The 144179-nt window shown below is 43.4% G+C and overlaps 4 protein-coding genes and 3 pseudogenes across 11 annotated transcripts in view; 2 read left to right on the top strand and 5 right to left on the bottom strand.

Annotated features, from left to right (window-relative positions):
* Cabp5 (calcium binding protein 5) overlaps window positions 1-1785 on the bottom strand; it is a 22928-nt gene extending 21143 nt beyond the window's left edge. Inside the window, exons 1-2 of one of the 2 annotated variants that reach the window (XM_017322297.1) lie at window positions 1664-1785; window positions 758-907 (exon numbers count right to left, since the gene is read on the bottom strand). The gene's annotated coding sequence lies outside the window, so the exon portion shown is untranslated. Of the gene's footprint in view, window positions 1-757; window positions 1546-1663 lie in introns of those variants that run through there. The other variant, XM_017322298.1, reaches the window with a different exon arrangement.
* Window positions 2362-14459, bottom strand: Pla2g4c-ps (phospholipase A2, group IVC (cytosolic, calcium-independent), pseudogene; annotated as a pseudogene).
* On the bottom strand, window positions 27071-76238 carry Pla2g4c (phospholipase A2, group IVC (cytosolic, calcium-independent)). Of its 5 annotated transcripts, XM_006539805.3 has the most exons (20): window positions 74150-76238; window positions 71236-71321; window positions 64625-64709; window positions 63047-63069; window positions 61968-62116; window positions 57983-58097; window positions 57638-57774; window positions 52363-52552; window positions 49888-50008; window positions 48004-48144; window positions 47079-47132; window positions 45313-45354; window positions 44229-44372; window positions 43705-43854; window positions 43213-43308; window positions 41594-41748; window positions 39360-39531; window positions 31419-31569; window positions 30593-30719; window positions 27073-28560 (listed from the first exon to the last, which is right to left on the bottom strand). In XM_006539805.3, the coding sequence occupies exons 2-19, from the start codon at window positions 71260-71262 to the stop codon at window positions 30602-30604; spliced, it is 2070 nt and encodes a 689-aa protein (XP_006539868.1). In that variant the 5' UTR covers window positions 71263-71321; window positions 74150-76238; the 3' UTR covers window positions 27073-28560; window positions 30593-30601. The 5 variants fall into 5 exon arrangements, with proteins under 5 accessions (XP_011248813.1, XP_017177638.1, XP_006539868.1 ...); XM_011250511.3 differs by lacking the exons at window positions 71236-71321; window positions 74150-76238 and having other exon boundaries at window positions 27071-28560; window positions 63043-67949; XM_017322149.1 differs by lacking the exons at window positions 63047-63069; window positions 71236-71321; window positions 74150-76238 and having other exon boundaries at window positions 27071-28560; window positions 64625-65175.
* Rps8-ps4 (ribosomal protein S8, pseudogene 4) lies at window positions 54460-55138 on the top strand (annotated as a pseudogene).
* Window positions 76239-76318: 80 nt separating the features above from the next.
* On the bottom strand, window positions 76319-110570 carry Lig1 (ligase I, DNA, ATP-dependent). Of its 3 annotated transcripts, none has more exon segments than NM_001199310.2 (29): window positions 76319-76549; window positions 76644-76736; window positions 78489-78632; window positions 79221-79274; window positions 80074-80226; window positions 81450-81532; window positions 81690-81815; window positions 81817-81835; window positions 83874-83945; window positions 84451-84561; window positions 86266-86361; window positions 86699-86814; window positions 87398-87483; window positions 88606-88705; window positions 88917-89008; window positions 90949-91025; window positions 91351-91517; window positions 92191-92363; window positions 95230-95286; window positions 95526-95606; window positions 96214-96289; window positions 96433-96558; window positions 98250-98351; window positions 98986-99081; window positions 101061-101187; window positions 102353-102488; window positions 105203-105292; window positions 107524-107597; window positions 110216-110570. In NM_001199310.2, coding segments are annotated over 28 exon segments (2751 nt in total). In that variant the 5' UTR covers window positions 107541-107597; window positions 110216-110570; the 3' UTR covers window positions 76319-76468.
* Window positions 109024-128778, top strand: Zswim9 (zinc finger SWIM-type containing 9). Its single transcript, NM_177312.4, is given in 5 exon segments — window positions 109024-109101; window positions 110317-110599; window positions 118098-118410; window positions 126105-126845; window positions 126847-128778. Coding segments are annotated over 4 exon segments (2550 nt in total). The 5' UTR covers window positions 109024-109101; window positions 110317-110324; the 3' UTR covers window positions 128068-128778.
* Window positions 143287-143583, bottom strand: Vmn1r-ps69 (vomeronasal 1 receptor, pseudogene 69; annotated as a pseudogene).

Raw genomic sequence — 144179 nt, 5'->3', positions numbered from 1 at the left:
GGGAGATGAAAATGACAATATTTCAAGTCTTATTTTACATGCAGAATTTAGATTAAAATACAAATTTTGCACACATATAAGAACAGGAGATCTGGATTATTTGAAAAGGGAAGAAGACCCACATAAGAGAGAAGGAAGGCCAAAAGGAGATAATGAGAACAAATATTAACAAAGTATAATTATCTATCTGTATAAAATGCTATGATGAACCCCATTATCTTGAATGCCATCTAAGAAATAATACATTTAAACAAAAAGAAACCAGCTTTTGCTTGGGGAAAAATGAGTAATGCTTTTTGAAAACTTTCTCTGCACCAGAGCAGGGCTAATATCTTGGGACTAGAGCACAGCCCCAATGCACATCTATTCCATAGATGATTAAAGTGAGGCACTGGAATGAGGGAACTTTATTGTGCTCTTACAGTGAGCAGATTGTGGAAGTGAGACCCAAATAAGAAAAGATCCTTTAAGAGCGAGTTATAGATGAAAGGGATGGAAAGGGGACAAGGGAAGCTAGAGGCACTGAGGCAGCAGGTAAGACAAGAAAGGTAAGTATCATCCTGAAGCAGATTGAAGAGAAGATCTTGAGGGAGAATGCAAGCCACACAGCATGGAAGGAAGTAGAGAAATAAAGGATGCTTCGAGGTGATGAAAGATGCAGGAGGTGGCGAGGGACAAATAAGTTGATCTGAGCAGTTGCCTTTGGATTTGAACCTGTGCCCCTAGACTTGACATCATTAGATAAACAAATACTTACACAGTAAGTATAGATAATGGGAATTCTCCTTAAGCCGTGGAATGTGATTAGGTCTAGGTTTTCTCGTGGAAGAAGTTACTTTCTTTGAATTCATACAGTGGTCTGTACATGGCTTCAGATACTCTAGCCTTCTTCAACAGGCAAGGCCACCTGCATGGATTAATAGTGACCTGTAACTCCTCTTTCCCAGACACTACTTTCAGAGTTGGCATGTATTAGTGGAACCACCATGTGTGCTCTCTCCAAAGTCCACCATCAGCTGTCCCTTTGTGAAGAAGAACTGCAGGAAAGCCCTTGGACATCCTGCACTGTGTCTCCCAAGCAGGTCTCCTTGTTCACCCTTGGGAAGTTCATAGGATTCCTGAGAGTAGAATGAAGAGCAGCTCTGAATGTCATGTGATAGACATTTCTGGGACCAGCAGTGAGGACTTGCTGTTATGTGTCAAGGACTGTGATGGAGTAGTCATTCACTGAATGCTCTTTGGTTACAAGAAATTTCTCAGCCATTTGGCCCCCTGGGCAACTTCAACAGCCATAGCAACCTACTATACTCTGCTGTCTGCTTCAGAAAGCCACACACTTCAGCTATGTTCACTCTGTCTTCTCCTGTAGACAGATGCAAGCTAACGTGGGAAGAATGGTTTCATTCTTCCCATAACAGCTTACTTTTAGGATAGAGGATGAAACTCAGGGTCTCATACACATGAAACAAGTATTCTACCATTGAACCACGCCAACAGCACCTCACTGGGGGATTCTAAGCAGGGCATCTATCACTGAGCCACACACCTAGCTCCTCATTGAGGGATTCTAGGCAGGGGCTTTATCACTGAGCCACTTCTTCATCCCTTTGACGGGTGATTCTAGGCAGGGGATCTACCCTTAAACAAAGTTGTAGCTCCTCACCAGAGTAATTCTAGGCAGGACCTCAATTGCCAACTGTCCCGTCCAGCAGGACTTAGTTATTCCGTGGGCCAATAAGGACCAGGGCCTGAAAGAGAAATGAGCACAGAAAGGGAAGCAAGACCAACAAAGAGTTGTCAAGGTCTGTTTAATGAAGGCTAAGAGTCAGGTTATAAGCACACAATTAGAAAAAAATGGGGAGGGGGCATAATAAAATACAGAGAAAGGGATGGACATCTGGGGTGGATGCTGATTGCAGGCTTCTTGCAGCTTATCTTGGAATCTCGGCCCTAAAACTGTCCCGTGCAGCCTTCAAACATTCTGCAGTTTATCTTGGAGTGCCATCCCTGACCTGACAGTCCCAGGAAGTCATAACATCTTGTAGCTATCTTGGAGTGCCAAAACAAGTCCCAGGCACCAAACGGAGACATGGAGGAGGAGGTGAAGCTGCCTTAATCTAAGCAGTTCTAGGCGCCAAGCAAAGGAGGGAGTGAAGCTGGCAGTCTCAGGCACCAGGTGGAGGCAATGAAGGAGGGGGTGACATAATTCCCTTCAAAGGGTCAGTGGATCTTTAGGGTGAGAGTTACTGAGGGCCTAGTTTCCCACAGTTTGGTCTCTCACAGCCAACCATACCCATAATCCTCACACAAGATTACTAAAACTTAGCTCTGAAGTCAAATCAGCTGTAGCCTGACACTCAACCCAGCCACTTTCCTCATCTCACTGAGGATATTTTCTTTGTTTTTCTGCACATTCTCCTTAGATACCCTCAGCAAATCTCTCACCAGGTCATGTGTGTAGGAGTCAGATAGTTTCATTGTCTCATATTTTTTTCTCCAAATCTCAATGTCATCTGAAATACACCATCATCAAGAAAAACATGTCAAGTTAGGATTTTTGTGGGAACAGTCTGCTAATTAAGGTCAAAGTTCACTGTGCCTGGATAGGCTCTGAGCTCGGGGCAATATGGGAAAGTTCCTTCTTTGGCAGGGTTTCTCCTTCTCTGAACCTGTCTGGAGAAGTCTAAATGCCACCACCACCCCCAATACTCACCTCTACCTGAGGAATGTCATGTAGTCTCAATTGGTTTATAGGATCAATTTCTTTTCTCCTGAAAAAAATCTTCTCCAGCCAACACCTAAGACTCCTGAAATGCTTCCCCAGGCTAAGCCATTCCATGTACCCTAAGCCATCCTGGATGTCCCTGCCCTTAGTCCCCCAAAACTTTATAAGCTTTCAATCGCCCTAAGCAAAGTGGACCTGCCTATTGACAAGCAGGTCCTAGTGTGGTCATTCATCATACATAATCACAGAGCTTCTGAAACCCCTGTTCCACATCTCTGCTCCCACTCATGTAGTTTGTATTGGCCAACAATCCACAAGAGCAGGGAGACCCACCTATTGTGTCCATTATGTCAGGGGTAGAAAACTATTTCTATAGCCCAATCATTCAGGCCCACCACTTGACTTTATCAATAAAGAGGTTATATATTGCATTATGAAATGAAGCCTATGCCCTACTATCTATCCTCTATTACTGCACAAAGGAGAGAGAATGTCTTCTTTTCCATATTAACCTGTACTGTCTGGAGCTATGACCAATGCAGGTGAATAATAAATATTTGCTAAAAGGAGGAATAAAGGGGGCTGAAGATATGGCTCAACAGTCATCAGTAATAGCTATTCTTCAAGAAGAGATAGAGTCAGTTTGCAGCACCCACATGGTGGCTCACAACCATCTACAACTCTAGTTCCAGAGGGTCTGATGCCCGCTTCTGCCTCACTGGGCAATAGGCATGCACGTGGTATGCATACATACATGAAGATAATATAATCATAAGCATAAAATAAAAATAAAACATCTTTAAAAAATAAAAGAAAGATATCAGAAACATTAGATGAGCATGGGGGAGCACAGCTATCGTTGTAACACTTGGAGACCAAGGCAGGAGGATTGTGACTTTGAGCTGAGGCTAAGCTACACAGTGAGACTCTGTCTTAACAATAAAATTAGCAAGGGCTCGGAAATGGCTTAGCAAAACTCATACTACCCTTTCAGAGGACTGAACTTTAGTTCTGAGCACCCATGTCAAATGATTCATAACTATCTGCAATTCCAGCTCAAGGGAATCCAATGCCTCTGTCCTCTTAGCACTCACATGTGAAACAGTCCAATACAAATACACAAAACTAACAATAATTTTAAAAAATAACTTCAAAAGAAAAAAGTAGAGAGAACAAGGTATAGCTGCATATGACTCGCAGTTGCAATCTCAGCTCGTAGAAAGTTGAGGAAATGGGATCCTGAGTTCAAAGATACCTTGGGTGATAATAATGAGTCCCTATCTGTAGAAAGAAAAAAGACAGGCTTTATACTATATCCCTTATAAGGAATCCCACTCTAAAGGCAGAGTGGTAGAGAAGTCCAGAGAGTCCAGTGTGGTAAATAACAGGGCTGAGACTTACAGGATAGACATGGTACATGCTGAGCCACACCTACAATTGTCCATCTAGGACTGTATAACGAATGTGTATGGACAGGTGGAAGAAACAAGACATCTGGCTAGGAAATGAATGTCCCCATAAAAAGAGACAACAGGAAGAAATGTCCTAAACAGAAACTAAAATATGACACCCTTTTAGAGGCCACAGGATAGACAGAATGAGGCTTCCTAATCATTCTTTTGAGCTTCAGATGTTGAAATGGGGATCAAGTGTCCCTAAGATATAGCACTGCCAGCCCAGTCCTGTGACTCCTTACCCTGTTTTGCTCACACACCTACCTCCACAGTTGTCTTTGTTGAACAGAGTAAAGTGCATGACAACAGGTCCTGTTTCCCCTCTGAGAACATAGCAGCTTGCTGGGGCTTTGGCCCATTCCTTCAGCTGATCCTCGCTCACCTCAGGAAAGGGGATTTCATGGCGTTGGCAGTAGTCTGATGTGGCCCTGATGGTCTGAGAAGGGGAAAATAAGTGGCCTTGAGGCACACTGAAATCTCAGCAAAGGCCTCAGGAGTACAGTGCATGACTGTTATTGGGTTTGGTTTGTACAGAGGACATCTTGTATTCAATCAGGGCTAGTGAATAGTTTTTGCAAGGGTTGAGAATAACTTTGGTGTCTGTATGAAGGACAGTGTGATCAGATGGAGGGGACACCAACAAAACTTAGAATCAGTAAATCTCATTTCCTCCCTGAGAGCAACTTTTTTTTTATCAAATTTATTAGTAATTTACTTATTCACTTTACATCCGAATATCATCCCTCAGTTCCCCCTTTTCACAGTTCTTCCCCCAATTCCCCTCTCTCCTTCCTCTCTGAGAAAGAGGAGCACCTCATGAGCCCCTCCCCCCCCCCCCCCCCACACACACACATCAATTACTGCAGGATTAGATTCATCCTCTTTCACTGATGCCAAACAAGGAGGCCAAGTTAGGGGAATAGGATTCACATGCAGGCAACAAATTCAGGGTCTACCCCACTCCAGTTCTTAGGGAACCTGCATGAAGGCCAAGCTGCACATCTGCTATGGTTCAGTCTCTGGGAGCACCTCGTGGTCTAGGTTACCTGACTGTGTTGGTCTTCCTGTAGAATCCCTATTCTCTTCATGTCCCTCAATCCTTCCTCCAACTCTTCCACAAGACTCCATCTAATGTTTCGCTGTGAGTCAGATATTCAAAACCAACCAATCTCATTTCCTCCCTGAGAAACTCTTTAACATCTACCTCTTAGGGAGACAAAGCCAGTTTCCATTACTGAATAACAGAAATGGAAAGTCAGCCACACAAATTTTTTATTAGGTATTTTTTTCATTTACATTTCAAATGCTATCCCAAAAGTCCCCCATACATCCCCCCCACACTCCCCTACCCACCCACTCCCACTTCTTGACCCTGGTGTTCCCCTGTACTGAGGCATATAAAGTTTGCAAAACCAAGAGGTCTCTCTTCCCAATGATGGCCGACTAGGCCATCTTCTGCTACATATTCAGCTAGAGACACGACCTCCGGGAATAATGGTTAGTTCATATTGTTGTTTTAAATAGCCCAAATGTTACAAGGAAAGTAAGCCAGTCAGCTTTCTACTGCTGTAGCAAACACCCAAGACAATCAGCTTACAAAGTAAAAAAAAATTGGTTTGGGATCACAGACTTAAAATTTCCAGGTCATGATCAGTTGGCTATGTAGTAGGGGTATATGACAGAGCAAAAGTGCTCACACGACAAATCAGGGAGGAGAAAGAGAAAGGATCTTGCTGTTCTTTGACAGAATGAGCCCAATGAACTAGAGTCCTTACACCAGACCAGTGGTTCTCGACCTTGGGTCATGACCCCTTTTGGGGTTGAGTGACCCTTTCACAGAGGACACCTAAGACTCACAGATAACACAGATATTTATATTACAATTCATAACGATAGGAAATTCCAGGTATGAGGTAGCAACAAAAATAGTGAGGGGTCACCACAACATGAGGAACTGTATTAAAGGGTCACAGCATTAGGAAGGGTGAGGACCACTGCATTAGTTGCATCCCCTCACTGTTCTAACACTCCCCAACTTCTATACCAAAAGACTAAGTCCTGAAAACATGGGCTTCTGGGGTACACTTCAGATCCAGCAATAGCAGTCAGCCAAGAGAAACATAAATGTAAAATATAAATCTCTACCCAGCAGCAATATTGGTAAGCAGCTATAGAAATTTGCCACCAAGCCTGATGATCTGAGATTGATTAAATATAAATATACTTTTATACATATACATGTATTTATAAAGAAATATGTATTATGTGTGTATATTTTTTAAAAATTATAAATACATACTAAATGTGCTTATTGTGTGTGTGTGTGTGTGAGAGAGAGAGAGAGAGAGAGAGAGAGAGAGAGAGAGAGAGAGAGAAATCAGAAGACAATTTATGAGATCTGCCTCATGAGTCTGGAGGACTGAACTCAGGTTAGCAACACATAACTGCAAAACTCTTATACCTTTTTAAATATATGATACTTATGTGTGTCCATGAATGATGTTAGAGGATCCATGCATGCCATAGCGCTCCCAAAACACAATTATTCAATACCCACTTCACATCCAGACCCTGTTTCTTCCTGCACAGACCCATGACTGGAAAAGGCCATCTCAAATACATAAAAGTTTCTTTTCAATTACCTCTAGTGGGTCCCCAGCACTGAAGTCAAATGAGAGGATGAGGTGAGTTTCACGCACAGGAGACAGAATAAGTGGGTAGGGAGTGTTGATGGCAAAACCAGCATCCACCAGATGGAGAAACTCTCGGCTGCACATGGTCTCATCTGCAATGTTACTTAAACCCAGGAAAAGAACTTGTCTAATCTACAGCCAGAATGTAAGAATAGGAAGCAGTTTGTACAGACAGAACTCTCTGTCTCAGAGAGGTGAGCAGAGACTCATGTCCAGCTAGACTTCACATCTGCCACTGTCTAGACATGGTTTGAGTGTGCTCCAGAGACTGGAAGCTTGGTCAGCAGTGTGAAGTGTGGAGATGGAGGAATCTTTAAGAGAAGGGGCTTAGTGGAAGTGGAGGCACAAGCCTTAGAAGGGATTTGTGTTGCATTACATTAGCTCTGGAAAGAGCAAAGTATTTATATAATTAGACCAATCCATCCATAAATATGTCCCTGGTACATGGAGCTATTCTATCTGAATGAAGGATGTCAGATCATGAAAGAATAAACTGTGGTGATATCTACATCATTTTTTAATTGGAGGAAAACATCACCATTTCATGAACATTACTATGCTTTCTATTAATATTGAAAAGACTGTGTGTCTCTCACTGTGAATCACTACAATGGGCAAGTTGGACCATGCTGTCCAGTGAACACCATGCCATGCCATCCCTGCATTTCCAGGAAAGGGGTGAGGTAAGATCATCCCTCCTTTTCCACAGCCTACCCCAGCCCATGAGAGTTCAGGGAAATGAAAAGAGGAGATTCTCACCGTGTTTATAGAGGAAGTTGTGAACAGTTCCCCACTCCCACCTTCAAAAGCACATGCTAGTCTTTCTCAGAAAAGTTGAAGTATCCAAGAGTAAACCTGCACGCAGAAACCGAAAGGTACAAAGTAAGCATCATGGAATGGCACATGGTGTCACTCCTCTAAAGTCCTATGGTGAAGCCCTGAACTTCAAGATGACAGAGTTTTGAGTGTGGAAGTCTCACAGACACACAAGCAAAGATAGACAGAAGTATCCCTAAACTTGTGTCACCAAGGAGAGAGTGAGCTGAGTACCATCATACTCTTCTCTTCTCCTCTTCCTCTTCTTCCTCCTCCTCCTCTCCCTCCTCCTCCTCCTCCTTCTTCTCCTTCTCCTTCTTCTTTTCTTCTTCTTCTTCTTCTTCTTCTTCTTCTTCTTCTTCTTCTTCTTCTTCTTTTCTCTCTCTCTCTCTCTCTCTCTCTCTCTCTCTCTCTCTCTCTCTCCTTCCTCACACTCCTGCTATAGTAAACAATGTGTCTTCAAACTGTGAGTCAAAATGAAGCAATCTAAGTTGTTTCTGCCATGTACTTTGTCACAGGGGTAAGAAAATGTAATGGACACCAGTGGGGACAAGGGTCTGATGGTGCTGGCATTTACCCATGATCCAGTTCAAACTGTATGTGATGGGCTCTTGTGTCTTCTTCTTCTTTTTTAAGATTTATTTATTATTATACATAAGTACACTGTAGCTGACTTCAGACAAACCAGAAGAGGGCATTAAATCTCATTATGGGTGGTTGTGAGCCACCATGTGGTTGCTGGGATTTGAACTCAGGGCCTTCGGAAGAGTAAACAGTGCTCTTACCCACTGAGCCATCTCACCAGCCTGGCTCTTGTGTCTTCTTAAAATAATCCAACAGATAGTCCAGGAGCTGCTCCTTCTTCTCTGAGGAGGTCTCATTCCATTTCTGGATGATCTCAGCCATCTCTTTGCCAAACTCATCTGTTCCAAGAAACACATGAAATTAACAACTTTAGGATAGACCTGTGCCACTTGCTGAGGCCCATTCCATCATATCTCTTGAGTCACTGTTTCATAGAGCAATTTCCTCTGAGAAAAAGCATTCCATCCTTCAGGGAAACCTACTAAAAACTCAGGAAGTACCAGGGCAGCAGCACTCACTGGCACACACATTCAATTGCTGTGAGGACAATGAAGCAGAAAGAAGACCACATCTCCATGCAGGCCACTTGCCTGTGTGTCCACCCCCTGCTTTCCTCATGCACTTCAGCCCCTTAGCATCCTCACAGGAATTTGCAAGTGTGTCCTTATGCACAAACCTGTCTTAGTACCCTCAGCCTGCTGCGGGGCACAGAGCTTATCCTTGAAGCTGGGGTCATCCTGATCTGTGACATAAGCCACCACTAAATCCAAGAGCATTTCATTCACCTCCATCCTGGGTGCTTCTGAGTATGTCACAGTTCTAGCCTCTGCTAAGAAATGAAAATGCCTCCCATGAGAGTGTCAAATATCATTGTTGCCTTCCCCCATAAAAATCTTCCCTGACACTGTTGTGTGTACTTGGAACATCTTCCATTTGTTTTACTTGCAAAGGCTCCCACCAGCAGTTCCTTACAACCAACTTGGCTGGCAACTAGCATGTACAGAACAGAAGCCCACCTCCCTCATTCCATGTGGTACATGATCAAGATAGGGCTTCTTATCCCCCACCATTACAGGTTCCTGGAACAGTAAGGAACACACACACATACAGACATGCATGCACACACTCACACCTGGATGCACAATCAAGTAAGCACACATCCTTTCCAGTCCAGGTTTATCTGTTAGCTCAGGATACTCAGTTGCCTCATTATCAAAAAAATTTCTATGATAGGTTTTGAACAATGGCTCCACTTCTCTCTCTCTCTCTCTCTCTCTCTCTCTCTCTCTCTCTCTCTCTCTCTCTCTCCCTCCCTCCCTCCCTCCCTCCCTCCTTCTTTCTGTGTGTGTGTGTGTGTGTATGTGTGTGTGTATGTACATGTGTGGAAACAAGATGATGTGCGATGCCTTCTATAACTTTCTCTACACTGTGTGAACATGGAGTTTATTAATTTTACAGGCATGAGAATCTGAGTTCAGATCGCCAACTCCCACACATAAAAGACCAGATATAGTGGCATATGCTTCTAATCCCACCAATGATGGTGGTACATAGGAATATCCTGAAGGCTTCTTGGACAGTCAGTCTACCCTATTAATAAACTCCCCGTTCACATACAGTATATATATATACATATATATATATATATATATATATATATATATATATATAGAGAGAGAGAGAGAGAGAGAGAGAGAGAGAGAGAGAGAGAGAAGCAGTTGAGGTAAGAACAGCACTTCACAGTGTGACAATGAGCATAATTGTGACATTTTGAGACTTATAGTTGGCTTGTACAGATTCTCATCCATGTCCTCATTAGGGATTCACAATAACCAGGCTGCTTACCTCCCATAAATTGACATTCCTCTTTCAATTGTCCTACCAGGTCCATTAAACTTTCTGCAAGAGGATAAAAATGCAGAATGTTTACCTGTACAATACAGACTCTGGCTATGGTGTTGAATATTTTATTCTTTTTAGGTATTCAAGACATGATCTTATATTGACTGGATTTGTCTAAAGCTCACTAAATAAATGAAGATGACCTTGAACTACTAATCTTCCTGCTTCCATCTCCCAAGTGCTGGGATCACAGGCTTGCACTACCAGCCCTGTCTTAGGTGTATCCAAAGCAACTTTCTTTAGGATTATACCTTTATAGGATTGGCCACAGTAGGCTAGAGCTTTGCTGATACTGAATCCCAAGACCTAACTTCGTGCCGTCATTCCAACTCAGCATCTAGTAAACTCACATTGGTAACTTAAAACTTGATGGGACAATGCATACACTATGGAGCATGTCTTCTGAAGAGCAAGCCTAATTTACCCACTAAGGAAATAAAATATGACCCAATCTCCAACTTCAGCCTCTTGGAGGCTATGAAGAGATGTGCTCTGTGTGTGTGTGTGTGTGTGTGTGTGTGTGTGTGTGTGTGTGTGTGTGTTTGGTTTTGTTTTGTTTTATATTATTTTGTTTTTTGATACAGGATTCTCTGTATAGCCCTGAGTAAGAACTCTCTGTGTTTCAGGCTAGCCTCAAACTCAGAGAACCACCTAGTTCTACCTCTGTGGTATAGATATAAGGCACCCTGCACCCAGCCACTCTGCAGACATTTTGGATACCCTACAGAGGCTTGAGAAAAAGCAATAATATCCTCACATTGACAATAGTTTCCTCTTCTGTCACAGGAAACAAAGCACAGAGAAGATATCACTAGGCTTTGGCCCCTGGGTTCTACTCAAATGCTCACTTCAAATAATTTTTTTTCATTTTGTCAACATTGGCAAGGACACTTCCCCATAAACCTGCAAAGAAAGAGAAATAAAACTAAGAATTCCTGTAATAAAAGTAAATCAATAGGATTTTATTACATTTGAATATGTTGCCTTAATAGAGGCAGAACTGGAATGTGGGCAACAACCAATGGTAGCTTATAGTTGGATGAGGCTTGTGGGAAAGAAGGAGTATGGATGGACTCTTAAAAAATAAAAATGGGGGGCTGGTGAGATGGCTCAGTGGGTAAGAGCACCCGACTGCTCTTCCGAAGGTCCAGAGTTCAAATCCCAGCAACCACATGGTGGCTCACAACCATCCGCAACAAGATCTGACTCCCTCTTCTGGAGTGTCTGAAGACAGCTACAGTGTACTTACATATATTAATAAAATAAATCTTTAAAAAAAAAAAAATAAATAAAAATAAAAATGGGAATGGAGAGGAGTTATAGCTATATATATATATGTATATACATATATATATAGCTATGTATATATATGTATATATATATATGATGCATATATATATATATATATATATATATATATATATATGCATCAAAAGATCCTATGCCACTGACGAGATAGATGAAAGGGCCATTTTCAATGGAGGATGATCCAGAAAAAAACAATCTTGCCTCTGTTTCTGTGCAGAAGGAAGGATCCATGATGGACTTCATAGTATATCACAAAATTATATGGTGACTGGGAATGGAATTTATACGGTGACTAGGAATGGGGGTGTATGTCTATAATCCTAGTATTTGGGAGATGGAAGAAATAAGAGTTCAAGACTAGTCTCAGCCACACAGTTTTAGTTTAAGGTCAAAATGGAATACATGAGACCCAGGCTCAAAGAACAGCAAAAATTACTTGCTAAGTACATAGATATATAATTATGCTTGAAATCCTAGCACATGCTTATCACTAACTAGTGTTTTGCAGGTGAGATTGCATGTAACTCCCATAGACAGATTCTAAATCTGTTTATCAGAAGCTGTAACATTAGATTCAGGAATGTTCCAGAATATTTACTAATATATTAATATTTACTAATATATGGTAATTTATTTAATAAATTACTAATATACTAATATTTACTAATATATGGTATTTGTCCAGCAAGAGAGCTCCTGAGAGATACTTAAAGTGTTCCTCTGGAAACCCAGATACTTCTCCTTTTTCTCCTAGTAATGAAGGAGTAGGGTAGAGCTAGAATCTCTGGGAGGTCATTCTTGCCCAATATCCACTTCCCATCTCCACTGAATTCCATCTGATCCCTTACTTACCTCTCAGGAAAGTCAAGTCTCTCTCAGGCTTAGGTCTAACTAGTTTTCCATTCTCAAATCTGCTTCCAAACTCTGTGATGGGACATAAGCCCCAAGTGCAAGGTAGCCAGCATGATGAGGAGTGAATTCAAACCAGGAATCTGGAGAGGCAAAATGAGGGTAAACTACATGCTCTGAGCCTGAAACAGCAGATGCTTAGCATGGGGGAATCCATAGAGTATGGAATGCCAACCAAGAGACTACCACATAGAGGGCTGTCTAATCTCAAATTAATTGGGGATTCTTCTCAGTATGTCTAAAAGCCTATTCAAGTGGAAATGTGTCATTATTTCAAAAGAACCCTGTTATCATTACTGCCCCAATCTTAAGCCCCTTTTCCTCCAATTCATAACAGCTGCAACTCTAGAATGTGGAATGACAACGACTCTAGAAACACTATAATATGAGGATTACCTGGGGCACTGTTGAATGGATGAACTATTTATTGTAAGAAGGAAAATCACATGACCATGTTTGCTCTAGAAACTTCTATCAGGTAGCTGTGGAAGAAGCAGATGACATGGTACAGGTAAACCAATGAGGAAGTAATTAAAGAATCCTCGAGAGAGATGCTGAAACTTGGTCTGAGATGTATTCTGGTTTGTGGAGAAGGTAAATGGAAGGTTAAGTGAGCAATGTCATGTACTAGAGGTCTCATTGGTTTTGACAGGATGTTTGGAGAGAGTGAAGCTATTCATATATTCTTGACTAAATAACTGTCTTCCTCTATGAGGGAACACCATCCTCTCCAAACCAGTACATAGCTCATGAGAGACACATATAGAGTAGATAGAGAGGAAGGAACATCCTGATTAGCCGCCCATATTAGTCAAATCAACCCTAGTAATCAATGGAGTGACAGATGTTACAACCAACTTAACCATACCTCTGGACTATTGGGGGAGGGTTTATGAAAAGAAGGTTAACCCTACCTACCTCAATGGAAAAACCATACAAGGATTATGCTGATGAGTTTCAACCTTAAACCTGACCTAGCTCAGAATTCCTGCTAAAAGGTTTTTAATGACTAATAGATCAGGTTAGTCTATGGACATGTCTATGGGAACATTTCTTGATTTCTGATATGGAAAAACTCAGCCCATTGTAAGTGTCACTCATTCCTTGTAAAATCAGTATAAATGGAAGGAAAGCCAGCCCAGAATACACAAGTAAATAAGGATCCACATAGCTGCTCTTGAGTGTGGATGTTGAGTTCCTGACGTGACTTCCCTTTAATAATGGGCCATAACCTGGACCTAGAAGCCAAATGAACCCGTTGCTTCCTAGGTTGCTTTTTACTACATTATCAGAAACCCATACTAGGAGGAGAGAAATGGGGCAATAACACCAGGAAGTTCTCAGCTTTAGGATGCTAAAGTGAGTGAGCATCCGGAACATTGCCTGATGGATACAGAGCAACAAGGACAAACTCATCAAACAAATAAAGGCATTTTATATTAAGTAAATAAAATGAAAAGTTATTGATCCCTGGGGAAAGAATGTGGCTTGAAACAAAAATAGAATACAAGGAAAGTAACCAACATTAGGGTAGTTAGTGGAAGCACTGGGAAGATGACACATAAGTAGGAAAGAGTCATGCCACTATATCTCCAACCTGGGTCCCTCACCTAGCCCACATTACAACTTCCTTCATCACCCAAAACAAGTGCTGGCCCTCTGGTGGTTTCTGGGATTCCTATTTGCTCTTGTATGATCTGAGCATCTTATTCTGAAAGCCCCTTTTCTATGAGTCCTTGGCTTCTGGGCCTCCTGAGGGGGACAGTATAGGGGAAACATACATACATACATACATACATACATACATACATACATACATACATACATTCTACTTAAATCCTTTCTGCCGGATGGAACCCAGGACCCCACTCATTCTAGGCAAACACTGTACCACTGCTCCATCCCTGCTCAGTGCCATTCATTCCCTTGCTACCTCCCCTCCCCTCCAATTTTTTGCTTACTCTGCGTTTTTATCTCCCTCCAATCAGGTGGAAGGTCACCATCAATGGCTGGAAAGATGGAATAGGGCAGCACTCCTTCCACTTGCTTCTTGATGCTTTGGAGAAAAAAGGACCACCCAGATTGAATGGGATAGAAGCGTACAATTTAGAAGAATATGGGTTTGTCTCTCCAAACTGGGTAGACTCTTTGTACACTGTGCACCTAGTTCTGGAATATTTTTCTTTCTTCTTCATCTAGGAAACCCATTCCCACATGTGTGGAAGTCATAGGACAACTTACAGGAGTCAGTTCTCCATCTACCATGTAGGTTCCAATAATCAAACTTAGATTTTCAGTGTCTTTCTTCACTGAACCATCACTACAGCCCTCTGTTCTCTCTTTTCAGCATTGAGAATAGACAAAACAAAACGTTTGACCCAAAATGCATCCTGTTTACAAGGAATGTGGGGAAGGGGGATGGCGCAGAGACTGGGGGAATGGTCAACCAATAACCAGCCTGATTTGATAGCCTTTTTATGGACAAGCACCAATCTCTGACACTATTAGGAGTCTAATATGGCTATTCTCTGAGAGGCACACCTCAGCATCTGACTCAGATGGATGCAGATGCCCACAGCCAAACAGTGGATGGAGCTTGGGGACTCTTATTGAAGAGGTAGGAGAAGGATCGTGGATACCAAAGGGGACACAAACTTCACAGGAAGACCAACAGAGTCAACCAACCTGGACCCTTGCAGCTTTTAGAGACTGAACCACCAAACAAAAAGGGGCCCCTACTTTCTCAGAGGAGAAAAGAAGAGATATGGAGGAAGGATTGTGGGAGGTGGTCACTAAGCAAGCACACTGAGTGGGCTGTAAAGTGAATAAATAATAAAACACAAATAAAATAAAAATAATTTTAAGATAGAAGAAAGTAGAAGTAACAGAAAGGATATAAAAAAGAAAGAAGGAGAGAATAAAGCAGGGAGGGATAAGAGGAAAAAAATAAATATACAGTAGGTACCTAGTCTACTTTGACATTTCTGAATAGCATGTGTTCCCCTGGGACGCACAGACTGCTAAAAATTCTAAAAGCATCAGGAGAAAGTTCCAGTTTCTTTTCTTATTTTATGCCAATCTCACAGTTCAGGTTGTCTGACCATCTCATTTCTAAGAATGGGACAATGTTCAATCAAAAATCCAATCAAACTGTAAAAATGAGAAGAAATCCATTGGAGGAAGAACTCATTTGGGAATGACTTCCTACTGCCATCATGACTCTGACTCTCCTATGAGAAGCGCACCCACAACACATGCAATCTAGTATTCCCAGACATTTAAATCAGAATAGCCATCTGATATGAATTAAGCAGATCAGGTGATGTGCTCAGACAACCTGAGGTTGGATCCTAGAGCCATCTGGCTAGAGGGTCTGCAGGTGACCACAGTGGTACTCTGGGGATGGGGAAATTATTTTCAGAGGTAAAGAATCAAATATGAATGCAAGGACAGAAAAAAGTAAATTTGAGAAAAGAAATGACCAATGACAGAAATGGAAATAACAAGTGCCTTGGAGCCTCTTTCCTTTGCATGTTCCTAGATGTTTCTAATAATTTCTACTTATTTTACTACACGAGTGAGTCAGATCCTGATTCTTCTACTTACAACCAGTCAGCCCTGGGATATTTTTAGTCTGTAGGTAAAAGTTCTAAGTGTCCAGATTTGGGTGATCTGAAAGAGGAGGTTGGTCAAGTCGTTACAGGCATCATATCCTCTTATAGGAATGACTTACTTCTCTGGTTTGTCTGGAAACAATCAAATAGGCCCAAAAGTCAGTCAGGGAGTGTCTTCGTTAGAGTTTTACTGCTGTGAACAGACACCATGACCAAGGCAAGTCTTATAAAACATTTAATTGGGGCTGGCTTACAGGTTCAGAGGTTCAGTCCATTATCATCAAGGTGGGAGCATGGCAGTATCCAGGCAGGCATGGCGCAGGCAGAGCTGAGAGTTCTACATCTTCACCCAAAGGCTGCTAGTGGAAGACTGAATTTCAGGCACCTAGGGTGATAGTATTAAGCCCACACCCACAGTGACACCCCTACTCCTACCAGGCCACACCTATTCCAACAAGGCCACACCTCCAAATATGTGTAAGAATATACAAACCATAACAAGGAGTAATTCTCCCTCCTTGATGCCTGGATGGCTTTCTCCAGGCTCTTTTGAAAGTGCCACTCATTCTTCTCACCAATGTTTCAGCTCCTCTTCCATCCCTTCCATATTTCCATTGTTGGTATAGAATGAAGATAGTGCCCTGGGAACAAAGAGAAATGATAGGCTGTTGGTCAGAATTTTGAGTCATGAATCTAGAGAGGGGATGAGCCAGGATGCTATTGCTTCTATGTCCCTGATGGCAAACCGGGGAAAGGATGATTAACTGTCAAAAAGGACATTAGGGATTGTAAACAAGAACTGGAGTACATGGACAACTCATGCAGCCTCTGTGATTCTTCTACTTAATATATAGGCCAATGAGAGCAAGATGGAAGAAATACATCATGATGAAATGTTAGAATCCAAGACTGCTTCCCTTCCAATCTCACTGACACAGCACCTACTAACAGCATAGTCCCTGAAGATCTATTGACATATTTCCAAGTTCCAGAATCTCTCACCTGGAGAAGTGGGTTTATATTGAAGATACACGAACTGCTCCCCAACTATTTCCATCATGGGGAGACAGACTGGTTGCACCCTGTCTCATGGTGAAAGCTTCCTCCAAAACCTATAAGAAGGACTCTGACTCTGGCTTGTGAGTCCTGACTCCTGTTCAAAGCACCCACCATGCTGTCAGTCTCAGTCTTGAGTCCTGAACTTTGCTAGTACCTACGTGTCAATGGTATTAATAACGTCAGTTTGAACGTTCATGTGTTTGAACTGGGACCCCAGTTGGTGGCACTGTTTGGGGAGGTTTTAGAACCTTCACGAAGCAAAACCTTGCTCTAAAATACATCACTGAGGATTAGCTTCGAAGCTTCATAGCTCTACCTCATTTCTCTCTACTTTGTGTTTGAGTTGAAGATATGATCTCTCATATTCCAACTCCAGCATAGCCTGTTGCTATTCCTCGCCCAAAGCTACAGATTCTTCCTTTAGACCTTGAAACCCAAATAAAATCTTCCTTCTATAAGGCACTTTGGGCATAGTATTTTATCACAGCCACAGACAAGTAAGTGATATAGTAACCTCTAATAATGTTCTAATCCCACAATCCATGGCAGTGTCCCCTTGAATCCTACATCTAGGATCAAATCCCAATCCTACACTTGACAGACAGACAGACAGATAGATAGTATTTGTTTTTCAAGTGAATATCTGTCAAATATGTGACTGTTACATCATTTTTTCTCTTTTTTTTTTTGAAAGATTTATTTTTTCATCATATGTAAGCACACTGTAGCTGTCTTCAGACACACAGAAGAGGACATTGTATCCCATTACAGATGGTTGTGAGCCACCATGGGGTTGCTGGGATTTGAACTCAGGACCTTCAGAAGAGCAATCAGTGCTCTTAACCACTGAGCCATCTCTCCAGCCCAACATCATTTTTCTAGCCTTGTTTGTATTGCTGCAATTAAATGACAACCAAAACCAATTTTCAAATAAAAAGGTTTATCTGGCTTACAGGCCAAATTTTAGCCCATCACTGAGCAAAGATAAAGCAAGAACTTTGGAAGAGCAGAAAGCAGATGAAGTGTCCATGTCATCTTCATGGCTTGCTCAGCCTGCTTTCTTATATAATCAAGGAACAAAAGCCTAGAAGTGGCACTGCCTACAGTAGGCTGGGTCCTCGAACATCAAACATTAATCAAGAAAATACCCTCGCAGACCTGTCTACATGCCAATCTGATGTGCAATTCCTCAGTTGAGTCTCCTTTTTCCCAGGTGAATCTGGTTTTTGCTGAGTTGAAAAGAAACCAATCAGCACAATCATCTTCATAATTAGCCATCAAAAGGATCAGTCTCAGTTTAGAGAGGCACAGAGAGGCTAAGCAACTTCCTCAGGGATCACGCAGGTATTAAAAGGGAACTGAATTTGTTTTCAGATAACCTACCATCTTTACACTTCTTATTTCTTTATCTGATCTTATATAAATTAACTCAGAACCTGGATAGACGGAGAAAGGTTTTCAAAGGGGAACTCCTTACCAGTTCCTATAAGGAAATTTATCAGCTGTTTCAGTCAGTGTTTAAGATTTTTAAAAATTTGTATCAATGTGTATGCTTGTATCTGCAGATAAATGTATGCACACGGGTATACAAATGCTCATGGAAGCACAATGAACACTCACTTCAAGTGTCAAGTGTTGTTTGTGTGCTCATGTGTGTGTGTATTTGTACATGTTTCTCTATCTATATGTACACATGTATAAGGGAACGTAAAAAGCCAGGGAAGAATCTCAGATCCTTCAGAGTTGGTGTGTGTGAGTCTATGTGTGTGTGTGTGCATGCACACGTGCATGCATACATGTGCCTGTGCATGAGCATGTGTGTGTTTTGTAATCATGTTTCCATTTCTGTTTGCACATGTGTATGAGGGTACCCTCAGGAACCAGGAGACAGTATCAAATCCTTCAGAGCTAGTGTGTGTGTGTGTGTGTGTGTGTGTGTGTGTGTGTGTGTATGTGTGTGTATTTGAACATGTTTCTCTCTATCTGTATGCACATGTGTGTGAGGGTGCCCACAGAAATTCAGAGTGTCAGATCCTTCTGTCCTTCTGAAGTACAGTTACTGGTGTTGTGAGCCTTCTCAAGTGGATTCTGGTATGTGAATTCCAGGCTCATAACAACCTAGCCAGGTCCCCAGCCCCATTTGTCAGGTAGTTTTGACAAAGCAACCAGAAAAGTAATTAATACAACATGGAATTAATGGGATTGGAAATTGATTCTCCATTTAATTTAATTCTATTAACTTGAATTTAAACACTGGCATGCCAGTCCTTTACTGGGAAGCTGAAACACATGAGGAATGAGCTTGGTATCAACAGCTCCTTTTCTAACAGACAGATAGGCAGAATGTGGATGCAGATTCTTATTAGCACACATTGAGGCTCTCAAATCAAAACAGAAATGTAATGTAGACTACTACATCCACTCCAGTAGTGACTCGCATTACAGGTTTGGAAACCGGGAATCAGTCTTGAGGCAAGGAGTTTCAAGGAAACTCAGCCTCCTGGAACCTTGGCATTCCCATAGCTAGAATGCCCCAGATTTGTCCCTGCAATATAGTGGAGGGTCTTGCATGCTTTCTTACAGTATTTTACTGCATAAGAGTTACAAATCTCAGGGCAAGCTTAGCAAAATATACTTAGAATCTTCACTACAGCCAGATATAGCAGGCTACATTGCATATTAAAAGCAAGTTGGTGAATTCTTCTGACAAATGGAGATTCCCCACAAAGTTAAAAGAACAGCCAAGTTACCTTCATATGCAAGAACTTACCAAGGCCTAGGAAATAGGGGGGTTGTGGTATTGCATTATTCATGAGAAGGTCTGCTAGAGCAGAACCCCCCTGGTGCTAGCTTTCACAAGGCTCAAAGGAGTAGCACAAATTGTGACTAGGGTGTGAAATCCTTACCTGTCATTAGCTGACCCTAGGCAGGGCTGTTCTAATTTTACTGTAAATATTACCTGGTTCCTGTAAGTTCCTTTGAAGTCATTCCTTTGTTTTGTGTCAGGTAACTTCAATGTACTTTGCCTGCTGTGACATCCTACCCCTTTGTTTTCTGTATTATATAAGACTGGTGTTCACTTTGGGACATCACACTCAGATTCAACACATTCTCTCTTGTCGTAACTGATTGTCATTCGCTGACTCCTTCGCCCACTTGCTACCAGAGACCCGTTCCACACAGATAGGAGACCCAAAAAAGGGGGATAGTCTGAGGCAGTAGACACAAAATATGCATCAGGGCCAGCAGGATGGTTTGAGATGGTTTGTGAGTACAGGCATTTGCTGCTATGCCTCACCACCTGAGCTTAATCACTAGATTTCACATGGTATAAAGAGAGAACCTACAATTCTTCCCTGACCTCCACTTGTGTGCTGTGACTCACATGTACATGTACATGTACATCAGTTTTCAAAGACTTGATCTGACAAAAGAAATGTAAAATATCTAATTACTGACTTGTATAATATGTGGTGAAATACTCACGTGCCAAATACATGAAGGAAAGAGTTATTTTTCTTTTGGGTGTAACCTCAGAGGATAATCCCTCACCCATGTGCACATGGAAATACTAATGGAAGTGAGTCATAATAAAAAGAGGGGACATGAAGTTAGGAGGGAGCTGTGCTCTAGATTGAGTGGGGAATGGACATGATCAACATTTACTACCTAAAAATATATGCACATATATAATTTTCAAATGGCTAAAAACTTATTAAAAAAGAAAAGGTACCATTACAATTAATGTCCCTGCATCCTTTTATGTCTTCAACGGAGCTTCTAGAAAATCAGAAGAGACACACATGATTCGAGTTATATTTCTATTAGCTAGCTCCATCTGGGTGCTTTCCCTATCACAGAGACCCAGTAAGATTAGAAATGCAATCCTTCCACCCCATAATCAGCATCCAAATGCTGACACCATTGCATACACTAGCAAGATTTTATCAAAAGGACCCAGATGTAGCTGTCTCTTGTGAGACTATGCCGGGACCTAGCAAACACAGAAGTGGATGCTCATAGTCAGCTATTGGATGGATCACAGGGCTCCCAATGGAGGAGCTAGAGAAAGTACCCAAGGAGCTAAAGGGATCTGCAACCCTATAGGTGGAATAACATTATGAACTAACCAGTACCCCGGAGCTCTTGACTCTAGCTGCATATGTATCAAAAGATGGCCTAGTCGGCCATCACTGGAAAGAGAGGCCCATTGGACACGCAAACTGTATATGCCCCAGTACAGGGGAACGCCAGGGCCAAAAAGGGGGAGTGGGTGGGTAGGGGAGTGAGGGTGGGTGGCTATGGGGGACTTTTGGTATAGCATTGGAAATGTAAATGAGCTAAATACCTAATAAAAAATTTTTAATAAATAAATAAATAAATAAATAGCAGCTCTGACTTGAAAACACCAAAAAAAAAAAAAAGAAAAGAAAAGAAATGTAATCCTCCCAACACCCCAGAAGACAAGGTCACACAGATGCGACAGATGTGCTAATACTAGCCCTAAGTAATTGATTGTTAGGGTTGTGTGACTGCTGTTGGATGGCAAGGCCTGCCTCCTATTCTCCTATAGGCACCAATATCATGCTTAAGCTTTGAGAAGAAAGACTATAATTTCTATTTCAATAACATCTATGGAGTTGATAAGAAAGAAGTATGGCTCAACCCCAGCCAACACAGGGATGTAATGTAGTAGACATGATAGTATATCTGTGTCTGTCTCTCTCTGTCTGCTGTCTGTCTCTGTCTCTGTCTCTGTCTCTCTCTCTATCTCTCATCTCTTTCTCTCTCTCTCCCTCTCTCTCTCTCCCTCTCTCTCTCTCCCTCGTATGTGTGTGTGTGTTCTCATGTGCCTGCATGGATGAAAAGGAGTGCAAATTTACAGGTGTGCATCGATGTTGAAGCCACAAGACAATATTAGGTGTCATTCCTCAGAAGCCATCTACCTTGTTTTTTGACTTGGTTTCTCACTAGCCTGGACCTCACTGATTTTCATACAATGCTAATTGACGAGTGAACTGCAGGGATCCACCTGGCCCTACCTCTCCAGTGTTGATATCACAAGCACATGCCACAATAACCAGGTTTTTAGACTATGGATTTGGACTTGTACTTAGTTTCCTAACTGAATTATTTTTCTAGTCCTTGTGATGGTTTAGAATCACCCAGGAGACACATCTCTGAGTGGCCTGAAAGGGCATTTCAGGGAAGTAGGAAGATGTATCAAACAGTTTCTCAACCTTCCTACTGCTGTGACCCTCATGTGGTGACCCCCAATCATAAAATTGTTTTTGTTGCTACCTCATAACTATAACTTTGCTACACTTTGGGCACTTGAGCTTGTTGAGCCTTTCTAAATCTGTGAACTGTATCTTGTGTATTCTGTAGGGCTTTTTCTTTTTTCTTTTTGGCTAATATCTACTTATTAGTGAGTACATACCATGCATGTCCTTTTGGGTCTGAGTTGCCTCACTCAGGATGATTAGGATGATATTTTATAGTTGGATCCATTTGCCTGCAAAAGTTAGGATGCCCTCATTCTTAATAGCTGAGTAGTATTCCACTGTGTAAATGAACCACATTTTCTGTATCCATTCTGTTTGGGACATCTAGGTTGTTTCCAGCTTCTGGCTATCACAAATAAGGCCGCTATGAACATAGTGGAACAGGTGCCCCTGTGGGCTTCTTTTGGGTATATTCCCAAGAATGGTATAGCTGTGTCTCCATGTAGACCTATTTCCAATTTTCTGAGGAACCTCCAGATTGATTTCCAGAGTGGTTGTACCAGTTTGCAATCCCATCACCAATGGAGGAGTGCTCCTCTTTCTCCACATCCTCTCCAACATGTGTTGTCACCTGAGGCTTTGATCTTAGCCATTCTGATTGGTGTAACATGGAATCTCAGGGTCATTTTGATTTGCATTTCTCTGATCACTAGGGATTTTGAACATTTCTTTAGGTGCTTCTCAGCCATTCGAGATTCTTCAGTTGTGAATTCTCAGTTTAGTTCTATACCCCTTTTTTTGATTGGGTTGTTCATTTTTTTGGTGAATAACTTCTTGAATTCTTCATATATTTTGTATATTAGCCGTCTATCAGATGTGGGGTTAGTAAAGTTTCTTTTCCCAATCTGTAGGTTGCCGATTTGTCTTATAGACTATGTCCTTTACTTTACAGAAGATTTTCAGTGTCATGAGGTCCTATTTATCAATTGTTGATGTTAGAGCATGAGCCATTGGAGTTCTGTTTAGGAAATTTCCCCCTGTGCCAATGAGTTCAAGGCTCTTTCCCAATTTCTCTTCTATTAGATTCAGTGTATCTGGTTTTATGTTGAGGTCCTTGATCCACTTGAATTTGAGCTTTGTACAAAGTAATAAGTATGGGTCTATTTTCATTTTTCTACATACAGACAGTCAATCCAGATGTCCCATGACAGAAGACTGGATACAGAAAATGTGGTTTATTTACACAATGGAATACTACTCAGCTATTAAGGAGGGCATCCTGAGTTTTGCAGGCAAATGGATGGAACTAGAAAATATGATCCTGAGTGAGGTAACTTAGACCCAAAGAACATGCATGAAGCCCTGAGGGCCAGCAGAAAGAATGAAAATAGACAACCTCAGGAAATAGGAAGTTGGGGGGACTCTGCAGAATGCACCAGAGACCTGGAGGTGAGTGGCTCTCAGGACTCAAAGGGAGGGACCTTAGATGAAATGCCCAACAGTAGGGAAAGGGAAGTTATGGAGCTCACCTCCAGCAGGAAGACAGGACATCAAGTGAGGGATGGGGTTGCCATCCCACAATCACAACTGTTTCTGTGTGAAAGAATTACAGGGATGGAAATGGAGAGGACCCTGAGGAAAAGAAGGTCCAGCAATAGGCCCAAAGTGGGATCCAGCTCAAGGGGAGGTACCAAGCAGCTGAAAGAGTCAGATGCAGTTATTTGCACACAACCAATGGACAGAAGCAGCTGACAACTGTTCTTGAATTAGGGAAGGCTGAAAGAAGCTGAGAAGAAGGGCGATTCTGTAGAAGGACCAGCAGTCTTAATTAATTTGGACCCCTGAGATCTTTCAAACACTGGACCACCAAACAAACAGACAGCATACACCAGCTGATATGAGGACCCTAACATACATACAGTATAGGTCTTCCAGGTCTGTGTTCATTCAGAGATGAAGCACCTAACCCTCAAGAGGCTGGAGGCCCCAGGGAGTTTATAGGTCAGGTGTGATGGTGGTGGGTCATCCACGTGGAGATGGGGTGGGGTGGAGAGGAGGTGTGGGGTGTGGAGCAGTCTGAGGGTGGATGGGGAGGGGCAGAGAATGGAATATGGAGTGTAAAAAATGAATTACAAGTAAAATTAAATTTTAAAAAAGCCCTACATTTTGTTCTTCTGTCAAGGCTGGTTTATATCCATAGGAGGGCTCTCCTTTTCTGACAAGACTGGGGGTAAAGGAGGTAAGAGAGAGAGACTGGGAGGGGAGAAGAAGCTGCAATTGGGGATATAAAGTAAATAAAATAATAAGTTTTGTTCTTTGACAATTCCATACGTGTATGTAATATGTTCTGGACACCCTCTTGCCCATTCTCTTGCTTCCTTCCCAACCACACCATCTCTTTACTCCTTACCAATCTCCTTCCCATGTTTACTAGTTTTTGTTTTGTTTAGTGTCAGCTACACAAGTGGAGGTGGTCACCCAGCCCTACCACTTACTCCTGATCTACTAGCATCCAACAGACTGTAGGAGAGAGGGTGTCACAGTATCCATTTCATACTCATTGTTGAGCATGTCAGGCTATACTTCCAAACTCAGAGTCACACAGAGAGCTCTGGTTCAACTCTATGAGATTGACTTTAACCTTCTGCCCTCTCCTCTCTTCCTCCTCCTCTCTGTTGATGCCTCCATCAATAAGTATCTTTCATACCATCTTGTTCTCTTATGCTCTCTCTTCCTTCCCCCCCCCCCTCTCTATCCCTTTCCCCTCTAATCTTAATGCCTTGCTCCTCACAGCCATTCCATTGGGAGCACTCTATCTGCCCTTTTCCTCCTTTCTTTCTTTCTTTTTTTCCTTTTTCCTTTTATTTTATTGGATGTTTTATTTAATTTCAAATATCATCCCTTTCCCGCTTTCCCCTCTGGAAACCCCCATCCCATCCCCCTCCCCCAGCTTCTATGATCTTCCTTCTTCTTTCTCCAATCTTTGTTCTGTAGTCAATAGAACACTGAGGAAAAAGCAGGCCTGAGACCAAATGCTGACTCCAGAGACCCAGAGATAAACTACCAAGCCCTGCCTGTTATGGTTTCCATACAAAATGTCACCACAGACACATGTGTTTCAACATTTGGTTCCCAGTTGATGCCACTGTTTTAAGAGACTATGGAACTTTTAGGTAACGGGACCTAATTGGAGGTTGTAAGACCACCAGAGTGGGCCTTCCACATTACAAACCCCCATCCCTTATAGTCTAGCTCTGTGTTCATGGGAAGATTAACAAACTGCACAGCTAATTCCAGCCCCCTAGGATAGGGTCCCAGCACCACACCTTTCCTACCATGGGTTCATATCCTTAAACAATGGATCAAAGGAAATCCTCTCCCCAAGCTGATTCTGTCAGGTATTCTGTCACAGCTATATGAAATACAGTCTTTGAGCTCAGATCCCTCACCTTGACAGTAGGCAAATGACTGTGATGTTCAAATGGCAAGTGTGGAGCCTGCCCCAGGACTCAGCCGAACACTAAACCTGCCTCTCATCCCATTGCTCCAATCTCTCCTGTTCATTTCCTCTCCTGTTTTCTCTTCCTCTCTCCTCCTTAGCTAAACATGCAGCACTGACATAAGTACGCTGTAATGTCTTGTGCTACTCTTTGTTAATTTCTCAGGGAAATGGCTACTTAACTTACCAGAGTCACTGGCTATTGCCTGTAGACAAGGGCTTTACTCTTATCAATTTCTGCAAAAATAAAAAATAAAAAACAATAACACCAATTACTTAACTTGCCAGGGTCTCAAGATCATTGCCTACAGATGGGTATTGTTACTTCCTGTTAATTTCTCCAGAAAACACTTAACTAGCCAAGGCCTTGAGGTTATCATTTGTAAATTGAAGATAATAGTATCTGTCTCAGGGTATATTTCACTTACAACCTACCTTACACTGAGTAAGCAATGTCTTTGTGTAAACTGTTAGCCTTACCAGTTATTACCAGGTAGAGGGAAAAGTCAAACAGGGCTTCAATGAACTTGGATACCAAGATGTGGCCCAGTGTAATGCAGGATTCTGGGCCTAGACCCTTTTACCTCAGAGGTCAGAATTTCACCAAATGATTATTCACTGACGATCTTTTGGTGTCCCTTGTCTCAGTGGGCATCATTGTAACCTCTCCCTTCATGATCTCATAGCCCATTACCGGTGTGTACATCTGTCTACATGTCCAAGTCCTCTTTATGTGAGAAAAACAGAGATGAGCACTGTCTTAGTCAAGGTTTCTATTCCTGCACAAACATCATGACTAGGAAGCAAGTTGAGGAGAAAAGGGTTTATTCAGCTTACACTTCCACACTGCTGTTCATCACCAAGGAAGTCAGGACTGGAACTTAAGCATGTTAGAAAGCAGTAGCTGATGCAGAAGCCATGGAGAGATGTTCTTTACTGGCTTGCCTCCCCTGGCTTGCTCAGCCTGCTCTCTTATAGAACCCAAGACTACCAGCCCAGAGATGGTCCCACCCACAAGGGGCCTTTCCCTCTTGATCACTAATTCAGAAAATGCCTTACAGCTGGATCTTTTGGAGGCATTTCCCCAACTGAAGCTCCTTTCTCTGTGATAACTCCAGCTTGTGTCAAGTTGACACAAAACTAGCCAGTATGAGCACGTACTCCCAATCATGTCATTCATTTTTTTCTCCACATCTGTAAAGTCCTCCTTTCCTTTTAAGGTCATATATATATGCACATAAGGTTACAGCATCAACATTTTGGGAGAAATAAATAATTCAATACCCAGAAGTCTTTTATGTTTATTGAGTCATTGGGAAGAGGAAAATTACATTGTTTGTAGAAAAATGGACAGATCTGGAACCCATCATGTTAAACAAAAGAAATCAGCCCCCAAAAGACAAGTATCATGTTCTCCTTCATAACAATAATAGCTACCTAGCTATCAACCTATTATATTCCTTCTGTAATCAATTAATCATCTATCTTATCTATCCACCTTATAGCTATCATCAATCTACTAACTATGTATCTTATCTAATTACCTTCTATCTCTCACCTATTTTTAACCTTTTGACCTATCTTTCTCTTATCCATCTCAATGTATTATATAAGTTATGAAAGTACAAGGGGGACAATTTGCTGGAAGGAAGGAATCCTAAGAGATGGAGGGCAAGAGGAAAATTGAGAGATAAAAAAAGGAAAAATATTGCATGTCTTCTTTTACATGCTGAACTTAAAATACATATTTGTGCATACATACAAGAGCAGGAGGAAAATATTTGAAGGGAGGAAGAAGACCCACATAAGAAAGAAGGAAGGCTAAAAGGAAACAATGGGAAACAAATTAACAAACTATTCGTATGTGTATAAAATGCCATGATGAATCCCATAATCTTGAATGCCATTGAAAAATTAGTAATTTTTAATAAAAAGAAACCAGCATTGGCTTGGGGAAAAATGAGTAATGCCTCTTGCAAACTTTCTTTGTACCAGAGCAGGCCAAAGGTCTTAAGACCAGGGCACAACCACAATGCACATTTATTCCATAGATGATTAAAGGAATTCATGTGAAGGAACTTGCCTGTGATATTACAATGAGAAGATTGTGGAATCCAAATCAGAGAAGAGTTACAGGTGGAAGGGATGGAAAGGAGAGGAAGTAGGCAAGCAGGAAGGAGGCACTAAGGCAGCAGATACGCAAGCATATACAGAACATGTCTTCTCAGAGTTGTCTGGGTTTTTTTAATTGCTCTGAAGTGATGGGTCATGATTTGAGCTAAGGTCTATCCTTTTATAGAAAAAAAAAAAAAGAACTTAGTAAGACTGGGTGTATAAAATGAGCAGATAAAGAATGAGAGAAAAATTTATGAGGCTTTGGTCTCAATCACTACATTCATTTTAGCCACATGGATGTTGGACAGGGTGGCTTTGATGATCAAGGAGTTGTGCTCTAGCTTTAGGGTCCCCTGAGGTATCTGAAGAACATACTTTGCCTCTTTTAGCTCTGGTGACCCAGTGCCCTAAATAATGCTATCAAAGACACCATCTAGGTCTCTGGAGACTTGCTCAATGGTAATAGCTAAGGCAAATGCAATTTTATGAGTGGCAGAGAACATCAGGCCAGGTTGACACTTGGGCCCTGGTAAAGCAGTAGGCCCACAGTACCCTGAAAACTGCAGTTCTTCTTCACAAAGAGACAGCTTACGGTGGACTTTGGAGAGAGCACAGGTGGTGAGTCCACTAATAGATGCCAACTCTCCAAGTAGTGCCTGGAAAAAAGGAGTTACAGGTGTCACTATTGATCTATGCAGGTAGCCTCGCCTGTGGGAGACGACTAGAAGATCTGTAGCCATCTATATACCATGACATGGCTATGATGGAAAGTTACTTCTTCCACAAAAAAAAAAAAAAAAAAAAAAAAACCTAGCTCTAATTCCACCTCCATGGCTTAAGGGGCATTCCCATTAACTATGCTTATTGTGCAAGTATTTGTTTACCTAATGATGTCAAGTCTAGGGGCAACTGTTTAAATCCAGGTCAACTGCTTTAATCCAAGCAAGGAATTAACTATTACATCAAATATTAGACCTGTCAGAATTCACATCATATTTCATTCCATGTTTCTTCACACTGAGCCATCAATAACATCTTTCTTCCTGCTTATTTAACAGGTAAAGTCATTCTACTCCAGTTCTTTGCATATGGTTCCCTATTATATAGAATTCTTTATATGATACCATAGACTCTTTCCTTGTGCTCTGCAACCCTGATTCACCCAGCTCAGCATTTTAAGTTCTTGGTAACAAGAAAATCAAGTTCACTGCCTGTGAGCAAAGGCAGCTGTGAGAAACTACATTCAGCACTGACATGTAACATGCTGCCCACAGTGGCAAAGAGGGTCCCACTATCACAACAGTGACAACTCCTTCCAGGTTAGAGAAAACCGCAAGAGTCTGAGAGAAGGAGCTGGTCCTCAAAATATAAGCTCATTTTGGACAGTACTGCTACTACAATCATGAACTCACAGCATTTGGGGTTACCTGCACAAGATAAAGCCAGTCAACAGCCCTGTTGGGCTGGGAAGGAGCAGCTAATCACACCCCCTCCCCCACAGGAGGAGCTATTTACAAATTGATAACTTCTCAGGAAAGAGTCTATTTTCTTATGGGATATCATCCTGGGAGGTCTACAGACCAAACTCTAATGGACAACCCCCATACCCACATGAATATTGGGAGCACCAAATGAACTCTGTGGGATATTATAAAAAAAAATGACGTGACGTCTGGAGGAGAATCTTGAGGTATCTGTGAAGAATTAGAGGGTGTTTTTCAGACTAAATATGAATTAAATACATCATATACTTGTATGAAAAGAGCACTTGATGCATTTGCAGAGGACCCAGGTTTGATTCTCAGCACACACATAGCAGCTCACAGCCATCTGTAACTCTAGTTCAAAGGAAATCTAAGGCCCTCCTGAGCTTCTGCAGCGCACATGGCACACATGCATATATGCATGGGAAAATACTTATGCATATGAAATAAACAAATCAAACTTTAAAATTAAGATCATTACAAACTTATCTTAACCTACTATAAGCACACATGCTGTGAAATCTTTACAAAGGAGAAGCTGAGGCTCAAACTGACTGCATCAATCTGATCTGCCATCACAAACTAAGCCTTGGCTCTGAACTGGAAGCTTCTAGCTACATCAATCCCATCTGCCATCACATACTGTGATAGTTTGTATATGCTTGGCCCAGGGATTGGCCCTATTTGGAGGTGTGGCCTTGTTGGAGTATGTGTGTTACTGAAGGCATGGGCTTTAAGACTCTACTCCTAGCTGCCTGAAGTTAGAATTCTGCTAGCAGCCTTCAGATGAAGATGTAGAACTCTCAGCTTCTCCTGCATCATGCCTGCCTGGATGCCACCATGTTCCTGCCTTGATGATAATGGACTGAACCTCTGAACCTTTAAGCCAACACCAATTAAAGGTTGTCCTTATAAGACTTGCCTTGGTCATGGTATCTGTTCACAGCAATAAAACCCTAACTAAGACATACACTAAGCCTTGGCTCTGAACTGAAAGCTTCTAACTATATCCATCTGATCTGCCATTACACATTAAGCTTTATCTCGAAACTGGACGCTTCAGGCTAAATCAATCTGATCTGCCATCACACACTAAGCCTTGACTCTGAACTAGAAGCTTCTACAGGACACCCACTGATCACATATAGGATATGGGGAAGTTTTGGGTCCGGATATAGTAGGACAAAACAAAGATGGAACTTACAAAGGATCCTTAATCCTTAGATATGTTGTGGGATTTCTTAAACTCCACAGTCTGAGAGCCTTGGGGATCCTTCACTCTGTCTCCCAAGCAGGCCTCCTTGTTCACTCTTGGGATGTTCCCAGGATTCCTGAGAGTGGAATGAAAAGCAGCTCTGAATGTCATGTGATAGGCATTCGTGGGACCAGCAATGAGTGAGGACTTGCTGTCAGTTTTCAAGGGCTGTGATGGGGTGGCCACTCAGTGAATACTCTTGGGTTATTGGAAAATCCTCAGTAACCTGGCCCCCTGGGCAGTCTCAACATCCATAGCAACCTAGTCCATGCAACTTTCTGCCTCTGGAAGACACTCACTTCAGCACTACTCACTGCTTTCTCCCCTACACAGATGCAAGCTATGTGGGAAGAGTGGTTTCTCTCTTCACATAATTTTTTATTCTTAGGACAGAGGATGAAGGCCACAGTCTCAGATATACTAAATAAGTACTCTATCATTGAGCCACACCCCTAATCACTCACTGCAGGGCTTTAGGCAGGGAATCTACAATTGAGCCGAGTCCCCAGCCTGTCACTGGGGGATTCTAGGCACAGCTTCTATCACTGAGCCATATCCCCAACACTTGACTGGGGATTCTAGACAAGAGTTCTATCACTTAGATACCACCCTCCAGTCCAGGCAGGGGGTATATGCTTAAGGCAAACCCTCTGCCACTCACTGAGGTAGACATCAATTGACAACCATACCCACAACTCTCACACCGGATTACTGAAACTTAGCTCTGAAACTAGATCCAACTCAGAAGTCAAATCAGCTGTAGCCTGACACTCACCCAGCCACTTTCCTCATCTCACTGAGGATATTAATTTTGTTTTTCTTCACATTCTCCTTGGATACCCTCAGCAAATCTCTCACCAGGTCTGGTGTGTATGAGTCAGATAGTTTTACTGTCCCATATTTTTTTCTCCATGTCTCAATATCATCTGAAATAGAACCAAACCAAGAAAAACATGTCAAATTAAGATTGTTTCAATTTATGTCCAGGGATGGTAAAGTATTTCTGTACCCCAAATCCAGCTGGCCCACCATATGGCTGCTATAAATAAAGAGGTACTGTTTTACACTTCTTTAGGAAATGAAGCATATGTTTTACTATCTGTTCTTCATCCCTTCACAAAGAAAAGAGAATGTCTCCTTTTCCACATTAACCTGTATTATCTGGAGCTATAGCTGATACAGGTGAATAATGAATATTTGTTTTAAAAAGTACAAAAGAATGCAGAAAAAATAGCTCAACAGTTAGCCATAAAAGCTACTCTTCCAGAAGACATGGACTCTGTTTGCAGCACCCACATGGTGGCTCGCAACCATCTGTAACTCCAGTTCTAAAGGATCTGCTGCCCTCTTCTGGCAACATTGGGTATGAAGCATGCACATTGTAAGCAAACATACATGCAGACAATATACCCGTACACATAAAATAAAAATAAAACATCTTTTAAAAAATAAAAGGAAGAGAGCAGATATGCTAGCTGGGCTTGGTGGTGCACACCTATCATAACACTCGAAGACCAAAGAAAGAGGATTGTGAGTTTGAGCTGAGGCTAAGCTGTATAGTGAGATTCTGTCTTAACAATAAAATGAATAAGGGCTTGGAAATGGCTTAGCAAAATTCATGCTGCTCCTTCAGAAGACTGAACTTTGGTTCCTAGCAACAGTGCCAGGTGATTCATAACCATCTATAATTCCAGCTCAACAGGATCCAATGCCTCTGTCCTCTGAGCATCTATACTCACATGCACAAACAGACCAACACAAACACACAAAACTAAAAATAATTTTAAAAATAACTTTAAAACAAAACAAAACAAAAAAAGGGACAGTAGAAAGAAACAGGTAAAACCATATGTGACTCATGGCTGTAATCTCAGTACTTATAAAGTTGAGAAATTTCTGGCCTGCACCTTCCACCAGGGAAGGTCCCCAGCTTGTCAGCTCCTTTAAAGGCACCAGTCTGAAGGCTTCACAGGAGATCTTCTGTAGCTAAGGTAATAAGTCACTGGCATGCATGCCCCTCTTAAGACCCTACATTCTGAAGGACTCACATGAGGTCTGCTACAGCCAGGGCCACAGGCCTTCAAGGAGACCTGAAGAAACCAGGGGACACAGGAAGAAGGCTCCAGACAGAGACACCCAGACCAGCTAACACCAGAGATAAACAGATGGCAAAGGGCAATCGTGAAACCATAAGCAACAGAAGCCAATATACTTTGGCATCATCAGAACCTGCAGTTCTCCTACCACAGCAAGCTCTGTATACACCAACATACCTGAAAAACAGGAAGCTGACCTAAAATTCTATCTCATGAGAATAATAGATTTCTTTAAGGATGAGATAAATAACTCACTGAAAGAAATACAGGAAAACACAGGTAAATAGGTAGAAGCCCTTAAAGAGGAAACAAATAAATCCCTTAAAGAAATACAGGAAAACACAATTAAACACATAAAGAAATTGAACAAATCAGTTCAGGACCTAAAAGAGGAAGTAGAAACAATAAAGAAAACACAAAGGGAGGCAAACCTGGAAATGGAAAACCTAGGAAAGAGGTCAGGAATTACAAATGTAAGCATCACTAACAGAATACAAGAGATAGAAGAGAGAATCTCAGATGTAGAAGATACCTTAGAAGAGATTGAAACAACTGTCAAAGAAAATTCAAAACATAAAAAACTCCTAACTGAAAACATCCAATAAATCCAGGACACAATAAAAAGACCAAATCTAAGAACAATAGGAATAGAGGAGAGCAAATATTCCCAGCTCAAAGGAATGAAGAACATCTTCAACAAAATCATAGAAGAAAACTTTGCCAACCTAAAAAATGAGATGGCCATAAAGGTACATGAAGCCTACAGAACACCAAATAGATTCAACCAGAAAAGAAAATCCTCTCATTACATAATAATCAAAACACTAAATGCACAGAACAAAGAAAGAATATTTAAAAATGTATGGGGAAAAGGCCACATAACATATAAAGGCAGACCTATCAGAATTACACCAGCCTTCTCAACACAGACACTAAAAGCCAGAAGAGCCTGGACAGAGGTCATGTAGACCCTAAGAGAATACAAATGCCAGCCAAGGATACTATACCCAGCAAAACTCTCAATCAACATAAATTGAGAAACCAAAATATTCCAGGACAAAACCAAACTTAAACGGTATCTTTTTAATAATCCAGCCCTACAGAGGATACCACAAGGAAAACTCCAACACAAGAAGGGTACCTATACCAAAGGAAAAACAAGATACTAATCATCTCACAACAAAGCCAAAGGGAATCACAGGCACATAACGCCACATGTAAGAACAAACATAACAGAACTAACAATCATCTGTCTCTAGTATCTCTCAATATCAACAGACTCAAATCCCCAATAAGAAGACATAAGCTAACAGACTGGGTATGCAATCAGGATCCAGAATTTTGCTGCATACAATAAACACAACTCAATAACAAAGGCAGACACTTCCTCGGAGTAAAAGGCTGGAAAAAAAGTCTTCTAAGCAAATAATCCCCAAGAAACAAGCGGAAGTTGCCATCCTCATAGCTAATAAAATAGACTTTCAATGAAAGTTATCAAGTGAAATGAGGAAGGACATTTCATGTTCATCAAAGGAAAAATCCAGCAAGAGAAAGTCTCAATTCTGAACATATATGTCCTAAGTGCAAGGGCACCAACATGCACAAAAGAAAATTCACTAAAGCTCAAAACACACATTGAACCCCACACAATAATAGTGGGAAACTTCACTATAGTGGGAACACTTCACTCTCACTAATGGACAGGTCATTGAAACAGAAACTAAACAGGGACACAGTGAAACTAATACAAGTTATGAACCAAATGGATTGAACAGCTATATACGGAACATTTCAACCTAAAATAAAAGAATATACCTTCTCAGCACCTCATGGAACCTTCTCCAAAGCTGACCATATAATAGGTCACAAACAAGCCTCAAATGATATAAGAAGATTGAAATAATTCCATGCATCCTATCAGATCACCACAGATTAAGGCTAGACTTCAATAACAACAAAAACAACAGAAAACCCACATACTCATGGAAACTGAACAACTCTCTACTCAGTGATAACTAGGTCAGGGAAGAAATAAAGAAAGAAATTAAAGACTTCTTGCAATTCAATGAAAATGATGAAACAGCATATCCAAACTTATGGGACACGATGAAAGCAGTGCTAAGAGGAAAATTCTTAGCACTAAGTGCCCTGGTAAAGAAATTGGAGAGATCCAATACTAGCTACTTAACACACACCTGAGAGATTTTGAAAAAAAGAAGCAAACACACCCAAGAGGAGTGGAAGGCAGAAAACAGTCACACTCAGGGCAGAAATCAACCAAATAGAAACAAAGAGAACAATTTAAAAAAAAAAAAATCAATAAAACCAAAAGTTGGTTCTTTGAGAAAATCAACAAGATAGATAATCCCCTAGCCAAACTAACTTGAGGGCCCAGAGACAGAATCCAAATTAACAAAATCAGAAATGAAATGGGAGACATAACAACAAAAATTGGAGAAATTCAAAAAATCAGATCCTAACTACAAACGCCTATACTCAACAAAACCAGAAAATCTAGATGAAATGGATGATTTTCTAGACAGATACCACATACTAACGTTAAATCAAGAACAGGTAAACTATCTGAACGGGCCCATATCCCCCAAGGAAATAGAAGTAAATAAAAAAAACTCCCAGCCAGATGGCTTTAGGGCAGAATTCTACCAGACCTGCAAGAAGAGCTAATACCAACATTCCTCAAACTATTCCATAAAATAGAAACACAAGGAACACTATCAAATTCATTCTATGAAGCCACAATTACTCTCATACCTAAACCACATAAGGACTCAACAAAAAGACAGAACTTCAGACAAATTTTGCTTATGAATATCAATGCAAAAATACTCAATAAAATTCTAGCAAACCAAATCTAAGAATATATGAAAATCATTATTCACCATGATCAAATAAGCTTCATCCCAGGGATGCAAGGTGGGTTCAATATATGAAAATCCATTAACATAATCCATTATAAAAACAAATTCAAAGAAAAAATTACATGACCATCTCATTAGATGCTGAAAGGGCATTTGACAAAATACAACATCCATTCATGTTAAAAGTAGTAGAAAGAACAGAAACTCAAGTCCCATATCTAAACATAATAAAAGTAATATACAGTAAACCAACAGCCAATATCAAACTAAACAAAGAGATACTTGAAGCAATCCCACTAAAATCAAGGACAAGACAAAGATGTCCACTTTCTCCCTATTTATTCAATATAGTACTCAAAGTTCTAGCTAGAGCAATAATAAATAAAAAAAAAGGAGATCAAGTAGATAAAAATTGGCAAAGAAGAAGTCAGGGTATCACTATTTGTAGATGATATGATAGTATATATGAACCACCCCAAAAATTCTACTAGAGAACTTCTACAGCTGATAAACAACTTCAGCAAAGTGGATGGATATAAAATTAACTCAAATAAATCAGTAGCCTTCCTGTATATAAATGATAAATAAGCTGAGAAAGAAAATAGGGAACCAACACCCTTCATTAAAAAAAAAAAAAAAGAACGTCAATTCTCCCATGAGACAAACTGAAGAAGACCTCAAAAAATGGAGAGATCTGCCCATGCTCATGGATTGAATAGAATTAACATAGTGAAAATGGCCATCCCACCAAAAGCAATCTACAAATTCAACACAATCTCCATTAAAATTCCAACATAATACTTCAAAGACATAGAAAGAGCAATTCTAAAATCCATCAGTAAAAGCAAAAAGTTCAGTATAGCAAAAACAATTCTTAACAATAAAAGAAAAGGAAAAAAAAAGAGTTTCTGGGAAATTACCACCCCTGACCTCAAGCTATAGTACAGAGCATGGTATTGGTAGAGAGACAGACAGGTTGCTCAATGGAATAAAATTTAAGACCATGAAATAAAACCACACACTTAAGGACACTTGATCTTTGATAAAGAAGCCAAAAATATACAATGGAAAAAAGAAAGCATCTTCAATAAGTGGTGCTGGACTAACTGGCGGTCTGTATGTGGAAAAATGAAAATAGATACATATTTGTCACCTTGCACAAAACTCAAGTCCAAGTGGATCAAGGACCTCAACATAAAACCAGACATACTAAATCTAATAGAAGAGAAAGTGGGAAAGAACCTCAATCTCATCGGCTAGGGGCAGTGGGGCGGGGTCTGGGGGAAGAGGAGATTTCTTAAACAAAACTCTAATGGCTCACTCTCTAAGATCCAGCATTGATAAACGGGACCTCATAAAACTGAAAAGCTTCTGTACAGCAAAGGATACAGTCAATAGGGCAAATAGGCAACCTTCAGATTGGGAAATAATCTTCACTAACCCCACATCCGATATAGGGCTAATATCTAAAATATATAAAGAATTAAAAAAGGTAGCCTCCAAAAAATCAAACAAACCAATCAAAAAAGGGGGTATAGAATTAAATAGAGAATTCACAACAGAGAAATTTTGAATGACTCTGAAGCACTTAAAGAAATGTTCAAAGTCCTTAGTCATCAGGGAAATGCATATCAAAACAACCCTGAGTTTCTACCTTACACCAATAAAAATGGCTAAGAGCAAAAGCTCTGGTGACAGAAAATGCTGGTGAGGATGTGGAGAAAGAGGAACACTCTTCCATTGCTAGTGGGACTGCAAACTTGGACAACCACTCTGGATAGCCAAAAGATGCCCCACCATGCCACAGGGGTATGTGTTCCACTATGTTCATAGTAGTCTTAGTTATGACAGCCAGAAACTGGAAAAAACCCCAGATGCCCCCAAAGGAAGAATGGATACAGAAAATGTGGTTCATTTAGACAATGGAATACTACCATTGGACACGCAAACTTTATATGTCCTAGTACAGGGGAATGCCAGAGCCAAAAAATGGGAATGGGTGGGTAGGGAAGTGGGGACTTTTGGAATAGCATTCTAAATGTAATTGAGGAAAATACGTAATAATAAAAAATATAAAAAAAAAAAAAAGGAATGAGGACATCATGACTTTTGCAGGCAAACAGATGGAACTAGAAAATATCATCAAGACCCAAAAGGACATGCATGGTATATACTCAATTATAAGTCGATATTAGTCAAAAAAGTATAGAATGCCCAGGATAAAATCCACAGAACTCAAGAAGTTTAACAATTCAAAGGGCCCAAGTGAGGATGCTTCAATCCCACTTGGATAGAAGAAGAAACCAATTCCAGGGGGCAGAGGAAGGGAAAGACCTGGAGAAAAGAGGAAAGGGGAAGGGGGAACATGATATTGGGGGGGGGGGGTCAGGAGAAAAAAGGAGTGAAGCCCTGAGGGCCAGAAGAAAGAATGAAAGAGGCATCCTCAGGAGGAAAGAGGTGGGAGGACTCTCCAGAATGTACCAGAGACCTTGGAGGTGAGATACGTTCAGGACTCAAAGGGAGGGATCTTAAATGAAATTCCCTACAGTAGGGAGAGGGAACTTGTAAACTCCACCTCCAAGAGAAAGACAGGGCATCAAGTAGAGAGATGGGGTGGCCATCCCACAGTCAAAAACTCTGACCCAGAATTGTTCCTATCTAAAAGAACTGCAGGGACAAAAATGTAGAAGAGACTGAGGGAAAAGAGGTTCAGTGACTGTCACAAATTGGAATCCAGCTGAAGGGGAGGCTCCAAGGCTTGACACTATTACTAATGCTATGACTGCCCTCTGAGAGGCCCATCAAACAGCTGAAAGTCAGATGTAGATACTTACACCCAACCAATGGACAGAAGCCAGGGACCCCTGGGGTTGAATTAGGAAAAAGCTGGAAAAAGATGAGGAGGAGGAGGGCAACCCCATAGGAAGACCAGCAGTCTCAACCCCAGAGATCTCTCAGATACTGAGGCACGAACCAGGCAGCATACATGAGCTGGTCTGAGGTCCCCAACACATATACAGCAGACTGACTGCCTGGTCTGGCCTCAGTGAGAGAGAGTGCACCTAACCCTCAAGAGACTCGAGGCACCAGGGAGTGGGGAGGTTTAGGGGAGGGGGGATATCCTCTAGGAGATGGGGGAGGAGGAATGGGATGAGGAACAGTCACAGGGTAGATTGGGAGAGGGATAATGACTGGACTGTAAAAAAAAAAAATTAAAGGATAATAATGATGATAAAAAAGAAAGTTGAGGAAATGGGATCCTGAGTTCAAAGTTACCTTGGGTGATAATAGTGAGTCCCTATTTATAGAAAGAAAAAAGACAGGCTTTATACTATATCCCTTATAAGGAACCCCACTCAGAAGGCAGAGTGGTAGAGAGGTGCAGAGAGCCCAGTCTGGTACATATAGCAGGGCTGAGACTAACAGGATCACCATGGTACATGCTGAGCCACACCTACAATTGTCCATCTAGGACTGTATAACGAATGTGTATGGACAGGTGAAAGAAACAAGACATCTGGCTAGGAAATGAATGTCCCCATAAAAAGAGACAACAGGAAGAAATGTCCTAAACAGAAACTAAAATATGACACCCTTTTAGAGGCCACAGGATAGACAGAATGAGGCTTCCTAATCATTCTTTTGAGCTTCAGATGTTGAAATGGGGATCAAGTGTCCCTAAGATATAGCACTGCCAGCCCAGTCCTGTGACTCCTTACCCTGTTTTGCTCACACACCTACCTCCACAGTTGTCTTTGTTGAACAGAGTAAAGTGCATGACAACAGGTCCTGTTTCCCCTCTGAGGACATAGCAGCTTGCTGGGGCTTTGGCCCATTCCTTCAGCTGATCCTCGCTCACCTCAGGAAAGGGGATTTCATGGCGTTGGCAGTAGTCTGCTGTGGCCCTGATGGTCTGAGAAGGGGAAAATAAGTGGCCTTGAGACACACTGAAATCTCAGCAAAGGCCTCAGGAGTACAGTGCATGATTGTTAGTGGGTTTGGTTTGTACAGAGGACATCTTGTATTCAATCAGGGCTAGTGAATAGTTTTTGCAAGGGTTGAGAATAACTTTGGGGTCTGTAAAAAGGTCAACGTGCTCAGATGAGGGGATACCCATAAATATTCAGAATCAGTCAATCTTATTTCCTCCCTGAGAGACTCCTATTTTTTATTAATTAATTTATTTATTCACTTTACATCCCAATATCAGAAACCCCAGTCCATCTCACACTTCCTTTCCCCATTCTCCTCTGAGAAGGGGGAGCACCTCCTGAGTATTACACAAACATACACACACACACACACACACACACACACACACCCTGCACATCAAGTCACTGCAGGAATACAGGTATTGTCTCTCACTGAGCCCAGACAAGGGGACTCGGTTATAAGAACGGGTTCCACAGCAGGTAACAAATTCAGAGACAGCCCCTGCTCCAGTTGTTGGGAGAGCAACATGAAAACCAAGCTCCACATCTGCTACATATGTAAGGGGATGGCTAGAGAGGGTTCTAAGTCCAGTCTATGTTCACTCTTTGATTGGTGGTTCAGTCTCTGGGAGCCCCCAAAGGTCCAGGTTACTTGGCTATGTTTGGCTTCCTGTGAAATATCTATCCTTCGATCCTTCCCCCAACTCTTCCACAATTCCATAGAATGTTTGGCTATGGGTCACATGATCACAACCAGCCAATCTCATTTCCTCTCTGAGAGACTGTTTCACATCTCCCTCAATGGGAGAGTTAAATGGTGACAAAGCCAGTTTCCAGTATGGAATAACAGAAATGGAAAGTCAGCCATGAAATTCCTTTTCATGATTCTTACAATGGAAGTAAGTCAGCTTTCCACTGCTGTACGGAATACCCAAGACATACACCAAAGACAATCGGCTTACAGAGAAAAAAGGAAAAGCTTTCAGATTCTGATCAGTTGGCCATGTAGTGGAAGTGTATGACAGAGCAAAATGGCTAATGTCAGGGAACAGAAGGAAAAAGTATTTTGCTGTCCTTTGAGAGAATAAGCCCAATAAACTAGAGACCGCCCAAAAGACCAGTGGCTCTCAATCTGTGAGACTCGACCCCTTTGAGAATTGAATGACCTTTTCACAAGGGAAACCTAAGACTATTGGAAAATACAATATTTATATTCTATTCACAACAGTAACATAATTACACTTATGAAGTAGCAACAAAAATAATGTTGTGGTTGGGGGTCACCACAACATGAGGTGTATTAAAGGGTCACAGCATTAGGAAGGGTGAGGACCACTGCACTAGTTGCATCTCCTTGGTGTTCTAACACTCCCAACCTCTACATCAAAGGACCACGTTCTGAAAACATGGGCTTCTAAGGTATACTTCAAATCTAGCAATAGCAGTCAGCCCAAGAGAAACATAAATGTAAAATATAAATCTTTACCCTACAGCAATATGGGTAAGCAGCTATAGACATTTGCCACCAAGCCTGATGATCTGAGATTGATCAAATATAAATACAATTTTAAGTTTTTGTATGCATTTCATAAGAAATGTCTATTATGTTAGTGTGGATAACTAGCTCTAACCATATATATATATATATATATATATATATATATATATATGAATAACAGAAATGGAATTATATAATTATATATAGTATATAGTTATATACTAAATGCATTTATTTAGTGTGTGTGTATGTGTGTGTCATCAGAAGACAATTTCTGACATCCACCACATGAGTCTATCTAGAGGATTGAACAAGTACCTTTACCAGCTGAGTCATCTTGCCAGCCTGCAAAAATCTTACAGGTTTTTAAATATATGATACTCATGTATATCCATGCATGATGTTAGGGGATCCATGCATGCCATAGTGCCCTGAGACCACAACTGCCCAATACCCACTTCATAGCCAGACCCTAAGTTTCTTCCTGCACAGCCCCATCGCTGCGCAAGGCCATCTCAAATACATAAAAGTTTCTCTTCAATTACCTCTAGTGGGTCCCCAGCACTGAAGTCAAATGAGAGGATGAGGTGAGTTTCACGCACAGGAGGCAGAACAAGTGGATAGGGAGTGTTGATGGCAAAACCAGCATCCACCAGATGGAGAAGCTCTCGGCTGCACATGGTCTCATCTGCAATTTTACCTAGATACAGGAGAAGAACTTGTCTAATCTACAGCCAGAATGTAGGTATAGAAAGCAGTTTATACAGAGCTGTTGTCTCAGAAAGGTGAGCAGAGACTCATGTCCAGCTAGAGTTCACTTCTGCCACTGTCTAGACATGGTTTGAGTGTGCTCCTCAGAGATTCGTGCACTGGAAGCTTGGTCAGCAGTGTGAAGTGTGGAGATGGAGGAATCTTTAAGAGAAGGGGCTTAGTGGAAGGTGGAAGCACCAGGCTTAGAAGCAATTTGTGTTGCATTGAATAAGCTCTGGAAAGAACAAATTCATTAAAAAAAAAAAAAAAGGTTTTTAAGCTCTCACCTTTCTTACTCTCCTCTCTGTCCCTCCTCTCTCTCTCTCTGTCCCTCCTCTCTCTCTCTCTCTCTGTCCCTCCTCTCTCTCTCTCTGTCCCTCCTCTCTCTCTCTCTCTCTGTCCCTCCTCTCTCTCTCTCTCTCTCTCTCTCTCTCTCTCTCTGTCTCTCTCTCTCTCTCTCTCTCTGTCTCTCTCTCTCTCTCTCTCTCTCTCTCTCTCTCTCTCTCTCTGTCTGTCTCTCTCCCTTCCCCCACTCTCCACATGGCCATGGACAGCCTCTCTCCCTCTTTCTACCTTCTTTCTCCATGCCTTTCTACAATAAAGCTCTAAAACCATAAAAAAAAAATGAGAGCGAATTATTTATTCCATTAGTCCCACCCACCTATGACTAAGTCCCTTGTACATGTGGCTGCTCCATCACATTATGTTACAAGTAGTACTCTAATCAGAGGGTGAATAGATGGGGGCCATCATATCTTCTAGTGTTATGAGTTAAATAAACCTTTTCTTTATAAAGTATCCAGCCTGGGGTATTTTGCTATAACCATTGAAAACAGAGTGATGTGACTTCTCAAGGCATGAATGGTGCTGACCAAGCTTACCACATTTTAGAACTCATCTTTCTAGGTAACTTACCTTTTCCTAAACTACAAAGGCAACAAGACATACAAAGATGTTCATGGTAGGCAGTGTTATCAAAAAAGAGTGGTGGATGAACTTTAAATGTTTGGGGATTGGTATAGCCTGGAGAGAGGACATCCGTACAACAAGAAGACAGAAGTGGTTAAATCTATAAAGCAGCCTTAGAGTATCCCACAGGCCCATGTCTATTCTATACGAATGAAGGATGTCAGATCATGAAAGGAAAAACTATGGTGGATGTCTAAATCTTTTCATAGTTGGAAGAAAACACCAACATTTCAAGAACCTTGCCATGCCTTCTATTGATACTGGAAAGACTGCATGTCTCTCACTGTGAACCACTACCATGGGGAAGTTCCACCACTCTGTCCAGTGAGCACCATGCCCACTTCTGCACTTCCAGGAAAAGGATGAGCTGAGATCACCCCATGTTCTCCACAGCCTACTCTAGCCCCATGAGAGATTAGAAACATGAAAAGAGGAGCATTCTCACCGTGTTTATAGAGGAAGTTGTAAACAGTTCCCCACTGCCATTTGGAGACACACTTGCGAGTTTCATTCACAAAAACGCAACGGTCCCAAACTAGACCTGGAGACACAGAAATCAAAAGGTACAGAGTAAGCATCATGGGATGGCACATGCTGTCACTCCTCTAAAGTCCTATAGTGAAGCAATGACCTTCGTAGTGACAGAGTTGAAATTAAGTGTGGAAGACCCACAGATACAATCCAAAGACACAATCCAAAGACACAATCCAAAGATACAATCCAAAGACAGGCATTCTCTCTATTGTGTCTCTGTCTGCCTGCCCCACCTCTGCTTCCTCACACTCCTTCTGCTAGAGCAAACAATATGTCCTCAAACTGTGAGTCAAAATAAAACAATCTAAGTTGCTTCTGCCATGTACTTTGTCACAGGGGTAAGAAAATGTAATGGACACCAGTGGGGACAAGAGAGGAGGGGTCTGATGGTGCTGGCATTTACCCGTGTTCCAGTTCATCAAACTGTATGTGGTGGTGTCTTCTTGTGTCTTCTTGAAGCGATCCAACAGATGGTCGAGAAACTGCTCCTTCTTCTCTGCGGAGGTCTCATTCCAATTCTGGATGATCTCAGCCATCTCTATGCCAAATTCATCTGCCCCAAGAAACCCATGTGATTACCTGCTCAGGACAGACATGTACCTACCCCTTGCTGACAGCCACTGTTTGGCTATCTTATCTCTTGTGGTAACCTGGCACATGCTATGTCATAGAGCAATTTTCTCTGAGGAAAAAAAAAAACATGCCATCATTTAGGGAAGCCTATGAAAACTCAGGACGTATCAGGGCATCAGGGATCACTGGTATACACATTCAATTGTAGAAGGGGCAGTGAAGGAGAAAAGAAGGCCACATCTCCATGCAGGCTACCTGCCTCTTTGTCCTTGAATGCCCTCCACCCTTTCCTTATGCCCTCCACCCCCCTTAGCATCCTCACAGGAATTTGCAAGTGTGTCCTCATGCACAAACCTGTCTCAGTACCCAGAGCCTGCTGAAGGGCACAGAGCTTATCCTTGATGCTGGGGTCATTCATATCTGTGAAATAAGCCATCACTAAATCCAAGAGCATTGCATCCACATTCATCCTTGGTGCTTCTGAGTATGTCACTGGTCCTAAGAAATAAAAATGCCAAAAAAAAAAAAAAAGAAAGAAATAAAAATGCCACCAGTGGCACTACCATCATTGACTTTCCAGATATTGCTGTTGTACAGAGCCCAGCTTCCATGTGTTTTACTTGCAAAGGCTCCCACTAGCAATTCCTTACAACCTGAATGGTCCTCCCAGGCCCACTGCCAACTAGCATATACAGAAGCCTACCTCCCTCATTCAATGTGACACATGAACACTCAAGATAGGGCTTCTTTCCCTCCCCCATTACAGGTTCCTGGAACATTAAGGAACACACACACACACACACACACACACACAAACACCCTTTCCAGTTCAGGTTTATCTGTCAGCCCAGGATCCTCAGTGGCCTCATCTGTCAAAAATTCTATGATGGGGCTAGGGCAATGGCTCCATCTGTGTGTGTGTGTGTGTGTGTGTGTGTGTGTGTACATGTGTGGAGACCCTTTTTCTATCACTTTCTCTACCTTGTGTGAATATGAAGTTTATTAATTCTACATGCTACTCAAACATTAGGCTCTGAGTTCAGATCTCCAATATCTACTAAAGTGGCATACAACTGTAATCCTAGCAATGATGGTGAACACAGGAACATCCTGAAGGCTTCTGGGACAGTCAGTCTGCCCTATTAATAAACTCCCTGTTCACATAAGGTAGAGTGATAGAAGAAGGCACCAGATATCATCTTCAGGCCTCTACACATGTGCATATATACATGCATCACATCTACCCACAAAAATACAGGCACACACATACACACAACACACTCACACTCACACTCATAGCACACTGAGCAGTTGAGGTAAAAACAGCAATTCATAAGGTGACAGTGAGCATAACCATGACATTTTGAGACCTATGGCTGGCTCATGCAACTTCTTATCCATGTCCTTATCTGTGATTCACCATAACCAGGGTGCTTACCTTCTATAAACTTCAATTTTCCAAAGGGGTTCCTGAAGTAGTCTGTAAGAGGTTAAAAATGCAGAATGTTTATCTGTACAATACAGACACTGGCTATGATGTTGAATGTTTTTTTTTCTTTTTTTTTTAAACACCACATATGTCTTTGGGGTGTGTGTGTGTGTGTGTGTGTGTGTGTGTGTGTGTGTGTGTGTGTGTTCTTAATTTATTTTTTAATACTCCATATTTTATCCACACCACCACCACACGTTCACCCTCTGACTGTTCCACATTCCATACCTCCTCCCCATCCCCAGCGCATCATATTGACTGGACTGGTCTCAAACTCACTACATAAATGAAGATGAACTTGAACTTCTAATCTTCCTGCTTCCATCTCCCAAGTGCTGGGATCACAGGTGTACACTACCAGTCCCACATTGAGTGTAACAAAGGCAAGTTTCTCTATGGCTATTCCTTTGTAAGACTGGCCACAATACACTGAAGCTTTGCTGATATTGAATCTCAAGACCTAACTCCATGCCTACCTTCCAACTCTGTATGTGGAGGCTCACTGTTTATGCTGGGAATTATCTTCTACTGCTTTCCACATTATTCATCAACGCAGGGTCTCTCAATCAAACCCAGAGTGAACCAATTTGGCTACATTAGTTCCTAGTTTGATCTAGGAATTCCCATGCCTCTGTAATCTAAGGCTGGATTTTCAGGCAGGCTGCCATGCCCTCATGCTTACATGGCAAATGATTTAACCACTAAGCCACCACTTCAGCTCTACATTTTAAATTACATGTGCCCAAAAATGTGCCAATTCTAAAATGATTTCCCAAATAAATACTCACAACCTCTCCAAATAAGTGCTCATACTTCCTTTGTTGGAAAAGGACATCACTTTGCAGTCAAAGCCTGACTCTACTTGCCCATACTGGTAATAGGTAAGGCCTCTCTCATCTACTGTTTCACCTCTTGGCTGTAGGTTTTGTCTTCACACTCACCAAAATGCAGATTCATTCTGTCTGGTTACATGACTGCTATTATAAATTAGTCAAACATGATTACTATGGTCCCGGCTCTGCTCTAAGAACCTTACACATTAGGTCATTTAAAATTCTCATCTCTAACACATGAGGCTGGAGATACTATTGTCTCCATTATAGGAGGCATTGTGTCAAAGAGCATTTGGTTAGCCAAAGCATATACCATACTGATCAGAGCTATGATGTGGCTCCAGGCACAAACTGCCATTCATTCTTCCTACATCAGTGCTCACAGGATAGTGAGAGCAGGGAAGGAACTTAGTATTCTCATGACACAGTCACTATCAAAAAAAAAGCTCAAGTTGGAGACTGAAGAGATGGTTCACTTCCAAATGATATAGGTTCAATTCCTAGCAGCCCTATGGCGGTTCAAAACAAGTTTAACTCCAATTCCAGAGAATCTGATGCTCTCTTCTGGCCTCTACAGCCACAAGGCACACCTGTGGTACATAGACATATATGCAGACAAAACACCCACACACGTATAAAAAAATGTTTTGGGGTTGGTTTTGTTTGTTTGTTTGTGGTTTTGTTGTTGTTTTGTTTTGTTTTGTTTGGACAAAGTCTTTTTATGTAGTCCTGGCTGTCCTGGAATTCCCTATGCAGATTAGGTTGGCCTCAAACTCACATAGAACTCCTGCCACTGCCTCCCAAATGTTGAGATTAAAGGTATCTCTTTCTTTAAAAGAGATATCTCTAGGATTGGTCCCTGGAATCCCCTCAAATACTCACTCAAAATATAATTCTTAATTTCTTTAATATCAGCAAAAGCACTTCCCCATAAACCTGTAAAGAAGAGAGAGAAAAAAAAGCTAAGACTTCTTGTAATTGAAGTGAACCGATAGGGTTGTATTATTACATTTCAACCCTGTTTCCTGTAGTAGACAGAGGCAGCCCTGAAACGTGGACAACAGTCAAGGGGGTTAGCAGTTCTAGTCTCAACACAAGGGTAGCACAGCGGTGAAAACCTTGGAAATGGGAGACAGAGGAGTTATAGCCAAACTGTAAATATATAAAAAGCAACAAAAGACCCTACTTCAGTTATTAGGTAATGAAAGTGCCATTTTCAGTTGAAAAATACCAGTTTTGTTTCTATCTATGCAGAACTAAGCATCCATGATGGTCTTCATAATATATCACAAAATTATAGGACAACTGGTCATGGTGGTACACACCTATAGTCCTAGTAATTGAAAGATGGATTCAGAAGAAATAAAAGTTCAAGACTAGCATCAGTCACACAGTTTTAGTTCAAGATCAAAATGGAATATCTAAGACCCAGTCTCAAAGAACAGCAAATTTTTTTTTCTAAATGAATGGATATATAACTCTACTTGAAATCCTAGCACGTGCTAGTCACTGGACTAGTGTTTTAGATGTGAATTGCATGCAACTCCCATAGACACATTCTAAATCTGTTTCTCGGAAGCTGTAACCCTGGAATCAGCCATCTCCTTTGAGCATTTAGTAAGGTGCCAGGTGTCTGTCAGGTAAGGGGGTTCCTGAGAGACGCTTAAAGGGTTCCTCTGGAAGCCCAGATACTTCTCCTTCTCTTCTAGCAATGAAGGAGTAGAGTAGAGGTAGAATCTCTGGGAGGTCATTCTTGTCCAATATCCACTTCTCACCTCCACTGAATTTTACCTGATCCCTTACTTACCTCTCAGGAAAGTCAAATCTCTCTCAGGCTCAGATTTAACCAGTTTCCCATTCTCAAATCTGCTTCCAAACTCTGTGATGGGGACATAAGCCCCAAGTGCAGGGTAGCCAGCATGATGAGGAGTGAATTCAAACCAGGAATCTAGGGAGGCAAAACGAAGGAAAACTACAAGCTCTGAGCTGGAAACAAGTGCTGGGTGTGGGGGATCCATATGGCAATGGGCCAACTGATCTCAAATTATTGGGGATCCTTCCACATGTGTCTGAGAGCCTATTCAGATGGAAATGAGTCATTGTTTCTGTTTCTATTACTGCCCCAAACTTAAGCCCTCATATCCTCCTTTTTCTTCCTCTTCATAACAGCTGCAACTCTGGAACATGGTAATAATGAAGACTCTAGACACACTATGACATGAGGGTTATCTGGGACACTGTGGAATGGATGGGCTATGAACTATTTATTGTAAGAAGGAAAATCACATGACCATGTTTGTTCTAGAAATTTCCTTCTTCCAGGTAGCTACTGAAGAAGGAGATGACATGGAACAGGAAGACCAATGAGGAACTAATTACAAGAGCCTTCAAGAGAGGTGCTGATACTTGGTCCAAGATGTTCTTGGGGTTGTGGGAAAGACAGTAGTTGCAATGTGGAGAATTGAGTCTATGATGACCAAAGGTCTCATTGGTCTTGAGAGGATGTTTGGAGAAAGTGTAGATATTTATATATTCTTGACTAAATAACTGTCTTCCTCTATGAGGAAAGACTACCCTCTCCAAATGAGTACATAGCTCAGGAGAGACACATTAGAGTAGATAGAGTGGAAGGAATATCCTGGTTAGCTATCCAAATTAGTCAAAAGTACCCTGATAATTAATGGAGTGACAGATGTTAAGACCAAATTAACCTTACCCCTGGACTGCTGGGAGAGGGTCTATGAAAAGAGAAGGTTAGCCCTACCTATTTAAGTGGAAAAACCATACAAGGACTATGCTGATGAGTTTCAACCTTAAACCTGACACAGCCCAGAATTCCTGCTAAAAGATTTTTAATGACTAATAGATCAGGTTAGTTTATGGGCATGTCTGTGGGAGCATTTCTTGATTTCTGATATGGAAACACCCAGCCCATTGTAAGTGTCACTCATTCCTTGGCAAAATCAGTATGAATGGAAGGAAAGCCAGCCCAGAATACACAAGTTAAATGCTCTTGACTGTGGATGTTGAGTTCCTGACGTGACTTCCCTTTAATAATGGGCCATAACCTGGACCTAGAAGCCAAATGAACCCTTTGCTTCCTAGGTTGCTTTTCACTACATTATCAAGGACCCACACTGGGAGGAGAGAAATGGGGCAATAGCCCCAGGAACTTCTCAGCTTTAGGATGCTAAAGTGAGTGAGCACCCAGAACCCTGCCTGATAGATACAGAGCAACAAGGACATACTCATCAAACAAATAAAGGCATTTTATATTAAGTAAATAAGACGAAAAGTTATTGATCCCAGGACAAAGACTGTGGATTGAAACACTAGGAAAGCCACCAGCACTAGGGTAGTTATTGGAACCATTGAGATGATGACAGGTAAGTACTAAAGAGTCATGGGACTGCATTTCTAACCTGGATCTCTCACCTAGCCCATTTTACGGCTTCCTTTATCATGCAAAACAAGTACCTGCCCTCTGGTGGTTTTTGAGACTACTGTTTACTCTTGTATGATTTGAGCATCCTATCCTGAAAGCCCCCTTTCCATGAGTCCTTTGCTTCTGGGTCTCCCAAAAGGCAGTCTAGGGGAAACATCCATAATTTCTACTTATCCATATATATATTCCCTGCTTAGTGCCTTTCATTCCCTTGCTACCTCCCATTCCCTCTAATTTTTTGCTTACTCTGAGTTTTCCTCTCCCTCCAATCAGCCAGAAGGTCCTCATCAATGGCTGCAAAGATGGGATAGGGCAGCACTCCTTCTTCCACTTGCTTCTTTAGACTGGACAAATTCGAATCCTGAAGCTTTGGAGAAAAAAGCATCACCCATATTGAACAGGGTAGAAGCACATGGTTTAGAAGAATATGGTTGTGTCTCTCCAAAATGGGTAGAATATTTGTACACTGTGCACCTAGTTCTAGAATATTCTTTCTTTCTTCTTCATCTAGGAAATCCATTCCCATGTATGTGAAAGTCAGAGGACAACTTACAGGAGTAAGTTCTCCATCTACCATGCAGATTCCAGGGATAGAATTTAGATCTGCAGGCCTGACTGCAGTGTCTTTCTTTACTGTACTATCATAACAAGCCTCCTGTTCTTAGTTTTCTGTGTAGAGAACAGACAGAGTAAGGTGGGGTACCCTCAAAGGATGAGAGTGGGTAAGAGTCCAAGAGACCACTGTAGAGGAAAACAGTCTCACTAGATGAGAGTGAACAGAAAGATCACGGCCCTCCTCATCTGGCAGAATTTCATCCTCCTTCAGACAACTGTGCTCATTTGCCTCTGCCTCAAGGCACTGAGCACCAGTGTTCTGTTCTCCATTTCTGTGAGTTGTATTATCTTAGATGCCTCAAAGGAAGTGGAATCATATGACTGGCCTGTGCCATTTAGTATAACCGAAGGGGATAGATCTCATGTAAAGTATTCTTCTCATCCACCTCACACAATCAAAACAACAACAACAACAACAACACAAGAAGCACAACAAATTTCTGCAGGAGATGAATATGCTTAGCACATTGATCATGAGATAATTCACAGGTAAATGCATGAGTCCAAACTCATCAAAATGTGCTTGAAATATATTCATGTATTCAACTCTGCCTGTTTCGGTTACATTTCAACCAAGTTAAATATTAAAATTAAGTTAAATTTTGAGAGGGAGGGGGAAGAAGGGAGAAAGAGAAGCAAACTAGGGAGGGAGGGAGGGAGGGAAGGAGGGAGAGAGAGAGAGAGAGAGAGAGAGGGAGAGAGAGAGAGATCAAAGTATGGGAAAGAGAGAGGACAAAGAGGGGTTTGGAAAGATGTCTCAGGAATTATGAGCATTTTCTGAGGACCCATTCCAGGACCCATGAGGCAAGAAATAACAGTTCCCTCATCTAGTTTCCATGCTTGTAGCATACAGATGGATAAAACACTTATATGTAAATTAAATAAAATAATTTTAAGGGAGAGGAGAGAGAAGAGTTGGATTGACACAAAGAAGGATGGGGAGGAAGGTAGGGATACATAAGAGGAAAAATAAATAGACTGTAGGTAGGTACCTGGTCCATTTTGACATTTCTTTTTTTTTTTTTTAAGATTTATTTATTTATTTTATGTATATGAGTACACTGTAGCTATACAGATGGTTGTGAGCCATCATGTGGTTGCCGGGAATTGAACTCAGGACCTCTGCTCGCTCCGCCCCTGCTTGCTCTGGCCCAAAGATTTATTTATTATTATATGAAAGTACACTGTAGCTGACTTTAGACACACCGGAAGAGGGCATCAGATCTCACTACGGATGGCTGTGAGCCACCATGTGGTTGCTGGGATTTGAACTCAGGACCTTTGGAAGAGCAGTCAGTGCTCTTAACTGGTAAGCCAACTTGCCAGCCCCATTTTGACATTTCTAAATAACATCTGTTCCCCTAGGATCCACAGTCTGGAAGAAATTCTAACAGTATCATTGGAAACATCCAACTTCTTTTCTATTTTTATGCCAACCTCACAGTTCAGACTGGGTCTGTCCCTCTCATTTGTGTTCAACCCAATCTAATCAAACTAGAAAAATGAGAAGAAATTCACTGGAAAAAGACCTCATTTGGGAATGACTTCCCATGGACATTTTAGACTCTCCTATGAAAAATGCATCCATGATGCATTCAATCTGGTAGTCACAGATATTTGGATCATAACAGCTATCTGATATGAATTGAGCAGATCAGGTGATGTGTTCAGACAACCTGAGGTCGGATCCAGAGCCAGTTGGCTGGAGAGTCTGCAGGTGACCACAGTGGTACTCTGGGGCTAGAGAAAATATTTCCCACTAAGATGTGGGGATGCAGAAAACTCCATTCTTTCTGAGGTAAAGAATAAAACATGAATACAAAAGAGAGAAAAGTAAATTTAAGAAAAGAAATGACCAATGACAGAGAGAGAAAAACAGGTTCCTTGAAACCTCTTGTCTTTCCATATTCTTAGATGTTTCCAATAATTTCTACTGATTTTACTGCACGAATGAGTCAGATCCTGATTCTTCTACTTATAGCCAATCGACCCTGGGATACTTTTAGTCTGTAGGTAAAAGCTCTAAGTGCCCAGATTTGGATGATCTGAAAGAGGAGATTGGTCAAGTTGTTTGGAACCCCGCATTCTCTGCTGGGAATTACTTACTTCTCTGATTTGCCTGGAAACAATTAAATAGGCCCAAAAGTCAGTCAGGGAGTAATTCTCCCTCTTTGATGCCTGGATGGCTTTCTCCAGGCTCTCATGAAAGTCCCACTCATTCTTCTCATACCGATGTTTCAGCTCCTCTTCTATCCCTTCCATATTTCCATTCTTGGTGTAGAGTGAAGACAGTGCCCTGGGAACAAAGAGAAGTGATAAGTTGGCTATCAGAATTTTGAGTAATGATTGTTAGAGAAGGGATGACCTAGGATGCCATTTTTTCTATGTCCCTGATGACAAACTGGGGAAAGGATGACTAACTGTTAAGAAGGAAGTTAGGGATGATAAACAAGGACTGGAGTACATGGACAGCCTCTGTGTGATTCTTTTACTTAATATGTAAACCAATGAAAGCAAGATGAAAGAAATAAATTATGATGTAATATTAGAATCCTACCAGATGGCTGTTCTTCCCATGTCACAGACACTGTCAGGCACCTTCTAACAGCATATACTCTGAAGATCTAATTAACATATTTCCAAGTTCCAGGATCTCTCACCAGGAGAAATAAGTTTACATTAAAGACACACATCCTGCTCCCCAATTGCATCCAAGATTGGGAATCAAACTGGCTGTACCCCATCTCATGGTGAAACCTTCCTCTGGGACCTATAAGGAGGACCCTGACTCTGTAACCTGACTCCTGTTTCATGAGGTTACAGCCTGAGCCACTGAAGTTCTCTTTAGCAAATTTCCCTGCATGCCAATGAGTTCGAAGCTCTTTCCCAATTTTTCTTCTATTAGATTCAGTGTCTCTGGTTTTATGTTGAGGTCCTTGATCCACTTGGACTTCAGCTTTGTGAAAGATGACAAATATGTATCTATTATCATTTTTCTACATACAAGCAGCCAGTTAGACCAGAACCATTTATTGAAGATGCTTTCCTTTTTCCATTGTATATTTTTGGCTTTTTTGTCAAAGATCATGTGTTCTTAAGTATGTGGTTTTATTTCATGGTCTTCAATTCTATTCCATTGATCAACCTGTCTGTCTCTGTACCAATACCATGCAACCTTTATCACTATTGTTCTGGGGTATAGCTTGAGGTCAGGGATGGTGATTCCCTCAGAAGTTCTTTTATTGTTGTTTTTCCTATCCTGGGTTTTTTGTTTTTCCATATGAAATTGAGAATTGCTCTTTCCATGTCTTTGAAGAATTGTGTTGGAATTTTGATGGCGATTGCATTGAATCTGTAGATTGCCTTTGGTAGGATGGCCATTTTTACCAAGTTATTCCTAACAATCCATGAGCATGGGAGAACTCTTTATTTTCTGAGGTCTTCTTCGATTTCTTTGAGAGACTTTAAGTTCTTGCCATACAGATTGTTATGGTTTGTCAATGTTTGGCCCAGGGAGTGGCATTATTAGAAGATGTGGCCCTGTTGGAGTAAGTGTGGCCTTGTTGGAGTAGGTTTGTCACTGTGGGTGTGTGCTTTAAGATCCTCAACCTATAGCAAAAACTATTCTCAACAATAAAAGAACTTCTGGTGGAATCACCATGCCTGACCTCAAGCTGCACTAGAGAGCAGTTGTGATAAAAATGGCATGGTACTGGTACAATGACAGACAGGTAGATCAATGGAATAAAATTGAAGACCCAGAAATGAACCCACATACCTGTGGTCACTTGATCTTTGACAAGGGAGCTAAAACCATGCAGTGGAAAAAAGACAGCATTTTCAACAAATGGTGCTGGCACAACTGGCAGTTACCCAGAACAAGAATGCGAATTGATCCATTCTTATCTCCTTGTAGAAAGCTCAAGTCTAAGTGGATCAAAGACCTCCACATAAAACCAGAGACACTGAATTGTATAGAGGTGAAAGTGGGGAAAGATATGGGCACAGGGGAAAAAATCCTGAGCAGAACACCAATGGTTTGTGCTGTAAGATCAAGAATCGACAAATGGGACCTCATAAAATTGCAAAGCTTCTGTAAGGCAAAAGATACTGTCAATAACACAAAAAGGGCACCAACATATTAGAAAAGGATTTTTACCAATCCTAAATCTGATAGGGGACTAATATCCATATATACAAAGAGCTCGCTCTTTCCAGCCAGTGCCGAGCGATGGGCATCTCTCGGGACAACTGGCACAAGTGCCGCAAGACCGGGGGTAAGCGAAAACCCTACCACAAGAAGCGACGGCCCGCTGCCAACACGAAGATTGGCCCTCGCCGCATACACACAGTCCGAGTTCGAGGAGGCAATAAGAAGTACCGTGCCCTGAGATTGGATGTGGGGAACTTTTCCTGGGGCTCTGAGTGTTGTACTCGCAAAACAAGGATCATTGATGTTGTCTACAATGCATCCAACAACAAGCTTGTCCGCACCAAGACCCTGGTGAAGAACTGCATCGTGCTTATTGACAGCACACCGTACCAACAGTGGTACGAGTCCCACTATGCACTGCCCCTGGGCCGCAAGAAGGGGGCCAAGCTGACTCCTGAGGAGGAAGAGATTTTAAACAAAAAACGATCAAAGAAAATTCAAAAGAAATACGACGAAAGGAAAAAGAATGCCAAAATCAGCAGCCTCCTGGAGGAGCAGTTCCAGCAGGGCAAGCTTCTAGCCTGTATTGCCTCACGACCAGGCCAGTGTGGCAGAGCAGATGGCTATGTGCTCGAAGGCAAGGAGCTGGAGTTCTATCTGCGGAAGATCAAAGCCCGGAAAGGCAAATGAGCCTCATGCGTAGTGTAATAAAGGTGTCTGCTGTTCTATTAAAAAAAAAAAAAAAAAAAAACAAAAACAAAAAAAAAAAACAAAGAGCTCACGAAGATGCACTCCAGAAATTCAAATAACCCCATTTAAAAATGAGGAAGAGATAAACAAAGAATTCTCAACTGAGGAATACCAAAGGGCTGAAAAGCACTTGAAAAAATGTTGTACATCCTTAATCATCAAGGAAATGCAAATCAAAACAACCATGAGATTCCATCTCACACCAGTCATAATGGCTAAGATCAAAAATTCAGGTGACAGCAGATGCTGGTGGGGATGTGGAGAAAGAGGAACACTCCTCCACTGATGGTGGGATTGCAAGCTTGTACAACCACTCTGGAAGTCAGTCTAGAGGTTCCTCAGAAAACTGGACATAATATTACTGGAAGATCCAGCAATTCCTCTCCTGGGAATATACCCAGAAGATGTTCCAACATGTAATAGGACTCATGCTCCACTATGTTCATAGCAGCCTTATTTATAATAGCCAGAAGCTGGAAAGAACCCAGATGTCCCTCAACAGAGGAACGGATACAGAAAATGTGGTACATTTACACAATGGAGTACTACTCAGCTATTAAAAACAATGAATTTATGAAGTTTTTGGGCAAATGGATGTATCTGGAGGGTATCATCCTGAGTGAGGTAACCCAATCACAAAAGAAGTTACTTGATATGCACTCACTGAAACTTAAGCCCAGAAACTTAGAATACCCAAGATACAATTTGCAGAACACAAGAAAATCAAGAAGGAAGACCAACATGTGGATACTTCATTCCTCCTTAGAATAGGGAACAAAATACCCATGGAAGGAGTTACAAAGTTTGGAGCTAAGATGAAAGGATGGACGATCCAGAGACTACCCCACCTGGGGATCCATCCCATAATCAGCCACCAAACCCAGACACTATTGCACATGCCAGCAAGATTTTGCTGAAAGGACCCTGATATAGCTGTCTTGTGTGAGGCTATGCCAGTGCCTGGCAAATACAGAAGTGGATGCGCACAGTCATCTATTGGATGGAACACAGGGGCCCTAATGGAGGAGCTAGAGAAAGTACCCAAGGAGCTGAAGGAGTCTGCAACCCTATAGGTAGAGCAACAATATGAACTAACCAGTACCCCCACTAGCTCGTGTCTCTAGCTGCATATGTAGTAGAAGATGGCCTAGTCAGCCATCATTGGGAAGAAAGGCCCCTTAGTCTTGCAAACTTTATATGCCCCAGTACAGGGGAACACCAGGGCCAAGAAGTGGGAGTGGGTGGGTAGGGGAGCAGGGCTGGGGGGAGGGTATAGGTGACTTTTGGGATAGCGTCTGAAATGTAAATGAAGAAAATATCTAATAAAAAATTTAAAAAGAAAAAAAGGAAAAACAGAAACAACAAAAAAAATCCACAAAAAAAAAAAAAATAATGTCTGCCCAAGGCTCAGAATAAAGCTATAAGGCATGAGTCCTTCTGAGTCCTTTAGAATAAGAATGTCCGACATAAATTTAACACAATAGTCTCTCATAAAGGCAAAAAGATCATAGGTATTATATTCCATCAACCTAAAAAACACTGCTGTTGAACCAGTAAACCCTAGAAATGAGGCAGCGGTGGAGTGAGAAACAGAAGGAAATAAATGAAGTACCAGGTTGATATGAACAAAAAATTACATTATATGAGCTGTGGAAATGTAACAAAGTCTCTTCTGTTGTGCAACTGATATAATATTTAAAAAGGAACTTTGGGCCTGGGGAAAAGTTGAATAAATAAAAGTGTTTGGTTTGCTATGCAAGCATGAGACCTGAGCTTGAATCACCAACACTCATGGAAAAAGTATGCATGGATAAACATTCCTGTACCTGTAGCACTGGAAAGCACACATAGGTGGATCCTACATCCAGTTTGGCCAAAACTCTGAGCTTTAGGCTCATTAATAAGCCATGTTTCACAACAATAAGAAGGTAAAGAACAACAGTGGAAGACACTTGAAGTCTGCCTTGTTCTAGCCTCAACATGGCTCCACAAAAGCGTACACAACCCGCACAATCCAACACCCCCTAAGCAGTGACAAATCTCTGGGTATCTGTGCAGTATTGACAGAGACACTGAAAAGGGATGAGAAGACACCCCTCGAATGCTATCATCCCATTTCCTAAGCTGGACCCAGACTGAAGCTGAGCTGAGCTGAGAACCAGCACACCTCCCTTCATTTTACAGAGGGCTCTTCCTGCCAGGACAAACAATACTCTCAAGCTGAGAATCAAGACAAACCTTTCCTTCTCTAAGCTGCTTTGGTCTGATATTTTGTTAGCCAAGAGGAATGAAAATACAACTGATCAGTATACAACAAGTCCTATACCAAAATATCGCACCATACCACATGAAATAAATTATCATCTGTCCATTTAAGAAAATGAAAATCAAAGGCAGCATGTATTTGGTGTCTGAAGGAAGAAACACCATCTCATTCTGATAATAGAAAACATCCTTGCATCCAAACTCAACACTTACCAAGTGGACCCAGAGACCCCTGCGAGGTATGTGACAGCATCCAACAGGCCAAGTTCTTTCAGCTCACTCAGCACACCAAGACAAGCGATGTGGGCCCGCAGCCCCCCGCCAGAGCCCAAGACAGCAATGACTGGAGCCTGAGCATTGGAAGAAGGACAATTAGTGGACAATATAAGGTACAAGAGCATATCTAATATCCTGCTTGGGTGGGGTGAAATCTGCCCCACATTACTGCTCTAGTAGGGTAAGTCTACACCTATTTACATGCCCTTCCCTGCTCAGCCCAGAGGAGTTGAGCTGCACAGCACAGGCAATCCCACCAGTGTGGCCCTCACTTGCACTCACCTGGTCAGCTTGGATGTTGAGCTTTCGTAGAGCCTCCAAAACCTTGGGACTGCGTTTGTGCACAGCTGCCTTTTCTGCTTCCTGGAGTCTAGTGGCAGGGCAGACCCCAGAGCTTCTGGAGACAAAAGGAAAACAGAAAATTTCAAAAATTTTTTCAGTGAGAAAGAAAGCATAGAAAGGGCTTTGGAGAACACCTAGAGTGGTGTCCTCCACAGAGTTATCTATCAGTTGCAGGATGCTTAGGAGCAAAGGTGCTCAAGGGCTCTGTCTTAGTCAGGGTCTCTATTCCTGCACAAACATCACGACCAAGAAGCAAGTTGGGGAGGAAAGGGTTTATTCAGCTTACAGTTCCATGCTGCTGTTTATCACCAAGGACGTCAGGACTGGAACTCAAGCATGTCAGGGAGCAGGAGCAACGCAGAAGCCATGGAGTGATGTTCTTTTCTGGCTTGCTCAGCCTGCTCTCTTATAGACTACCAGCCCAGAGATGGACCCACCCACAAGGGGCCTTTCCCCCTTGATCACTAATTGAGAAAATGCCTTACAGTTGGATCTCATGGAGGCATTTCCTCAACTGAAGCTCCTTTCTCTGTGATAACTCCAGCTGTGTCAACTTGACACAAAACTAGCCAGTACAATTGACCCCTTGTCAACTTGACACACAAACACATCACTGGTAAGCCTCAACCCTTAGTTTCTTATACATCCCCAAGATCTAAATAACTTTAAAAGTCCCACAGTCTTTACAAATTCTTAAAATTTCAATCTCTCTTAAAATCGAAAGTCTTTACAATTAAAAGTCTCTTTAACTGTGGGTTTCACTAAAAAAAAACTTCCTTCAAGAGGGAAAAATATCAGGGCACATTTCTCCAACCATCCAATGTCTGGGATCCAACTCACGATCTTCTGGGCTCCTCCAAGTACTTGGGTCACTTCTCCAGCCATGCCCTTTGTAGCACAAGTGTTGCCCTCTAGGCTCCAGATGCCTGTACTCCACTGCTCCTGCTCTTGGTGGTCATCTCATGGTACTGGCATCTCCAAAACACTGCATGACCCCTTCAGTCCTGGGCCATTAATTACAACTGAGGCTGCTCCTTCACCAATAGCCTCCCATGGCCTCTCACAGTGCCAAGCCTCAGCTGGTCCACGTGACCCCTTCATGCCTTCAAAACTAGTACCACCTTGGTGACCCTTACACATTACCAAGTCCCACTGCAGCAGGAGTACAACCTTGGCTATCTCTGGAACACAGCCTCTTTGTGCTTTCAGAAAACACTTCCTAGAAGATGTCACCTCAATGATGCTGGTCTCTTCTTAATCACCGCTAATTTCTTAGCTCCAGCTAACCAGCATCAATAGTCCCAGTAATGCAAGAGTTTCACTTTAGTAGTTCTGGTATCCTGTTAATCACAGCTGATTCTTCAGCTCCAGCTAACCAGAACCACAGAATCTTCCCAATCAAAATAGCAATGGCCCTGAAAAGAGTCTTTAATTTCCCTCTGAAATTTCACAAGTCAGACTTCCATCTTCTGCACTGCTCTCAACATTATCTTCCAAGCTCCTACAGAACATTCAACAGAGCTCTTATCACCGAATGGATCTTCTGGCCCAAAGTTCCAAAGTCCTTCCACAGTCCTCCCAAAATCATGGCCAGGCTGTCACAGGAATACCCCACTATGCTGGTACCAATTTGTCTTAGTCAGGGTTTCTATTCCTGCACAAACATCATGACCAAGAAGCAAGTTGGGGAGGAAAGGGTTTATTCAGCTTACACTTCCATACTGCTGTTCATCACCAAAGAAGTCAGGACTGGAACTCAAGCATGTCAGGGAGCAGGAGCAACGCAGAAGCCATGGAGTGATGTTCTTTACTGGCTTGCTTCCCCTGGCTTGCTCAGCCTGCTCTCTTATAGAGCCAAGACTACCAGCCCAGAGATGGTCCCACTCACAAGGGGCCTTTCCCCCTTGATCACTAATTGAGAAAATGTCTTACAGTTAGATCTCATGGAGGTATTTCCTCAACTGAAGCTCCTTTCTCTGTGATAACTCCAGCTGTGTCAAGTTGACACAAAACTAGCCAGTACAGGCTCTGAGATTAAGATATGTATCAGATATTAAAAAAATAAACTCCAGAGCATCCAAGGGCCAGCCAAGATGGCTCTTAAGGTAAAGGTGTCTGCCAATCCCTCTGATGACCTAACCACACAGTAAAGGCAGAGAGCTGACTTGCCCTAGTTGTGCTCTGATCTACACGTGCACTGTGGCATATGAGTGCAAGCATGTGCTTAAGCATGCACTCACACACATACACACAAAACAGACAGATGATAGATTGATGGATAAATAAATCAGTGTAATCTGAACTGGAGACACAGGTTATGTCTCTGAAGAAGCTGCCTCACCATAATTAAATACATTTCTGCTGTTACCGCACCTTCCATTCATTCCCCACACTGTTACTTTAAAAGTTTATATAGCTTTATCTGTAACTGAAAAGGTGCAAGATCAATTAACAAAGAGAGAGAAAGAGAGAGAGAGAGAGAGAGAGAGAGAGAGAGAGAAAGGGAGAGAGAGAGATTGAGGCTAATTGATTGCTGCTAATAGCCAAGAACTGGAAACAACATAGATATCCCTAAACCAAAGAATGGATTTTTTTTTAAAGTGGCACATTTACACAATGGGGTTTTAGTCAGTAGTTAAAAACAAAAAACAAAATGCCTTCATAAAATTTGCAAACAAATTGATGGAACTAGAAAAAAATCACCTGAGGTAACCCAGACCCAGAAAAACATAGTGTGTACTCACTTATAAGTAGATATTAGCTATTATGAATAATCAGACCCAGAATGGATAAATAATAAGAAAGGTTCTAGGGAGACTCATGGAACTCCCTGGAAGGGAAATAGAATAGCTTTTGTGGTGAACTTGGGGGAAGGGGAGTAGAGATAGGAACAAAAGTGATCAGGTAAGGGACAGACGGATGAAGAGTAAGAGTATGGGGAGAAACAACTGTAATGGAGGGGCATTTGGGGGAGCGATTTGGATACCTAGTGCAATGAAAACTTCCAGGAATCTAGGAGTATAACACTAGTGAGGACTCCTAGTAATGGAGGATGAAGAGCCTAAACCAGCCATCTCCTGGAACCAGGCAAGACTTACAGTGCTGAGACTGGAACACCAACCCAGTCAAAAAAATCTTTTGACCTACAGCCTGGCCTACCAGCAATCCCAAGGTATGAGAGGGAGACCATAGCAGACACTGTTTGGATGGCCAGAAACTGGAAGTTGGATAGTCCAGAGACCTATGGCAGAACTAAACAAGACTGGCCAAAGGGAGGCTGGGGAGTGTCAATGAAATCATTCCTAATTTTCTACTCTTGTCATAGATTGGACCCTAGTCCAATTACAATAAAAGAGGCTTCATCTAGCAACTAATGGGAGAGGATGCAAAGACACAAAGCCAAATACTAGGCATTGAGGAGGGAAAGGAAGGTGAGTTGAGATACCACAAGAACATGGCCCACAGAACCAACTACTTAGGACATATAGGAGCTCACAGAAAATGAAGTGGGTGTCACAGAACCAACATGGGCCTATGCCAGGAAGACTGAAAATGTACTAGTTGTTTAGCTTGGGGTTTTTATGGGACTCTGAACAGTGGGAGTGGGGGTGTCTCTGACTCTTGTGACCCTTTTCCTCATCCAGCCTTGATATGAGGATTTGTGCCTAGACTTATGGCATCTTGTTGATCTGTGCTGAGTTGCTATCCCTGGGAGGTCTGATGTTTTCTGAAGGGAAACAGGACCAGTGGGTCTGGGGAGTTTGGGTTTGACTGGGACCCACATGGTAGAAGAAAATTACTCCCATATGTTATCCTTTGATTTAAACAAGTCTGCCATGGCACAGGCATATCCTTTCTCTCACACACAAAATAAATGAATGTGATTAAAAAAAAGCATTTAAAGTTAACCCCGCTCATGACTCACCGCTTATGTAGTGATTTGGGAGACTCGGCACAGCTCATCTTCCTGACTTCTACTACTTTCAAAGTTGCTTTCTCCTGTGGCACAATCACGACCAGCTTTGTCGTGGGATGATGGAGTTCTGAGGTGAGTATTGGTTCTACCTGTGGAGTCTGTAGGAATGAACCCAGATGAATAGTCCTTAAGGCACATTAGCCCACCAGTCTAGCCTTATTTTGTAGTGAATATCTGATAAATGTCATAATGTCATGAATGAATTCAAATAGCCACTTAAAACAATTGAAGTCTGGCAAAGGAAAAAAAATGTAACTAGGTCCTTGTGGAAAGTTTGTTGAACACACATTGGAAGATTCTGTCTTTAAACCAGATGTTTCTGTCTTTTCAGCCATTGGCTCCTCAGCCCTGAGGACAGTGGTTCCATCAAATTTTGGCTATTGTAATGGCTGCTGGTAGGATAAGGCTAAGCTTATCATGAACATACTACTCTCCTGAAGGCTACTCCACACTGTTTCTTCTTTCCCTACCAGTCTTACTGATGAACACTGGGGAGGAGGTTCATTGTAACTACACCCCAACCATGAAGAGCAGTGGGGTCTAGTACTGGCTGTGAGTCCTAACCTGTCCTTGCCCTGCCCCAATCTAGAAACTCCTTCCTTCTGAAAGATGCTTCAAGTCCATGTAGAAGTTGCTAAGAGATAGGAGGCCCTGACACTTGGACCTGTCCAGTTTCTCCAAACATATTTATCTAACAACTCTTCCCTTCTGATGAAAACAGACAAATTACACCACACTAAATTATCTCAAGATGGGGGAAACTACCAACTGAGAGTTACCATTCTCAGTGACCATCAGCAGTGATATAATTCATGAACCCTAGACAACAGTTGTTTTTTGTTTCAATGTGATGGGTTGCTTTTATTCTACTTACCAATTGTTCCATCCCTGTACTAGCTGAGTTTCTCTAGCAACGTATCTGCTCACTGCTAACTGCTCACTGTTGGGAAGTCAGTTTACAGACAGCTTCAATGGCACAAACACATATAAAAGGAAAGTTTGGTAAAAAGATTTTGGTACTTACAGACCTTTGGGATGCTCAGCAGGCCTCCTGCACAGAGGAAAGATAGATGGAGAGGAGTGGCAACCAGCAATATATACTGGGGAACTAGGTTGTGAGTTGCTTCAAGGTAGCAAACAAATGCCTGGATGGTGCATTTAAAGGAAGCCCAGCCTATGGAGGGGAGGGGAAGGGTGCTTTCTAGTTTTTTATCAGTATTGCAAGCTGGCACCAGTTGGGCGTGGTAAAGAACTAATTGTAGTTGTGCCAAAGGGAACTAACTGGAAATCTTGTTCCTTACATTAAAGTCAAGTTTAAATTAAAAGGAGAGAGAAGAACAAACACTCGTGTCAGAGTTATTTTAAAACTGAAGTGTTTATATTCAATTGTCTCAAAAGGCAAATAGTATCCCCACTTCTGATTTTTCTGACTTTTTCAAGACACTGTTGGATATGTATTCATGTTTTATAAAGCTTTCAGCCCCCCTTGCTTTTCTATAATAAAAACTTATACTTGAAGTAGAATATGATGTTATCTATGTTACACTTGCTATGCAGAACTGAGATTATAATTTTTATTAATTAAATTTGACCTTTAGACATGACAAAGAAACTGCACCTATGAAACCTCAATGTAATGGTTTTTCAAACAAGGCCTGCATAATAAAAACTAAAGTTGACATGAAAATGTGGATGAGGGAAATCTCATATGGCCCCAACCCTAGATGAGTTATAGGCAATTAATTGTTTTTGAGAGAGGGACAGTCAGTCTTCTCATAGAATAAACCAAGTATGTTATTTAATCCCAAGTGGTCAGCCCTATGCACATGTACATACAAGCATCTGCTTCCATACGTTCTAGATGGAGAGTCTTTGATTATGATTGAGCTAGGGTTCAATCTAGGACTATAGTAGAAATAATTTATATCATTTCATTGTCTTTTTTCCAGCCCTGTTTAGTTCTGCTATCCTTTCCCCTTTAGTCTTGTCTGCTCCTCATAGTCATTCAGTGGAGAGCTCTCTCACTATCTACCCTTTTCCTCCTTTCTCCCTTCTTTCTCCAATCTTTGTTTTGTAGTCAGCAGAACCCTGAGGGAAAACAAAAGCAGGCCTGAGACCAAATGCTAACTCCAGAGACCCAGAGATAAACTACCAAGCCCTGCCTGTTATGGTTTCCATACAAAATGTCACCACAGGCACATGTGTTTCAACATTTGGTCCCCAGTTGATGCCACTGTTTTAAGAGACTATGGAACTTTTAGGTAACGGGACCTAGTTGGAGGTTGTAAGATCACCAGAGTGGGCCTTCCACATTGCAAACCCCCATCACTTATAGTCTAGCTCTGTGTTCATGGGACGATTAACAAGCTGCACAGCCAATTCCAACCCCTATTATGGGGTCCCAGCACCATGCCTTACCTACCATGGGTTCATATCCTTAAACAATGGATCAAAATCCTCTCCCCAAGCTGATTCTGCCAGATATTCTGTCACAGCTATGTGAAATACAGTTTTTGAGCTCAGATCCCTCACTTTAACAGTAGGCAAATGACTCTGATGTTCAAATGGCAAATGTGGAGTCTGCCCCAGGACTCAGCCAAACTTACCTCTCACCCCATTGTTCCAATCTCTCCTGTTCACTTCCTCTCCTGTATTCTCTTCCTCTCTCCTCCTTAGCCAAACACACGGCACCTACATAGTTGAGTTGTAATGGCATGTTATTCTTTATTAATTTCTCAGGAAAAAAATGTTTACTTAACAGGCCATCACCTGTAGACAAGGACTTTAATCCATCAATTTCTGCAGAAAACGAACTTACTGCAATCTCAAAGATTATTGCCTACAGAATGAGTATTATATGACTTCCTGCTAATTTCTCCAGAAAATATTTAACTAGCCAAGGCCTCTAGGTTAACATTTGGAAACTGCAGGCAATAGCTATGTCTCATGGTGTATTTATATTATACATGAATACAATAATCACTAATAACCTACCTTATACTCAGTAAGCAGAATCTTTTTTGTAAATCATTTATCGTACCACTTCTTACCAGGTGATAGTTTAAGTTAAACATCATAAGGAATTGATATGAAGTCTCCCTTCAATTCTTTTGGTTTGGTTTGGTTTGGTTTGGTTTGGTTTGGTTTGGTTGTTGTTGTTACAGTTTTGTTGTTGTTTTCTTTTGTTTTTTGTTTTTTGAAACAGGGTTTCTGTGTAGTCCTAGCTGTCCTGGAATTCCACTGTAGACCAGATGAGGTTGGCTTCAACTCAGACCCACTTGTTTTTGTCTCTCAAACACTGGGGATTAAAGTCATGCACCACACCACATGGCCTTTCTCCTATTCTTAAAGAATCTACATTTTCTCAACCTTCAGTATTTTTCTCATGTCCTTCCAGAATTAACATGTGCAAATAGTAAATGTATCCAGTATATACATATACACTAATATACATACATACATATTACACAAATGCATACACATATACATTACATATACACACTAAATATACACACTATAGGCATACACTATATACACATTTACTCACTACATATACAGTATACACACATACCATACATACTACATATACATACCACATATACATATTATATACATGCACTATATATACTATATACATTATTTACATATATAGTACATATATAGATACCATATACACATGTATAAACTTAGGTATACAATGATATACATACACATCTGTATATTTACATCTACATTAATAGACACATAACCCACTCTATATACTTATATATATGCTATATATACATAGATATACTAGATATTTACAGTTATATAAAATCCACACATCTAAATACAATATACTACATACACTGTATCTGTATATATAGTGATACATGTGTACATATACACATAAAACATATATACTACATATTTAAATATATGCAATATATATGTACATATGTATCTCAGATATGTACATATTGTGTCAGGTGGTGTGCTAGTATTCATTTACCAACTATCTTTCTGTAGTAGGAAGACATTAATCAACTTGAGTTCTTGGGATACATACTTACTATGAGCTCCAGTTTGATAGCAGAGACCCTGACTTGCAGCACCTAGTGGTTCCCTGTGGTAAACCACAGGTGATTTCAAGCTACCGTCATGAGTAATGTAGAATTGGGAAGAAAAGTACACAGTCTCGTTTTTTAACAGTATTCCATTATGTAAACGAACCCCATTTTCTGTATCCACTCTTTGGTTGAAGGACATCTGGGCTGTTTCCAGCTTCTGGCTATTACAAACACTGCTGCTATGAACATAGAGGAGCATGTGTCCTCATGGTATGGTGGAGCATCTTTTAGGTATATGCCCAAGAGTGGTATAGCTAGGTCTTCAGGTAGAACTATTTCCAATTTTTTGAGGAAACTCCTGGTTGATTTCCAGAGTGGTTGGATGGAACTAGAAATACCATCCTAAGTGAGGTAACCCAAACTCAAAAGGACATACATGATATATACTCGCTGATAAGTAGATATTAGCCAAAAAGCTCAGAATACCTATGACACAACTCACAGACCATGTGAAGTTTAACAAGAAGGAAAGCCCAAGTGTGGCTACTTCAATACCTCTTAGAAAGGGCAACAAAATAATCACCAGAGGTAGAGGGAGGGAGGGACCTGGATGGGAGAGGGAAACAGGAGGGGAAAAGAGAGGCAAGGGCAGGTGGGGGGCAGGGGGAGACAGGAGAGAAGCCCAGAAGGCCAAGAGAATGAATAGAAAAATGCAGCATGTGTTGTGGTGGGGGGCGATGGGAACTTCTAGAAAGTTCTAGACACCAGGATGTGAGAGGAGCTCAGGACCCAATAGGGATGACCTTAGCTGAAATGCTAAGTGGGGAGATGGAACCTAAAGAGACCACCTCCAGTAGATAGCCATAACCCCTATTTGAGGCATGGGGCCACCCACCCATCTTCAAAATTCCTGACCCAGAGTTATTGCTGTCTAAAGGAAATGCTGGGACAAATAGAGCAGAGACTGAATGAAAGGCCATCCAGAGACTGGCCCAACTCGGGACCCATCCCATGTGCAGGCCCCAATCCCTGACACTATTACTAATGCCATGTGCTTGCAGACAGGAGCTGTCCTCCGAGGGGCTCAACCAGCAGCTGACTAAGACAGATGCAGATACTTACAGTCAACCAGTGGACTGAGCCTGGGGACCCCTATGGAAGAGTTAAGAGAACTGAAGAGCTAAAGGGGATTGCAACCCTATAGGAAGTAGGAAGAACAACAGTATCAACTAACCCAGACCCCTCAGACCTCCCAGAGGCTAAGCCACCAACCAAAGAGCAAACAAGGGCTGCTCCGTGGCCCCCCGATACATATGTAGCAGAGGACTGCCTTGTCTGGCCTCAGTGGGAAAGGATGCACTTAATCTTGTACAAACTTGATGCCTCAGAGAAGGAGGGAGTTAGAGGGGTGAGGTGGGAGTGGGTGGATGGAGGAGCACCCTCTCAGAAGCAAGGATGTGGTGAAGAGCTCATGGAGGGGAGACCAGTAAGGGGGCAACATGTGGAATGTAAATAAATAAAATATTAATAAATAAAATATTTTTTAAAAAAGGTAAACAGCCCCTAAGGGCCAATAAGATCAGACTTTAGCCTATGCTAAGAGAGAGAGAGAGAGAGAGAGAGGAAGGAAGAAGAAGGAGGAGGCGGAGGAGGAGGAGGAGGAGGAGGAGGAAAGGGCAGAGGGAGGGAGGGAGAGAGAATACACACAAAATGCATTATCATTTTTAAATTCCTTTTATCCTAAGGCAAGAGAAAGTAATTCCAGACTCTTCCAGTAATCCAGAATAGAATGGGAAACTTGGTGTCTGGTCATTTACTGATTTGACAATCACAAAATCTGAATAGGCCTGACAGCTACCAGTTACTCTCTTTCTCTCTCTCTCTCTCTCTCTCTCTCTCTCTCTATATATATATATATATATATATATATATATATATATATATACATATATATATATGTCTGGTCACTTACTGATGAATATATATATATATATATATATATATATATGGGCACCATCCATCCTGAAAGTGGAGGAAAAAGAATAAAGGCACATCAGGAAAGTCAGTCTTATATTAATAGTTCCATAGTTCCAAGCAAGCATTCCTCAAATGATTAACCTGAATTGCTGGCTAAGGGCATGGCCGGGACTTCATAGGAAAGGAGCAAAGGGGTGTTACCATAGACAAGATCTGAGAGACTGAAAACAGCTCAGCACACTCCAAACCAGCATTCTGTACAGTCCATTACAAACAAGTAACAACAAAAGTGAAGCAAAGGTGTCAATCTGGGTTCTCCATCACCTCATCAGCATTCACTCTTTTCTCCAAGCCAACTAAAGATATCAACAACAGTGGGATTCCCACATTGTAACAATGATGGAATGGGGCTAACAACTGTTCCACTGCCAATCCTATAAAAGTATATCTTTTAGTACATTTTGTGTATTAACAAAATTCTCATGACCCTTAGTGGTTACTTTAACAACCCTAAAATGTAGTTCTCTTTTACGCCCATTTTACAGAGAAAGAATCAAAGACACAGAGTAAATGACTTGTCAGTATAGAATACTGCTACCTACTAAACATGCTCAACTGTTCACCATTCATCCAACTGATATTTCATACTCATGTCTATGGCAGGCATGATTATCAACCCTCATGTAATAAAACCAGGGTTTCAGTGAGATCACAAAACTTACCCAAAACCTCCACAGGCAAGCAGCAAAGCCATGTTTCATGAGAGTCAAGAGTTCCTGCTCACCCAAACTAACAAACACAGTATGCAAGCAGCACAGAACCCCTGCACTTGCAGCCACCTGATTTTTGACAAAGATGCCAAATACATACACTAGAGAAAAAATGCCTCTTCAATAAGTAGTATTAGAATAACTGGGTATTCAAATACAAAAGAATAAAGCTAGATCTCTATTTCTCACCTTCTCTAAAGGTCTGTTCTAAATGGATCAGATATCTTTCTAAGAAAAGTGAGGCAGAGAAGAGTCAGACCCACCTCAGCAGGCTGAGACTACCTTATTGGAACAGCAAGGGGGCTGGGGTTGGGGGCAGCCTTTGCACAGGATGAAGGTTGATCATCTTTACAAGAGGACATGCATATATACATAGGTAACTATAGATATTTTTGTGGTTTAACTGGGAGTAGGATGTATTGTTTTCAATACCTAGATACTGTTTCTGCAAATGGAGCTGAAAGTTAGACTTGGGCTAAGCAATTCTTAATAGCTTGGTGCTATCACCCAATGCACCCTAACTCAGTTCCTCATGATATGAAGCCATTACCCAACAATTTTAAGACCTGAAACTCCTGTTAGAGAAAAAAAATTAGGGTAATCATTTTAAGATACAAAAATTTTCTGAGAAGATACAGGGTTTTCTGAGGATTCCAGATACTCAGGAAATAATGTCAAGAATTAACAAATGGGATTACAAGCTTTAAAAGCTGTGCAATTAGCAAAGAAATAGGAGTGAAAAGATACCCTGTAGAATGAGAGAAAATCTTTGCTAACTATATCTCTGATGGAAAATGAACATCTACAATACATAAAGAACTAAAGAAACAAATCCCAAGAAACAAAACCAACCAATACAATGGGCAAATTAAATGAACAGTTGAAAAATGAGGAAGTATAAATAGCCAAGTAATTTTTAAAAATTATCACTAGCCATTGGGTAATTATAAATTAAAACTACATTGAGAGTCTACTTATTCCAGTAAAATGGCAGCCATTATGGAAACAAGTTAATGCTGAGAAGACAAACCAAAGAGAACCATTATATAAGTTTGGTAGGAATGTAAATTAGTCCAAGCACTATAGGAATTAGTGTGTAATTTCCTTAAGAAAAAAAAAAGAATTAAATACAGTTCTACCCTAAGAACTGGCTATACTGCTCCTGGGAACTTTGCTAAAGGGTTCCATAGACTTGCACACCAATATCCACTGTAACCACAATAGCTGTAGTCACAACAGCCAAATTATGGAATACTTCCAAGTGTCCATCAACAAGGGAATAGATACAAAAAAATGTGATCTGTGTGCACAAAGAACTTTTATTCACCCATTAAGAATATAATAAAGAATACGTCACTTGCAGGAAAATGGCTAAAACTACAGATTATGAGATGAAATCTCAGGCCCAGAAAGGCAAATATCCCATTCATGGTTCCTAGGTTTTATAGAGAGGGGGAAAAGGAAAAGAGGGGCAACAGTAGAGGGAATGAGAGGAACAAGGTCAAAGTGTATCATACAATGGAATGAAAAAAATTTTTTTGATTTTTCAGTACTGTGTTCAGTGAATATATACCAATATAACACAGTGCCAGCAAGAAGGGGTTTGCAACACCATAGGAAGAACAACAATATCAACTATCCAGACCCCCAAGAGCTCCCAGAGACTAAACCACCAACCAAAGATTACATACAGAGGGACCCATGGTTCCAGCCACATATGTAGCAAAGGATGGCCTTATCAGGCATCAATGGGAGGAAAGGCCCTTGGTCCTGTGAAGGCTCATGGGAATGCCAAGGTGGGGAGGTAGGAGTGGGTGGGTGGGCGGAGGAACACCCTCACAGAGGTGGCGGGGGGTGGGGTGGGGGGGGGTGGGGGAGGGGTTGGGATAGGGGGATTCTGGGGGGAAAGTGGGAAGGGGAACCAGGAAAGGGGATAACATCTGAAATGTAAATAAAGAAAATATCTAATAATAAATAAATTAAATTAATTAATAAATAAATAAGATTATTCTGGCTGTATGCTAAAATAAGTTCCTCGAAGATTAAAGATTGATTTTATTGTTTTGGAAAATACAGAATTCATTAGCAATGAAAGATCTAGTTAATTTCATTGACACAAATTGAGACAAATGGTATCTTTTGGTTATACCCTTCTCAATTGTGTTATTTTTGAAACAAAAATAGTTGACAAGTTTCAGGGTTAAAACATAAGTATTTAATGTTAGCATATACTTAAGCTGTGAAAGCATGGGCCACAGTGTTCATCTGGGATGAGTCTTCTTTATTACTGGTTTTGTTGGGTGGCCCTGGTAGTTCTACAGGAGCACACATGGAAAATAAGGTGTATTCATGAGGGCAGTTTGAATCAAGCTATAAAAATCACAAATATCACCAGTACCTTTCAGACTTGCATTTACTTACCTCACACCGACTTAACCAGTATAACATGTCTTGTAAGAAAATAGGAGCCGAAATTGTATTCTGGTGATCTTTTGAATAAAATATTTCTAAACAGAAAAAAAAAGTGCCAGCGTGATGGCTCTGTGGGTAACGGTGCTTGTTGTCAAGCCTAATGACCTAGGTTCATCCCTGGACCCAAATGGTAGAAAGTGAGAACTAGTCCCAAGTTGTCCTCTGACTTCCTCATATATGCTACGGCATACATACAAATAAATGAATATAGTGAAAATTAAGTTTTTGTTCTCCAATGAGGAATGAAAAATTTAACTTAGGCCAGAACATTGAAATACTGCTTTCAAAGAATTGCTTAACAGCTGTCCCAATTCAACTAGTGTTGACCTAGCAACAATGACTTTCTAAAAGCAGAGTAGAATGGTGCATATCTGTCATCAAACACTGGGTATGTGAGGTAGAAGAGTCATGAGTTAAGAGGACAACCTGGGCTACACAGCAAGCCCAACTAAACAAAACAAAATGAGACAATGGGCCAGCCTCTTGTCGGTAAGCACACACCTGAAAGTCTCTAGAGTCATACTATGGGGACCCCATTTCTGCCAGACTCTTGCCAGGTTCTGAAACACAGTTTGGAGTTATGGCAGCAGTAAGAATAAAGATACTAACAACTAGCTGTTATTCAAGCAAGAAGCCCCAATAGCTCAAGCAATCTTTATTCATACAAGTTCTAAAGCAGTCAAGCGTGAGTAGTTTCAAGCTGTTTCATTTTCCAAAAATCACAATACTTAGCCATTTTAGTTTCTCTTTCACACTCCCTTGTTTTCACTGACCTTTACCCATGTCCAAGCATTATTTAACCATTACCTCGTATCTAACCATAAATTTTATATTGCAAGCCAAATGATTATATCTATCCAGGCACATCTATTCATACTGTACCTAGGCCAGCAGACATAAGCCCTAAGACTAATCTTTATTAACAGTATGCTATATTTTTAGAGTAAGCAGAGAGTATGATACTATACCTAGAATATTTTCCAGGTATAAGTCTAATAATTTGTAAATGGTTTACATACCACTTTTACGTTAGCAGCAGGTTTTTTTGATATGGTCCTGTTCTTTTCTTAAACACACAGAATAGTCATAATTGATGCCTGCCCGATTCTTAACTGTTAGGATCAAGTTTCGTTTCTTCCTGGCAGTTTCTACTTTCACTTTTATCTCCAAAGGGACTGGAAGATTTAGAATTGTTAATTTTTTTTGGCCCCAAAGAGATGTCTGACCTTTCCCACCCTTCGTCTTTTCCTTATATGTTCCCATAAGTTTTTAATAGCATCTCTTAAGAAATCAACTCCTAAATGCATGAGATGTATTAATGTCTTCTCTAAAACACTTAAGTAAGCAAGGATCATTAACCTAAGTGACTTTCTCCAGCTTATTCATGATTGTAGAGACAGCCAGTAGTAGGGAGAACCAGTTTCTATGTTCAGAAACAAAAAACAAAAAACCCAGGTTCGATAAACTACAAACTTTAGAAACTTGAGAGAATTTAATAAAGACTCTTCCGAGAGGCTTTTGTTCCTAGTAAATTCAACTGCAACCATGACTGACAAAGGAAAACTAAAAATTACCGTAAGTAAGAGTAAACAGAGCCAAGCCCTGGAGGGCCTGAGGCCCAGGGATCTCAGTCACATTCCCACTGGCCCTTGCCAAGCGGGCAGGAATCTCCAAAGGCCTTGTCCTGAGGGGCTGCATTTGCAAAACATGGTTACAGCATGGCTTTTCACATTTCCACAATATTTTGTTGATTCCTAAACCTACAAGCACCTGACCAACGATCCCTCACCTCTTTGCTTCCCTAAACCCAAATGAGATCAGTGTTCATGGCTCTGCTGTCTCTAGCTAGAGCTGTGTGTTCCCTTGCTGAACAGCCTGTTCCTCCGGTTTCATACCATGGTTCTTTTTTCAGCTTCTGGATGCTAAGGTAATCCTGGAATGAATCCTGGAATGCAGGTTTAATCTCTGCGGTCTGCCAGCCCTTACTTAGGCAGGACTTACCTTGCTTGGGAGAAAACTGGCTAGAGAACAATCACCCTGTAATTACACCTGTAATTCGTCAAGAGCTGGGTGTTCCTGGAAGCAACCTGAGCAGTGCCTTGAGTTTGTTGCCAAGATGGCAAAAAACTTGCAGACATGGCAGTGGGCAGTGTGCCCAGAACAACCATCTCTTCCTAACAAGCCGTGATAAGGGACAGTGAGGAACAACCTCCGGATAAAGGAATGGCACTTGGAAGCAGACACTACTCCCAATGACTAGCTTTGTTACCCCTTAGCCTCTTTGGCAGCTGGCAAGCTCACTTTTATCATTAGTGGGCTGAGGGGTGGGCCCATGAAGAATGTAAACACATCTTCAGCTAAGCATAGGGAGATCTCTTTATATTACAGAACATGAGCAGCCCGAAGGTTTTGAGGCCACAGGCCAAATTTCAATCCACTAATTGCTAGATGAAATTTGTAGCAAGCAACAGCATCCTGTTAAGTTTTTTCTTTCTCTAAAAGACATGGGCAATAATTGTACCAAAATAGCTTCAAAGGAAGAATTGGATGAAGTCATGCATAATACATTTAAGGCTAAGCGTGGTTCATTTTATGCCCATGGACACAGGAAAATGTGGTGTGCTCCATTCAGTTAGATTGTTTAAAAATGCCTTGCCAGCATAAAACATTTCCCAGCAAGCTTTGCTGCAGGTAATGGTCATGTGACTGAGAGCTGGTCCTTTTGATTCACCATGAATTGGGACTGCTGCTTCCTAGTGTGCATTCTTCATCCTCCCATGATGCCCTCAGACATACACCAAGACAGACCCATGACAACTTTTAAACTGAGCTGGATTACATCCTCTGGGGAGGATTCACGCACCGACTGCTCACCCGACTCCAGACTTGTCTCTTCGGTATTCACATATTCTAGCCATCAGCTTGATACCTTCAGTTGCAGACTTGATCGTGGCAGGTTCCATTATCTCATAGGTGCACAAGAGGCTTTCATGGCTCACCTACTGTGAATATGTGGCCTGAAGCAGACAGCAGACAGCCAGATCCAAATCTTGTCTTGACCCTCCCCCATCACCCAAATGGTAGAGCACAGTGCCTCCCTGTTAAGTGAAGATCATTAATAAACTAGTGGGACTCATTGGTAAGAGTATGAGAGGGAAAACACCGGTAAGTCAGGAAGGCAGAAAACCAACTGGTTCAGGCTCAGGCTTGCACAACTGGATCCCACGCGGGCTGTGCTGGCCAGGGCCCTTGATTCTTGTGTTTCAAGGTTCTTCTGCGACTTTCCTTATTAACCCTTATACCAGGCAGGATGTCAACTGCAGCCAACAGAAGTCCCAAATGACATGTTTTGGAGTGTACATACGTGTGCTAGGTATGCTCAGTGTCAAGTATCTTCCTTAATCACGCACTTCCACTGTTTTTTGGTGTTTTGTTTTGCTTTTTGAGGTGGGTCTGGTCTTTCACTTAATCTGGAGTCTGTCAGTTCAGCTGAACTGTCTGGCCAGTGAGCCCCAGGTATCCGGCTGTCTCTACCACCTCAACTACTGTGCCTGGCTTGGAGGGTTCTGGGGAAGACTGGACTTTGGTCTTCATACATGCAAAGCAAACACTTTACTGACTGAGCCATCTCCCAGGCCCAGGACAACTGCTTTGAATGGGGCTTGATGGGGGTAGCTCCTACGGCAACTGGACACTAGGTAGGGATCACCTGGGAAAACAGAACCTTGACAAAATGTTTCCATTAGGTTGCCTGTAGGCAAATCTGTAGGGCATTTTCTTGACTATAGTGATTAATGTGAGAAGGCCAATTGGGCAGTGCCACTCTTGGGCTGGTGGTTCTGGGTGGTATAAGAAAATAGGCCAAGCAAGCCAGAGGAAGGAGACCAGTAAGTAACACTTTCTCTGTGGCCTGTACATTGGTTCCTGCCTCTGGGTCCAACGATGACTTCCCTCAGTGATAGTGATGTAGACTTATAAGGTGAAATAAACCCTTTCCACCTCGTGTTGCTTTTGGTCATCGTATTTTATCACAGCAATAGAAAACCTAACTAAGGCAGGTTTACTGTGTCCCACAAGAATGGCTCTAGCTGTGCAGGACTTTGCCTGGTTGTCTGCCCTACCCTCCTAGACCATGTCTCCTCCATCTGTTAGCAAGAAAGCTGCTGCAGATTCCTAGAAAGCTGCCAGGGCCCAATTCTTTCAGGGACCATCTCAAGAAAACCAGGCTTTCTAGAAGACTTTCCCCATCACCTTAGGAGCCTTTTTATCACATTGCTAGAGTTTTGCAACTTGTCTGTATCTTCTCCTACATGGGATCAAATTGGCTAGGGCTGTCTCCCTGTGAAGACTGAAGCACACGAACGAAGGAAAGGGACACAGGGGTTAGACTAGCAGTGATGCCTAGTCTCTGGTCATGTGCAAAGGAAGATAGCACTCAGCTAGTACTTCAGAGCACCTGTCATACATCAGACATTATGTTGAGGTCACAGCCAAAAGCAAAGCAGCTGCTGTCACTTCCTGATCTTGTGGAGTGATGCCTGAAACGCTATTGTAAAGATTGAGGTGATGTCTGGTGACAAGACAGTAGGTGGCACAAATGGGAACCACACACCTGGGCACCAGTCTCTGCCAAGAGCATGGGGATCTTGTTAGAAAGATGTGGGAGTGACTGCCAGCAGAGCTACTGAATTGGAGTACTAAGTGCTGATGCTCCTGGCAAGGGTGCAGGCAGTATCTGAATCCTCCTCTATAAAGAGAGCTAAGAGTGTCAACCTGGCAGAGTACTGGGAGTTTAAAGAAGCTAAACCATGTCAGCTCTTGATTGCCGCTGTCCACTGACTAGCACCGACAACATGTGGCAAATAAAATGAACTGTTCTAGTCCTAAGCGGCAATAGCCATGTTTTGAGTGTTCCATGGCACAAGTGGCTGGAAGCTGCCAGACTGCAGGGGAACTTGTTCAACATATGGTCATATGCTCTGTGTGAGCTCACAGCGATACCACAGAGCTCAATGTAGACCTCCTCACCAAGTAGGCATCTAAGAAGTCATTTATTGAAGAAAATAAAGCATTCCAGCCCCAGGATCTCACTCCTGTGACTCCACACACACCAATCAACACCACCAATCCAACAGTGCCCATGTTCTCGCAACCTCCACCCCAGGCCCAGGAGAGCAGGAGGTTAATAGTCTTCAACGTCGGAGTCCAAGTCTGAGCTTTGTTGGTTCTGAATCTGACTCTGCTTCCGGTACAAAGAGGCAACCTGAGGAGAGTGGGAGAAGGGGGTATCAGCAGCTCCCCAGCTCTCCCATCTCTACAGCTCCTAGCCAGAACCAACCCTCTACCCAGGGCCTCACCTGGTTACTGGTAGTGGCCTGCTCTGGCTGCTTGTCTTTACGGACACGAATGAACCGAGGAAAACGAAGAGAGATCCCTTTTTCTTTGTCCACCTGTGAGAGAGGATAGTAGTAGGGGAGGGGCTCTGCTGGGCTCCAACTGCAGTAGGCTGACAAGTGACTCCCTATCTGATCTCTTCTTTCCTGACCTGGGCCTTAACTCAATGGGGGTGTCAGCATGTTTGAAATCTTGGTACCTGATGTACTGTAAAACTCAGAAAATATAAGATTCTATACTTACTTATGTTATTAGCATCCTGATAACCATGAGTGCTGAAAAGCAGTCAGGGATTTAATGTTTTCAGGAGCCAAGCAGCAGTTACCACAGCTCTCTGTGAAGCTATCTCTTTCTTATCTACGAACACAGGTGCACACTGTCATTTCTGTGAGGCTTACATGGGTGATATGGGTGTTATTCAACTATGGGTGAGTCATAGTAAGGTAGGACAAACGTAGCTCCTTGCACTTGGTGCCAAGGGACCTGGGTCTCTACTACATAATAAGTATATAAAAAAAAAAATTTAATGAGATAAACCAAGCCTGGTAAAACTTGCTTGTAATCCCAGGTGCTCAGGAAGATGAGGTGAGGCAGAAGAATCTCAAGTTCGAGAGCTCTGTGGGTTAATGAGAACTTGTCTCTAAATAAACAAAGATAACAAAAATACACAAAACAAAAACATAGGGGGGAGAGGGAGATGGCAAAGCAACAACACCTTAGTGAAAGGACTAGGTTCAGAGATAAAGCCCCTGCCTAGAATCCCCCAGTGAGGGGCTGGGGGCGTGGCTCAGTGGTAAAGCCCCTGCCTAGAATCCCCCAGTGAGGGGCTGGGGACGTGGCTCAGTGGTAGAGCCCCTGCCTAGAATCCCCCAGTGAGGGGCTGGGGGCGTGGCTCAGTGGCAGAGCCCCTGCCTAGAATCCCCCAGTGAGGGAGGGGCTGGGGGCGTGGCTCAGTGGCAGAGCCCCTGCCTAGAATCCCCCAGTGAGGGAGGGGCTGGGGGCGTGGCTCAGTGGCAGAGCCCCTGCCTAGAATCCCCCAGTGAGGGGCTGGGGACGTGGCTCAGTGGCAGAGACCCTGCCTATAATCCCCCAGTGAGGGGCTGGGGGTGTGACTCAGTGGTAGAGCCCTGCCTAGAATCCCCCAGTGAGGGAGGGGCTGGGGGCGTGGCTCATGGGCAGAGCCCCTGCGTAGAATGAGGGGCTGAAGTCATAACTCAGTGGTACAGCTTCTAGAATCACACAGTGAGAGCATTTACTAGCCAAGCAGTTATCTTAAGCACCATGAAAACCCTGAAAACCAACAACAGCAAAACCCTAGAGGGCTACTTTGCAAAATACAAGTCTGCTTCTATTCAGAAAGTACATACCAGCCAAGCTTCAGGACAGGAAGAATAGTCAAAGAGCCCTTTAAGTTCAGTCACACTATCTCCTGTGTGCTACTCACTGACGGCTGGATCCACCAAGACTATATTACTGATCTGTTCTAACATATGGACATTAGCCGTGGAATTGTAAAAGATGGTACCATGATAACTAATTCTGAGAAACTTAAGTCATGAAGGAAACACTGGTGAGTCATGCTGAACTTCTTTTTAAAACTAGGTTCTCAAATTACTTTGGAGACAAAGGTGAGATGCTATCAAAGGGAGCAATGCCACTGTCTTCTTTTATAGCTGAGAATGATGTCTGACACCCAAATACATTCAAGGTTTTTTGATTAGTATACAGAAACAGCACATCCCAAGATCTCTCCCCATCACCTCTGCCTTCCTTCCCTTCGAGAGTCCTCCCCAGACCCCAGAACTCACCAGGCCCCGTGCAGCAGGGTAGATGGGGGACAGGGAAAGATCAGCACACTTCACCTCCCACACAATGCTTGGGTCCAGCCAATGGTCTGGGGCCACTGCCCCATCAATCCTCACATAGGGGCGTGGGGTAGGCAATACCAGGGCCTGCAGTGAGCAGAGGAGAAGAAAATGAGTTTAAATCTCAAAGCCAGGGCCAAGGCTTAGAGGGATGGAGATTAGGGATGAGAGAAGGGGAGAAGAAAATGGAGCAGTCCTTAAAGTCAAAAAACTAGACAAGGAATATCAAAGGGAAATGGGAAAAGGAAGGTGACACATTGGGACTGAAAGGGACACTAAAAATAGAGGCAGAAGTCCAGAGAAACAGAGACATAAGACAAAGACACAACACACAAGGGGAGGAGAAGTTTTTGAGGGGGAAGCGCAAGCCTGGGAAACAGCAGAGAGATTTCTAACCTTAAGATACCAACACACAGGGCAGAGCCTCACACCCTAAAATGCCTGAGCACACTAAGAAAAATCATCCTTCTTTAGAGGCTCATGGCACTTCTCAGGGAAAACTACCAGAGCCCAATGGCCACATGCTGGGCTGGGACATGTAGTCCCTTGGATAACATCACCAAGAAGTAGCTGGTAGATCTGGGACTTGAACCTGAATGTTCTGGGATCCCATGAAGCCATAGCCCTGCACAGAGTTAAGTGTGGTGAGAGGCACCGGGCGGTCACAGGGCCCACCTGCAGGCTCTGGTGGTGTTCCTCCAGCTCCTCATCGCTGAATCCAGTTCCCAGCTGCAGGAGAAAATGGCAGATTAGAAATTCATCTGGCTAGCTGGTCCAGCTCTTAATCCTGTTCTGCCACCTCCTGAGATGAAGTGATGTTACTGAGCTATCAGCCACAATTCCCTGCCCTGAAAGGCTGTAGTTTTCATGTACTGTCCTTTGCTTTCTAAAAAAAAAAAAACACTCTCCTCTGTTGATGCTCTCCAGTGTTTAGGCAAGATCTCTATCACTAAGCCACACTCCTAGCCCCTCACTGGGGTATTCTAGGCAGGGGCTCTACCACTCAACCATGCCCCAAGCCTCTCACTGGGGGATTCTAGGCAGCAGCTCTACTGCTGAGCTACATTCCCAGCTTCACACCCAGGATGGTATTGGCCTTGTAATTCCCTACCTCCCAAGTGGCTGGGATCACAAGCTTGCACCACCACTTACCACTCCTACTCTTAACATTACCAAGGCAGTGCTGTAATGGGAGTAGTAATAGTCCGTGCTGGCAGCTACCTGCAACTGCTTATGTAAGTTTCTAATTAGACAGGTGCTATCTGTATTAATGACCTTATTATTTCTTGCCTTCTACCATAACAATAGTGCTTTTAAAACCCTACTCTAAATAAATATTATAAAATGGTAACATACTAAAAATCTAACAAATTACAAGCTACTAGATCACATGGGTAAACATGTAAATTGTCACTCATTTATTCAGAGTTGATTGAACACATGCATGATGGCATGCATGATGGCAGGTACATCCCAGAGTAGAACTACATCCCTCCCAATTCTGTGATCAGCACCCAGTCCCCAGGACCTTGCATATAGCCTGAAGCTCTTCACTCTCCTCATCGTAGGCAGCCAACAGGAAGCCTCCATACCGGCCAGCCCGCTTCCCCCGGCCCAGGTAGGCACCAATCACCACAAGGTCCAGAGTGTCACCCACACCGTCAAGGTAGTCCTTCTTCAGCTGGAGGAGGGAAGTAAGGAATGAGAGGGGCAGAAGGGCAGATGGGAACTTGCTACTTGAGGTTTCTACTTAAGAGCTTTGAGGAGGAGAAGCAAAGCAAATGAGCTGGAGGTGTGTGAGGAGCATCACCTTTTATCTTTCCAGGTTGAGCTGGAATCTGGATCCTCCTGCCTCAGCCTCCAGAATGCTGGAGTTATATATAATATGGACCACACACCCACCTTGGAAATCATCTTGTTTTCCTGTTTGCTTCAGTTCCCAAAGAGCCAACGTTAACTCACTCAATCCATTCCTTCACACTTACCCATCCATTCAAGACATACTTATGAAGTACCAGCTGAGTGCCATACAAGTACTTAAGATTATGGGGAAGAAAGTGAACTGTTGCTAAGTCAGGGAAGGTTTGTATACAATGGTCTAATTCTAGACAGGAGAAACAGGCCAGAACGAAGAAAAAAAAAGTGTACAACAGGACTGGATTGCACAGCTCCCAAGAGCCTCCATCTCTCATCTTGTACCAGAAAACATTACCCCACTCTCCACATTTATATCCAAACATCCACTAGCTTATTCTCAAAAAGCAGCCAGAGGACCCCTGCAATATGACAACAGGATCACATGACTTTCACTAAGCTCCTGCTGGCTTCCTGAAACCTTTAGAAAAGAATCTAGTTTCATCTCACAAGGCCCAAGGTGCTACACTCTTACAGCCTGCTCCCTTGACCTCCCCTGCTCACTCTGTGTCCACCTCTAGACCACTGCACCTGTGGCTCTCCTGCCCACCTACTCTACCCTCTTCACATAACCCACCCCTTCCTGCTGTCCACTGCTGGGCCCAGTGTCACTTCCAGAGAACTCTTCTGAACTATGCAGGGCCTCTCAAGACTCTCCCTAACCAAGCTCTTTCCATGAGCTCATCAGAGGCAGGTTACCCTGGACACAACCTAGAAGCCTCTCCTTTGTACACCTCATGCAACAAGGACACAAGGACAAGGGACATGAAGACCAGACTTGGCTTCCTCACCATGATATCCCTAAGGCTTAGGCTAGGGAGTTCACAGTGAGTTCCCGGAAGAGCCATTAACCACGCTTTACTTCAGGAGGACATCTGACTGGGGTAGAATCATGTAATGGAAACCCACACTCACTAGGGAGTGGATGGAGACTGTGCACAGTAGGGATAGACATCCATACTGGGAAAGACAAGCAGAGGCCAGAATCACCTTGAGCCAGTTGTGTGACCTCTTGGCAATCTCATAAGTGGCATCAACATCCAAGGTCTTCACCATCAGGCCCTCACAGGAGTCTGTGGGAAACATGGAAGCCTAACTAAGGAAGCAGTGGCTCACAAGATATAAGCAGGCAGGATTCCAGGCAAATCTCAGGGTTTGGGAGATGGGAAAATGGTCAGCACAGGTACAGCAAAGCTTCAAACCTTGGGAGAGAAGAGTAGTTACACTCACCCTTCACTGACTGCTCCAAGAACTCAGCAATCTGCTCGGTGTCCTTGGTGTCCAAAGAGGTGGTGAAGACAAACTCACCCTCTGTCTCCACGAAGTTCTCACGGAGCAGCTGCCGGCGTCGAGACAGGGGGCTGGCGAACCAGGGACTATGAGAAAAAAAAAGTAGACAACACTCAGGAAACAAAAACGGTGTAAGTCCAGACCTTGACAGCATACACAAGAGTCACACGTAATGATGTGGTTATAGAACACCTTGGGGAAGGATGAATCAACAACCAGCAGGACTGCTGTATTAGAGCTTTAACTGCAGAAGAAGGAATCAGAGAAAGGCAGATCCCACTAGCATGCTGAACTCAGAAAGACCTAGTGGGGAGCCACCAGCTTCCTGGTGACAGATAAACACTTTGTGGAGTTATAATTTAGTTCTTATTATTTGTTTGTTTATCATAGTATGCAGGTATGGATATGGCAAGGCATGCATATGGAGGTCAGATAATTCTGTGGCACATGTTCTTTCCATCCATCTTCACATAGGTTTCAAGGACTGCAGTCATACCATGAAACTTGCCTGTCAAACACTTTTACATGCTGAATGCCAGGCCCCAGTTATTACATTTTTAACCCCGCCCAACAAGGGTTAGGACCATGAAGTCCATATACATATCCAAGAGGATCTTCACTATGCTAATGAAGGAGTGGAAATCACCTTCTAAGTGAGAAACACACTAGTCAATGGAATGGTCCTTCAATGTCTATAGAAGCCCTGCCCCAGATACCAAAGTTCAAAGATGTTGAGATAGGTCCTTTATGAAACATGGTTCAGTAAGCTGGGCAGGGGTGGTGCCTGCTTGCTAACTTAGGAGGCTGAGGCCAGATCACACACACACAAACTTTATACATACAAACTGGACAGATATAACCTGCATGAGATGCTATCTATCCATGGGAAGGCTAGCCTCTGCTCACCTTTCTTCTCTAAGGTAAAATCCTCTGTCTGGTGGATACAATATGCACTCTATGATTCAGTTGCCAGGACCATATAGAATGTCCTGATGGCCCAGTAACAGACTCAGATCAGGACCAGTACAGAGATTTGACTGGCACTGGCCAGACAGAGGACATCAAGAGAGAAGCAGAAAGGCGAGGCAAGAAAAGTATGAGAGATCTCACCACTAAGCCCAACCCCATAAGCACACAGGATGATTTCTCACCAGGCTGAGGTGAGAATGATTTCTGATACCCTAAGTGACCATTTTCAAACTTTCAGTCTCAAGAACCTTAATAATCTTTTTCCTTTCCTTTCCTTTCCTTTCCTTTCCTTTCCTTTCCTTTTCTCTTAAAGAAAAGACTAGAGATATTTATGAGACATCAAGTCTCATAAATACTGGGCACATACTTTACTTCTGAGCCCCAAGGCCTTCACTAGGGGATTCTAGGCAGGTAGAACACCTGAGCCATGACCCCATTCCTTCACTAGGGGAGTCTACGCAGGGACCGTACCAGTGAGCAACACCCCCAGCCTGTTAAAATATACTTGAGGACTCTAATTTAAAGAGCTTCTATTTAGGGGGAAAGAATTGGGGGGGGGGGGGAGTCACATTTCTTGATATTTGTGATACAGAAATTTGAAATTTAAAGACTTTTTAATTCATTAAAAAACAGTATATCCAATACACCCAATTAGCATTTGATTTCCCTTTTTTGTGTTCTGCAAATGAAGCTTGGGTCCTTGAGCAAGCCAGGCAGGTAGGTAGTCTACTTCTGTGCTATACCTCCATATCTCCAAACAGCATGTTTCATAAAACACACCTCTATTTAAAAATGAACAGTGAGAAGAGGGAGTACGGCTGAGTGACAGTATACAGACCCTTTTGTTCAAGAGAATAGAAGCTGGCTTTTCCATAGTTCCTGCAGTCATGGGGAGAAAAACCTACTTCATACAGACGTGACAGGAAGAAAAAGCATACAAATGTAAAACCACGAGAGGAGTCCTCAAAAACACCCTCCAATAAAGTCTGAGTGAGGGCCTCTGGCCTCCAGAGCCCACACTTCAAGAGAATCATTGCCTGAGGAAGACATCCCAGCTCAGTGCTAGGGTAGAATTAGAAATGGAAACCAGACAGACAGCTCCAAGCTCACTCCAACCTGCTACCCTGTGGCCGCCTGTCACAAAACAGAACTCACCTCTCCGTTGAGGTAGATGAGGTCAAAAGCATACAGACACACTTGCACCTGTATCTCCGATGCATCAACCTCCTAATTGAAACAGAATAAAAGACCAGGCATGAGGGGAGGGAAGGTGGCATTCTGTGTCCTATCTCACTATGTCTCAGGCTGATCCCTACCATTCCACACCTACCCCTAGCTAAGGTCACACTGCCTAGGAGGAAGCAATGCTGCAGGCATTAGCCCAAAATGAGGATGACTCTTGGGAAATCCTGACTTCATCAGCCTCCCTTGTAGCTAATGATGATAAAATGTCACAATTCTAGCCAGCTGAGGTACAAGATATGTGACTTCCCCAATAAGGCTTTCATAGTGAAATGACATATACAGGAAAAGGACCCTTCTATCTTTCCTAACTGGGATGCTGGGATAAGAATGTGATGGTTTGGACAATGGTGGCCACTTTGCCAAAGCTAGCAGATCTACATCCAGATTCATTCTGCCCCTTAGAGAACCAAGTAGAACCCCAAAGTCAGGACTGGGAGGAAAAAAACAAAGTGTAGCACTGCTCCAGAAGTATATGGGTTGATGCTACCTTGCGCTTGCGCGTGGTGAGTACTTGGAATGGTTGGATCTGCTTCTTTTCCCGGTCCCAGGCCACAGCCTCAGTGTCCAGAATGAAAGATGTGACTGAGGGGTGTTTAATCTACAAAAGGACGAGGTCAAAAGACAGGCCAATGAATTCCTTTACCCTCCCATTGCTCTCACAAACCACAGCTGACATCAGCAAGACACAAGAGTCCTCACCAAGGTACACTAGCTTTCCTGATGACTTGTCATTTGGTACCACAGACCAGACACAGCAGCAGCAGCCAGAGAAACTTCCCTCTTCTCTTAACCACATTCAACTTCCTGTGAACCCAGTACTCCCACTCTGAGGTCTGCCTAAACCAAACTGTCTCCACCTCACCACATCCTGCCTCAACCACCCCAGCTGCTAGTCTACCATCCTGCGCTGACCTTAACTACAATAGTCTTGGCCAGTAGACAGGGTAGTTGTCACAAACCCTGATTATTATGGCTGTACTTGCTGATAAAAATGGTATGCCACTTCCCTGAGTCGTGGAAAACTCTTCATCAGCCCCTGATCCTCTCTCCTTGCCTGGTCCCCTAAGCCTCTCTTTCCTTGAGCACATCAGCAGGTGGTCTGTGTCTCTAAGGGACAGGTATCTCAAAAGCATTGAGCCTCTGAATTGCTTGTCTTCCTCCCCATTCCCTTTCCTGTGGTCTGCCTTCCCTGGAAAGCCTTCTTTTCCCAGGCACAACGTCAGGAACTGTCTTTCAGACAGAGCTAACTTTGTGGTTTAGGAACTCTGCTTTCTTGACAATTCAAACAAAAGTTCAATTCAAATCTACTTGTTCTTCACTAGGGGTAGGGATTGAACATAGGGTCTTGGGTAGTACATGTCAGGCAAACATGTCATGTTCTATCATGAGCCATGCTACCAGTTACTCACTGGTGTTTTCAAGGCAATGTCTCTATCACTGAGCCATGCCTTCAGCTCCTCACTGGTACACTCAAGTCAAGTACACCTCCAGTTTCTCATTGTTTAAGACTCTAGATTAGTGTTCTAATCACCTAGCAGTAGCTCAGCCACAGTTATGGTTCTACTCAGTCACAGATATTGGACCTATTCTTCAGAGTCCACTTTGCCCATCACTAATGAAGGGAGCAAGCCCTGGCTACGGTACTACAAGCTATGGCACACAGCAGATGCCTAATCAACACTTGCTGAATAAGAATGGGCATAGAAGACAACATACTGCTTAAGGCCACTTCTGGAATACAGCAAAACTAAGATGTGCTCAGTGGTTAAGAGTGATATTCTTGAAGAGGATTTGGGTTCAATTCCCAATATCTACAAGGTGCAAAGAAACCCCTGGCCTAAGGCCCAGCCCTGCTCTGCCTCTGAGCTACTTATAAAGCTCCAGCTGCTCACAGGCCTGTGTCCTTGAGATCCTCTCTCAGCCTCACCACTGGACAGCCCGATCCAGGACTCTACTAAAGTCATTCATAGGAACCTGTGTTAGACTGTATCCACAGTGGGGGGAGTGGGCTGGGTGGGACAAAAGCCTAAAACCCTCATTGCTTCTGTCTGGAATGTAGTGGCTATGGGGAGACAAAAATGGTGATGAAAAACTGACCAACCAAAGATAGTGGAGTCAGAACAGCCTACACCTGCTTCCAGATCCAAGATATAAGCAACATCTGCTCAGGCCACACTGAAACCAAGTTTGTTATATGCAGATATATATTTTCCAGGCTCCTCCTACTCCTAATGAACCCCACCCCCACAGAATCAGGGTGGTCCAGAGGGGCCGTACTATAGCCCAGCAAGCACATGCTCACCTTGGGGATGCGGCTGATAATGTCAGGATACTTTCCTGTGTTGTCTTCCTGGTTCCTGCTGAAGATCTTCACTTCTCCACCTTCCAGAACATGTATCTACCATCACAGAAGAGGAAATCAAGCAAGTCTTTCCTATGTGACACTGTCTTCAGATCTCACCTTCATTCATAGGTTGGGAAGCTCAAAGAGCTACTACATAGATCTGAGCAAATCACCTCAAGTTTCCTGATACCTGTAACCTGTGTCTGGCATTCACCATCTTTCTTTTTCCTACTTTTTTTTAAACTTATATTTAAAGTAAATGAATGAGAGAGAGAGAGAGAGAGAGAGAGAGAGAGAGAGAGAGAGTGTGTGCACGCACTCACGAGTGAGAGTGCCACTTAACCTACAGTGAGTACCTTCCTCATACAGGAAGGGCTGTGCTTGCCCATACCTGTGCTCGCTGCCCATCGTATTTATATTCACAGGTGAAGTCGACCTCCTCAAAGCGTTTTAGGACCTCACTGACACCCCGAGTGGGATGAGCCAGCATTGGTTTAAGAGGGACCCCTGGGAGGAAAGAAAGCAAGTTAGGGGGGCCAGGGGAAAGGCAAAAGCTACCAATGTGTCTTTGGACTACTACTCACTTCTGCTGACATAAGGGAGAGGACTACCCACATTTCAGAAGAGAAACTTGGGTCCTCATACCAGCCTCCCTGGAAGCTAATAAAGGTCATAAATAGGCACAGAAGTAACAAATAACAGAACAAGTAATATGGTCATATCCTTTACAAGCAATGTTACTCCCCCCCTTTCCCTGATCATATAGGCTTTAGAGTGAAAGGAAGCAAATAGAAGGATGAGATAGAAGGAACCCAGGTCCCTAGATGAACACTGGAGCACAGCCACATGCTGCCACAGCTGCCTGCCTTGCTCTGAACATGTATGCACATAGCAAATTCTGTGGCCAAGCCACTGCCTTCTGGACATTTTTTGCTGCTGCACTCCATGCCCTGCTCAGTTCACAAGAGAGAGCTGAGGGGGAAAAGACAAGGGTCTCAGCAAAGGGAAGAAGTACTCAGAAACTGTCTGGGTATAGTTGTTCACACATAGAAAATAGCTGCCCCAGCTTTGAGGGCCCATGGAGTGATACCTGGGCTCAGCTTGCAGTGCTCTGGGAGACGTTCCAGGCCATGTTCCAGCAGCACAGGGATGATTCGATCCAGGTCAGGAACCTCACTAGGGATGGGTTGGAGAGAAGACAGCAAGATGACAAGGTCTTTTGTTTTCTTCCATGGTGCTGGAAGAAGGGGTAGAACCCAGGCCTTGGGCATATGAAGAAAATATTCTGCTGCTGGACTATACCATACCCATAACCCAGATAGGACAGACCTAAGCAGGCAGTGGCAAATTCCAGGGTGTGGATTCTAGGCAAGCACACTCTTAGCCACTCACTGGTAGATTCTAGGAAAGCAGTCAACTGCTAAGCCACAACCCCACTCCTTGATTTTATAAGACAGGATCTTGCTACATATTCCAAGTTGGTAGAGAACTTGAGATACCAAGGGTATACTGGGATTTCAAGTGTATACCACCACATCCAGCCCATGAAGGTTCTTTCTATAAACTCCTAACTTGAAAACTCTGTCTACATACAAGTGCAAGAATAGAGATCCCTCAGCCCATGCCTGGGCTCTACTTATCTCTATGACCATGTCCCCAACTCATGTCACCAGGTGTCCTACTCTTAGTCACCACACATCATGCTGATTGTTTTCCTCAGCATGCATCCTCCATTACCCCTTGCTCATGTCCCAGTGACTGTGTCCCACTCAAGGCTATTGCTGACTTATTCAGCTAGCCTGGGACCAGGCAGAGTGGGTTAGACAGAGCTTGGCAGATGGTGGATGCTTCAGAGGCTGAGCCATTGGGAGATCTGTGAGAAACTCATCACTGCTATGTGCCCAGCACCCAGAGAAGTCAGGCGCAGATCAAGTGGGTTGGGGACATTTATGGAACTGCTCACTGTCCCTCTTTCCTCAGGAATGGTCACCAGGTCAGTTAATGGTCCTAGGTCAGCTGCTGGCCAAAGTTATATATGGCTCACTATAAAGCCCTAATCCTCTCTGTGCTGGTAATATCTATTATGAGTAGTCACCAGCCTCTTCTCTGGGTACCTTAGGGCTTTGGCTGGAACTCTGGGCATCTTGTGCCTGCAGTCCTCACATGCTATCTCTGCCTCTCACCGCTCATAACCAAGCATCATATCATCCTGGTCTAGACCGTAATCCCTTGCTATTATGAGTCCCACGTCAGTCCCTCATGTGCTGGTCATTATTCTCCCCCAACCCTGCATCTCACCAGAAGGTCTGCTTCAAGATCATGCCTTGTTCTTCCAACCACATCTTTCTGGCCTCTGCTGTCTTGCCCTTCCCAGCATCCACCACCGCCGTGGGAAATTCTATGAGAAGACCAACCAGCAGCTTAGTAATGAGCAAGACCCCTCAGTAATTCAAAGGTCCAGGGTCACAGAGGGTGATGTATGGCATGTGACAGGGCAAGGAATGAGGTAGGCTGCCCAAGTGCATTCTCAGAAGAGAATGTGGCAATAGATGGGAAAAAGAAACCCTGATAACACAGTGATGGGATAAAAATGGGCCGGAGCTACTCACCTTGGCCAGGGGGTGTGAGGCTCACAGCCTGGGCAAGAGCAGCCAGTACCGACTGCTCAGCTAGGCCAAGGCGCAGCCGCCCGCTTAGGGACCTGAGGATAGGACAGCAGCTGTGAGTTGACTGGCCACTCTCATCTTGCCCACCACAATTTGCCTGCTCCTGTCTCCCAGCCTCCACCTTTTGTGGAACCTCTTCAATATTTAGTCTACAAAGCCTCAAAGGGACCCAAGATGTCATATAATCCCTAAAAGATAAGGATATCAGGGCCAGACAGAGATGGCCATGACCGATGGCCACTGGGAAACAAAGCAGGAATTTCACAGCCAAGAGGGTATAGGCTTGAGGAGGGCAAGTCACAGGCAAAAGGTAAAACAGAACCCGACTCTGCTAGTGGGTGTAACAGTCAAAAATCTGACCCAGCCCAGGCTGGATCGCTACACTGCCTGCACCCCACCTCTATCAGCTGCTACATTCACTCCAGTAGCGACACGCGCGACAGGCCCCAAAAACCTGGGCGCTGTCCCGAGGCGAACCATGGCATCCTGTATAACGAATGCTCCAATGTCCTTGCTTTAGTTGGTAAATGGATCTGGGTGCTTTCCCTTAAGACTGCTTTATTATAAGTGCCTCTATTTGACACACAGCTAAGTTAGATTCCTCACCAGTCCTGGGCAGTCCTTGAGCCGACCAAGGGCTTTGAATTCAGTAAGAATGTTGCCTATTCAGTGACATTCAGAATTGCCTCTAGTATAGTAAGAGAGATAGTGAAAGAAATCAGACATTACTATCTACTACACAGAGTTAGAAATTTCAGGGCAAGCTACATCCATATGCAGGAATTTACCATTATCTAGGAAGTTTGTGATCTAAGGAGAAACCAAAGTAGATACTTACTGAGTTACACCCATACACAGGAATTTACAATGGCGTAGGGGGAAGGTGGACTATACAACAGACTAGAATAGGAACTAAGGCAAGGGCACAAAGCCCTAGCCCCTGACTTCTAAGATAAAGCTGACCTTGGGTGGGGCTGCTTTTGATCCCAGTGGTTAACTTTGAATTTTATTCCAGCTGGTTCCTGACAGTCCTTTGTGTTTGCATTCCTCTGTTTTGTGTAGGAGTCATAAAGGTACCTCACTGGTGTGTCATCTAACTTCCCTATTTTCTTCTGTATAAAAAGTTTGATGCTCTATTTGACACATTACATTCAGATCCACACTCCCGGTTTGTCCCCCATTCTCGCCCATCTGTCCGAGACCCTGATTCCCATGGATTGAGGGGGGCCAACTGGGCCCAGTCCATGGCAATCAGCTCCACTGTATTGAGGATAATAGATCTATCTCACATAGTGGCTGGGAGACTAGATGGGGAGACTAGGTACAGGGCAGAACACACTTCAAGAGAGATCAGTAACTTTCCACTGTCATGACAGCTTATACTGAATGCAGGCAGACATCAATAATCAACCACAAAATTTACCCTTGAACTCAAGGATCCTTCTCTAGGCAGCATCACCAATGGAGAATAGTTAGCCCATGACATGTATGGTTTGATATGAAATGCTCTCCACAGGCTCATACTTTGAATGCTCATCTACAGCTTGGTGATACTATTTGGGGAGGCTGTGAAAACTTCAAGAAATGGGGCCTACCCAATGGAAACAGGTCACTAGGTCACTATTTAAGAGGTTATACAGGTCTTGGTCCTGGTCTTACTCTGCTTCCTTATGTGCTGTGATGTGAGGAGCCTCCCCCACACACTCCTGTTGCCACAAACCCTACCATGCCTTCCCTACCAAGATGGACCCAAACTGTCCAAGTCATGAACTAAAATATTCCTTTCCTCCATCAAGTGGTCTAACCATAGTAATACAAAGGTAACTAAAATGGGCTTCCAATGCAAAGTCAGAACTGGGTCATGTTGTTATTTTTCTCATGAGAGGGCAGTCAGGGTGTGTGCAGTGTCTGCAACTGCCAAGTGCTCATAAGCTAGACCCATATGCCTCCCCACTGTCATGAGCCCCATGCTTACCTGGCAATGTACCTGGCTTCTGAGTGGCGGCAGGCAACAAAAAGGCCCTTGATAATGTCCATCTTCTTGGCCATGGACTAAACAAAGTAGAGAATAGGCAAGGAACCATCAGAGAACATTTTTCAGCTTTGGAAAATCTGCCACTGCCATGATCAACCACCACAACCTGTTGTAGTGTCTTAATCTGAGAGCAATGACAATGAGCCTCTCTCCCTTTGTCCAACAAGCATTAACAAGTGTCCTGACACCCAAGAGATGCTAGGTTCTCCAGAGAAGAACAAAAAGAGACACTGTAAATTGCACAAGCACAAACGAACACTAAGGTACACAGTCCCCACCACAGGCTTTGTTCTGGGTCTTGGGACATTTGGAGGTTGGGATAAGCCACCCTGCTCTACTTACAGCACTGCCAGTGAGCCGGGCAATGTCACAGAATTTGGTGAAGACTCCAGAAATAGTAAGTGGAGGTGGAGGCAGCATGAGTCTCTGAGTGCTGCGGCTGTTCTCGGCCACCAGCCCCACATCCCCCTTCTCAGCTACCTCAGCCCGGATGGACTCCAGCTGACGACCTTAATAGATGCAGCAGTGGGGAAGAAAGTAGAAGACGACACTGCAGTAACCTGTCTCTATTCATTGGCTGGATATTTCTCTAGCTATCTGGAATTAGGGGACTTCCCCCTTGTCTACAGATTGCTTCGTTGCTAGTAAATGCCTGCTCCCATTAGGTCAGTGTAAAAAGCCTAAGCAACGGTCAGTCTGAGAAAGACAAGGAGCTGTGTGAGCACAACCAGACTGGGAGTCATGTATAGATAGAACTAAAACCTATGGGGTGGGATGGGGCCAATGGAAGTGGAGAGGGCTGCCTGTTCAATCCTTAGTTGATCTCTAATAGTCCCTCTTGTTTATTGTGTTTCTATTGTTCTGCCTTTTAAAAAGTATGAGTTGTGCCTTGACCTTGCTTAAGTTTGAAATCAGAATCCTAATTTGGAACAATTAAGGTAAGAGCAGGAGGCTGGCAAGATGGACAAGCAAGTAGTCAAGATAACTCAATGGTTTTCATCACTCCTCCTCTCCATCCCACAGCTCTTATTCCAACACAGGCTGTGCCTCCCCACCCTGTAATGCCCAGACCTTGAAACTGTGGCCTTGTCAAGTACTCTTCCATTGGCCTCTTCCTCTACCTTTATCCCCGGTCCCAAGTTTTTCACAAACTTCAAGTGACCCCTCTCATTGGATCCCTACCTGTGGCCTGGGCAACGGCCTTGAGGAGGACACCATCACCAACACCCAGCTCTAGTCCCTGCTGAGGTGGCCCGAGGCGGTTGAGGCTGAGATAGAGAACAGGGAGCAAGTCTGGAGGGGACAGGGCCACCACGGAGCGCAGCAGGTTGCTCAATGTCTCCACCATCTTGAGCCTGGAAGAAAGGGCCAGGATATGTCCACCTATGTCAAGGTCAGTGAGGTGTTGCATCCCAGGAAGTTCGAAGGAAAAATGAAAAGAAGAGAAAGGAGAAGGATAAAGAGCCAAGGGAACAATGACAGCTTGTTTGTGGAAGGGTGACTGAAAAAATGACAATGAAGATGATGCTAATCACTGACAGAGAACAGCAGCCATGCACAGACACTTCCTCAAAAAGGCATTGGCTTTAACCCCTTTCCATCACTTTAACTGATGGATTCATGCCCACTCTGAGACAGGTGACATTATTGTCCCCACTTTACAGGTAAGAAAACAGGCACAGCAAGACTTGCCCAAGGTCAGGAAGCTAAGAAGCATCAGGCTGAGGGTCAGGCCAAGACTGTCCACTCTAGGACACTCAAGCCACTGAAAATGATGGCCATGTTTCCTGAAAATGCTGTTTGCCCAACTTACGTGGTCTAAGTAAAGAGCCATGTGAGCTGGGGATATAGTTCAGTTGATAGAATGCTTGCACAGCATATACAAATCCCCATATAAACTGGGGTGTGGAGACGACAGGCAATCTAGTACTCAAGAAGTAGAAGCAGAAAGAGCAGTGCAGGGCCAGCGTGAGCTACATGAGACTGTCTCAAAAAAAAAAAAAAAATGCAAAAAGGTTGCGTTTTTCTTAGAATAAGCCTAAAGAACAATTCTTTTAGAAAGGCAGGAGGAAAAAAGGGAAACACAGAATCACCTTATCACCCCGTGCAAAAAACCACAGGAATGGATGGCTGAAGCAGAAATAAAAATCAACTGCTGGATGCTGGGATGTACAGCCACCTTCCTCCCCAAACCCACGTCTGCTCAGCTCCAGAATGTGGCATATCTGGAAGCAGGGACTCTGTAGGTATGATTAAGGACGGAAAGAAAAGCATGCTAGACAAGGGTAAGCCCAAAACGCAGGGCCTCTCAGAAAAGGACACAGTGATGCATATTAGCCTCACATATTAGAAATGCCAAGGCTGGCTGGAGTCCCAGAAGCTGGAAGAAGTTGGATCAAGCTCTCTCTCTAAGCCTCAAGACGAGTTAACCTGCCTGCCAACAACCAAACTGTTACTCCAGGCTTCCTGCACTGTGGAGAAATAACTTTCTATTGTTTCAATTCACCTAGTGGCAATCTGTTTCTACTGTCCTGGGACAGCAGAAGTGAAAGAGTGGGTCAAGGTTAGGAAAGGAACAGGAAAGACTCCACCAGGTTGGCAAGAGGGAGGCTACACGGTGAAGCAGCCAGGCTCTCAGCCTTGGGGACAGTTGAGCAATGGAGTACCAGACCAGTGACATCACATGCAGTGAGAAAACATTATCTGAAACGAATCCAACAAGAAACCAGGACAGAAAAGGGCAAGTGTCACAACGCAAATAAAAGTGGGAATCCCTGTCAATAACAGCTGGTGTCAACTTCTTGATTCTGGTCATCTTGCTTCTGACCATCAACAACTCAAAGAAAGTCAGTTGTTTAAAAAAAAATTCTGTACCCCAAGATTTTGGCTCATGGGTCAGAACAGAACAGCTATCCTGCAGTTCCCTCCAAGTAGAGAATGTATGAGATCCTCCAAAAGCTGTCTCCCTCTGTTATGTAGATAAACTCAATTTCCATAAAAGACAGAGATATAAGTTCTTCCCTTTACTATGAGGGAACTGAGGCTTAGAGAGGGAGACCAAGACACCTGCCACTGGCACACAACCAGGAACCCGAGCAATGCTAACTGTCCCCTTGGCTGTCCCACCCAGCTGCTGCTACAAGCTACTTTCTGGTACTCAAGGTCCTTCCCATGACCTCCATTACCTCACTTTGGGGTTACATTCCATGGGAAGTTTTTAAAACATTCCCAAGGAAACATTTCTAAGGACAAAGCATTGAGGGCAGCCTAAAAGTGTATTAAAATGAAGGAATTATATGTCAGGAAAGCTTAAACCAAAATGGAGAACTGAAAACAAGACTGAGGCTGAATGAGGTACACCCCATAATATTTATATTGCCTACACACACAGAAGAAAACCCTAGGTATGGGAGGCCAGGAAAAGATAGGATTTACGAGAGGAGAAGAGCAAAGGTGCCAGCATGGACAACTGATGCTGACACAGAGCACCACTGGGAGGGAAGGCTCTGCAGGAGAAGCGCAGCAAAGCCATCCTCACTGTAACCAAGACTAGACTTCCCTTCACTTGAGATGTAGAAACAAGACTAAAGTCACTTTGTGTGACACATCCCCTGTAGTCCTAGAATCTGTTTCCTAACCCTGCAGACATGGCTGACCCTGTGTCTCACATAAGGACATTCAACCTTTGACACTGACAGGGAGGCCATCTGAAAAGGTCCAGAATGGCACAATCAAGTTACAATCAACAAGAGAGAGTTCTCACAGTGCATTAGTGTTAAGACATCTGCGTTCAACTGCATTCATAGCTATCTCAGCTGCATGCAGCCTTTGAGCACAGGCTGGACCCAGTTAGACCAAGAGACGACACCATCAAAAACTATGCTGTAGCCAGGTGTAGGGGCCCAGATCTTTAATAGTAGCACTCAGGAGGCAGAGGAGATGGATCTCTTGAGTTCAAGACCAGCCTGGCCAACATAGTGAGTTCCAGAACCACCAGGGTTACATAGAAAAGCCTTGTCTCAAAGCCAAAAGGAAAAGAAAAGAGAAGCTCAGGGTCTTCTCAGGCTGGGCCTCAAAATTACATCACCCATTTTTGTGAATGGACAATGACCATGATGAGAAGAGGTGCGGAACGACTGAAGGGCAGGAAGCAGCACACAATGCCATGCAGAGAACAGAGTCACAAAGAACCTGCCCCCATGCCTGAGTAACTATAATTACCTAGCAGAAACCTCCTCAATCTTCTCAAATGTCCGGGCCACGGCGAGAAAAGGGACCCTGAGAAAGGAAAAGAAAAATGATAAGCACTTGAATAAGCCATAACATCCTGTAGCCACCCTGCCTCTTCACATTTTCCTGAGATAAATGCAGAGGCAACTATCCACTATCCCTTCCCATAATTCTCTCGAAACAGAGATGGGAGAGATGTGGCAGCTCTTCCAATAGAGGCCAAAACAACAGCCTCTCATAGTCACGGGGGCAGAACTTAAAACAGCATGGGAAGGCTAATCCCTTACTTCTGGCCATGTTTCCAGCAGGCATCTTCAATGGGATGATAGTTATTCTTGGAAGGATTATAATTTGCTGGATCCAGGGTTCTAAGGAGGCAAAAAGAAGGTGAAATTGGGTAACTCTGGGTCTAAAAAATGTTTCTACTATGTGTTGGGCCTAGCTCACAAAGCCAAAGGTTAACACATTCCTATCTCCTCACTGCTGACAGAGAGGCCCTCAGGAGATTCCAATGTAGATGTCTGCTACTTCCAGAGCATGTACTCAACCTGGTAAGCTCATTATGGTGGAATCAGTATACTAAGAACTGAGGATAGAGTGCTGGGTGATACCAGTGGGAAACGAGGCTTAAGATTTTGTCTTGGGAACAACGCAGAACCACTCTAGGAAGGTGAGTAGGGGGTGAGGGGCAAGAATTACTACCATGATTACCCTGCTGCATGCCCTTAGCCCTTTGGGGAGGGTCATACTGGAAGCTGGAAGTCAGACAAAATGTCAATCAGTGGGTATGCAAACTCCCTAAATAGTTCTTATTCTGCTTGTATCCTAAGGCTTTGCAATAGGGCCCAAAAGTGTCTAAAACACTGACCAAAGACCAAGCCCTGCAAGAGGAGAAAACCCAAGCTAGGGCTGAGTCATGGACTTGCAGAAAAGAATGTGCTAGGAGATGTTTCTCAGACCTGGGCACTGACTCACCCCTTGGTCTCTTCCTTCCTTAGAGTGCCTGACTCTTCTTGTTTGACTTCAGTTTTCACTGCTGGTTTTCGGGGTGCTGCAAGGAAAGACAGGAAGTAGAAGGCCCCTACTCCTCATAGGCCCAACTCCCGTGCCTTATTCAGCCAGCACTGCCTGAATAGAGCCCCACAATCTGCTGCCCACACAGCCCAGATGGATAAAGATGAGAAAGGTGCTCACTGAAGAAACTGCTCAGTGTCTTGGCACCTCTAGCAGGAGGTTTGCTCTGTTCCTCTTCCTGAGGCTTCAGTTTCACTCCTGCCTTACACACTGGAATGTTCTCTGTCTTTGTCAGGGTTACTGACTCTGAAATGAGAAGGGGTAGATAGTGATACAAACAGTGTTGGAGTTGGTTTTGTACACTCTGTATTCAGATGCTGAGTTCTGTACCCCAAGATCAGGCTGCAGTCTGGACATGGGGATTGTGTTGACCAATGTGCTGTGAAGAATGTTCCCCAGTAATCCCTGACGGGTAATTAAAAAGCTAGAGCCTGTGACTGGGCACCAGAGAGAGAAAGGTAGGACTTTGGATAGATGAGGTGATCTCAGGTAGGGACCACAAGGGAGAGAAGGAAAAGGGATAGCAGAAGACAGTTGCCATGAGGCAGGGTGGAAGATGAGAATGGACCACAAGTACATGCCAAGAGAAGCTCACCCTGAGGATATACATGGAAATAGCAAGACTCAGTTGGCAGGCAATAACAGGCAATTTATCCGGTTATTAATAGACTAATCAGGTTAGAATAGCTCAGAACTTGCGAAACATAATACCAGCAGCTTGTTAATAAAATCTGATGTCTCTGTGTCATTTATTCTGGAGCAAAAAGTATAGAATGGGGCAGAAACCTCCCATAAAATTACCACTCACTATAAAGTTTCTAGCACTAAACATTAAAATCCCAAAGTCATTGCACCCTATGAGTGGAAAATTGAGCAATTTTGACCTTTCTCTATCTGCTATGTAAATACAAGGCCTTTCTGGCCTAATGTTCACTCCTCAGTGCTAATGAAAGCATAGCTGACAATGGTCCAAAAATTGCAAACTTAGGAATGGTAGTGAAAAGAAACCTCATCACCCAGTTGAGTGGCCATCAGTGTGAAATACCAGCTACTCAGGACACTGAGGTAGGGGAATTACAAAACTACAAAGCAACCTCATAGTAAGATCTCAGACAAACAACCCAACAAACAAAAAGACAAAACAGAGTTGGGGTGTGACTCAGTAGTAGAGCATCTGCCTAGAAACCCCCAGTGAGCAATGGAAACTTGGCTCAGCAACTAGACCACTGACTGCTCTTCCAGAGGTCCTGAGTTCAATTCCCAGAAGCCACATGGTGGCTCACAAACATCTGTAATGCGATCTGATGCTCTCTTCTGGTGTGTCTGAAGACAGCAACAGTGTACTCACATGCATAAAATAATTAAGTAATTCTTTAAAAAAAATAAATAAAAGAATCCTCCAGTAAGAGGCTGGGGCCGTAGCTCAGTAACAGAGTACTTGCCTCTCCCACTAGTAAGAAGACTGAGGTATGGCTCAGAATTAAACATGTGCCTAGCATATATCAGGCCCTGGGTTCCACCACCAGAAAAAAACAACTAACATGATTCATGTATATGTATATGCCTAAAAGTGTCCTTGCAAAAGTGAACATGACACAGGGGTCTCAAGGACACCAAGGAACAGAAGCTGCAAGAATACTCCCTCTTCTAAATCCTGTAACTAAGCTTAGATATTGCACTTAATAAACACCTACTCAGTTTGTTGTATCTGACAGCCATGATGTCTAAAAGCATTTTATTTAGGGCTCTTTCCTTTCTTCCCACATGCATGGGGTAAAATAAGCAATAAACCCAATAGTAAAAGCAAAACCTCTGATTATCTTGGAGTTCACACTGAACCCATGTTGGGGAGTCTGTGCCTTGTTTCAGTGAACCACCCTCCACAGACAAGTGATGCCCCAAGCAGGATCAGGAAGCTAGAGGAATAAGCAACTCACCAGGGGACTTTGTGGGCTCAGAGGGGACTATGAGCTGGTCCCCCTCCTTTTCTTCCTTCTGTTTTACGTCTTCAGCCTCTGCGAGGCTTTCTTTTGGGGTCTCTGTTCCTCATGACAGACAGAAAAGTTAAATGGAAGTGAGGCCTAAAGGCACTCCCACCCAGTACAGTCTGAAGCAGAAAGGTCACAAGTCCAAAGTCTGCCTGGACCACAGAGTAAATTCCATTTTTAGTTTGGGTTACAAGATCCATGTAACTCAGCAGTGGAGCACCTGCCTATCCTGTACATTTTGATTTACAAACATACTAAAAAGTCATACCACCAGGGTAATGATAAAATTACAGACTCTAACCTGGGGGAAATTTGCCTTAGAACAAAGATACTCCTCTTTTTCCAGGAGATACTCAGAATTGGCAAAATCGCCAACTTTAAGTTAATTTTTTTATTGACTACAAACTGCCAATAGGAAATCAAGACTCCTCTAAATAATTCAAACCTGTCATGGGAAACTAAGCCATATGGAGATTTTTATTATTATCACATGAACAAGATCCTGGCTGGGTCAACAACTGCAACTGGTGCATCACACACAGCCCCCATGATCAATAGCTCCATCTCTGTGGCTGTTTCCCTGCATTGATCCCAGGATAAAGGGAACCCTCTCGACAGTCTAATCTCCACAGGAAAACAGTGACACCTACTGGACACTACACACACAAACATCCCGCTCCCTCACCTTCTTCTTTCTTCCTTTTCTTAGCTGTTTTGGTTTTGTCCTCATTCTGCTCCTCAAGAGTGTCTTGAATTGTCCGTTTGGGGAGCTGCTTCCGCGCTGGAAAGGTAAAGGGAGCACTGTAGCTGACCAGCAGTTTGTCTATGTCTGCCCCAGTGATCAGACACAATGCCTGATGAAAGTGGAGACTTAGAAGGTTCTGGATCCCCATCCTCTTCTTACCTATCATAGCCACTACCCCAGTGTACACCTCGTCTTTCCAGCTCTGAATCTGTGACCTTGGGTGAGTTATTTATTCTGTCTGTCCCTCCCTTTCTTGCATCATGAGAAAGGAAACAAGCTCCAGTAAATGATGATAACAGGATGTACTCAGTACCCGCAGCATGGTGTCTGAGAACCTTGAGGATCCAGCCACTACATTCCTCTCTAGCTCGTGTCACATGCTATCCTCAATCTGCCTCTTCATACCACACTGTACTCTCTAGAAACACCAGTGTTAGCATTCCCACACGTGTCCTGTTTTCCTACCTCTCAAAGTCTTTTTGTGACACCTATGCCTTTTCCGAACCTTCACTAGGCAACATGGACAACTGACTTCTGAGTCAGCTCTGCCCCAGGGAAGCATTCAGGAAGCTGCATATGTGATATTAAACTTGAGTGTTTAAAGGAGAGGAAAACAAAGCCAAACTGGAGAACCTAGTTCTAACTATATATCATGATCTCAGTACAATTTCAATTCTAAATTACGAGCAGTCTTTTTTTAATGCTGAGTGTGGGTTCATATTCATTATAACTTAACTAAATCTGGAATCCCTGTGTCTGTGAGGGTTTCTGTTGAGTTTTAACTATGGAGGATTCACCCTGAGTTTGGGTAGTACCATACTATGGGTGGGGAACCAGGTATATATAAAAACAAAGAGGAGAAAGTGAGCTGAGCACCAGCGTTATCTGCTTCTGCTTCCTGACATAATCCTGCTGTCATGCCTTCCCAATCATTATGGACTGCACTGTCAAACGGAACCAAAATAAACTCTCCTACCTTTTACATGCTTCTGGAAGGGATTTTGTCACAGTATGGGGGGGGGGGGAGAAGAAAATAAATATACACTTAGTTTTCCAAATCTGACATGCTGTACGTATGTACCTGGCAATTCACACATCGTGTTTAGGGTTTTAAAAATAGCATTCCATAAAAAAAGCAGATTCCCACACCCGAGTTGCTCATGGGAGACTGGAAAGACTTCCCTTGCTGAGGCCTGCTTTCGTGGAGCACCCCATATGTAATGCTTGGGTCCAGAGGTGTTGCAGAGTTTAGGGTTTTCAGTTTCATGCCTGTAGACGGCATGACTGAACTGAATGAGTTCTGACAGCATGCACCAGCTTCCCGATGTCCACTGAACCTTTACAAGTACCCATCTCAGTCACCTCAAACCATCAGAGCATGCTCAGTCCTCAGGTCACATATGGCCCTCACCTGGCCCTTCCCCATACCAATTCTTCTACTTCCATTTAGGTCTCAATGTCTCAGGTGGATTCTCTAGAATGTTCTCCAGTCTCTTCATTCAGTGTCTCCTTGATTTCTGTGGTCCCTGTGACAGAACTCCAAACTTAAGTGACCCACATGTTCCTAATTCACTCATACAACCTGGAATTCTCTTCCCCTCTCCTATCCCACCTGGCTCCCTTTGCCTTTCAGGGCTCAGCTTAGTTACCTGCTCTTCCAGAAGACTCCATACTTGCACTCTTGTGTTTCTACTCAGAGCCTTGTGCAGCAACTATCACTCCTCATGACAATCACAATTTCCCACATATACCAAGCACTGACTGTGAGCCAAATCAGGCCCATGCACTTTACATGAATCAGCTTTTAATCCTAGCACTTCTGTGCAGTTGGCACTGTACTTCAGGCCACCTGTTCCACAAGTAAAAGTAACCACACCTCTGCAAAGGTGAGGTTGTTTGCCACAGGTCACACAGCTCAGAGACAGTTAACCATGCTCACCACCACAGTTCTACCATTGGAAGGACGATCACCATGGGTAGTATGGATGGAAGGGATGAAACTGGCCTGTCCTTACCAGTTCGACGCTTTGGGAATCCTGATGGGGAGATGTCCATGGGGGAGCTGCAGTTGAAGACAGGACTGTTCTCAGGACATGTGTCAGGGCTGGGAGGAGAGCTCTGTTCAGAGTCTGACACAGGCTTCTGAAAGGAGACAGAAAGAACAGTTCTAAAATAAAGAAGATGCCTGTCATCACCTGGCAGTCGCAGCTACCACATGCTTCAGAGCAGAATGGACTCAGCATCTCATGTCTAACGTCATTTCTGGTTCCTTAGTCCCATCCCCACTCAGGCCACCTTCTCTCACCTAGGTATCATTAGATCCACCATCATAACTTTTAGTGACCCAGAATCATGCCATTATAAAAACCAATATTAATTCTGTTTCTTAAAGTAACAGAATCTTCCTTTTACACTTACAGATATGGTGGACTTACTACAGATGTACCAACTTCCCTTGGAGTTAATACAATCATGGGCCTGCCTCCTTTACAACTAGTGTGGTGTGGTCATGAGACTAAAGACTGCATTTTCAGCCTCCCTTGTAGTTTCAAGATCCAAGGAGAGGACTAATTCTTGCACACTATCCCATGATGCCTACCATACACATGGCATGCACTTGCATGTCACACAAACACAGACACACACATGAGCTATAAAAATAAAATTAAGTAGAAGAGGAGTCACAGGAAATGTGACCACAGAAAACACAGAAAGAGAACATAAGAGTGTCTCAGCTAATGGAGAAACAGGCTTCTGGAAAAAACAAAAATGACATGAATATAGTCTTCCCCTAGAGGCTCCAGAAACAAAAGGCCTTGTCCAGACTCTAAGATAATCAATCTACTCCAGGTACCTGACCTACGTAATTACTGGATAACTGTGAAACAGCCAGCACCACAGGTATGTTCTCCATGAGGTACTTGAGGTATGACGATGTCAAGGGGCCAAATGAGCCCCACCTCCCAGAGAAGTGGTAGACTGGAACCCTGTACCCCAACTGTCCTGCTTCAAAGACCAACAGCAGAGACTGCCAATCTCCTGAACAATGTCCCCAGTCTTCCTGTATAGCTACTGTACTCAGCTGCATGGGTGAGTAGGAAACTGGCAGGCTTGAGGTCAGCATGATGGCTCAGTGGGTAAACGTGCTTGCTGCACAAGCCTAGAGACCAGAGTTCAATTCCTAAAACTCATTAAGGAGAGAATACCACAAAGTTGTCCTCTGGCCTCCATGTGCACAGCAAGGATATACACACATACACACAAAAATTAAATTTAGAAAAGAAACCAGTAGGCTACTGGAACCTACCTGGACTTTGGGGGTGCCAGGGGCTTCATCTTCGTCCTCCCCTTCACAGCTCAGAACCTGGGCTACCTTCCTTCCTGTCCTCTTCACTGGAGAATCACTCTCGGGCACCACTTGATTCCTCTCCTTCAGCGCCACCCTGGAAGTCAGGAGGGAGATGGTGGAGCACATGGCAGGCAGCATGGGGAAATCACCCACAAAACTCTGCATTCCCTTCTCTTCCATTTCAGTGAGCAGTGAGCATCTTCTAGGTGCCAACATGGCGTTCACTTTTTTTATTTTCCCTTTTGAGATGGTCTCATGTAGTGAGGTCTGGCCTCAATCCCAGTAAGTAGCAGAGGCTGCCTTTGAACTCCTGAGCCTCCTGCCTACACCTCACCAGCACTGAGATTATGATGTGTGCCACCACACTCGACTTCATTATATGTACTTAAGTATCCTTCCCTCCCTTTCTTTCTCTATCCTATGCCTGAGGCATCCTGTGAGGATATGTCATGAAGGGTGGATTTCTTGCAGGGACAGGCTTGACACAAATATACATTTGGAGACCTTTTTCTTAGTCAAAAGAGTTGCAGCAGGAGACATCATCAGGCAACAGCATAATAGCCTGAAGTCTTACATGAGGAAAGGGACACTTATTCTAAGTCACTGTCCCCTTGATGGCAGCTCTGATCTCTCAGCTTATGAGATACAGGCATGGTGTCATGCATGCTGGTGGCAGTCACTAAAGTGCTGAGTGTCCTCAGAAAGCTCATGGTCTAAACAGTGGCCATCATGAGGATTAGCATCTCCTTACTTCCTGGTCACAGGCACTCATCCTATACAACTCTTACAAAGAGGGAAGCAGGTTCATGCCCAGCACCACAGAAAGAGTCCTACAAGCCTTCTGGAGCGTAGAGGAACAGCTATCCACTAGGTTCACCTCAAAACCCAGGGTCCTGAGCTCTGGCTGCCCCACAGAAAATACTTGACAGCTGTTTTCTGAGTAGATGCATGTGTACAATACCGTGAACATACAACATACACAAGCTATTTACATATATAATAGTCTCACTTTTGTTATTTAGAAGTAAGCTAAAGGTGTTTGTGAATGAGTATGGATTGCATGTCAGGCATTGTTCTAGCCACTGGAGCTCTAACAGTGTCAAACAGGCAGACCCTGTGCTCTAGTATAAGACACTTACCCAGTCCTGTCCTCAGGTATAGTAAGCATCTAATGTGTTTGCTAGATAAAATCTAATGTGTCTGCTAGATAAAATAAATGTGTTTGCTAAAGCACTGCAAACTGGTCATAGTGCTTCCTCTGGGAAGGATTAATGGAAAGAGTTCAAGAAATCTTAGATTAAACAATATAAATCCATTTATTTTCATGTGTATGGGTGCTTACATGTATATCTATGTACCACATGAATGCCTAGTGCCTACAGAAGCCAGAAGGTGGCATCAGATGCCCCTGGAACTGGAATTACAGGTGGTTGTGACCACCACCTGAGTATTTATAAACTGAACCTAGGTCCTCTGGAAGAGAAGTAAACGCTCTTAACTGCCGAGCCATCTCTGAAGTCTCTAGATTTTATTATTATTATTATTATTACTATTACTAATTATGTGTATGCCTATGTGTGAATAGGTGCAAATGGACATAGGAGTTCCAAGAAGCCAGAGGTATCAGATACTCTGGAACTAGAGTTACAGGTAACTGTGAGTCACCTGACATGGGTGCTGAGAAGCAAATTGTTGTCCTCTGAAACAGCAGTTTGTATTCTTAACTACTATACCATCTCTCTAGCCCCAAGGTCAAATTTCTTCTTAGTTATCTGAGTTAATGTTTTTACAATTACCATGTATAATTCCTCATAGAGAGACCAATGTCAAACAAAAATACCTATACACATAATTACACTTACATGTAATTAAAAGCAAAAGCATATTTAAATATATTAGTATAGAACTGTAACACCCATAAAAGGGAAATAACCTAAATATTCTCATAAATTAAATGCTAAATAATTCCTTTAGGATAGCCATAGTAGGGAATACAACATAGAAAATAAAAGAACTGAGCTCCTGTGCTCCTTAACAGAAAAAAAAAAATCCTCTATGCTATAATGTTAACAACAGCAAGCTGATGAACAATAGCATATAAAATATACAGCATGACCTGAGTACATCACAGAAAAGAAGCATGCATTCTCATGCACCTGCACACTGACCTACTCCAACATTTATAGCTTGACTACTGCATGTGCGGAGGGAGTGCCTTCCTGCAGTAAGCAGTGTTGGCCGGGCAGTGGTGGCACCGGCATTTAATCCCAGCATAGGGAGGCAAAGGCAAGCGGGCCTCTGTGAATTTGAGACCAGCCTCGTCTACAGATTGAGTTGCAGGATAGCCAGGCCACACAAAGAAACCCTGTGTAAAGGCACATCTGTTTACTCATTGACCCAATGCAGAAAGCCTATCAGATATTAGGTACCTTTTTACTCCCGAGGAAGCTGGAACAAAGGAAGTAAAGTTTCCTGCTCAGCATCTCAATTTGGAAATTATGAACCAAATGTATATTCACATCCATACACTGGCCCAAGGGTGATCATGTTACCCAAACAAGGCCACCCAGCATCTTCCTGAGAATGTATCAATCAAAATGTGGCCAACATCGCTACCCAATGGAGAGTCTGGTCTAGAATAAATGCAAAGCATGTGCAAACAGAACCCTGACAAGAATTCTGTTGGCTGTCTGCTATCTAAATTAAGTATCATTTTGAGGCCTGATACATCTGAAGTAGGTTTTTAACACATGCAGACAAAATAATTTTGACTGTTAAAGGCATATGCTGTCCTCGTCCCTTACATACTTTGGAGGGGGTTCCTTCTCTCTGATGCTGCTGGGTGTCTCCTTCTCTGGCTTCTTCGCTTTACCTTCTTTTGTGGGTTGAAAAAATGACCTGGAGGAACACAAGGGGTCGAGTCATTAATAGCACTGATGCTCTGCACACCTGGACGACACCTGAAGCTCCAGGTACCAGCCATGCATATTCCTCTACCTTTGTATAACTTTTAGGAGTGTTGGGGGGGGGGGGAGACAATGGTATGGATTTAGTAGTTCAGTGGTAGAGGGCTCCCCTAGCATGGACAAAGACCCTGGATTTTATTCTATTCTGGACTCTTGGGGGCAGGACAGGAGTTGGGGGTGGGGTGTAAAAGGCAAGAAAAGAAAATAAGAGAGCAAAAAGCATATAAACAAGAGTTGTTATCTCAGGACAGACCATACTCAGTTTTCCATCACATGAGTGCCTGGGGATTTGTGCTTCCCAGGTATCTAGTAGGGTAGATGATAAGGTCTGAGTCTACTAGTATCTCTTCCCTCCTTTATCTGATACACCCTTCTTTCTCTTAGTACATGAGTGACCAACACTTATACCTATGATACACAGACACATAACCCAAGCCTTAAAAATTAGTACAGTGCACTGCACACCTGTAGCCACCATGATTGTCCCAAGCCAAAATTTGACTATAAATAGCTCTGGGTCAGAAAGGAGAGAGAAGGATGGCCAGGAACCAGACTGGACAGCCCAGAGACCCAGGATAGAACTGAACACAACTGGCAGACAAAAATGTCAACGAAATGATTCATAATGATATTCTGCTATACTCAGATTTATGCCTAGCCCAATTATCATCAGAGGCTTCATGTAGCAGGAGCAGATGCAGAGACAAACATTAGGTGGAGCCAGGAGAACCCCACAGAAGATGGGGAGGAAGAACTATAGGAGCCATTAGGGTAAATGACACCAGGAAAACACAGCCCACAGAATCGACCAAGCAGAGGTCATAGGGGCTCATAGAAACTGCAGCCGCAATTACAGACTCTGTATGGTTCTGGGCTAAGTCCTCTGTATATAGGTTATGACTGTGTAGCTTGGTATTCTTGTGAGACTCCTAAAAGTAGGACGGGGCATCTCTCTTTTGCCTGCTCTTGGGACCCTTTTCCTCCTAGTAGTTTATTTTATCCAACCTTGATATGAGGGTTTGTGCCCAGACTTATTGTAACTTGTTATGCCAACTTGGCTAATAACCCTGGGAGGCTTGCCCTTTTTCTGAAAGAAAATGGAAGAGGAGTAAATTGAGAGGAGGGGCTAGAAGGAGTAAAGGGGGGTATTCAGAAAGGATGTAATCTATGAGAGAATATGAGAGAAAAATAAAAATAAATAAAAAATAGAGAGAGAGGTACCCTGGAAGTGCTAATCTTGGGAGAGCCAGACTGAGAGTAACATCAAAGGAAACACAGCTGACCATAGAGAGATAGACCAGGCAACATTTTGGTAGATGGATCTAACCAAGCCTACAACTATGGAAACCAAGTGCCTTCCTCTTTCACATTCTTAAACATGAAACATCGCATTAGTACACAGGCTATGAACTAGCACTGAGGCTGTCCAGCGCACTGAGGGAGGTTTAGTGCATGTCTAACTTCTGTCCGCTAGATATCAAAAGCAGATTACAGAACCCCTAAACTGTCAGAACCAAAAATGTCTCCAATCATTGCCACGTTTCCAGGGGGCAAAACTGATGACTGAAAACTACTACATTAGGGATCCACAGCCTGCAATTAATTAACTAATTAATTAATTTTTCCCATTTTCTAGACTACTCAACACTAGGAAATTTCAACTTCAGGTCTCCCTCAAGGTCTTCTCAGAAAAGGCAGCTATGAAGCAGAAAACCCAGGGTTTTAGAGAATGAATTATGTGGACACTCCCTCTTGCAAGGAAGAGGGATGGCAAGAATCAGGAAGCTCAAAACACTGAAGAGGCTCAGAAAGTTGTAAGACTCACTAGCCCCTCCCCAAGGTTTACATAAGTAGTTCAGCAATTGCTGAGGGTGAGGGGTCTCTTCAGTGGAATTGCCTGCAGGTTGAGCAGATAGCTCCAGGGATGCAACTTTCAGAAGTCATCACCCATGCTGAAGTGAGCTTAGGAGTGATGTAGTTGCCTCTGATGCATCAGCTTTCCTATAGGTAACACCATATAACTCAATTGTTTTACTAAGCTAAATTTTGGTGGAATCATTTCTTTGGCTTGTCATCAATGCCCTTATCTGGGGTGAATGTTAGCTCTCATTTTCCCAGGAAACATCACAACACAAAGTGCCTTGAGCATGGCAGGGGCCTTACATAATACTTCTCTGCATGTTGGCAGCAGAAGTCTCTCCTTTCCTCTCTTGCTCTTTTTTTCTCATCAGTTGTACCTGAAAAAGAAATCCAAAGACCAGCTAAGGATATTGGCTGTGCCAGAGACTAAGACTTGGGGGAAAGGGGAACACAACTCTTAAGGAAATAAAAGAACAAGTGTATTCAGGGACTGCCGAGACGGCTCAGTGGGTAAGAGTGCCTGCTGTTAAAAAGAGAGAGAGAACATGAGTTTGAATCTCCAGCACCCATGTTATAATAATAATAATAATAATAATGTCAGGCAGGCATGGTTGTACATGCCTGTAAACCCAGCATTATGGGATAGATACAGGTGGATCTATCTTAATGGTGACTGCTCTCCATAGAATGAGAAAATTTTACTGACATTTATTTTTTTTCACATTTTTATTCTTTGAGAGTTAAGTTTCGTTATCTGCCCCCTTCCCCTTTATATTACTGAAGATAGAACCCAGGCAGGGTCTGTTGCTGCTAGGAAAACACTGTACCACTAAGCTATATCTGAAGCCTTCCTTGGCTGCCAAATGCCAAAGGCCAGCTTCCCTTTCCAAATGTCCATCCTCACCCTGACAACTTCCCTCTGTCCTCCCTGTTCAAGTTTCTCTGCCTCTTCAACTCCATATACACTAAGCAACAAGACCTGACCCTCCCCTAAGTGTCTGCAGATCTCCAGTCTTATCCCATCCGTGCCCCTTCTGGCAGCCAAGCTCACCTTTTCCCTGGCTCCTGACACTCATCGCGCCAAGCTTCTCTAGTCTTCAAATCGGACCACTATCTGACCAATGACGTCACCTTGCTTTCATTACAAGCGTCCCATAACACCAAGCATCCCACACCGATTGATAGCAGGCGTCCAGGGTGAAACACCACACTCAAGCCTTCCTTTCCGGCCCCAGGCCGCCCCTCTTCTCTTGGCGCCACTAATTCTGATGGCCACGCCCACCGCCAGGCTTTCTCCCTAGTCACGCCCTTCCAAGCCGCCACCAGTCCTCCGCAGACACCAAAACTCCTGCGGCCTTGGTCAACCAGTCAATCAGTCAGCCAGTCAGCCAGTGGCTCTCCCTGTACACGGCTCCTTGCTGCCCTCTCTCCTGCGCCCTCGGTCGCCGCGACGTCCCCATTCCCGTTCCGCTGGCCGCACCCGGAACCTGCAAAGCTCACTGGCGACAAGCGCTCGGCACTCTCGCCGACCCCAGCCCCAAGCCCGTGCCCACGTCCCCACTTGCCTCTCCAAATCACTTTGCCGGACGCCGCCACACTCGCTCACTCGCTCGCTCGCTCGCTCAGAGACGCAAACCCGAAATCCCCAAATTCGCGCCACACAGATTTCGCGCGCACTTTGGCGGGAGGGGGCGGAGACGAGCAAGGGCGGGGGCCTGCGAGTAGCGCGTGCCGCAACTATCGCCCGGAGGCTGCTGGGAGTTGTAGTCTCTAGAGCGTGAGGCAGCCTAGAAATGGGACAGAGTGGGGAGAGGGAGGGGCGCTGTCCCGCACAGCATGCTGGGAAGCGGCCCCAAGCCTGTCCTCCCTGTGGATGAGCCGGTGAGCCTGCGAGGTCGTAAGGGTGACAGTCGGGGAGAAGAGAAGGGTTGGTGGAAAGCCACCTTGCCAGGCACTAGGGGAAGAAAGGCGGGATACCGCGCGGGGCATCCCGGGAGCAAGGGCCGGGCTGGGCTTGGGCGCGAGGCATTGTGGGAGGTGGACGCCGCTTTGGGTTGGGTAGGTGAGTTGAGGGGGAGGGGGCCGGAAGGGTGCACAGCTTTAGGAGTGGAGAAGCACCGCTATGTGGGATGGTCAGGCCGGGAGGAGCAGCGGAGAGACAGGTTGAGAGAGTCTCGAGAGGTGGGAACTGGATAAAAGGGGCTGTGCAAGGGACAAGAGGCTCAGCGGGACGTGGGGGCCCGGGGGAGCATTAGTAGTGAAGAAGCCCATCTGAGGACAAGGCGCCGTGTCCAAAACGAAGATACACATTGAGAATAGTAGCAATTTCTGGGAAGAGGGGACTGCAACTTGGCCCAGGAGGAGAATAAGTCTTAGGAGTATGGACCAAAGATGACTATTGGTGACACTTCTGAGTTGAATTTGCCACAAGTGGGCCACACCCCTGTAGGCGAATGATCCCTGACTGGACATGGGCAGCACATCTGGAGATAAGAGCATCTCTGGGAAGCAAAAAACACAGATCAAAGTAGCAGTTCAAGGCAGTCATATCTGAGGGGCAACAGCTGCACATTTGATACACCTAGGGAGAAGAAAGGTGTATGAGGATTATGACTGGGATGAGAGATTCATGCCTTAGCTATGAGAGTAGATATGAGTTACACTCAAATGTAGACTTGTGGGAAAGGGAGCTACAGATGAATGGGACTACTAGATATTATCACCAGGCATAGGACTCACATCTGGAAGAAGGAGAAATCTTAGCAAGAAGCTGGGAATACATTTGCAAAGATGCTCACAGCTGAGCTAAAGGCAAGATATGTAGAACTGATTCCATTTGTACCTAGAGGTCACATCTAAGGCAACTGGAACTAGGATTGAAATTGATTAAATGCCAACTGAATCTGGGAAGGCAACAGGTGAACCACAAAAATGGGATGGAGATTCCTATCTGGAAAGCAAACAATGAAACCACTTTGATTTGTCTGAGACGTACCTGAGGCAGCAGTAGCTGATAAGACAGTCTGATGATGAAATTGTGGTAACCCAGGTGGAGATGGGTCTGATGTCCAGCTCTTCTCCCCACTTCTACTCAAGGTCCCAGGATGGAGCTGACAGAGCCCTTACCGAGCGCAGCCGTGCAGAAGGAGGAACAGGAATTGTTGGATCGAACTTTCTTCTCTTGGGCTGAGTTCAGCCGCTTCTTCGACAAGTGGTGCCAGCAGCGACTGGTAGTCTTCTCGGTGAAGAGCTCCACACGTGTGGCACGAAGCCCCTGGGCCAACACGCCCCCACTCTACAGGCTTATCCACGTGCTCAAGTACAGCTACGTGCTGCTGGTGTGCAAGGATGTGCGCATGCCCAACAAGTCCACAGCGTGGTGCGTGAGCCTGAGCTGTGACCCTACAGGGGGAGGGGAGCAAGGGGTGAGCCAAACAGCTTCCAACCCACAGGTTTAATACCAGGGAGAGAAGCCCACTGATTCTGCCAAGTACAGAAAAGCCAGGCAGGACAGATTCAAGGAAGGATACTTACTGAGATGGAGTCTGAGCCAGGAAATAAATAAGACTCAATACAAAACAACCCAGACTTGATATACAGGGTTTAGTAGAGGCCATTGTAGAGAGTGAGAGGCATACTGAAACAAGCCAAAAGACAGGGGAGAATTGATTGTCCCCCAAATACCAGAGCCAGCTAGCGAAGTTGGTGGGCCAGGTCTTGCACATCTACAAAAAGCAGCCTGGAAGACTGAACTGTGAAGAAAGCCATAAGAAAGGAAGATATCTCCAGTCAGTGTAGAACCAGATCCTGTTCTGGGAGCTGGGGTTATTTTAGATTAAAATCTACCCATCTGGAACTTTCTGACTGACCAGAAGATTCGTGTTAAGAGTAAGTTTGTAGGTAGTTCCTGGCAAATGGGTAGTACCACCAAAGGGTTGGTAGATAGTTAAAAGAGAGCCACTTGGGACTAAGGAAGTCTTCCTTGAATATAGGACATGACAAAACCATGCTTCTATGTAGCAAATGGTCAGCTGCTGGAATTCCTTTAAGAGTTCTAGTTTCTGCCTTAATCTACTATTTACTGCATCATGCTCAGAGCTCCGCTGTTCTGTCCTGCCTCTCTAGTGGTCCCTGTGTATGTCTGAGAGAAAGTTTGAGAACTTTAGTTTGAAGCCATGGATAAGAGCAGAGTACTTAAGAATACAGGCTATGCCTTTGAGCTGCCAGATTCCAGCCCTACCGCTTACTGGAATAGGATACCATTGGGCAATGGGTTTCACACCTCAAACCTCAGCTTTCGCATCCCTGATATGGGGCTGTCACATGTATACTTGCTACTGAGGACCACTGTGAGGATATATGAGCATGCATAAGAAAGCATTTTACCCATGTCTGACATCCAGGGCAGCCAATTAAGTGATAGTTGTAGGGGCACAGACTCAGGACTGGTGTCAACCTATAATTATGGTCATGGAGAAGATAACATCACCTTCCTGGGCCTCAGTTTGCACATCTGGGAAGCAAACACAGAAGTATCTGTGTCATAGATTTTGAATAAATGAATTAGAACCTATTAATTATTTGGAAGGGCATCCAACATGGAGTAAGCACTCCATAGCTGTTCTTACCCCAAGTATATCGACATTTGTTGTGGGGGTATGCTCTGGTTCTTTCTTGTTCTTTATTGTAGAAGTGGAGCTTCAGAGGTCTAGCACCAGAGCAACAACTTCAACCATGTGTCCTCACACAACTGTCTAGTGAGTGAGCACTTGCAAAAGAGACAGGCCTAATCCAGAATCTGCCTTTGCTACCAGGACACAATTCAACATTTAACAACCATTTATTGAGTACTTCTTGTGTGCATGCTGGGTGTTTTGAGACCACAGTTGATTATCCCAGCTCTTGAACCACTGAGAATCTAATCTAAGAGACAATGACTAAAAGAATGGAAAGAAGGGAGGAGAAAGCGCAACATAGAGGAAGAAAGAAATTTCAAAGAGCCACATACAGTATTGAGAATCAAGTTGAGAGTGAAGATGGGAGGTGGAGAAAAGGAAAGTGGTCCACTCTACTTAAAATCTTTTTTTTAACATGTATTTATTTTGTGGGGAAAGAGGAGCATGTCACAGTCTAGGTGTGGAGGTCAGAGAACAACTCGAGGGAGTACATTCTGCCCTTTCTCCATGTGGGTACCAGAGATCCAACTCAGCCCCTTATCAGCAAGCACCTTTACCCACTGAGCTATCTTGTTCTTGAAATCTTAGGGGAAGTTCTAGAAGAGATGACAGTAAACAGGTCCTTGGAAAGTTTTTTTTAATATATTTATGCATGGACAGTTAAAACACACACACACACACACACACGGTGTTTACTATCTGTAGTTGTTGTCCCAGATGTTCTACAAATGCCAGGAAGAACAATTGAGCAGGGGTTCTATGGAATGAGAACAATGCCCTAAATTTGAGCCTGGTGACCCAGTAGACAGAGATTGGTTCCTTGGTGGAAAGCTCTGTGGTAGGGGGTTGGTGGCTAGTTTGGGGACAGTGACTTGAACATATTATTTCTAAGCTCTTGCACCTGCCCTACCTAGTTGCACAAAGCAGAGCCTCTCAGATGCCACAATCCAGGGACAGGCCATGGCTTAAAGTCTGCAGCAGGGAATGTCCAAACCGGGATCTGGCAAGGCTGAGCACTGGGGCTTTATCCTTGGAATACTGAAGAGTTCCAAAAGGCTGTAAGCAGAGTCAGGAAAATCTCACCCATGCTGGCATGGTCTAGAGGACAGGGTTGGTAGGCAAGGAGGAGGCTAAGTATCTGGGGAGTATTTGAAGTAACCAACTTTCCAGAGATTCAGTAGCCTCAAGTTGCGCTCTATATACCTCTAAATTTCCAACACTAGTGGCATTTCTCCTATCATTTTTCTCTGTAGAATAGTATTCCTTAACCCTTCCCAACATACTCCAGCCTTCAAAAACACAAAGTCTTTAAAATCTGCAAGATGAAGGGAAATTATGTCAAGCAAGTAAGATGGCTCAGTGAGTAAAGGTGCTTGTCACCAAGCCTGACCACCTCAGTTTGATCCCAGGGATCCAGATAGTAGAAGGAAGCAAATGATTCACACAAATTATCTTGTAAGCTCCATACTCACTCTAACACAATCTTTGTATTTGTTTTTATTTAACAATAAGCATGAGGGGAACACCAAACACATGAAAACCACATCCCTTTAGAAGAATGTTTTGTGAATATTGACTTCTTTTTGTTAAATGTTTTCTCACCCCTCTAACCACTGTTACATCATTTCATCTGTTCATCAAGCCTGGAAGAATAACAGTATTTCAGCCCCAGTTCCCAGGTGAGAAAATCAAGGCACGGGGTAGTTAAATGACCCACATACACTGTCCCAGCTCCTGTGGGAAAGCCAAGACTTGGACCCCACAGTCTTGATTACAAACATCATGCTTTTGATCTTTAACCTACCCTACCCCACTCATCTGAATTTCAGTCATGAATTGTCAGTGTAGGAATTAAGTGTTCCGGTGCCTAACAGTTCTGGGAATCAGCCCATTGGTCCAGTCAAGAAGGATGTTCAAAACATTTCATATGAGCAGTGAATATGTTTTGAAATGGAATGGAGAACATAGGATGCACACAGACATCCTTCACACTCTCACCTCAGTATGTGTTGAAATCTACCCTAGCCTGGAATTTATCAGTAAGGACTGACTTCATTAAGGAGACGATGCTGGTGATGTGATCTGAAGGAAGAGTAAGTCAAGTGAATATAAAAGGCAAACTATACGGATGAAAGAATGCTGGTGGCTGTAAGATAGAAAAAAACATGGATGATCCTGAGATTTCAAAAACATGGCAGGCAGGGCGTGGTGCTGGGTGATTTTGATGAAATGAGAAGGGATGCTGAATGTGTGGCCAGTTGTTTACGTGGGGTCCAACGAGTCACTCAGTATACACTTGTCTTTGGTATCTGTGCATTGATTCCAGAGCACCAGAGTCCACAGGTGCTCAAAGTGTGTAGCATTTGCATATAGTCCATGCATATCTTCCTATGAAATTTAAGTACCTCCACGTACTTGTAATATCTACTGCTTGCAAGTGCTTAACCCTGTTGTACTGCTGAGGAACATGACAAAGAAAGTGTGTATATAATGTAGTCAGTATAGATGGCTTGGTTTTTCGTTTGTTTCTCTGTTTTTGTTTTTGCTAAATAACTTTGATTCTCGATGGGTTTACAGATAAAACCAGTGGATGTGAAGAACTACTGTATATTATTGTTGAGCTTCTTTGGGGGCCAGATGCTGCTATAGGTAATGGGTAAAATGAGTAATTCCTGTCCATGTGGAGTTTGCATTTAGGGATGCTGGCATTACCCGCCCCTATGTGCAGGGAAGCAACTGCTAAAAATGGCACCTTGAGGCATCCATATTTTGTCATGTGAGATGCCAGGACCCCACAGAGGACATGTGCTTTCTGGCAAGATGGATGGCTTCACAGACACGATGGCATCCCCTGAATTATAAGATCTGACTTAGGAGCAGAAACCGTCCAGTCTCAAAGTGACCAGACCATATTCCAACAAGTGTCTATGAACTCTCCTTAGAAAATAGAGTGCATGGAATCTCAGGAATGTGCCACTTTGGGTGGATCAGATGTGGGTGCTTGTAGCCTTGACCTAATGCCACTGTGGGCCTGTATGTTTTTACTTATTTCAATTTATGTACGCAAGAATGTTCTGACCCCAGCACTGAGGCAGGGAGATGGTAAACTTCAGGCCCACCTGGGCTGCATTGCATAATTCTGTCTCAGCCACCAAAATAGATTACTTTTCTACCTTTGTATTTTACTATTTTTAAATAAGGGGGAAAGTCACAAATTGTTTAGATTTTTTTCTTTTTAATCTGTGGGGTTCTTGAGTGTGCATATAGGAGAAAAGAGATATGTCATGGAAACGTTTCATCATGCTATTTATCCTGAGAACAATCACCTGTCTCGGGAGTGATTTGGAGACAATAGAAGATCATTTGTGGTAGAATCCACTATTGACATTTTCTAGACCACTAAAGAATGATCCATGACTTCCTAACAACATAATAGGCTCTGTAGATTACAAACAAGAGCCATCAAGCTATGAAGCTTTTGGACTCCATCCAACCTGAAATTTATTTTTATAAAGTGAAAACTATGTTTTTTATTGAAACATAGCCACACCGTTCATTTGCATATACTTGTGTGTATTTGCATATATCTGTTTGCAGTATATCTACTTTCTCACACTTAACAGAAAATGTTTGCCAACCTCTATTCTATAGGTTAAACCTCCTGCCAGGGGGGAAGAAATGCTGTTATCACCACTCCATAGAGAAATACCACTAAACCACATTTCAAGATGTCAATTTAAATAGTATTTTATGAAAATACTATGTGTGTTTTCTAAGATACTGGGATCAAACCCAAGTACTGATTTGTATTACCTTTTCTCATTGATGGTTTACAATAATGATTATAACTCCTGAAATTGATTTCATGCACCAGGCTGTGCTGTGCACTTTACGAACCACTGTTCCAAACTCACTCATACAGAGTGTTATCTAACAGAGTGAGCTGAGTAAACAACAGGGAAATCATTTAACAGATGTCAGGGTCATGGAATGCAGCAATAACAAGTGAAAAGCCTGGGAAAAATCTACAGTCTTCAAAAGAAGCATAGGGGTGCCATTGTTATTGTCTCCTGTTTTGTAACCACCTACTACAAAGATGGTGGCTTAAGTCTTTTGGGTTTTTTGGTTGGTTGGTTGGTTTTTTGTTTTATTTTTTTTGAGACAGGGTTTCATGTAGACTAGAATAACTTTGAGGGTAACTTTGAATTTCTGATCCTCCTGGAGGTGCAGGAACAAGTATACTCTACCCTTTTAGCTTCTAGCACCTACACAAGCCACACAAGTGCCTTGCTTCCTTCTCTGAATCTTTTCTCTCCCATATAAAGATCCTGGTAATGATACCAACCCCTTTGCCACCACTATAATCCAGAAGTGTCCCATCTCCATATACTTAGTTTACTCACATCTGAAAAGTTCCTTGAACAACTTTAGGTGACACATATAGTTATGACTAGGATATGGACAGTTGTGAGGGCATATCAATTTTCCCACTGTACTACTACTACAAAACAAAGGAATTTTTTTTCTAGAGTGTAACACACATATAGGGGAATATATGCACTATGCATATTAAGCATGATAACATTGCCCAAAATAAAATACATGTGTAAAAAAAACTAGAACGCCTGTGAGTCAGAGGCCAGCCTGGTCTACAGAGAGAGTTCCAGGACAACCAAGGCTACCCAGAGAAACCCTGTCTCAAAATGCAAATAAACAAAAACTAGTGTTCAACCCCACATCTTCCCATCTAAGGTAAACCACTCAAAGGCCACTTTACTATCTAGTCTAGTAAAGGTGAACTTTGTCTTCCACTGAATTTAATGTAGATGGGAATCCCACAATGGATTGCTCTTCTGTTTCTAGCTTTGATGAGGTATATCCACATTGGAGATGGTAGTGGTTAGTTGGTTCTTAGTGTTATTTGGTGTTACGTTTCTTTAGAGCGTACCAGAGCCTCTTTTCTCAACCTGTGGCTTGGTTTCAGGTTCTGGCTGGTATACATAGTCCTGTTGTGTGCATGCCAGTCAGTGTCTTTTAATGCCCATATGCAGGCAGTCACATTTGATGAGGGTCAAATAGTATAGGGCTCCAAAGTGCCTTTGACACATCCATGACAGGTGATGCATATCTTGATGAACACTATTCTCATTATTCCTGAAGGGTTTTTCTTTTTCTTTTTTTTTTCCTTTTATTTTTAAGAAGGGGTCTAGCTGTACTGCCCAGTCTACTCTGGAACTCCGGGACTCAAGTGACCTTCCTACCTCTAGCCAGAGTAGTACCTGGATATACAAAGTTTGGAAGCAGAAATATACTATCCATTGCTTGTGGCTTTGAAAACATAGTAAGGCAAAATACATAATTATAGGTTGTAGTTGTCTCTGAGGACAGAGGGAAGGGAGAAATCATTAAGGCCTCATCTGTGGAGATGGTATTGTGAAACCAAAAGCAGATACAAGACAATCTGAAGTGTTTATATAATTTTGTTACATTTATTTACTTATTGTATGTATAGCTGTATATGTATGTGTGTGTAGCAGTCAGAGAACAATTTTTTTTTTTTAATTTGGTTTTTTCGAGACAGGGTTTCTCTGTGTAGCTCTGGCTGTCCTGGAACTCACTCTGTAGACCAGGCTGGCCTCGAACTCAGAAATTCGCCTGCCTCTGCCTCCCAAGTGCCCGGCCCAGTCAGAGAACAATTTGCAGGAGTGTCCTCCCCTTCCAACATGTGGGTTTCAAGGATCCAACTCAGGTCTTCAGGCTTGGTGGAAAGTGTCTCTACCCACTGAGCTGTCTTGCCAGCCTCTGAATTTTTTTGCTGCAAAAAATTTCTGGTAATGATATAACAAAGGTGTGTGGTCATTTGGGACAGAGTTAGGTGTGTGGGTGAAGACTATACCAGTGTGTAGTGTTTGCTATGTTGTAGATGTTGTTTCAGTCTTGAGGGTTTTAAGCATACCAATTATTTTTCATCTTCACAAGGATCCTATGAGACAAGTTTGTTATTAATTCCCTTTTACCATACAGAGATGAAATGCAGAAACGTGTACAAATTCACCCAGCTGGTATATTCTTAAGCCTCTCCATTCCTCTATCCTTGAAACTTAATGAGAGGAGAGGGAAGGGGGAGGGAGAAAGAGAGAAAACAGAGAACCGAGATTGAACAAAAGGTTGTGACAGAGGCGCTGGTGGTTCCCCCTGCAGGCCTCCCCAGCCCAGCTGCCCTGCCTTCATCACTGTCAAGCTGAGCCCTTTGCGAGATCGACTCGTGGTGACTGAGTGCCAGCTGACCCACTCACACCCAGCCTGCCCACGTGAGTTCGCCTACCACTTCCGCCCAGGCCACTTGCTGGCCAATTCCTGCCTGCCAGTCCGCATCACCAACCAGATCTCCAAACAGTTTGTGGCCCCTGCTGATGTGCGCCGCCTGCTGACCCATTGCAAGGGCCCAGACCATGGGGTCCTAGATGCCCTGCAAGTGCTTGAGGGGCTCTTCCGCACAGATCCGGAGGCCAAGGTAGGGTCTCACAAGTAGCATTGGGCGGGGAGAATCACATTGACCAACATCATGGGTTGTTCATTCCTTCACCACATATCATTCATTTATTCAGTAAGCACCTACTAGGGTGCTGAAGGTGCAGCCACAGAACATCCTTTAGTATGGACTGTTGAACAACAGCTTTCTATCCTATGCAGACTTATTGTATGGGAACTCCAGACATGCGTGGATGATTAGCCTTGAAATGTAACCGGTACAATAAGAGTCTGAGTTCATTTTAATGGGCTGAAAATGAAATAAGCACGAATGTCTCTTGGCTCCCTTGCAGAAGTTCTAGTGGCAGAAACAAGAAACACCCGGATAGGATGTCAATTAAGTACTAGGAGGAAGAGAACCCAAGTGAGGGAAGATGAAATTAATCTTTTTTCAACTTGGACTATACAAATGGAAAGTACATAAACAAGTCCATTGTTTAATGAATGTTCCTAGAGTATGCCCCTGAACTCAGCACACAGGAAATTGTTATATAATGAGATAGAGTTCAAAGTATTGTAAAGCAGAAGAAGCTAGGGACATGCAGAAATTGTAATGTACTGTTAACTATCTGGTGTTTATTTTTGCAGTCCTGGGACTAGAACTCAAGGCCTACTATATGCTGAGCAAGCACTCTGCCACTGAGTCATGCTCCTAATCCCTCATTGGAGGATTCTAGTCAGGTGTTCTCCCACTGAGCCGTGTTCCCAACCTCTTAATGGGGGATTCTAGTTCTGCTATCCAGCATAGTAGCCATTGGCCTCATGTACTCTTGATCATTTGAAATGTCTCAACATGGTTGAGGAGCTGGGTTTGTGGTTGGTTGGCTGGTTGATTGCTTTGGGGTTTTTGTTTGTTTTTATTATTGTTTCTTTTGTTGTAGGGATGGAGTACACATAGGCACCTGAGGTTGACCTTGATTACTTTGCAGTGTGGTTTTTAACTATATTATACTTACTTGTTTGGGGGTGGTGGGTGTGCAGGTGAACCCAGGGCACAATTTGCATTCAGAGGTCAGAAGACAATTTTCAGGAATCAGTTCTTTCCCTCTGCCATATAGGTTCTAAAGATTGAACCCTGGTCCTCTGGCTTGGTTGTAAGCACTTTTAACTGCTGAGGCATCTCACTGCCCCACCCTAACCCCTCTAATTTTTGAGACAAAGACTCTCACTGAACCTGAAGTTCATTAATTTGAGTAGTCTGGCTACCTAGCCAATTAGCTTCAGGGATCTACCTGTCTCTGCCCCCACCTCTCACTAGTTTTTTTATGAGGAATCTAGGCATCTAAACTTAGGTCCCTATACTGGAGTGGCAGGTACTTTACCAACTGTGCCATTCCCCCAGCCCAAAACTGGAGTTTTTAAGTAATTGAATTTAAACAGACCTCTTCATTAGTATGACTTTTGCATCAGGTAGCATAGAGCTGTACATGTGCAGGTAAGTTTACATTTCTATATTTAAAATACATATTTTTTTATATATCTAGTACACAATGCTATAAGTTCACGAGATTTCCATTCAAGTGTACTATGTACTTGGTGGACCTTAGTCCCCAACCTCACATCATCCTCTTCCCTCATTCCCCTGCTATACTCCACATCCTCTTTCCTAATAACCCTCCTTGATTTTCATTATGTATATGTTTTGGCTGTACAAATGAGAGAAAAATACAGTATTTTCCTATTTCAGTCTGACTTGCTTAATATGATCTCCAGGCCCATCTATGTCCCTGTAAATGACAAATGACCCAATATTATTGTTCTTTGAGGTTGATTAAAACTCCATTAACTATAACCTGCCCCAGCTTGCACACACATGCATGACTTCATATATGCTCAAGTGCACACACACACACACACCACTCAACAATAGACAATGTTGTCTATTTTGCATCTTCAGTTTGGTTGGTTGATTGGTTCATTGGTTGGTTGAGGTAAGGGCCCATGGAAGCCCAGGCTGACCTGGAACTGGCTGTGTACCTAAGGATGACCTTGAACTCCTAGTCATTTAGTTTCTGCCTCCTGAATGCTGGGAGTAGTGTGCTACCATGACTAGCACACAAATAGTTTGTCTTACCTTGCATGCTGACGAATGCCAAATGTCAACATCTTTCCTTCTTTCTCTGGGACTTGGTCAGGTCCCCTGAGAAAAGTCTTCTCACTTGCTGATTGGGGGTGAAGGCCAGGCTGCCATAGTCTAGCTGCTATATGGGGAAGGGACTGGATCTGGCAGTCAGCATGATGCATGTCGACCCTGCATGGAGCTTGGAATCTCCCTCCTTCATTCTCAGGTGGGCCCGCTGTCCACAAGACCAGCAACTTTTTCCATTTACCCTGTTTACAGAATAAACCTCCAGCCACTTGGAAGAGTGACAGCCTAGAGGGAGAGGAGAATCTCAGGGTTTCCTACAGCCCTAACCTAGTCTTATGAGCAAACCCTGTATTGCCTGATCCTAATGGGTTTCTGTATTCGTTACCAGTACTTTCCATCTGCCCACTTAGGTTTCACAGTTTTTGTGGGTAGGATAACCATCAGTTTCCTCACCTGCTTTCCAGCTTACAAGGTAAGTGTTGCACCTGTCATCTTTCTCTCTCCCCCATCTTTAGAGGTTGAAAAGAAAGAGGGATGCTCAGTCCATCACTTTGTGTAGTCTCACCCAGGCTCTTTCACTTCTAAGTTCTTTTGAAAGACTTCTATGTTATAAAGCACATCAGTAATCTGAAAGGGAATTCTTTACTGTCATCCCCAAACTAGATAGACAGCATTTATATATTCCTTTCACTTTGCAGCAGTTTTTCAAGGAAGGGTATGTTAGCTTTACATCAGTATATTGATATGCCCAAGGCCATAAACTTTACAAAGTAAATAAGTTCATTTATTTCATAGTTCTAAAGGTTCCGCTCAAGAATCGGCAGCCTCATTGACTTGGGTCTCTGGCATGGTGGTACATTATGTAGGGAGCACATGGCAGAGCAAGCTGCTCAAGGCCCTGGCAAGGCAGGAAGCAGAAAAGCTTCAAGGACTGGTGTTGAGTCACAGTCTTTCAGATGCATACCCTAATGAACTAAAGACCTCCCATAAGGTTCCAAGGAGCCCCACATGTGCATGAGCCTGTAACACTATACGCCACTGTAGGACACTGCGGGGACTGAAAAGCATAGCAGAGATTGTTTTTGGACAGCTCAGAACCTGGCCCTTTTTTTATATGTCATTGACCAAAACAAGTAATGATACTACGCACTTGCAAAGCACATGAAGTACAAAGTACTAAGTGCCCAGGATGGAGAAACCCACAGTCACTTGTCATGTTTTGAGTGTGAAATGTTCCTTATAGGCTCATGTGCTTGAACATGTGGCCTCTAGTTTGTGACACAATTTTGGACGGTTGTAGAGCCTTCACAAGATGAAGCATTGCTAGAGGAAGTAGATCACTGAGGTGGTGTCTAGAGTCTTTATAGCTTTCCTGTCAGAGCTCTGCTTCCTAGCTGCAGTCACAGGTTACCAGCCACTTCACGCTCCTCCATATCTCCTACCCCTGCCATGAAGGACTGTTGACTCGAACTGTAAGCCAAAATAAACTCTCCTCACTTCAGTTGTTTCTTAGCAAGTATTTGGTCACAATGAATAGTAAAATAACCAGTACATTTGACAAAGGACAAAATCGGGCCATGTCATCAAGACCTTTCTTAAGTTTTGCCAGTGTTTATACCACTTCAGCCATCCTGGAGTGGGGTGGGTATAGTCAAAGCTGGCAACTTGATTACTCTTGGTATGTTCTCAATGCTTCCTATACATTGTGGCTGTGCTGTTTATTGGCTATAGGACAGTGAACACATTATAAACAGGTAACTTAGGTTCTTGGAGCCTCAGTTTGTTCATCTGTAAATGGGGGTGATAATAACAGACAATACTTTTTAGGATTATCAGGTGTGGATTAAGTATGTGTGTCAGGGAACCATGAACTTTTCCTCAGATGAACAAATTTCTCTTCACTCCAGATGGAGCAACAGCAACATACCCAACACGCAGTTCCACTTAGGTCTACCTCGGGAAACTGATGGTTTTATTTAGGGTTACAGAAGCATGGGCGGTTTACAAGCAAATACACTGCTGAGGAAATGTCCTTTTCCTAGCAACCAGTAACAGCCTACACATCCTTGGGGAGGGTCTGGTCCTCATGAGCCACTCCTCACCATTATAGCGGAACTTAAATAGCCCCAGTCTTGTACAGGTTTCAGACAGAGAGACAAAGAGGCGGAGAGAACCTCTGCTAAAATCTCAAGAGAGCATCTATCTTGTCATGCATAGATGACAGAGTGGCACAACAGTGAGACAGGGACAGAAAGAGAAAGAATCCAGAAAGTAACCCTGTATATTTTAGTTATTTGGCTATTGTTGTCACTCCCTCATTTTTCCTCCTTCAGGACAAAGTGGAGAGTACTATCACTCTGATATGGAAAGGAAAGGGCATAGTTGCCTATAGGGAGGTGGGAGTGGGAGTGGAAAGTGCTGTGGTTGGTCTCTACCCACTACCTGCACATGCCTGAAACAATGTTCCTTAAACGTTTCCATCTCTGCAGATGCACCATTGTGCACAGAGCCTAAGAATCTGGCCTTATGCCCAAGCTACATGGACTCAGAGCCTTACTCTGCCAGTTCTCTCTGGATGACCTCAAATGAGCAAGCAACTGGCTTCTCTGTGTTTGTTTCCCCCTGTGTAAGGGGTGGGGGGGTAATTACAGTGCATGCTTTGTGAGGTTATTAAAGGGTTTGGAGGAGCGTCTGGTAGAGAAGCACTTCATGCATGACTAATGTTCTCAGGGCTTCATTCACCCAGAATCATCACCTTAAGATCTATTTCTCTCTAATTTTCTGCCTGTTCCACATACACACACCACAGTGCACCTGATTTATACTTTTCCATTCCTAGAGCAGTGCTCTGTATATCATGCTTGTTCCGAAACTATTTGGAAGAAGACTAAACTGATTTACATAAGAGCTCCACCTTCATCAAATGTTAGCACACCCATTAAGTGTCACCCACACAACTCTGCCTTCTCCTACCCCACCACTCCTATAGGCCTAAACCTTTCTCCTAGACTTCCTAGCCCAAAGACTTGGGCAAGTCCCTCCCTTGTTGCCATTGGAGACCGTTGTGCCACTCTGGGGTTCAGTGATTCACTAGGAATCACAGAACACAGAAGCATGTTATACTCACAGTTAACAGTTTATTACAACAATATGACACAGCTTAAATTGAATAAACACCTCCATGTGGCTACCCTACTGGATACCGCGGGTGTGGGCTGAACATCTTTTAAGTAAATTCAAATGACAGTGTAAATGCTGGAGACTAGAGGGATGAGTCAGAGGTTAAAAGCACTGGGTGCTCAGCATGGGCTCGCTGCGGTACTTCCTCCCACCACACCATACTGTGCTTACCAAATATATCCTTGGTTCTACAAAACATGGTCCTGAGTTCAATTCCCAGCAACCACATGGTGGCTCATAACCATCTGTAATGGGATCCGGTGCCCTCTTCTGGTGTGTCTGAAGACAGCTACAGTGTACTCATATACATAAAGTAAGTAAATAAAAAATTATAATAAAGCACTAACTGCCCTTCCAGAGGATCCAGTTTCATTTCCAGCATCCACCTGGAGGCTCACAACTGTAATTCCAATTCCAGAGGCTCCAGCATCCTCTTCTGGCCTCCAAGGGCCCCAGCCACACACATGATATATAGAATATGCGGTCAAAAAAAAAACACATAAAATAATTTAAAAGTAAGTAATATCTGAAAATGTTGTAGAACTATAACTTGGGTCAGTGATAAACTCAGTGTGTGTGTGACTTTTTCTGTTTTCTTAAAACATTGAATCTCAGTACCCTTTGGAGTGCTAAGTGTGTGATTTTAGGGTTAGGTAAGCAATGCCTTTCTTCTCTTCGGACTCTTCCAAACCTATTATTTTAGCAAATATCTATGTATTTTGGTCACCTGAGTGCGTGTGTGCATGTATTGCATGTACCTGAGCAAAGCAATGCATGTTTCCATGCAGAAGTCAGAGGAGAATACTACCTGTCTTCCTCATATCACTGTGTTATTGCCTCAATCTCATACTGAAGTAAAAAATGCTGTTTTCATCTAGGCTGGCCGCCTCTAAACTCTCAGAATCTGCCTGTCTTTGTTTCCCATTGCTGGAGTTACAATCATACAGCTGTGCCCAGTTTTTTATGTGGGTGCTGTGGATTTGAATCAGGTCCTATGCTCACTCTGCCCATTGAGCCATCTACTCAGTTTGTTCATAGATTATTTAGTAGATTTTGTGAAAGCTGGACATTATTCAGTGTTTTGGTTTTGTTCTTAAGTCTTGCAGGATGAGGTTGGATTATGGCAGAATGCTGTAAAGAGGTCTCTGGTTAAGTTGGATTCAAATTCTGTTTCCACCACTGTAAGTTATTTCTTACAGAAACTGGCTCGTGGATCTCTAGCCACTAGCCCAGTACTTAAAGAGATCTGGGGCTGGTGGTGTAGCTCAGTTGGTAGAGTGCTTGCTCAATTGGCTCCCCTGGTTCCATGCCCAGAACCTCATATAAGCCAAGTGTAGTGGTATGTGCCTGTAATCCCACATCTTAGAAGGCAGACAAAAAAAGGACCAGAAGTTCAAGGTTATCCTTAGCTACATGTTTGAGACCAGTGTAGGTGACAGAAAACCCTATCTTGGGGCAGAGGGGAGTCTTTGAACAAATAATGAATATGGTCACTATGAACCTGGACTCTTCTGAAAGTACATATTGACCACTTCTTAATAATGAGGATGTTGCTTATACCAGGCAATGTACAAGACTCATTAATACATTTCATCTCTCTAGTACCGGGACTTGCTGTTGCCATTTTAAAGATGAAATGGAGATGAGGCAAGCAGCCAAAAGCCACTTAGCCAGAAAGAAGTAGGTGCAAGACCTCAGGTGGGGCAGTCTGGTCTAGAAAGCTTTGTTCTTAACTGCTGTTCCCTCTCTCAGGACTGGGAGGAATGAACAGTCAGTTCCTAGAAGAGGAAACCGGCAGGAATGGAGGTTAAAGAGGAAACTGAGGCAGAAAGGTAAAATCAAGCCATGAGGCGGGTAGGGAGACTTAAATCAAGATCTGCCTCCACAATCTGCTGCTTACTAGTGGCCCTCAAACTAAAGCAGTGGGGATCCCACTGGAGGCTTGTCTAAGAAGATTCACAGTCCCTGCTCCAGCAGGCACAGAGGGCTTCCAGATGGCTGCTTGTCTCTTGCAGTTCCTACAGCCTGTTGTGGTCCAAGGCCCTTGCATAGACTGCTGCTGGGTGCAGGAAGGAGTAACAAACACCTGGCTTGCAGCAGCAGCAAATAGGACTCAAAAGTATCACAGCGGCTAACAGTATCACACATGCAAATGTCCCAGTATTATCAGGTCAGATCAGGAAGGATGTCCTGATCACAAACTGTGGAGAGCTGCGAGGTTACACGAACTCCTGATTTTGGTTTTCTTATGTGCCTCTTGCCAACCAAAAGAATCTGCAAACCCATGGACGAATGGATTTGCATTACACGCACGCGCGCGCACACACACACACACACACACACACACACACACACACACACACGGTGTACTCTGACCTCTTTTCTTGACTTATTGCCCCTGTCTACAGGTGAAGCTGGTGTTCGTGGAGGATCAAGCAATGGTAGAGACTGTGTTCCTTCTAACATCGCGCACCAGGGCGCTGCTGCGGCGCTTCCCACGCATCCTATTGGTGGACCGGCTACCTGGGTTGCAGGGCACCCTGGACCTGATGGCAGTACTGTGTGTGGACAGCGCTGGACGTGCGCGCCAGGCTGCCTGTTGCGTGGCGCGTCCCGGCACGCCTAGCCTACTGAGATTCATGCTGGTTTCCCTGCTGCAAAGCGCTCCTGATGTCAAAGGCCGAGTGCGCTGCCTCACAGCTGGACCAGAGGTGGCCGGACAACTGCGTGCAGTTCGCCAGCTGTTGCCGTGTGCACGTGTGCAGATCTGTCGCGCTCAGGGTCTAGAGACGCTCTTCAGTAAGGCACAGGAGTTGGGTGGTGCCAGCCAGGAGGATCCGGACCTGTGGCCACTCCTCTGCCGCCTAGCAGATTCAAAATCCTATACTGCTTACAGCGAGGCGCTGGCTGAGTTGCGTTCCCAGGCTCCAACTGCTTTCATCAGATATTTTGAGCACAACTGGGCGCCCCGCCACGACATGTGGGTACGTTTCCGTGCCTACGAAGCAACCCGTGACCTGGATGCCTGTGCTCTTGTGCGCAGCCATCGCAGGCGACTCTTAAGACGCCTCAGCCCCTCACATAGTGTAGCTCAGTGCCTTCGTGACCTAGTGGCCATGCAATGGGCAGATGCAACTGGAGAGGCAGCCCTCAGAGGGTGTTAATGGCGACCGAGTGTTGTTGGAGAGTGAACCCAGGAATAGGGCAAGGATGGAGAAAGAGAAGGGGAGGGGCACAGAGACCAGCCACTGTGGAAGGCCTCATCGAGAGAGTGAGAAAGGGAGGCGACTGCACTTGAGAGATGGTCAAGGAGTCTGGTTGGAGAATCAGAAGGTGAGGGGTCGTGAAGGGACAGGAGCCCAGCTGGAAAAAGAGCTTTTGAGAGAGCCAGAGGTCAGAGACTGGAGGGGAACCCAGATAGAGAATAGGGTAAGGGTGCTGGGGCCCATAGATCGGAGAGGCAACCTGGTTGAGTCTGAGAATGCCAAGAGTCTTGAAGGAAGGCCCTGGAGAGACGTACAGTTGCAGGAGGAGAGGGCACGTGCACCAAAACCTCAAGACTGGAAAGAGCCTCCGTTTGAAATAGAGAAGGGGATCGACGTTAGAAAGTGGAGGGAGGTCCATGTGGAGAAGCCCTTAGAGTTAGTCCCCAAGAACGGAGATCAGAGGGGAGCTGAGGGGCAGAAAGGGCCGGAGACTGCAGAGGAGAGAAGTGGGAGGTTTCTAGTCAAAAGGAGGCGGGGCCTGGAGGACATTGTTGTTGTTCATTTAGAGGACGCAAGAGCAACAGGCATAGTAAATGGAGATGGCAGGGGACCCCAACCTGTGAGTTTCAAGAATGGAGGACAGCAGGTGGAGTTTGGGGACCCTGGGGGGAGGCTTCTAGGGATGGGGAATGGTGTACCATGCACCACCCCTGTGCAAACTGTGTTGAAAGGCAATCCAGAATGGGCAGTGAACAGGGTTGAGTCCCTGGCTGCAGGGGAGGCAGTACAGGGAGGAAGTGAAGAAGGCCCAGGGGAACCAAAGAGACTTTGCCTCCCCTGTAGAGATGAGGGAGTGGACTGTGAGCTACTAGCCAAGTTCCGAGCAGCCTGTGGGCCAGAGTTGGCAGATCTAGTGGCAGAGGAGCTAGCCTTCGCTAGGCAACATGGGACCCGAGGTTTCCACTGGACCGGAGCTGGCTTTGCCCTTAAGGATGGCACCTCAGACTTCTTCCTGGATGGGGCCCTGACACACTGCAGCTGCTCAATCTATGCTGCCAGATGCCTGCCCTGCAGACACCTCTTTGCTGCACGTCTCCTCACAGGGGCAGCCTTGTTCCACATGGACCTGCTCAGAGATTGCTGGGGAAGATCTCAGGAGCCCTGACCCTGTGTACCCCTGCTTGCTGCCCTCCACATGGAGGGCAAGAACATAGTCTTTGATCCCAAAGATAATAGGGTTTATGCCCTGCCCGGTGGGTCACCCGAGCACTTCTAATCACCTCCTGAGTCATCTAAAGACCTCCTCTGGCCTTCTTTCTCTACATCCTAGGGAATGCTGGCTATTATCTCTGAGATCCTGGAGCCACACCTGGGGAAGTGCTAATGGCCAGGACATATCGAAAGGACATTGCCCTGGAAAATAAATGAGGAAACGAAGAGGTTATGAGAGACAGGGTCAGCCAAGAAAGGGATAGAGCTGGAGCAGGGGGATGCACAGAGGAGGTCATGGAAAGAAGCTAAGCTATGGGGACTGACAAGAGTAAGGATGGAGAGCCCTAGAGACTACAAGGTTGAAATGGGAAAAGCCAGGAAGAATGAGCAAAACTGGAGAAAGGATAGGAGGGAGACAAGAGATAGGGCTGGGGAAGTGAAGCATGGAAGGAGAGAGGGTGAGAAGGGGTGAAGACAGTTTTTAAAGGGAGATGACAAAGCAGAGGAAGACAGAAGATGATAGGATGACCTGGGGAGTTGGCCATTTCTCAGGGTGGTGCGGGGGAGATGGCTCTCTGGTGGGACAACCTGCATACTGCCTCAGAGGGAAGGGAACTAAGTGAACAGCTGTACTTTTAGATTGAAATAAACAGCATTATTTTGATCTCCAGGCTGAGTTCGTGGCTTCTGGGAGAGTGTGGGGAAAACAGGTTCATAGGAAAAACAAAATGGCCCAGCATCCGTTTCTTTTTGTCTATGAATTTCTTCTAGGGCCAGATGAATGGAGGGTTCACAATTAACCCATTGTTAGGACAGCTGACGTTTCATCCTTCTTCTGAACCACTTCAGAACCATGGTAATTTCCAGACTTCTGACCATGCCAAAGTCATCTCAGCAATTAGTTTGAAAATGGGCTTTTGACCAAGTTCTGGCCAATGGAGTCTCATCTCAAGTGGAGGCAAGACTCTTAGGAAAGATTGTCTTATTCCTAAGATGTTCCAAAATGAGATGATAAAGCCTACACTGAGGAGGAGCTGAGAAGTGGGAGTTGAAGAGCATCTAATGTCAAAGAGATGGCTCAGCAGGTTAAAATTTTAAAATGGTTACTGTATTAGTCAGGGTTCTCTAGAGTCACAGAACTTATGGATAATTTCTAAATAGTAAAGGAATTTATTGATGACTTACAGTCGGCAGCCCAATTCCCAACAATGGTTCAGTCGCAGCTGTGAATGGAAGTCCAAGGATCTAGCAGTTACTCAGTCTCACATAGCAAGCAGGCGAAGGAGCAGGAGCAAGAGCTAGAGCAAGAGCTAGAGCAAGAGCTAGAGCAAGAGCTAGACTCCCTTCTTCCAATGTCCTTATATTGTCTCCAGCAGAAGGTGGAGCCCAGATTAAAGGTGTGTTCCACCACACCTTTAATCCCAGATGAAAGGCGTAGCCCAGATTAAAGGTGTGTTCCTTAAACTCGGAGATTCAATCTTCTGGAATCCATAGCCACTATGGCTCAAGATCTTCAAACCAAGATCCAGATAAGGATCTCCAAGCCTCCAGATAAGGGTCACTGGTGAGCCTTCCAATTCCGGATTGTAGTTCATTCCAAATATTGTCAAGTTGACAACCAGGAATAGCCACTACAATCCACCCCTTGTCAACTTGACACAAATAATATCTCATGTTCACATGAAACAATAACAAGGTTGTAAATACGCCTAACATGATATAACTATCCCTCGTACAATCGCAAACGCATTAGTAAATTTACAATGGGCATTCATATTACTTTATAATCCTCGTTTCTGCAACTGGTTACGTGGCCTTAATTGGTATTTATAACTACCTTCCTCTACTACCCATTCTGTATTTCCTTCACCTTCAGCCAGCACCTCAGCAGGTCTTGGCTCTTTTCCTGGAGGATTGACCCATACCTTCATTCCTGATGGGTCTGCATCCTTTGTCATCCTGCTTGGATTAGGCTGTTGTAGTTTCCCATTGACTTTAATCACAGGACATGGTAGTACTAAGAGACGCCCTAAGGGATCTCCTACACTCCAGACATAATCTTGCTTACCACCATTGTGAAGAGGTAATCCAATTTCCCCATGGTAATCTGGATCTATCACCCCTCCTAAAACTGTTATTCCTTTTTTAGCTTGTTGGTTTAAGGGCATTAGAAGCCCAAAATGACCAGGGGGAAGTCTGAGCTTCCAGTTCAATGGAATGTTTGTTGTAGCTCCTGGTAGGAGCACTCCCCTCTCTGGAGCCAAAACTTCTAGGCCAGCAGAACCTAGAGTTATGGGGACAGGAAGCAAAAATTTTCCTAGAGGGTCACTAGGAGTGATAGTAAGTGGAACTATTCCCTTTTCCACCCCTTGATTCCTGGACCCATGAATCCTGGCTATGGGTGAAACTGTACCATATATCGAGCGCTGATTCAAAGCATATACTGCCTTCTGAAGAACTCTACCCCAGCCTTCCAAGCTGTTACCACCTAATTGGTGCTGTAACTGTGTCTTCAAAAGGCCATTCCATCTTTCTATCAGACCAGCTGCTTCAGGATGGTGGGGAACGTGGTAAGACCAGTGAATTCCATGATCGTGGGCCCACTGTCGTACTTCTCTGGCTGTGAAATGAGTTCCTTGGTCAGAAGCAATACTGTGTGGAATACCATGACGATAGATAAGGCATTCTGTCAGTCCGTGAATGGTGGTTTTAGCAGAGGCATTACGTGCAGGAAAGGCAAATCCATAACCAGAATAAGTATCTACTCCAGTAAGAACAAAACGCTGTCCTTTCCATGAAGGAAGTGGTCCAATGTAGTCAACTTGCCACCAGGTTGCTGGCTGGTCACCTCGAGGAATGGTGCCATATCTGGGGCTCAGTGTTGGTTTCTGCTGTTGGCAGATCTGGCAATCAGCAGCAGCTGTAGCCAGGTCAGCTTTGGTGAGTGGAAGCCCGTGTTGCTGAGCCCAAGCATAACCTCCATCTCGACCACCATGGCCACTTTGTTCATGTGCCCATTGAGCAATGACAGGGATGGCTGGGGAGAGAGGCTGACTGTCCACAGAACGGGTCATCTTATCCACTTGATTATTGAACTCCTCCTCGGCTGAAGTCACCTTTTGGTGAGCATTTACATGGGACACAAATATCTTCACATCCTTTGCCCATTTGGAGAGATCTATCCACATACTTCTTCCCCAGATGTCTTTCTCACCAATTTTCCAATTGTGATCTTTCCAAGTGCCTGACCATCCAGCCAATCCATTGGCTACAGCCCATGAGTCAGTGAATAATCGTACATCTGGCCATTTCTTCTTGCAAACAAACTGTAATACCATGTGTACTGCACGAAGTTCTGCCCACTGTGAAGATTTCCCTTCACCTGTGTCTTTCAAGGTTGTCCCAGAAAGGGGTTGTAATGCTGCAGCTGTCCACTTCTGGGTGGTGCCTGCATAACGTGCAGAGCCATCAGTAAACCAGGCTCTAGTCTTCTCCTCTTCGGTCAGTTGATCATAGGGAACACCCCATGAGGCTATAGGCGCATGCTTGGCAGCAGATGGCATTGTAACAGGAGTAGAAACCATAGGCATTTGAGCAACTTCTTCATGTAACTTGCTTGTGCCTTCAGGACCTGCTCTGGCCCGATCACGTATATACCACTTCCATTTGATAATAGACTGCTGCTGTGCGCGTCCCACTTTATGACTTGCAGGGTCTGATAGTACCCAGCTCATAATGGGTAGTTCAGGTCGCATAGTAACTTGGTGTCCTATTGTCAAACGTTCAGTTTCCACTAAGGCCCAATAGCAGGCCAAGAGCTGTTTTTCAAAGGGAGAATAGTTGTCTGCAGATGATGGTAGAGCTTTGCTCCAAAATCCCAAAGGTCTTTTCTGTGATTCACCTACAGGGGCCTGCCAGAGGCTCCAAACAGCATCTCTATCAGCCACAGACACCTCAAGTACCATCGGGTCTGCTGGGTCATATGGTCCAAGTGGTAGAGCAGCCTGCACAGCAGCCTGGACCTGTTGAAGGGCCTTCTCCTGTTCCAGGCCCCACACAAAGCTAGCAGCTTTCCGAGTCACTTGGTAAATAGGCCTAAGTAACACACCCAAGTGAGGGATGTGTTGTCTCCAAAATCCAAATAGACCCACTAAACGTTGTGCTTCTTTCTTGGTTGTAGGAGGGGCCAGGTGCAATAACTTATCTTTCACCTTAGAAGGAATATCTCTGCATGCCCCACACCACTGGACTCCTAAGAATTTCACTGAGGTAGATGGTCCTTGAATTTTGGTTGGATTTATTTCCCATCCTCTGATACGCATATGTGTTACCAATGAGTCCAAAGTGGTTGCTACTTCCTGCTCACTTGGTCCAATCAGCATAATGTCATCAATATAGTGCACCAATGTGATATTTTGTGGAAGATCCAAACGATCAAGATCCCTTCTAACTAAATTATGACACAGGGCAGGAGAGTTAATATATCCTTGAGGCAAAACTGTGAAGGTATACTGTTGGCCTTGCCAACTGAAAGCAAATTGCTTCTGGTGGTCCTTATGGACAGGTACTGAGAAGAAGGCATTTGCCAGATCAATAGCCGCATACCAGGTGCCAGGAGATGTGTTAATTTGCTCAAGTAACGAAACTACATCTGGTACAGCAGCTGCAATTGGAGTTACTACCTGATTTAGTTTTCGATAATCAACTGTCATTCTCCATGATCCATCTGTTTTCTGCACTGGCCAGATAGGAGAGTTAAATGGAGATGTGGTGGGAACCACCACCCCTGCATCTTTCAAGTCCTTGATAGTGGCAGTAATTTCTGCAATTCCTCCAGGAATACGATACTGTTTTTGATTCACTATTTTCTTTGGCAGAGGCAACTCTAAAGGCTTCCATTTGGCCTTTCCCACCATAATAGCCCTCACTCTACAGTTCAGGGAACCAATATGAGAATTCTGCCAATTTCTGAGTATATCTATCCCAATTATACATTCTGGAACTGGGGAAATCACCACAGGATGTGTCCGGGGACCTACTGGACCTACTGTGAGTCGGACATCAGTCAAAACTCCATTAATCACCTGCCCTCCATAAGCCCCTACTTTAACTGGAGGGCCACAATGTTTCTTGGGATCCCCTGGGATCAGTGTCAACTCAGAACCAGTATCCAGCAGACCCCGAAAAGTCTGATTATTTCCTTTTCCCCAGTGTACAGTTACCCTTGTAAAAGGCCGTAGGTCCCTCTGGGGAAGAACTGGAGAAAGGGTAACAGCAAAACCTTTGAGTGTCTTATCAAGATCCTTCCTCAGCGGAACCTGGCCACCCCTTCATTCAAGGGGTTCCGGATCTGCAAACTGGCTCAAGTCTGGAAATTGATTCACTGGCCGAGATTGCTGTTTACCACGATCTAATGTAGCCTTTCTTTCATTGTGCTGTTTACCATGATCTAATGTAGCCTTTCTTTCATTTGTTTGAGAATTTTTCTGCTTATACAGATCAAACAAATATGCAGTAGGCTTCCTATGTATTTCATTCCTGGAAACACCATGATTGGTTAGCCAGTACCAAAGGTCCAAGCGAGTCATGCCATTATAAATTTCACCTCTCCTGTGCTGACCATTACTGGGTATGTTATTATAAACATTCTTTTGTCTACGCTGTCCATTATAATAACTAGAATCACCTTGTCTCCGGCGATTCAATGCTGCCACCTGGCCCTTGTTACCTCGGGATCCAACTAAACCCAGTGAATTTAATTCATCTAATTGAGCAGAAGCATCTCCAATGCTAAGATCTGGCACAAGGAAAAGGGAAAGAACAAAACCCTTCAAATGTGCTGGTGCCCCTCTCACCAATTTGCGTCTTATAGAGCTGGTGAAAGGCATATCTTCTGGACCTTCCCATTGTGGACAATTATGCTTTACACAATATATCCACTCTAGCATTGCAATTTCCCTAAGTCTTAAAATCCCTTCATCAACACTAAGCCACGGAATATCAGGCATCTGCAAGTCATTTCCAGTAGGCCATCTTTTGATAAAGACCTCAGCCAACCATTCAAACAAACTTTTGACACCTTTTTTAACTATGCGAGCTTCCGTATTAAACCTAGAATCTCTACTCAGAGGACCCATGTCAATAAACTCAGCCTGCTCTAGTCTTATGTTCCTTCCACCCTTATCCCACACCCTTAAAATCCATTCCCACACATATTCACCAGGTTTCTGCTTGAATGAATTAGCAAATTCATTAAGCTCCTTAGTAGTGTAGCGAGTTTCTTCATGGACTACACTTTCTACCTCCCCTCTAGGAGCCTGTTTTGCTTTGAGTCTGGTCACAGGTCTAGAAGAAACTATTGGTGGGCCTTGAGAAACATCAGTAGTGAAAGTCATTGCTGGTTTATCAGACTCTGCAAAATTAATTTCCTCATGTGGGGAAGGCATTATTTCAAGGGGTGGGGCTGAGGGTACTACTTCCTCAGGTGGGGCAAACCCTTGAGAATCTGAAGATTCAAAATTCTCAGCTTCAACATGGTCTTCCCACACATCCCCGTCCCATGTTGTAGGATCCCATTCTTTGCCAATTAGAGCCCTTACTTTAACTGTCGACACACTCTGAGGCTGAGACTTGAATTTTCGCTGTAGTTCAGCCAACCTTACAATGAGAGTTTCTGTTTGATTTTCTGCAACTTGAGCTCTATTGCTACAAGAGAGAAGATTCTCCTCAAGGACACACTTAGCAACTTTTAGATCGTTTACTTGTGTCTGGAGCCTTTCGATTTTATCACACAACTCCTTCCTTTCATTCATCATTTTTTCCACAGATACTAAGAGCAGCCAGCCAGTAAAATCATTTTTCGATTTTTTCCCCATCTTGTAGAAAGCTTTGTGCACTGAATCACCTAATTCATTAAGAAAATCAAGGGCATTAGCTTCTTTAAGTTCGGAATATAGTTTCAACCATGGGTCTTCAAAATTCTCTGAGCTCCCAGGAGGGAGAGAATCTGGAGAGGTTTCAATATTTGAAAGTGCTGGTGGATCAACAAGCCAATTCCAGTATTTTAAAAGATTCATCCTTGTACTTCTGTTACTCTAGAACCACTCCTGGTACCAACTTCTGTATTAGTCAGGGTTCTCTAGAGTCACAGAACTTATGGATAATTTCTAAATAGTAAAGGAATTTATTGATGACTTACAGTCGGCAGCCCAATTCCCAACAATGGTTCAGTCGCAGCTGTGAATGGAAGTCCAAGGATCTAGCAGTTACTCAGTCTCACATAGCAAGCAGGCGAAGGAGCAGGAGCAAGAGCTAGAGCAAGAGCTAGAGCAAGAGCTAGAGCAAGAGCTAGACTCCCTTCTTCCAATGTCCTTATATTGTCTCCAGCAGAAGGTGGAGCCCAGATTAAAGGTGTGTTCCACCACACCTTTAATCCCAGATGAAAGGCGTAGCCCAGATTAAAGGTGTGTTCCTTAAACTCGGAGATTCAATCTTCTGGAATCCATAGCCACTATGGCTCAAGATCTTCAAACCAAGATCCAGATAAGGATCTCCAAGCCTCCAGATAAGGGTCACTGGTGAGCCTTCCAATTCCGGATTGTAGTTCATTCCAAATATTGTCAAGTTGACAACCAGGAATAGCCACTACAGTTACCTTGCAAACTTTATATGAATTCAGTCCCCAGACCCCATGGTAGAAGGAAACAACAAACTCCCAAAAGTTGTTCTCTCATCTCCATATGTATACATTGGTGGGGGGGGGGGGAGAAAGGCTGCGATTACATAATAATAAAGCATGGGTTGACTTTGGGGTTCTGTGTGCACAACTAATACAAGGGACCTAAGTAGTAGGCTACAAAATTCAGCTTGAGGTCAAACCAACATGTAGACATGAAAAGGGAAACTTGTTGAGGCACAGAGTTGGATTTGACAGTTCTGGAAGGTATTGGAACTTCTAGAAAGATGATGCTTCTGTCTCTAGCGGATCACAAGGCACACTTAGAAAAGCAATAAAAGAATTTTAAGGTAAAAGACAACTCAGCTTTTTGGAAAAAAAAATGCCTCTGTTCTGATTAGGTTAGGTTTGATTTTGTCTTGTCTGGTTTTGTCAGTTTGACACAAACTAGGGTCAAATGAGAAGCAGAATCTCAATTGAGAAAATGCTATCAGATTGTGTATAGGCAAGTCCAGAACATTTTCTTGATTGTTCCTTGATCCAGGAGGGCCCAATCCTCTGTAGGTGGTGCTACCCCTCAGCAGATGGTCCTGGGTAGTATAAGAAACAAGCTGAACAAGCCATGAAGAGCAGGCCAGGATGCAGTATTCCTCTATGACTGCTGCTTCAGTTCCTGCCTCTAGCTTCCTGCTTTGAGTTCTTATCTTGGCTTCCCTCAATAGACTGCAAGCTGGGATATGTAAGCCAAATAAACCTTTCCTTCCCAAGTTGCTTTGGGTCATGGTGTTTTGTTGAAGTGACCAAAAGTAAACTAAGATAGTCTCCACCCCTGTGGACATGTCTGTGAATCATTTCTTAGTTGCTAATTGATATAGGAGGACCAGCCCACTGTATATATGTATATATGTATATATATGTGTGTATATACACATATATACACATATATGTGTATATATATGTGTGTGTATGTATATATACATATATATATATATGTGTGTGTGTGTGTGTGTGTGTGTGTGTGTGTATACACATATATATACAGAAGGACCAGCCCACTGTATATATGTATATATGTATATATATATATGTGTGTATATACACATATATACACATATATGTGTATATATATATGTGTGTGTGTATATATATATACATATATATATATATATGTGTGTGTGTGTGTGTGTGTGTGTGTGTGTGTGTGTGTGTATACACATATATATACAGAAGGACCAGCCCACTGTATATAGATGTGCCATCTATAGACCTGGACCATTTAGGAAAAGTAACTAACCCAGCCAGTAAGTAGCACACCTCCATGGTCTCTGCTTCAGCTCCTGCTTCAGGTTCCTGTGCTGGCTGCCCTTGATGAAGAACCGTTACCAGTAAACCAAATTACTCTTTCCTTTTTTTCCCAGGTTGTTTTTGGTCATGGACTTGGCACTAGGACTGTGCCTCCTGGAGTACACTCCAGGTGCCCAACTCATGAGTAAAATCAGTTCCTTTTGGCCAGTGCAAAACTCATCTCCTACTAAAGACCATCCCTGGGTAGTTTCTCCACAATCACCTCATCTTGTCCTCCCACTTCATCTGGATGTCTATCACCATAACGCACTTACCACTTTAGCACTGTGGCTAATCTCTTTAAGTACAAAAACAGATTGCAGGGGCTTACATCCATGGCACTATCTATGTAGCATTCATTTGGTTAAACTCTTTATGTTACATTTTTTTATTGTTTCTTTATTTGTTAATTTCGTGTGGTTGTGTGGGTGCCTATGTTGCAGCATATGAGTGGAGGACAGAGTAGGGTCTTGCTTCCATGTGTGTCCCTGGGATTCAATCCTGGTTATCATGGTTGGCAGCAAATACCCTCACCTGGTGAGCCATCTCCCTAGCTCCTTTATTGTTACAGTTTGGGAATAATAATAGTACTTACTTCAAAGGGCTCTGTAGGGATTCTAACTGTACCTGAATTTCTTCTTTACTCAAAGCGCCTTATTCATCCATTACTATACTGTTTTCAGTCAGTGACCCATGTTTGCAGTTCTTATCAGTCTACTCTCTCTCTCTCTCTCTCTCTCTCTCTCTCTCTCTCTCTCTCACACACACACACACACACACACACACACACTCACACAAGTCTAATTAATTCTCCATTCTGCCCCGGATTACTGGTGCAAAGTAAGCGGTGAGTTAAAAAGATGAGAACGAAATGACCATCTAGCAGGGCGCTGCGTTGTTTCTGTGGCAATAATACTGCTTACCCTTAAGATCCTAGCTTTTGAAACCTTGTCCCATCCAATTCACCTATTGGTCACCAGCTGTAGAACGTAGAAAACTACAACTTCCATCAGGCTGAGCAGCACTCGGGTTTCTGAGTGCCTGTCCTTTGTGCTAAACTAGAGCACAAGCCCAGTGCTCAAACCAAGCTGCTCAGAATTCCCCTCCCTAGTCTGTCCTTAGCAGGTGGGATTAGAAACTTTTAGGCGCTTAGTCAAAGAGAGAGTGGGAATGGTCTTTTACTAACAGTACAATAAGGGAGCCCTGGTGGCTCTCAGGTTGAGAGGGCCCCAGACCCTGGTCTGGTGGGGGGGGGGGGGTGGCGGGGCGGGGGAGAGGGTCCATGGCAACAAACGCATCTTTTTTCTTTTTCAATTTTTTATTAGATATTTTCTTCATTAAAATTTCAAATGCTATCCCGAAAGTCCCCTATACCCTCCCCCCCCCCCCGCCCTGCTCCCCTACCCACCCGCTCCCACTTCTTTGCCCTGGCGTTCCCCTGTACTGGGGCATATAAAGTTTGCAAGACCAAGGGGCCTCTCTTCCCAATGATGGCTGACTAGGCCATCTCAGCAGATGCATCTTATTATGATGAGGAATCTCATTGTAATGAGAAAATCCAAAAGTTGCTGTTGGCATAGTGATCCTGGTGCAGAAGGAGGTGAGGTGAGATAAGGGGGATTAGGAATGTCAGTGGGTGGGAGGGGGAGCATCCTCATAGAAGCAGGGTTCCGAAGGGGAAACCGGGAAAGGACCAAAGCAAGCTGGGATGAACCATGAAGGAATGCACTGTGATGGAGGGATTGGCTCCAAACAAAAGGAATTAGGCAAATATTAGAAAAGCTGGGATGTTTCAAAGGAGTGAAAATGTTGTGAATGTATCTGTAATAAGATTGGAGGGGTTCTGGGGGTACTGCTCAGTGGTTAAGAGCACTGGCTGCTCTTGCTGAGGATCAGGTTCGATTCCCAGCATTCACATTATGGTTCACAACCATCCAGTCCCAGAGCATCCAATGCCCTCTGGTCTCTACGGGCACCAGGCATGCGTGTGGTACACATACATACATGCAGGTAAAACACCCATACACATGAAATAAAGAATATTTTTTTAAATAAAGAGATGTAGGGTGGTCACTGGGAAACCAGGATGTGAGGAGATAGGCAGATGCTTTGAGGAAAGTCCAGTTAGTTGTCTGTTATTGTAATGTGTTATTCTAGTCCATTATTCTGTGCAGTTATTTGTAGGGTCCCTTATAGCTCAGGCACTGACAGCCATAAAGAATACCACAGCTAACAAGGCAGAATGTGACTAGAGGCAGAATTTCGGGTCTTTGTGTGGTACAGAAATAGGACACTTTTGTCCCTGTGGATGTGGCTTGGGGGCAACCTGAATGAATAAGGAATGAATGAATGAATGAATGAATGAATGAGGGAAACAGGAGCCCAACACAGGAAAATGGGCAGGAATATTACTGGGAAAACAGCTTCCATTTGGGGGTTCTTAGACTCATTAATAAAAGCATTTGAAACTAATAATTTCTTTAGTATTTGAGGGGATATAAAACACAACATAGGGCAGGCAACCTGTAACCTTTGGAGCTGCTGGGCTGTTGAATTAGAATAAAAAATTAAGCCTTTCCTTTTTGGCCAGGGTCCAAGAAAGCTGTCCTGTTGAGCAACTAAAGTCCACAAATATCTGCTTGTCAGAGAGGGGATTGGATGAGGACTTCAGAAAAAGACCAAAAATTTCCAGACTCTCATGCAAAAAGGCAGTTCATTAAGAAGGGGAAAAGCAAAGTGATTCATACTTTAATCCCAGGAATCAGGAACAGATAGGTCTTCTCTGTGAGTTCAAGGCTGGCCTGGTGCACATTGTGAGTTCCAGGTCAGTCAGAGTTACATGCTGAGACCCTGTCTCAAAGGAAAATTACTGAAAGTGGGAACTACTTCCAAGAATAAGAGTGGACTAAGGAGCAGAAAGAAAAAGACCCCAAATGGCCAGGTCACTAGGCATATGACCCCATATATGACATTTATACTTGCATTGTACCCCCAGCATGTGTGCATGCGAGTGGACGCATGGATGTGTGTGTGTGTGTGTGTGTGTGTGTGTGTGTGTGCGCGCGCGCGCGCGTGTGTGCGCGCGTGCGCGCCATGCAGCCCAGGTAAGGAAAAACTTCTAGTCCTTTTGTACAGACTAGTTAATGTATGTTCTTTCTTGTATGCCGACCAGGTTGAGGAGGGCTTCCAGTCTGAAACAGGCTCTCTTTGTTGTATGAAGCCTATGCTGAATGGACTTGCAGTCTCTCTGGCAACTGGCTTCTTATGTGAATCTTTATTTGACTGTCTCCAGCCGCAGGTTTTCCACCATATTCCTTACACATCCCCCTGTAGCAAATGGGAGCAAATACAGAGACCTACAGCCAGACATGCAGAAAATGAGAGACCCTGGAGCACTCACCCACAAAGGGATGTCTAGATCAAATCCCTCCCCTCAGCACTCAGGGAACCTTCTGGAAGAAGAGGCAGAAAGTGCAAAAAAGCCAGCAAGGTGAAGGACACCAGGAAAACAAGGCCCTCTAAATGAACACCATCAAAGCTCATGTGAACTCACAGAGACTGAGGCAGCATGCATGGGACTTGCACGGTTCTGCACCAGCTCTTTCATATGTATATCACGTCTTCCAGGTTAGTGTTTTTATTAGATTCCTGAGTGTGTGAGCAAGTAAGCGTCTGTTTCTTGGGTTTTCCCTTGGGATCTTTTCCTTTGTTTGTTTCATCCAATTCCAATGTGTTTTTGTTTTATCTAATTTTATTTTATTATTAGAAGAAGAGAGAAATGCAGTGAAGTAGTTCGATGCACATGAACCAGATTCAAGTTCCAGTTGTTATATACTTAGGCAAACAATTGACAATTACTGACTGTAATAACAACACAACAATCTAGAGCCAATTAGTGATTATCTAGATCAAGTTGTACAAACTAGTTAGTGACTGTGGGTATTTTCTTGATTCTTTCCTGGTATTAGAAGCCATAGATGGACTACAGGTGATACTATTCCCTAGGATGGCGATATGGACTAGATAAGTATAGTGAGAGTGATAAGCCAGAAGGAAGCATGTACACATTCATTTCTCTCTGCTCTCCACTGTGGAGGTGATGTGACTAGCTGCTTCAAGGTCCTGATGCTGTGACTTCCTCCACAATAATGAGCTATAACCTGGAGTTGAGAGCGAAAATAAAGCCTATCTCCCTTGAGTTGCTTCTCTTCGGATATTTTATCACAGTAACAGAAATGAACCTATGACACTATACTTCTGTCTTATTTGTGAAGTAGGAATAATGTTTTAGTTACAGTTCTATTGCTATGATAAGACACCATGACCAACTTATATAAGAAAAGACTTATTTGGGTCTTATTATTCCAAAATGTTAGAGTCCATGACCAGCATAGAAGGGAGCATGGCATAAAATGGCAGGTATGGCACTGGAACAGTAGCTGGGAACTTCTTGATTCACAGCCATGACACAGAAAGAGACATCTAACTGGGAATGGTGTGGGGCTCTTGAAACTTCAAAGTACATGCCTTTGAGTAGAGGCCCATGGTTGACATCAGGAAGCATCTCCCATCATTCTTCCATCTTATCCATTGAGGTGAATTATCTATTCCAATCAAGCCCAGAGCTCACCGACATGGCTAGCCTTGCTAGCTAGATTCCTCTGGGGATCCCCTGTCACTACCTTCTGAGTCTGAAATATTTCATAGAAGGTCAACCATACATGCAACAGTAAACTTTCTACTTGCTGTATTTTTCTTAGGATTAAAGTCACCTTTCTTTAACACCACAATAATCAATGATGAGGATGGAGAAGCATGAACTTAAGGTATAGTGGATTGAGATGCCACCCTGCCCCAAGTTTCTGTTGTTGGAAAATTCAAGATGCTTGTATGTTAGAGCCCATAAAATCCTTAGCAAACCTCATGAGAAAAATAAAATAAAAAAAAAAATTGCACCAAGCAGGGAAAACTAATGTTGCAGGTCACTTGGAACGAACAATGAGATTTCGTGCTATAAAATGATCCCCTGGTATCATTGCACCTAAAATTTGGGACCATTATCTACTGGACACTCTCTGTAACTATTAAAAGAGTTCACATTCACATATAAAGTTAATTATAATACTATTACATATTGAATTTGTTCCGTATAAAAGTTAAACACAAAGTCATATAAAACTGTTAATTTATTAATGTAGGTTTGTTTCTATGAAATCTTCCAAGTCTCATGCTAAAAACATACCATCTCTTTAAAACATAGATAACTACATGCTGTAATTTCAGTACTTAGGAAGTGGGTCAAGAAGAACAGGAGTCCAAAGTCATCTCCAGCACATAATGAGTTTAGGCCAGCACAGCCTACACGAAGCCCTGTCCTTTAAAAATGCCAGGCTAATCCCAGCACTAGGGAGGCAGAGGCAAGTGATTCTCTGAGTTGAACCCAGCACGGTCTACAAAGAGAGTTCACAAACAGCCAGAGCCACACAGAGAAAACCTGCCTGGAGCAACCAAAGACAAACAGACAGACAGACAGACAGACAGACAGACAGACAGAGCAGTATCTGTCACACACAGTATTGTTACTGTGTGTGAATATTAGGTTCTCAGGAACCATGGTTATTTTTGTCAGATATGATAAAGAATCCTCTAAGGCAGAATTAAAGTTTAGGAATTAAAGTTTAGAATTTAAAATTTATCAAATTAGACATAACAACCTCTTGTAAAAAAAAAAAGATACATTCAGCGTTTGATAGGGAAGAAATGAATTTGAAAATAATTTTCCTATTGTTCATCAGAACATAGGGCTGATGGTTGGGTAGCCTGAAGATAAAACTCTGGTAATCAGAACCAATACTGGGCTGTTCTTAGGTCTATAAAACAAATAGAAGGAGCTGGAGTGATAGCTCAGCAGTTAAGAGCACTGACTGCTATTCCAAAGGTCCTGAGTTCAAATCCCAGCAACCTCATGCTGGCTCACAACTATGCGTAGTGAGATCTGGCACCCTCTTCTGGTGTATCTGAAGACATCTGCATTGTACTTAGATATAATAATAAATAAATCTTTGGGCTGGAGCAAGCAGGGCCAACCAGAGCAAGCAAAGGTCCTGAATTCAAATTGCCAGCAACCACATGATGGCTGACACCATCAGTACAGCTACAGTGTACTCATATATACATTAAATAAATTAAAAAATAATGAATAAGTAAATAAAAACAAATAGAAGGTGACAACGGTGTTTGAACAATAAAAACCACAAAGAAACCCACAAGCAGAAGGATGCTGTGGGTGGCTCTCTTTTCAGAAGATGCATGGAGAGAGACACTGAAACTGTGGACATGCCATGTTTTCCTATTGTGTCTGAACAGGAGGCTCACCATGTAGAGGCTGGACCATATCATGAGAAACACAAACAGGATATCTCTAATCATTAGTGCAGTTACAAGTGACATGATAGAGTGATAGCAAGCCTGGCAACTTGAACTAAAGCGTTTTGAAAGAAATATGAGCTATGGACTCAATCAAAACAAGCACAGCCCAAGAAGAAGGAAGACCAAAGTGTGGGTGCTTCAGTGCTTCTTAGAAGGGGGAACAAATTATCCATAGGAGGAAATATGGAGACAAAGTGTGGAGCCGAGACTGAAGGAAAGGCCATCCTCAAACAGCGAAAATGGATCTACCCCAAGATCCAGCTATATACCACCTTTTGGCATATGACCAAAAGACTATACAGCTCACTACAGAGACACTTGCTCATCCACGTTCACTGTTGCACTGTTGCTCTGTTCATAATAGTCAGAAAATTGGGAACAGACTAGAGACCCATCACCAGATTAATGAATAATAAAAATGTGAGATGATGATGATGATGATGATGATGATGTGTGTGTGTGTGTGTGTGTGTGTGTGTGTGTGTGTGTGTGTGTGTGTGTAGCATTCATGAAGTCTGAAGGTGAATGGAGGGCCTGCAAGCAATCATCCTGAGTGAAGTAACTCTGTCCCAGAGAGATAAACGCTGCATGATCTCTCCATGTGGATGCAGGCTTTG

The sequence above is a fragment of the Mus musculus genome, chromosome 7 (assembly GCF_000001635.26).
Source record: "Mus musculus strain C57BL/6J chromosome 7, GRCm38.p6 C57BL/6J".
Taxonomy (NCBI): Eukaryota; Metazoa; Chordata; class Mammalia; order Rodentia; family Muridae; genus Mus; species Mus musculus.
Note: the sequence above shows the minus strand (reverse complement) of the source record. Positions and strands in the feature narration are given on the sequence as shown.

Bases quoted from the DNA above. Each gene is read 5' to 3' on its own strand.
- Pla2g4c (XM_006539805.3), bottom strand. From the start codon at position 71,262: ATGTTATACTGGTTAAGTCGGTGTGAG. The intron at 63,070-64,624 runs GTAAGTTTGGCT...TCCTCTGTGCAG, and splicing joins TTGGAACAATGGGGTGAGAG to GAGGCCTGCTGAGCATCCCA. The intron at 57,775-57,982 runs GTGAGTGCAAGT...TCCAATGCTCAG, and splicing joins TCAACATCCAAGCTGACCAG to GCTCCAGTCATTGCTGTCTT.